Here is a 144,179-nt window from a genome sequence, read left to right as displayed (position 1 = left end):
GGTGGAAAGGGGATGTGCCCTATCACCCACTGACAACAGCACAGGTAAACTAGTAATTGCCATAGAGCTATTGAATATTACCATGAAGCAGCTCCACTACTCAACGCGCACACCTAAGCAGCACATTGCTGCTGAAATCAGTGAGGACTGGTTTGTGTTCAACTTCACTGAACAAGTCGATATGTTTGTGGCAAATTGTATCACATGCCACAGGTTTCAATCAGGACACACCCTCAAGACATTAAAAGCGAATTTGCTCAGGACCCTTCAGAGAGTTCCACATCGATTACATTGACATGATAAATAAATGCAGTATATACACGTATGTAATAGTAATTGTCTGTCCATATTCCCATTGTATCGAAGCGAGACCTTGTGTGAATGCAGATGCCAAATATCAAGACAGATACATTGTAAGAGTAGTGCTCCCCAGATGGGGTGTCTGTGAAATACTGAGGCAAATGGGGTAGTAGAATGCCTGAACTGTTTGCTCAAGATTAAGCTAGCAATGCTATGTGACACACTGAGGAAGAGCTGGTTCTATTGCCTGCCTTTTCCACTGGTCAGTCTGTGCAACCAGCCAAGCAAAGTCCACCACTTGTCACCTCATGAGGTGGTGACAGAGAGGAGGATGCATACCCCGGATTCATCCACACAATCAACAACCGATGCACATAGAAGTGCTGATTTGTTAGGGGAGGAATTTAATGTCTATCTTAAAAATATATCAAACTGTGCTAAACTTATCTCTTCCCAAATAATATCCAAGTACACCAACAAGCCCCAACAGACCAACACGACACAGCAACAGAAGAACCCATTCAGCTACAGCAGGGCGACAGAGTCTACACATGACAACAAACACATAGCTGGAATCAGTCCATGTTTATGGGACCCTTTGAGGTGGAGAAAGCTATGCCTACTGCAGCACAATTGAAGAACTGTTGTGCCTGGGTGCATATAACCAATCAGCACAAGGATACCAGCACACAGTCACACCATTGAATCACAGCAAATGTTGAGACTAAAATGGGAATCAGCAGCCAAAGTTGAGTTGAACTTATAGACTACGAGAAATTACATTAGAATAATGCTTCCTTTCGGGCACAGCAGATCCAGTGCAGCTGCAAATATTCAGGAAGTGAAAATGAACAATTACAGAAATATTAAGAATATGTTTCTAGGGATATGTTGTCTTTTCTTTTTTCTTCTTCTCTCCTTTTCATTAATGAAACTGATGAGTTTAGGTTTCAGAGGTAAAGGAAATAATGAAAAAGAATTACTAAATGTAACCACTATTAGAAACATATTCGTGACCAGACACAATAGGAAATTGAATACAGGTGTAAATATTAAGTCGTTGGACGAGAACCAGTCTGATGGTACCAATATCTGGTATGACATAATGAAATCAATCAGTAGGGCCCAAGTGAATGCATCATGTGATATATGCAAGCTTATACCACAGGCGGTTGCACTCCCAGGCTATTCCTATCTAAGGAAGTGCCTCTTTAGAGGCACATTGCCTGGCACATTTAGTACTCTGCAAGGTGCAAGGTTAGTTTCAGAGACAAGTAGTATGAATAACAACAGATGATTATCGAGGGAGCAATGTATTGCAACAGAAAGTGTGTAAAGGGGCAACAATATTCAAACCAGAGGGACTAAATGGGATTCACAGAAGAGGCTTAAAGTGAGAACCGATGAAAATTGTAGAAATGTATGGGCATTGCATGTGTGTAAATTGACCAACCTACATCGACATGAACAACCTGTAAAAGTACATAAACTCACTGTATCTTCATTTTGTGTCAAGGGCAAAGGAAGCATGTTGCTTGGCCAGAACAGTAGCTGCAACAAAATCTATGTGATGCCAACCTTGGATGAGGAAACTGCCACAATTGTGGACTTCCTGTGGCAATATGGTACAAAAAGGTGCTTTTATTTACCTCCCTTGTGGAATGGACTATGTTCCTTAGTGATCCTGCATTCCCCTGTACTGTTGGACCTTGAAAGTCATGTAGAATTGCCCAAGAGGCAGTCCCAGTCCCCTGCAATGCCCCCAACAGTGACTGACTGCACAAGTGAACTCACAAGCAACAAGGTGAAGGAAAAGGTCCAACCATTTCTCAGAGGAAGCTGACAAGGTCGTGGAGAAGATATCACCACAATATAGACTCTTCTCCAAAACAGAAATATGTTTCACCTCCCTCTTAGCCCCTAAAATACAAACAGCTACAAATACTAAATGGATCCAAATAGTCTGCTGGAACTTGATGGAACTCTCAAATGCCACTGAACATAGATATAGCACATTCTGTGAAGAACTACATGCATTATGACTCATGATGCTCCAAAAACGGATCGTATTAGATGTAATAACAGCAATGGATGGCAGTGAGTGCCATATAATTGGAAGTAATTGTTGTACATACGTGCCTCCTAATGATGCAGATAAACATTGACAATCACAATTAAAGAGACAGAAAAACTGAAAATAGATATGGTAGAAGCAGGGGAATCAATGAAGATGATAATTGGTTATAAGTCCTTACCCCATGGTTGCCACAATGGCGTACTAACATATGCAGAGGCTGATTTCCCATCCTCATTTTTCTTGATAATAATCTGGTGTGTTTACCAAATAGTAATAACACATTGGGCCTCATTATGAGGTAGGGGGTACCCCCTTACCGCATACCAGGTCCGGGTTCTCGGAATGGGTACTTACCGGGTCATTCCAACCTTGGATGACCCGGTAAATCCCCATTCTGAGAACCATTCCCCATTCCCATTTGAGCCCCCATAGGGCTCAATGGGAATGGGGAAGTAGCTAATAACAGTACCGCAGTTTGCGGTACTGTTATTAGCTCTGAAGTCCCTTAGCGGGTCCCGTCCTTAACACTTGGTCAGACCAGGTGTTATGGAAGGGATCCGCTAAGGGACCTCGGAATATGGAGGTATGGGATTACCGGCACCGGCACCCTTACCGGTGCCGGTAATCCCTTACCTCCTACCTCGTAATGAGGCCCATTGTGTGTCCCATGGAAATAAAGTAAATCTTTTTGCAGACATGGTAGATGATGCTGCTCCTCCTTGGAAAAAAGAAATCTGACAAACTGACCCTGAAACTGAGGTAAGGAACATAAAAATGCTTCCAATAGACAATTGCTAGGCCCTGAAGCTACCCTCTGGTTACCACCCCCCTGACCCAGAAAATGATCTGCAATGTTATTTAGACACAACAGTAGATGGAGACTGCAACTTCTTAGGATTCAACCTATGAGATTATGCCAAGGAGGGCGGGGGGATTTAAGACATGTAAGCTAAAGATGGGTGCCCAAGGCTAGATATGATTGGAAACAAGAAGAAGATAAGAGACTTGAAGAATATATAGACAGATTAATACCTAATGGGACGAAAGTTGGAAATGTTGGGGAGTACATCCAATGCCCCAATGCACACAAATAAAATACAAGCTCCAAATGTCTCTTCGCTGAAAGGCAAGGCCATCAATAAAGCAACCCTGCCCATGTAGCACTCCCTTTGTAGGCCCAATGAACATGAGAAACAGTGCTTCTGTAAGCAATGTCACTGAGGAAAGGTAGGCCATAAGGCGCAGACCATATACATAAGTATACCCACATAAAACAAGTATAGCAACATTTAACACTAATCAGAAAACCATTAGGGGTACTCATATTTATATTAACTGAAAGGCAGGCTTTTACACTAATTGAATACACAACATATAAGTGGGCCTCAAAACAAACTCAGCCATCCCAGAGGCATAAGAATCATCATGAATTAGCAGAACATATCAGCCAGGCCTTTGTAAAGAAAAATACACATACAACCTTCAACAGCAGTGCTGAATGATGTGCAGTGATTTGCCAAGATAGGTAAGCGAACACATTCTCAAGCCCTGAAACTCGGCAGTGAGATCAACAATAGGCAACAAAGAAGTATTTGATCCTTGAGCTAAGAGACAGACACTGCATATGGATTGGCTGAGAAACATCAGCCCGGAAAAGTTTGCAAGCCCATGTACAAATGATATATAACAAATTATGTTCCTAGCCAGGGCATTGAAACTTAACAGAGTGAAGGTCACAATTTGGTGGGAATGAAACAATGAACAGTGAAAAGCATGAATGCTAAGGAAGTACAACCAAGGAGCAACACTGCCTCTGTAGGAAAAACACTCAATGGAAGAGACACAACCTCCAAGATCGGAGCCATATGAGACACCATTACCGATAGAATAGAATCAATTAAGAATTGACAGCCTTCCACTGCGATTTATGAACAACCTAACCACATGGCGTCATTGCGAGTATGGCGGTAAGGGGTTAACGGCACCGGTAAGGATGCTGGTGCCATTAACCCCTTACCGCCGCATTACGAGGTCCCTTAGCGGGTCCCACTAAGGCCGGCTGGTTTTACCAGCTGCCCTTAGCGGGAGCCACTAAGGGACCATGGAGCCAATAGCTATTTGTGGGCCCATTATTAGCTCTTTGCCCATTCCCATTGAGCCCTATGGGGGCTCAAATGGGAATGGGGAATGTTTTTCAGAATGGGGACTTAAAGAGTCCTCCAAGGATGGAATTACCCGGTAAGTACTGTATGGGAGGACAGGTCAAAGAGACCCCCTCCCCTGCAGTCCCCTCCTTGGGATGTCTATGGCTCGTCAGGGGACCCCCTGCCACCAGGGCCCAGGTGGTGGGTGGACCACTGGCCGACACATTGACCAAACATACTGTATTAGGCTAGGCCCAGGAAACCATTTTGAAAACCAGAACGCCATTTTAAGACATGACTCCATGTGCGCTGCAGCACCGCCCCCACCTCCAGAGAATCCTTGCCTACCCTGTTGCCCTCGCTCCTTGGCAGATCCGCTGAAAGCCCGTTCCCACGAGCAGTCGGACATGAGCTAGTGTTAGAGCAAACACTGTATCTTTCACCATCCACAGTGCATCATTATCCTCAGCATGACCCGGGCAGCGGGGCTGGCTTGGAAAATAACTGTAAACTGTCCGCGATGAAACAAAAGCCTTAAACACCACACCAAGAAACTTCTCATACATATATATATATATATATATATATATATATATATATATATATATATATATATATATATATATATATTATATATATATATATTATATAACATTTCAATGGTATCCCTTCTGCACGACCCCCGTGGCAAAAATCTACAAACACTGTACAAACTGCAGAATGTGTCATTGTGTGACCACATGGTCACGATACTCAAACCCCCTCAGTATGCGCACACACTCAGGGCCCCTGGCCTCCTACTATTTGCTTCTCCAGGGGTAAAGTTAAAGGAGTGATACCGAGTCCTTATGCCATGACTACCCTGATGCTGCTAGAGTGCAAAGGAACACAAACGGCCCCCACCTCCAGAGAATCCTTGCCTACCCTGTTGCCCTCGCTCCTTGGCAGATCCGCTGAAAGCCCGTTCCCACGAGCAGTCGGACATGAGCTAGTGTTAGAGCAAACACTGTATCTTTCACCATCCACAGTGCATCATTATCCTCAGCATGACCCGGGCAGCGGGGCTGGCTTGGAAAATAACTGTAAACTGTCCGCGATGAAACAAAAGCCTTAAACACCACACCAAGAAACTGCTCATACACATATATATATATATATATATATATATATATATATATATATATATATATATATATATATATTATATATATATATTATATAACATTTCAATGGTATCCCTTCTGCACGACCCCCGTGGCAAAAATCTACAAACACTGTACGAACTGCAGAATGTGTCATTGTGTGACCACATGGTCACGATACTCAAACCCCCTCAGTATGCGCACACACTCAGGGCCCCTGGCCTCCTACTATTTGCTTCTCCAGGGGTAAAGTTAAAGGAGTGATACCGAGTCCTTATGCCATGACTACCCTGATGCTGCTAGAGTGCAAAGGAACACAAACGTGACAGTATTGTGAGCTCTTGTAAATTGTTTAATGAGATACATAGAATGCCATCAAATGTGAATGTACGAGTTTAACGTGTATTACTGCTGTCAACCGTATTGGTCTGTTGCTCCTGCGTGTTCCACCAACCCTTATGCTACCTCACGTATCGTGTTTAAAATATGATACTAGCGCTGTTAATCTTGCAAATACTTACCCTGTAGAGACTAATAGAACTGTTGATATAGTTAACGTTTTCTGAAATGACTGTGTACTGATGTAAAGACTATAGACGTGTAACCTTTTAGCCATTTCACATTATACGAATCCCTTCTTTTTCAATACAATTTGCAGCTTGCGAGAAGACTATCATTGTGGGCATATCCAAGGCCACCTCCCCTCCCTTCCCATTGAAGCCTGCCAGAGAAAGCAAAGGTCGAGCTACACCGCCTCACCTCCCCCAATTCGGCTGGAGCCGCTTCAGGCATTCATGATTCCCTCGCAGCTCACATGGCCACAAACAGCCCCCTGAATTATTTACAGCCCAGCAGCAAAATCCGGCCATAACCAGAGGCCAGAGGTGCCCCCTCATATGTCCCACAACCCACCGGGTCACCCCAAATGAATGACGCTTGTATAAGAAGACACCTAATATTGCACCAACATTGTGTAAAAGCATCCGTCATGACAACGAGATCCAAAGCTCGGACAGCTTACCCGTGCCCTCACCCCGTGGCCTATGATACCTAGTCAACAGGATAACAGCAACCCTGTATTGATGCATCGTCACAGTACCCCACCTAATGCGCATTCCTCCTCTGTTGTATTAATCTGTAGAATAACCTATTGTAAGATTTACAGGGCAACTGACAATGCAGCATTGAATGAATGGGGTGTGCCTGGCCCTTAGGGCAGAAAGCCAAGAAAGATGTCCATCAATGACACTGACCACGCCTGACCGGACAGCGCCTCCCGAATGAGCCCAGCTGACCTTCCCACCTCACGTTGGCACCCGGCGGTGTCCACCAACCACGGAGCGACGCATCACAGCTGCACATATAGTTAGTCGACGCCACCCAATCCCCATGTACATGTGCCCCCTATAGTGTGTAGGTGCCTATGACACTTTTTGTAAATATAAACGCCTGTCTTTGCGATTGTCAGACAGAGTGCTCTCGGAGTTTGCAGAGTTCTTTGCATGCCCTATTTTGACTTAGACAAAGCTTCCCTTAAGCTCACCCGCACTTGGTCCTAGCCTTATTCCCATTCGTGGGAGAGTCCATTCTTGCCTCTCATTGCGGGGAGGGTCGTGCTATGTGGGGACACTCGCCTTCAGTGGTGACCCCGATTGCGTGATTACATCTCCTGGTACATCCATTCCGTCCCCTCTGGCACGAAAATCTCTGGTTGTAAGGGGAGTCGCACGGTACGCCTGCTCCAGAAAGCTACCCGCCTACGGCGACTGGTACGCTTAGAAGTGCGCACGTATTAGAGAAAGGGTAAGGGATCCCGTTTCAAAAAATCCCCTTTGAGTACCGCTCGGCAGAGCTGGGGCTGGCCGTTGAGCGTGTGGCAGCGCCGCCTGGACGAACCCAGTTCGGAGACTCGGAGAAAGGGGAGTAGGGGAAGGGAGCAGGATTTAAAAAAAAAAAAAAGAGGTCATTTAAAAAGGGGACACATTTGGGATCACTAGAATCAATACTATCATTTCTTTTCTTTTTTTTTGCATATGGCCATGAGGATCAAAAGGTGAAAAGAGATAAGGAGACGGGAACTTAGCTCTGCAAGGGGGTAGAAGGCGGCGCCGCATAGTGCTATCTTGACTAGTACAGGGAATATATGAACATGTGGAGAATAAGATAAAGGTGTCTGGTAGAAAAAGGAGACACGGTAAATATATTAGTAAATGCTTTTCTTTCATTCTTTCTGGGTCTATAAATGAAAATAGGTCAAATACTTAGTAAAGACAAAAAGGGATTTGCGTGAAAAAGGGGGACCTCATAACAAATAAAGAAAGACTAGGTGAAACAAGGGCGGGAAGAAAGAGATTAAAGGTTAACTTCCAATAGGGTATCGACTATCATTGTATGTGTTGAAACAAATCCATGTTATGATGATTTCAGTGAATTGTAAAATGTGCATGATCATGGTGTGGTCATGGTAAGTGTGACCTACAGACATTATAAGGTGGTAAGCTTCATGAATTAAGCCCCTTTTTTAAAATATTTGTACTGGAAATACTGGTAGTGTGCAGAAAGTGGTTTGCTCTTGTATGTGCCCCCTAAGTAATTTTTAGTGTAAACTACACAAGCACACACTCCCTTATTTGCCAAGGTGTCAGAAAAGTACAAGGTTTTAGAGACACATATCTATATATATATATATATATATATATATATTGTTATACAAGCCAACCGCATACAATGGGGACAGAGACACCCCTGGCCCATATCTGTAAGAGTTTACCTGGATATGCTGAACGCATTAGAAAGTACCACGATCAGTGGGTCACAGAGTTAAAGGGAGAAGGGCTACCCCAAATATGGTCCGAAGGAGGATCGTTTGATAAAAATGTTCTAGATATGGTGGCTACCTGCATCTTTATGAAATATAAGGGGAAACAGTTCCACAACAGGAGGGATATATTAGATCTCTGGCGATTGTTTGAAGAGGTGCCTCCTATCAAAAAGATAGAGCCGACGAACAATTTTCCGTCCACCACAGACAACCCATTACTGATACCCAAAGGCGATAAAGAAATGATTGAGGAAGAAAAGCCAGGTGAAGTGACACGGTTGTACCCTATACTTAATAAACCGGTGCCCGCAGAAGGGTATAGTGACCCCACATATGTGCCCCCAACTCAAGCTACAACAACACATGGCCCGAATGAACCCCCGCCGTATGAGAGCCATAGACAGCGTGGACAGATAAGTACACCCAGAGTAGACATAGAGAAGTTAACAGAGGATTTAGATTCAAGGCTCTCATTAGCAAGAGAGGAATTATCTAGAATTAAAAATATATGTGAGCAAAGTGGGACTAATGCTTCCCGGTCAGAGCAAACACCAAGGACACAAAACAATGACAGGACAATTGAGGAGGGGTGGAAGAAGGGGGAAATATTGTTCAGAATACAGGAAGAGCCCACGCGAATAATAGAAATAGACGGGGCAAGTGAACATGCAGATGATGAGATTTTGGTCACAGGGGGAAGAGAGGATTTGTGGTGTGATGTGGAGGACGATGAAGAAGAAGGTGGGAGATTAAGTGTGGAATGGAAGGAGAGAGTGGGAGAATGGACAGTGCACATCTGGGGAGAACAATGGATGAGGAATGGACAGGGCGACTGAGAAATAGGCTGGGGAGAATGGCTCCACTAGGAAAGAAGGGAACGAAGGTGAGTACAAGTAAAGTGACAAAGGGGAAGTTACAACTCCCATTGATACACAGGGGAGGAGGGAGACCAAATTACATACCCTGGGCTCAAATGGATAAGGCCAATCTGTTAAAATTGTTATCACCACTGTCCAGAGGGGCAAGTAAGTGGATATATGCATTCGAGAAGCACACAGCAGGGGTCCCACTGGCGGTAGGGGATGTAAAAAGCCTGCTAGTATCAGCGGTTGGGGACCAAGCAGATAGAGTGTGGATAAAAGCGTGTTTTCCGGGGGTGACATTAGATTGTGACCATCACGATGGTGCCGCATTTAACACAGTGCGAGCACGAGTGTGGGACGCATTAAGAGAAACATTTCCAGATACACCAGACTTGCAGTCGGTTATGCAATGCACAATGAACGAGGGGGAAGATGCTATGGATTACATTTTCCGGGTACTGGAGATGTGGAGAGCGGAAACGGGCACGCCCTGGTACCAGTCAACATCATTTTATTTCATAATAAAGAGAGGCCCGCCTAAAGAGGTACAGAAAGCACTTAACAAAATTGCAGGGATCGAGGCGAAGGGGTGGCCCGAAATACAGAGTATAATAGTACACCACTGCAAACGAATAAAGGAACGAGAAAAAGAAATAGCACAAAAAAGATTGGCAGACAAAGCCAAGTTAGTACAAACAAAACTGGTGAAGGTTGCTGCAGCAGTTGCGGCGCTCCCACATAGTAGGGACGGAGAAGAGGAGGAGGAGGGGCTGGTAGCAATACAGGGGAGGATGGCAGCGAATTGGGCAGCAGCGGGACAGCCACAGTGCAACGGTCAGGAGCAGTACGGAGGTCCGCAGTGGCAGGATTGGGCCCCTCGAGGGGGACGAGGTGGGTACAGGGGTCGCAGAGGAGGGGGCCAGGGCTATTCTGGTAATGGAGGGTATGGCGGGCAAGGCCCCAGAGGTGCACAAGGGAGCTGTTGGAATAGCGGGAGATGGGGGCACTTCTCACGAGTATGTAGGAACAGACCAAACAACGGATTTCAGGATATGGAGCAATACGGTAACCCCCACACAGGGAGCCCATACGGCCTCCCATTGGGAAGACAACAGAGGCAACAGGAGAAAGAGTATGTAGACCAAAGACCCGTTCAACACAAAAGAACACAAGGTCACCCACAGAATGACGAACCTATGCACTTTCGCAACAGTCGCGAATGGGGCACCTACCCCCGCCCCCTACAGCGGTGTAGCGGTGGTGTCAGGCAATGTCTTTAGTCAAGGAGGAGCAATGAGGCAGCCAGCATAGGACAGCCCACAGGGAACACTTGCGTGACCCATCCTATCTACCACCTACAATGCAGCAGAGGAACCATTAGTGGGGGCACAGATAGGAGACAAGCAGTTCATATTTATGGTGGATTCAGGAGCCGAAAAATCATGCATACGTGAGGGTCGGTTTCCGCTTTCTCACCGTAGGTTGGAGAAGCAGGGTTTCTCTGGGGCTGTCATTGAAGTTCCTTACACAGAAGATTTGGATGTAACAGTGGGGGGTAAAACAGTGAGAACGCCCCTACTGTATTACGAACATTCCCCAATAAACTTGCTCGGTAGGGACCTTCTCAGCAAGCTCAATTTGACTATATCCTTCACCGAAAGAGGGATAGTTTGCTCCACCCCAGGAATATGCCCGCTGCGTGTAATGCTAGTGGTACATGCGTGAGCAACAGCACCAGAGATATGTGGCATGCCGGTAGGCGAAAGTGTGTTCATTGAGGGTTGAAAACTCTAGCCCGAGTAGTACCTGAGTTAAAACGGTTAGAATGGAGGGTACCAACAGAATTCATCTTCCGCCCAATAGTACGCACAGACATTACACCGGGGTCAGTGATATCTTTAGATTTGCATGCGGTGCAGATATCAGCCAAAAGAATTGCAGTGATTGGTATGGACATAGATGGGTGTGAATGGCGCACTGTGTTGTGCATCAATGCTGACATTGCCTTACGTGATCTATCAGACAAGGATCTATTTTCTGATTCAGAGAGTGACGGAGAAATAATAATGGAAATAGCTATACCATGTGATATCTTGATACAAACGAGACAAGTGCCTGTACAGTTAATGGCTGTGGTGGGAGCACCACCTTCCTTTTTTGATGACGACATGAAACTAGTGCCAAGCAACTTGCGGACTACAGGCCCCCATGATGTAGGGTTGTTGCACGGAGTTACCCCAGTCACGATAAAACTAAAACCAGGAGCAATCCTGCCTCGAGTCAAACAGTACCCATTGTCCTGTGAAGCTGAGGAAGGGAGAACAGAAACGATAAGTGCCTTATTGGCCCAGGGAATAATAATACCCTCAAATTCCCCATGTAATACTTGCATTTACCCGATCAAAAAAGCAAAGGGAGGGGCATGGAGGATGATCCAGGACCTACGCCCACTAAATGACGTCATACAAAAAGAGTTTCCCCTAGTCCCGAACCCTGCATCAATACTTTGCAGTATCCCAAAAAACGCATCACATTTCACAGTAGTTGATTTGAAAAACGCATTTTTCTCCATTCCCCTGGCAGAAGAGAGCAGATACTTGACAGCATTTACACTAGGGGGGAAAAGATATGAGCATTGCAGGATACCACAAGATTACTGTGAGAGCCCCAGTATATTCAAATGTATCCTCCACAAAGATTTGGGAAACTTGACAGCTGAGAGTACAATCATTCAGTACGTGGATGACTTGCTCATATGCGCACAGAATGAGGAAGAGTGCAGGAAGGACTCAGTTACACTCCTAACACTGCTAGCCCATAAGGGGTACAAAGTGGACAGAGGGAAACTACAATACTGCCAACCAGACGTATTATACCTGGTACAGCTGATATCAAAGGATGGCAAAAAGATAATACCTGACAGAGTAGAAGCAATCGCAGCAGTGAAAGAGCCAAAAATGGTAAAAGAAATGCAGTTTTTAGGAATGTGCAATTATTGCAGGGCATGGATACTTGACTACGCACAATACACGAGACCCTTACTACAAGCACTCAAAGAGGCCCAGCGGGAGAATAAAGAAATAAAATGGTCAAAAGAGATGAGCGACTCATTTGCGTCACTGAAAGAGCTAATTTCAAGCGCTCCAGTACTCGCCAACCCAGACTATGAGCGCGAATTTTACCTGTTACACTGCAAGGGAACACTAATGACAGCTGTTCTGACTCAAAAGACATCCATGGGACACAAGCCATTGGCTTACTACAGTGGCACACTCGATGCAGTTATGCAAGGACACTTCGCGTGCGAGCAGTCCCTCGCTGCCGCCGCGTTCGCCATTGAAAAAAGTGCCACTATAGTAATGGGGTGCTCTGTTACGTTATATGTGGAACACTCCCTTTTTGCAATACTGGAAAGATCTAAAAGTACACTAACAACACAGCGAGCAACAGCGTACGAGATAATATTATCCAGCGCTAACATCCACATAGTGAGGTATAGAACAGTAAATCCAGCGACATTCATCATAGAGCCATGCACAGTAGAAGACATGCAAAAGCACGATTGTGCAACATACACAGGAGAAGAGGGTGAGGGCCCGGTGGTAAGTGAAAATGCCCTAATAGAAGGAGAAGTGTACTTTGTAGATGGATCCGCATCAATTGACATGGATACAGGTGAGAAACATGTAGGAATGGCGGTAGTGAGATTAGAAGAAGGTGAGTACAAAGTGTTAGTACAATATCGCCTACCATCACACTTTTCCGCACAGCAGCAGAACTTGTTCCCCTAATTGAAGCATTACGTGCAGTCAAGGGATGCACAGACAAAATATACACAGACTCAGCATACATGTCTACAACGGTACACGGTGGTCTGGCCCGTTGGGGACGGAGAGGGTTTCGCAGGGCGGATGGGACACCAGTACAACATGCCGAGTTGCTACAGGAATTAATTGAGGCACTAAAAGAACCTACAATGGTGGCAATCGTCAAGTGCCAAGCACATACGTCCAATACAGATATTGTGTCTTTGGGAAATGCGGCAGCGGACGCCGCCGCCAAGAAGGCGTCATATTTCAAAAAGGAGGCTGCAGGTGAGTACATATTGCAGCAACAAGCGAGTCAGGAACTACCAGAAGGGTACAATGCCATGCCCATATCACAAATACTAGAGTTACAGGAAGGAGCAAGTAATGAGGAAAAAGCATTGTGGGAAAGAAGGGGTTGCAGCCAATCGGCAACAGATTTACTATGGCGCCAGAACAACACAGGTAAAGTAGTGATGCCCATTAAGTTGATGGAGATAGCGTTCCAGAAATTACACTTCCCAGCACACAATGCCAAACAACACATAGCAGCAGAGATACAGGAAGATTGGTTTGTGCCAGGGCTCCAGGAACATATATCAAGATTAGCAATGGAGTGCACAACGTGTCAGATATACAATTCTGGGATGACTTTACGGACACCAGAGGGACAATTCCAAAACCCAAAGGGCCCTTCAGGGAACTACATATTGATTACGCAGACATGGGGGAAAGGTGTAATGGGGCACGCTACATGATAGTAGTTGTATGCCCATTCTCGAGGTGGGTTGAGGCTGGTCCATGTGCACGTCCTGATGCTAAGTGCGCTGCAAAGTTCCTCGTGAGAGAAGTATTCCCGCGCTGGGGAATTTGCGACGTGATTCGCTCAGACAACGGCACTCATTTAGTGAACGAACTGTTCAAGGAAGTTACTGCATTATTGGGAATCAAACACAAGCTTTACGCGATTTATCACCCTCAAAGTAATGGCGTTGTCGAGAAGATCAACGGCCTATTAAAAGGAAGATTGTCCAAACTATGCTTCTCACTCAAAAAGAACTGGGTGTATTGTTTACCCCTAGCACTATTCGAGCTGAGAAACCAGCCAAGTAAGGACCACCACTTGTCCCCGCACGATATTGTGACGGGGAGACGAATGCACACAGCACATTCCCCGCTGCCTAGACACTCAGATGCACATAGAAGCACCACAATATTAGGAGATGAGTTTACTGATTATCTGAAAAAACTGACAAGGGCAGCACGTGCAATCTCAAGACAATTGTCACCGCCATTTACAAGAGAAGAGGGAAACCAAGCTGTGTCATTTGTGGAACAGGGCCCCCAAGGGCAATTGATGCCAGGAGATTTTATTTATGTTAGAAGTTTTGTGCGCAGATGGAGTGCCCCAAGATTCCATGGCCCATACGAGGTAGTTTTTTGTACTCCCACAGCAGTCAAGGTTAAAGGGCTGAGGTACTGGATACATTTAACAGACGTAGGGAGGGCCTACAATAATGTTCAGGAGGAAGTAAATGAGGAGGCACAGACAACAGCAAACAATAACATATGAAACATTGAATGAAAAAGGTGCAGCTAAAAACAAGTGCATCAGGTATGTTAATATGCTAACAAAGAAATTGAATTACAGGTACGAGAAAAAGATAAATGAATAACATTAATGGTTGAAATGAAAAATGGAAAAAGTGATCAAATATGAACGAAAATATGTCTCTCTCTCTCTCTTTCTCTCTCGTTCTCTCTGCACCCATCCCCTTTCTCTCCCTCTATCTCACATTATAATTGTATGGTGGCTACAGTACAAAAAGAAAATGTTTACATGTATATACTTAATACACTTTTATGTTTTAAATAGGAACAACCATGGCAACAAACGGGCAGCCCGCAACGGAGAGCAATAGAATATCCAGATATAGAAATGCTATAGTAGAAAGTTGTAGATATTCGTATGAATGTGGATTGTCTGTGTCTATCGTATTATTTTCTGTGATACTGTTTGGCATAAGCACATATTGGTTCATAGAATTCATCTCTGTTGAGATGAATGAGGAGGAAGGGGGGAACCGAAGTGATATTGCTAATGAAAATATAACAACTGAAAGGACAAAAGAAGGTGATTTTTTGGTATGGAACGGATACCGGCTTGTGTGGGGGTATAACACGAAACCGCCCAAAACAATCAATCACTCCAAGAAAAGCAGTGCTGAAATGAATGTTAGCATAAGTCCCCTGCCAAATGTCACCAACTACAATGCCCACAGTCTAAATGACCGCAACCCTTCTGTCATATTGTGGCTTTACAATACCCCCACTACCACGCCCACACGAGTAACCACCCCTACAGCAGCCAGTACATTACATCATAGAATAACGGAAGAAAACAAAAAGATGGCAGAAAAATGTGCATTGCTATATGATGAATGGAAAGAGGGGGATGTGGGAAAAGGGGGGTATAGACCACACATTGCCCATGAAGCTGCGAGATATCCTAGAAATAATAGAAGGAAAAGGGAGGTGGGAAGTAGGAAGTATGACGAGTATCATGGTCTGGGTTTAGATCAAATGGAAGACCCAAGACACCCTCACCAGACTAATAAATGGTATGCAGACATGAGCGCAACTGCCAAACAAACAACAAATGAGAGCTGCTATGTCTTCTCCCTTATCCCCCATGCCTCAGGAACACCCAAGGTGTTGCTACCAAAAGAATTGCCTCTGATAAATGCCCAATGTCTCCTTTATCTTACGCTGTGCAGAATTAAGAACACCTTTCAGGCACACAAAATAACTTTTAGCATGCTGCAAAACGAAAAGACATGCTACCCGAAAGTGGAAGGCGTAATTTGTCTGAAAGAACAATTTATTGTAATAAAGGGGACATTATTCACAGCCAACAGATGGAAAGACGAAGAAGTTACATGCAAGGCGGAGGTGCTGAGGGGAGTGTCACCTGAAAAGCTGCAGTGGATCGAAAGAACGTGTACACCCATCTGGAAGGAGCACATCACAAAGCTAACATGGGTGACTGCCATTGAAAAACCGTTCAAACTGCAGAAAGAAATAACATATGAACTATGCTTCCAGGGGGAAGGAAAAACCACAATGGGAATAAACAAAGACTGCAACAGGACTCTCACCATCCCAGACATGAGGAAGGGGAAAGCAGCACTCATGGACACCTACTGGGTGTGTAGCGGCCAGGCATACTTGCATCTCCCACAATCATGGAGCAGCAGTTGCTCATTGGCCACACTACATTCAGCACTAATAGTGATACCAGAGAGCCACATCGGTGGGGGCAGGAAAGGGTAAGATGCCCCCCGCAAAAACGAGGACCAACCAACAGAAGAACCACAGATGTATGTTTTGTCCTCTGGCAACAAGGAAGAAATGCTGTCCCGAAACAGGCGATCATCAAACTACATATTGAAAGCGCCCTCAGAGCTATTGGCACAGATCCCAGACAGACATCGATTGTTTAGCTCTGCAGAGACTTTCTTTGCCTCACTCATTGCAAGCATCCAGGCACGGGCAAATGCTAAGTGGCTCCAAATAACACGCTGGGAGCTGATCCAGTTAGCAAACGATACTGAAGAAGGTTTCAACATGATCAAGGTAGAGCGGAGAGCCCTGCGGCTAATGACAATGCAAAATAGGTATGTCCTAGACCTATTAACAGCAATGGATGGAGGTGTTTGCCGATAAATTGGAAGTGCATGCTGCACTTTCGTACCTTCTGAAGACGCAGATAATGGTACATTGTCCCACGTGATCGCAGCAGTGCACAACCTAGGAGAAAGAATGAAAATGTAAGGTGGGGCAGAAGCAAGCACGTGGTTCGACAACCTCTTCTCCTGGGTCCCATCATGGCTGGGAATGACTGTTAAACTACTAATGCCCACAGTAGTGTTTTTACTTCTGATTTTTTGTGTGTGCCAGATGGGCCTTCGATGTTGTGCAGGCACGGTACCAAATGGTACATTGATGATGGTGACAATGGGCAATGCTCGAGGCACAGTGCAAGCTATGCAGGAAGCTCAAGTGAAAACAGGCAAAGAGCCTGGGCCTAAATACCAGATGGCGCCGGTATACCGCAATGGGGATATAGTAGACAGATTATGGCACACAACAATCAGAGAACCGCAAGAACTTGAATGGTATACGGAGGTGTGGGTAGACTTGGAAGGGAATAGGGATTGTATATACTTGACTTGTACCCCAGATGAATATGCTAGAAGGGTCGAAAGCCTGAGGGGGGTGTGCAGGGACTGGATGCCCATAAAGGGCACCCCGGCATGGGATGAGGCAGTGGCCGATGAAAAGGAACGTGAGCGGTTGGGGGACTTAAAGTATTTGTTACTTAAGTAACGAAAGGGGGTAAATGTATGGGAGGACAGGTCAAAGAGACCCCCTCCCCTGCAGTCCTCTCCTTGGGATGTCTATGGCTCGTCAGGGGACCCCCTGCCACCAGGGCCCAGGTGGTGGGTGGACCACTGGCCGACACATTGACCAAACATACTTTATTAGGCTAGGCCCAGGAAACCATTTTGAAAACCAGAACGCCATCTTAAGAAATGACTCCATGTGCGCTGCAGCACGGCCCCCACCTCCAGAGAATCCTTGCCTACCCTGTTGCCCTCGCTCCTTGGCAGATCCGCTGAAAGCCCGTTCCCACGAGCAGTCGGACATGAGCTAGTGTTAGAGCAAACACTGTATCTTTCACCTTCTGCAGTGCATCATTATCCTCAGCATGACCCGGGCACCGGGGCTGGCTTGGAAAATAACTGTAAACTGTCCGCAATGAAACAAAAGCCTTAAACCCCACACCAAGAAACTGCTCATACATATATATATATATATATATATATATATATATATATATATATATATATATATTACATTTCAATGGTATCCCTTCTGCACCACCCCCGTGGCAAAAATCTACAAACACTGTACAAACTGCAGAATGTGTCATTGTGTGACCACATGGTCGCGATACTCAAACCCCCTCAGTATGCGCACACACTCAGGGCCCCTGGCCTCCTACTATGTGCTTCACCAGGGGTAATGTAAAAGGAGTGATACCGAGTCCTTATGCCATGACTACCCTGATGCTGCTAGAGTGGAAAGGAACACAAACTTGACAGTATTGTGAGCTCTTGTAAATTGTTTAATGAGATACATATAATGCCATCAAATGTGAATGTACGAATTTAACGTGTATTACTGCTGTCAACCGTATTGGTCTGTTGCTCCTGCGTGCTCCACCAACACTAATGCTACCTCACGTATCGTGTTTACAATATGATGCTTGCGCTGTTAATCTTGCAAATACTTTCCCTGTAGAGACTAATAGAACTGTTGATATAGTTAACGTGTTCTGAAATGACTGTGTACTGATGTAAAGACTATAGACGTGTAACCCTTTAGCCATTTCACATTATACGAATCCCTTCTTTTTCAATTAAATTTGCAGCTTGCGAGAAGACTATCATTGTGGGCATATCCAAGGCCACCTCCCCTCCCTTCCCATTGAAGCCTGCCAGAGAAAGCAAAGGCCGAGCTACACCGCCTCACCTCCCCCAATTCGTCTGGAGCCGCTTCAGGCATTCATGATTCCCCCGCAGCTCACATGGCCACAAACAGCCACCTGAATTATTTACAGCCCAGCAGCAAAATCCGGCCATAACCAGAGGCCAGAGGTGCCCCCTCATAGGTCCCACGACCCACCAGGTCACCCCAAATTAATGACGCTTGTAAAATAAGACACCTAATATTGCACCAACATTGTGTAAAAGCATCCGTCATGACTTCTAACGAGATCCAAAGCTCGGACAGCTTACCCCGTGCCCTGAGACCTGACCCGTGGCCTATGATACCTAGTCAACAGGATAACAGCAACCCTGTATTGATGCATCGTCACAGTACCCCACCTAATGCGCATTCCTCCTATGTTGTATTAACCTGTAGAATAACCTATTGTAGGATTTACAGGGCAACTGACATTGCAGCATTGAATGAATGGGGTGTGCTTGGCCCTTAGGGCAGAAAGCCAAGAAAGACGTCCATCAATGACACTGACCACGCCTGACCGGACAGCGCCTCCCGAATGAGCCCAGCTGACCTGCCCACCCCACTTTGGCACCCCGCGGTGTCCACCAACCACGGAGCGACGCATCACAGCTGCACATATAGTTAGTCGACGCCACCCAATCCCCATGTACATGTGCCCCCTATAGTGTGTAGGTGCCTATGACTCTTTTTGTAAATATAAACGCCTGTCTTTGCGATTGTCAGACAGACCGCTCTCGGAGTTTGCAGAGTTCTTTGCATGCCCTATTTTGACTTAGATAAAGCTTCCCTTAAGCTCACCCGCACTTGGTCCTAGCCTTATTCCCATTTGTGGGAGAGTCTCATTGCGGGGAGGGTCGTGCTATTTGGGGACACTCGCCTTCAGTGGTGACCCCGATTGCATGATTACATCTCCTGGTACATCCCTTCTGTCCCCTCTGGCACGAAAATCTCTGGTCGTAAGGGGAGACGCACGGTACGCCTGCTCCAGAAAGCTACCTGCCTACGGCGACTGGTACGCTTAGAAGTGCGCACGTATTAGAGAAAGGGTAAGGGATCCCGTTTCAAAAAATCCCCTTTGAGTACTGCTCGCCGGAGCTGGGGCTGGCCGTTGAGCGTGTGGCAGCGCCGCCTGGACGAACCCAGTTCGGAGACTCGGAGAAAGGGGAGTAGGGGAAGGGAGCAGGATAAAAAAAAAAAAAAGAGGTCATTTAAAAAGGGGACACGTTTGGGATCACTAGAATCAATACTATCATTTCCTGCCCACCCCACGTTGGCACCCGGCGGTGTCCACCAACCACAGAGCGACACATCACAGCTGCACATATAGTTAGCCACCCGCCACCCAATCCCCATGTACATGTGGCCCCTGTAGTGTGTAGGTGCCTATGACACTTTTTGTAAATATAAACGCCTGTCTTTGCGATAGTCAGACAGAGCGCTCTCAAAGTTTGCAGAGTTCTTTGCATGCCCTATTTTGTCTTAGATAAAGCTTCCCTTAAGCTCACCCCCACTTGGTCCTAGCCTTATTCCCATTCGTGGGAGAGTCCATTCTTGTCTCTCATTGCGGGGAGGGTCGCGCTATATGGGGACACTCGCCTTCAGTACCCATTCCGAGAACCCAGACCCGGTATGCGGTAAGGGGGTAGCCATGGTACTAATAGCACCATGGCTACCTCCAACCTTGTAATGAGGCCCATAGTTCTTTTCAGAAATACATTCATATTATTTTGATTTACACGCATGTCATTGCAAAGAAATGAAGTCTGCGAACACTTTAGTCCCAATTTCATAAAGTAGAAGGCAGGATCAATGAAGTCATGCACAAGCCACTAGAAAGGAAATGCTAAGAGGGAAGTGAGTAATGTTTCCAGTGAAGAGTTGTAATGTTAACTGTCAGTTGAACAGTTCATAATGGTGGGAACAGTAAGTTGGTGGCAACCAATGAAATCTATGTGAAAGAATGTAAAGTTATCATTTTTGTTGCCACACTGTCACATCCCACATAGGGATTGGTCAAAACCCATCGGGTCACACAGCCCAAGGAAATGCTACATGCAAAAATCAATCGAAAGGAACACTTATATGATACAAGGTAAAAAGGTTAACATCCAATTAGCATCATGCAAAGAAAGATGATCCCATTGCCAATTAGTTAATAAACTGAAGCCATAACATCATCACAAAGGGTAGGATAAACCAATAGGGCTAGGTATTTAATAGATTCATCTATAGTGTAAATGACGCTGCCCAATCACAGGCTTGGGATTGGTGAGTAAACTCTAACATTTGTTGTCACCTGATCTCTCATTCTTTCTATGAATGCTGCCATTTTATGATGCAATTTAGAATGTCGTTTTGGTTATTCCCCAGCCTCGGATGTGTGTATTAAATTTTTGTTTTTCTCACATCTCGTGCATTCATTTTTTGGCTCATTGGACACATTTCTATTATTTGGATTTGGGACTTGCCTTACAGGCTCATGCCCCATCAGCAATTACCCAGTTACAGAGCTTGTTTGAGGTCTGTCACGTTTTGAAGCCAGTGCAGCCAGAGTACTGTTTTAAACATGGAGCCAAATCTGCCGTAGTAAATGTTTGGGATAATATTGTAGCAGATGCTGACAATAGCCATCTATCCCTTCAGGTAATGCTGGATCTATCAGCAGACTTTGACATAGTGGGCAAAGGGATTCTACACTCCAAAATGGTGATGTTGCTTCCCTTCCAGGAGAACCCAAGCAGACAATCTGGGGGCTCTTAGATTCATGTCTAACACCTGCGACCTGCAGTATCCTCAAATTGAATCACTCAAAGACAAAGGTAATATTGCTTGGTCTGAAAGTCTGAAACATTTATTAAAAGACCAATGTCTGTCTACTCTCCAACTCTGCTGTTTAGTCTTCTCACAGACATTTCTAATAAAGTAAAGAATTCAGCTGTTTTTGGAATTCTGATCTGAGCTGTAGGTCAGTGTCTTTATGACCTCACCAATAGCTAGCCTTAGATGGCTAGTGTTACCAATCACTAGTTGGATAACCTGGGTTTTAGGTATTCCTGTTTAGGGTGGAGGGAGACCACAGGAGGATGAGAGAGGGCAACCCATTAGTGTACACTGTCTGCACCTTAACCAGAATAAAAGCTATATATTTCTCTATTTGTGTGATAAAGACGCTTGAACCATCTTTTGGAGTCTGGGAGTTCTCATATTCTGTCTCACTATGTGGCAGTCATCTCATTTCCTTTTCCACATGTTATGCCACACCACAAGTTGGTAGCAACAATGACATGAACCCATCACTCTTACCCTCACTGTACCTAATTTTATACATTTGTACTCTTAATTATTTACTTTCTTTCTTTAAATTGTTTTTATTAGCATTTGTTTTATTATAAAATAAACACACACTACTTACCCCACTCTATCCCCGCCTCCCCGGACAGCTGCCCTTCTGATTTTTTCCATTCACACTCCTTGATGTACCAAGTCCTATCCTTAAAATAAATCTAATAAACGTAGTTTTTGTGGACACCAGTTCACTTGATAGTCCAGTGCCAAATTCCAATCTTCCTTAAACTTCCTTTGTTCTCCTTGAACCACATACGTCACCCATTCCAGTGAGACATAGTGCCAAATCTTTGCCAGTCATTCATATTCTGTGGGTATTGGCATCTGTTTACATCTCTGAGCAATAAGGGATAATGCTGACACACTAAGAATCATATACGTCTTTCTCTGGGGCTTCAATGATAAAACGTCCAACACGTCTCCCAAACCCAACATTGCCTCCCCAGAATCTCTTCATATTTGAGGCCCAAATATAACTTTCATTGCTGTATTCACAAATTCCCAAAATGGTTTTAAAATTGGACAATCCCACCATATATGCCCCCATGTTCATTGTCTTTACAACCCCTCCAACATTTCCCAGACACTTTTGGATTAAACCTATGTAGTTTCTAAGGCGTTAGATGCCATTGTACCATGGCCTTAACCCACATTTCTCTGACTTGAATTGCTCTCATAGGTTTCAAAGAAAATAAATAATTAAAAGTAAAAATGTATGAAATTAGGTGCAGTGAGGGCATCCGCCACGGCCCAGGAATAACCCATAGTCTAAAAGGAACCACCAACTGTTATGGGGCTGGAGCCAACACTGAATATACAATCACATTTTCACAAATATTACACGGCCTCCGGTAGCGGCCATGTAGTTATGATTAAGTTGCTAAACTCATAGGAAGAGCACTTTTTGGGTGGTTTATAACTTTGCTCTACCTATATGAATCTTCATTTAACCTCGCAAATAAAGTATATGGCCCCCTGAATTCTTTTGGCAAGATTAGTGAGGTTTTCGTCAGTGGGGGACAAAGTTAGAAGGGGGTCCCACCAAAATATTTTTTTCCATATACTGAATGCAAAAATATTTTGCTCACGCCTCTAGCCCAAACCGCTGGACAGATTTTCACCAAATTTAAGGCAGAAGCAGCGGCATGGTCCCGAAAGCGGGCTTTTGTAAATTTGGTGGAAATCCATCCAGTGTTTTTTTTTAAACAACCAAAAAGTAGGTCCAAAAAAATTGCTAATATCTGGGTTCAGTCAGTGGACACATTTCCCTGTTCGGTCAGCGGACAGGCATACGATTGGTCTAGAAGGCGACATGATATCCACGGACATCGGACACACCCACTGATTGGATGGTGAAAAGAGTGAAGTGCGTCAGATTTTTGGAAATGCCCGCCATGTTGGATTTGCGGACATCTGCCCGTGTTCAGGGACATTTGTGCCTATTTCTACATTACTTTGGCACCACTCAATGAAACTGCAAATTTTGGAATCTATTCTAGACCTGATTCTGAAAGGTCTTGCAAAGTTTGGTGGGATTCTGTAAAGAGGAGGCAAAATCAGAGGGGATACCAAAATATTGTAAAGCCTTATAAATGTGGTGCCATTTGACGAAACTGCACAAATGTTTGCAACATTATTTTAAATCTAGATATACATGTTTTTGCAAAGTTTGGTGGTATTCAGTCAAGAGGGGACAAAATTAGATGGGGGGCCCAAAATATTGTAACGGCTTATAAATGTGGTGCAATGTGACGAATCTGCACAAAAGTTTGCAAAAAGATTTTAATTTTAAATCTATATATACATGTTTTTTTTAAATTTTGGTGGGTTTCTGTCAAGATGGGGCAAAATTAGAGGGGCGACCAAAATATTGTAAAGGCTTGTAAATGTGGTGCCATTTGACGAATCCGCACAAACGTTTGCAAAACGGTTTTAAATCTAGACATACATGTTTTTGTAAAGTTTGGTGGGATTTTCTCAAGAGGGAGCTAAATTAGAGGGGAGTCTCAACATTTTTAGATGGCTTATAACTTTGTTGCCATTTGACTAATGTGGACAAAAGTTTTCAGAAACATTATAGACCCAACCTTGAATGTTTGTTTAAAGTCTGAATGGATGTTGTCAAGTTGGGGGCTAAGTCATATGTCTATTTTGACACTTTTGAAAAAAATAAAACATGGGCGGATTTCAAGCAAACTCATGTAAGGAGCATTGGCAAGGACCTGAAGCATGGTTTTGCAAATGTGCCAGTGTTTTATTTTTTGACAAGTGTCACAATGTAGGTGCAAAAAATAGTGATATACTTTTGGTGACTGAGGTATAGCCTGTGGCCATGGGCAGTGGAAAGATTGTCCGGGTCATGGTGTAACATCATGACCCGGACAATCTGGCCACTGGCCATGACCGCAAGGGAAGAGAGAGATATTTGAAAGTGGGATAGGTTTTAAAGGTAAACAAAACGTGCTTGTGGTAATATGGTCATAGACCTCTGTCTTCTCCTTCTGCAGGCTGCCATAGAAAGGAAAGAGGGGAAAAAATGTGCTTGTGGTAATATGGTCATAGGGTTCTGTCTTTGCCTTCTGCAGGCTGTCATGGAAAGGGAAGAGGGGCTCTGTACGGAGGCCCTGCCTTCCCTTTCCATGATGACCATCTTGGAAAAGGATTTTCCTTCATACGGAAGAAAAGTCAATTTTTTTAGCACCCTGGGTTCCCGCTTTGGCAAACCGTGGGTGCTAATGGCCTTTATCCCCCATCGCAGGGCTTGGAATGGAGGATAATGGTCTGGAGACCTCGTTATGTATTTATTCATATATTTATTTACGTATTTATTTATAATGAGCCGATGTCCGCAGGCATCAGGGCACACACAGACACACTTTGCTTGGGCTGATAACTTGGATTGCCGGGCCGTTACCCCCCATTCCAGTCCCTGGAACGTGGGATGAACACCACATTATTCCCATTAGCATAACACAAAATGCTAATGGCAATGTTAGAAAAACGTATTGAGTCTATGTACTTTACTGTGAAATGTAAAGTAGATGGAATCTATAAGATTGTTATTTTTAGTTCTATTTTTTAACTGTAAAAATTAAAGGAACCTTTCTTTTGTTGTTTTAAAAAAAATGTTTTGCAGGAGAGGTTAGAACGTAAGGTGGGGAGGAAAATGAGGGAAGAGGCACCAACCACTAATATGGAGAGGCAAGTGGACAGGGGAAGATGTTGCGTGTGTGTTATTTCTAAGATAGTGGGCAGTGTTCCTTGTGCTCCTTGAGTACAGCTTCAAAAGCGCTTCAAAATTGATTCCCCCTGCATAGTGGTGTGTTGCAGTACATACAGAGGACTTTAGTCTTTAAAAAATATGGATCAACAGCCTCTTTTTTTGCTTGCAAGGTAGCTGGTGGGAGTTTGTGTCCCACAGACGTAGGCTGTGTGGTTACAGTATTGGTTGAGGAAGATGATGTGGAAGAAGACAGCCTACTACTTGCTAAGAAAGGAACAATCTTTCTGAGAGCATTGCGGTGGTTGGATTTGGTGTGGTGGCGCATGGAGGTGGCCCCATAGGAGTAATGTCTAAGTAGTCCGTGACTGAGTACAAAGTGTGCAATCAGTGCATTTCACTTTTGTAGCTTTAGCCTTTGGTACATTCCCAACAGTGGCAAAGAACTGCCACACCCATTATTTTCTCTGGTTACTAGAGGTAGGCACATCCTCTACCTCATCTTCTTGGTTCTCTTTATTGTCTTTCGAAATAGGCCCTCAAGCCAACCTTCTCCTCTTTGATAGACGCTTCGCACACCTCATCAATTTCCTCTCTTCTCCTGCTGTCCCCTCTCTTCCCTCCATGGCTTCCTTGCCTCCCACGGCTGTCTCCTCCTTGGCTACCTTGCCTTTGCCTCCTTCCACTTCTGCCCCTCCTTGGGCTTCTTCTACACCTCCGCAGGGTGTCCCTCTGATTTCTACCCCTCCCCGGAAGTCTTTCAACGATGGCAACTGTCTCCATATTGCCACTCTTAACTCTTGCTCAGCTGTCAAACACTCCTCCGACATCTGCCGCCTCTTGAAGGAACTTGACCTCGATGTCCTCGGTCTCACAGAGACATGGTTCACGGCCAGATCTGTCACAAGCTTTGACACTCTCCTCCCTGATGGCTACAAGATCCTCTTCATGCCCAGATCCAACTGTTCCAGAGGCGGTGTAGCCCTGATCTTCCCTGAGTGGATTCCTGCTGCTGTAATTCCTACGCAGGCCTTCTCCTCTTTCAAATGCCTCATTTGCAGGCTCTCTCCCTCTCCTGGCCATTCCCTTACTGTTGCTACCATATATCTGCCACCTGGTCAGATCTCCTCGTTCCTCCCTGAGTGGGCAGACCTCTCCTCTTCCCTCCTGGTCTCAACTACTCAACTCCTTCTTCTTGGACAATTCAACATCCATCTGGATGCTTCCTGTCCTTCCACTGGACTTCTTTTTTACCTCTACAACTCTCTCTCTCTCTCCTCCCATCTGGCATGACTCACTCTGCAGGGAACACTCTGGATGTTCTGATCTCTTCAGACCTTCTCCTTTCGATCCCTCTCACCACTCCTCTCTCCTGGAGTGATCATGTTCTCCCTTCCCCCCATCTCACCCTCTATACCCCTCAGGCCAAGCCAACTCCAGCACTGAAATCTACCTTCTCAGTTATCCGACCCATGAATCGTGTGTCAGATGAGATTTTCGCTACCACTTTCTCCCTCCCTCCCCCCTTGGCTGACTCACATCCTGACACAGCCCTTTCCATGCTCCACTCTAATATATCTGATACTGTTGATGTGTGTCGTAACTGCAGGGCGGCTGAAAGGAAATGACATGCTTCCAGTACATCTTCTAACAAACTGGCCTTCTGCCTGCTCCAAAGGCAATACCGTCTCTATGTCTGCACCAAGAAGAGAGCCCACATAAAAGCCCACATATCTGTGGCATCTAACAACTCTGCCAAACTCTTTAAAATCTGCAAGGAGCTGGCCAATCCTGCTGTAGTCTCTACCTCTCCTGGCCCCTCCCAGGCCCTCTGCACGCCCCTGGCTTCTCATTTCATCTCTAAAACTCAGGACATCATGTCCTCTCTCTCTTCCTCTCCCCCTCCTCCCTCTACTCCCTGCTGTTCCTCTGGCCCTTCTTCGGCCACCTCTCCTCCCTCCTTATCTACCTTTTCCCTGCTCTCCTCAGATGAGGTTTCTAGACAAGTCCGATCTATGAATTTCTCGTCAAAACAGGTTCACCCATGTTCCTCCAAAACCATCACAGACCACATTGACACCCTGGCTCATACTTTGCCTGATTTCTGCAACCACTCCTTCACCACTGGAGACTTCTCCTACCCCTGAAGCACTCCTGTGTGCACCGTCTTCTTAAGAAGACCTCTGTTGACCCTTCCTGCCCGGCTAACTATCATCCAATAATAATCACTCCTTTACTTAGCATACTCCTGAAAGAAACTGCCCATCTCCCAGCTTAATCTTCACACTGAATCTGTTGGTTGTCTCCATGACCATCAGTCTGGCTTCAGAGCTGCCAGAAGCATGGCTACAGCTCTCCTGAACCTCCGTGAAGACCTGCTCTCACCTTGTTTCCAAAACCCCCGGTGTCCTCATCTTACTTGATCTCTCTTCTGCCTTTGACACCATCAACCCTGCCATCCTGCTCAACCGTCTCTGTGATAACCTGGGTATCACCGTTCAGGCCTTGGCTTGGTGGCTTGGCTGACCTCCCTCCTCTCCGATAGACCCTCCCAGGTCGAACTTGGGTCCTTCCTTTCCTCTATCGCTATCTCTACCTGTGGTGTTCCCCAAGGGTCAACCTCTCTCCCTGGCTGTTCAACCAATACCTGGCACTTCTTGCCCACCGCATTGATGCTCTCTGCCCCAACTTTCAGTGCCATGTGGATGACACTCAACTCATTTTCAGGCTCCCTCCCACCACCTCTTCTCCTTCTCTCATCTCTGACTGTCTCTCCGCCATCAAGGAGTGGTGTGCCGCAAATGATCTCTGCCTTAATGCCAGTAAGACTGAGATTCTTCTCATTGGCACACCTGCTCCCTTCTTCCCTGTCACTCACTGTCTGGCCTCTCTTGGCCCTCTTCATGCTCCAATGTGTGAGGCTAAAAATCTCGGGGTCATCTTCGACTCCACACTTTCCTTTTCTCCTCACATCTCCAACGTCTCTAAAAAGTCACACTACCAGCTGCACCCCCTCATAGGTATTCTTCCTTTCTTCTACTTACCCCTGCAGCTCACTGTCTCCAGAGCTCCAGTTCTCTCTATGCTGGACTACTGCAAAATCTGCCTGCCTCTACTCTGCACCCTCATCCAAAACAGGACTGCAAGACTTGTCCTTGGCCTCAAGCCCAGAGATTGTGTCTCTCCAGGACTGAAATCTCCACACTGGCTCCCAGTGGCGTAGAGGATTAACTTCAAAACCCTCTACATTGTCCACCAGGCCTTCTGGGGCCTGGGACCTCAATACCTTCAACTCTCTCTTCCTAAATATGATCCTTCTCAAGCTCTTCGCTTATCTGCCTCCAACTCCCTCAGGGTCAGTCGCTTCTCCAAGCAGCAAGTTGGTGGTAGATCTCTTTCTTCTGCTGGGGCCTCCCTCTGGAACAGCCTACCTGCCTAACTGAAACTTGAGGAAAACCATCTCCAGTTCCGGAAGCACCTACAGGCCATCCTCTTTTCTTCTGCTTTCTCACTTCCTCTCCCCTGCAGATCTCCTGGCTGAATCTGAAACTGCACGTGTTGCCTGGCTACCCTCTGATCCCTGGCCCAGGTCCCCTTCCCACCAGTTGCACACCTGCACTGCCCCCTGGCAACCCTTGCACTCAGGGACTGTATCTGTCACCCTACAGCCCCTACTAGCACTTGACCCCTGATGTCTGCACTTACACTTGCACTTGCCACCAGCTGGCCGCACTTTTATTTATGGTCTTTATTTATCTCACTGACATCCTATGTATTGCACTACACCCTACCCCCCTGCACTTTTCCCCTTCCCTCCGCACGTTTCCCCTTCCCCCTTCCCCATGCACTTGCACGATCTCAATGTCACCTGGCCTAGTAGGATCGGTGTCTGTCTTCCCTCTGTTTCCTCTCCTTGCCTCGTCACACCTTGTAACAATTGTGTATAGGCATGCTATAAATGCCATATCATATCAAATACTGCGCTATTTTGTTGTGTGGGTCCTCCAGCTAGTGCAGCTCTTGGGGAGGAGGGATGGCAACAGTTGATGCCATTTTTAAGATAAGTAGCAGTTTTTCTACTATTCTTCCAAGTATGTGCTTTGTACTAGATTGTTAATTGATAATGAGTAAGAATAGGTGTGTGAGCTGTGCAAGCGTACATTTTGAGCTTGAAAGTTCTTAGATCAGTAGAAAATGCAGTTCAGAACTGTCCTTGAAGCAAGGACCTGAGCACGTAGTGCAAACGCGTTCATGGACACGTCATCATGCTGCACGCGAGCACATGGTGACATGGCACTGTCATGAAGGTCCGCAATGACGTCAGATGTTCCTAAATGTTGACAGAAGCAAAAACAGTGGAAAAAGTATAGAAGTGTTAAAAATGATGCTAGAAGGTGGGAAATGGCAGATTTTTATGGTGCAAGTGTTTAAATTGGACAAAATTGTTGTTATATCGGGATAAGTATGATATTAGTAAGTTGTAGGAAAATAGCATGCACTGGTAAAAACCCAAGAAATTCTCTGAAAAAAAACTTTGTTAAAGAGACGTTATGGTTAAGTTGCTTTAATAAAAACCTATGAAATTCAATGAAAAAACGTTGTTAAAGGGACGTTATATCATGTTGGGCCTCATTGCGAGGTTGGAGGTAGCCATGGCGCTATTAGCGCCATGGCTGCCTCCAAAATCCTTCCGACTCCGGCCTGGTGAATGGAGCAATTACCGGTCCATTCTGAGGTTGGCGGCACCGGTAATTCCCCATTTACCAGGGCCATTCCCCATTCCCATTTTAGCCCCCATAGGGCTCAGTGGGAAGGGGGAAGGCGGCAATAAAGGTACCGCAAATTGTGGTACCGTTTTTGACCCCGGTATCACTTTGCGGGTCCCGTCCTTAATGCCTGGAAAAACCAGGCGTTAAGGAAGGACCCGCAAAGGAAACCCGTAGTAAGGCGGTAAGGGATTACCGGCAACGGTGCCCTTACCGGTGCCGGTAATCCCTTACCGCCCACCTCGTAATGAGGCCCGTTATCTTTGATGTCCTGGGTGTTATTCTTAGCAAGGCACGGTGGTGGCATGAGTTATAGTTGCTTAGCTTACCATAACTGGTGAATTTCTGCCGTTTTTCGGTTTTACTTGTAACCATAATGTCCCTTTAACAAAGTTTTTTCATTGAATATATATATAAATACACCACCCTGGAACTCAGGGGTCAAGTCTTTGTGGCACTTTCACAAGGCAAATATGATTTTCCCTCCAGTCTGTCACTATGCACTTGTCATAGCCACGAGCCCCAAATGTGTAAAGGAGTATTTAGAGGAAACCCTCAACACAGGGAGTTACTTCCCTCCCCAATCTAGGTGTCACCCAATAAACGGTTTAATGTCAGTTCTTTACTCAGCCCTATTTATGATACATATAATACCCCTTGGATTCCTCCCCCTGAGCTACCAATGAGCCACAAACCAGGCCGGTGTACAGGAAATATATTTGTATTCATTTGGATGATAGGTAATAGAAAATCGCACTGAAATGTCACACACCACTTTATCCGTGGCACAACACAATTCACTTCTCTCTAAATGAACAACTCACACAATTTGGTTGGGAAAACTCAAATCACAATATTTTACTTTATACAACTTTCAAAACAAATGTTCATCAACACTGGTCCCTGAATAACACCACTTTACATTTGCAATGCTGTACAATTTCAGTATTCCTGAGTGCTTAAACGGCTAGCAGTAAAAAGACACAGGATGATTTAGCAGTGGGTTTTTCAGACCCCACCTATTTTGGCCTGTGTTGGGCAAGTCAGACAGGAAATTGGGATGATTTAAGAATTCTGGATTGCAGATCCCCCTTCGCTTAAAGGCCTGTGTTGGGGAAGCTGGATGGTAAAAATGGAGATGATTTGAGAATGTAGGATTTCAGACCCCTCTCCGCTTAAAGATCTGTGTTGTGGAATCTGGCAGTTTAAGGATTTCTTAGAGATTTAGCTTAGGGACAAAAACTGCCCTCTTCATGAAAGAAGTTGGGGTCAGCAGGCAGAATAGGATTACCCAATTACATTACAGTCTATAGTTTTCAGCGCACTCTGGTAATGTTCCGCTAAGGGGAATTCATTAAATGAATATTTTTCTGTTAAATAGGCTATGCATCTACACAGTTTGCCCCCTGCCCTAATATAAAGGGAAAGGATTTAAGGGAAGCAGATTCCCCCACTGTTTAGTTACAAAGGGTTCAATTCTACTTACATAGAAAACATCTGTTTAAAGTTCTGGAAAGCCAACTGCATGTCAGGACCCTCTGGAAGTACATGGCAGGGGTCTGGTCACTCCACTCTCAATGATGGTCCCCAGCTCTCCACCATAGGTCCCAGTCAGCTTTTAGGCCTTCCCAACAAAAGACAGCTCCACCCAGATGCAATCTCAGACAAATCTCCTTTTGGCGTTTCCTTGTGGCTGTCAGATGATGAGTTTTAGCAGCTCTGTTGATGGTAATTTTAGCAGCTCTACTGATGGTTATTTCAGCAAGTCTTCCCTTTCTTCATAGTGCATACATTTTATATACCAGTGATGACAGCATCAAGTTTACAAGATTGGGCAGTTCCTTGCAAGAATTCTCGCAACAACGATTGGCCATTTACCCTTCGCTCTCTTCCCAAATCCAGCCTCTCTCTACGGATTGGTTTAAACGTTGAACAGACATTTGGTAACTTCCCTTTGAAATCCCCTTTTGTTTCTATGTCTATGTTTTGTAGTAAAACTTCATAATTACTGGCAACCACCACAATAAACCTATATTTCACTTTAGCTACTCATGGGGAATTTAATAAAATGACAGCTAATTCCGCATTGTGTTGCACAGCCATGTGGCAATTTACCATTGTTTACACAAAAAGCATAATAATTATGAATATTTAATTTACTCTCCAAATACCAAATTTTACACCCCACCAGTTTGCCAACCCTTAATTCCGGGACATGTTCATAGCAGCCAGGAACATCTTTTAGCTTGCCATTAAAATTCCCTACGTCGCAGGTGGATCAATTTTATTTCAACATAATCGCCTGGAAATTAACTAAAAGACTACATATCAATCAAGGAAGTACGATTTATGGTTGCTGAGAAAAATGCCTAAATGATAGTAGTCCTTTTGAATTAATACAAAATCTTTAGGTTATGCAAATTGGAGCCCTGCTGTCTTCAGCGCCATTTGCCCCTCTCGGCCAGCATGTGACAGGATAATTTTTATTATTAATCCTTTATTGTTTGAAGTTGGTAGCTGCCAGTTGTAAACACTTGGGAGGCCTTGCCAAAACAGAGATCCCCCTCCCCAATTCCAGTTATGCACCAGCTAGAGCCATTTGCTCTGCACAGAAATGAGCTTTAAGGGACACCACGTCTAGGGACAGTATGTTTTTTATTGCAATTGCAAAGAGCTGGGATGCAAGCCAGGCTTTCAGTGGGGGAGTCCGTTGTGAAGTTTGTCCAACAACAAGCAAAAGGGTCTGCCTCGGGCCTACATGAACTTTTCATGTGTCCCCTGGAAATTAAGTGGGCTTTTCTTTTGAAATGTTTGCCAGTATTTTCTATGTGAAGCATGATATACATTACTTTTTGTCAACACACACCTTGGGCCTCATTACAAGGTTGGAGGTAGCCTTGCCGGCTTTACCGGCAATGCTACCTTCAAACTCGCATCAGAGTCCGGCACCCACGAACGGGCAATTACCGGTCCATTCCGAGTTCGGTGGACCGGTAATTGCCCATTTGTGGGTGCTGGTGTGAACGCACTCCATATCCCCTTTCCGCCCCATAGGGCTGAATGGGAATGGGGAGCATGGATGCACAGGCACCATTTAGATCAGTGCCGGTGCATTCACAAGTCATGCTCGCGGGTGCCTTCCATTCTGCCAGGGCAGACGTGGCAGAATGGAAGGCACCCGCAAGCACAACTCAGAGTATGGCAGTGCGGTAGCAACAGTGCAGGGTCCTTACGGGCACCGTTTTTACCATACGGCCAAACTCCTAATGAGGCCCCATATCTTTTCGCTGAGATCTTTCAGTTAGCAGGGGTGCATTTTCTCAGGTCTTGCTTTAAACTGCAATGGCCCATGCAAAGTCATTTTGGTGTCAGTGTTTAAAAATCCTGCTTTCCACGTGAAAGGGGTCTTTGTATTTCTCCTGCCACTGTGAATAGAAATGCTGATGTTCCTTTTGTAATGACAGGTAGGCCTTTTCACATGGCACTTTTTTTGTTCCTTGCAGAAACCCCACAGTTCACCTCAATATGCCCATTTTCTGTGTGCACGTTTTTCTAATTCTCTTTGATGAAAGATGGCAAGCCATGCTTCCCATGGCCCTTCAGTTTTGTTTATTTGGGGGCTTTTATTAATCCCCACAATTCCCATACCTACCCTTTATATGCCCCAACCATATAAAATAACTTACACAGAAACACTATATCGACTCCAAAAAGAAAACAACATATGCACCTTACATATATATTACATGACATGTGTAGTGTTGAATCTGTAAAGGGAGAGAAAAACTAGACAACCATACATAAAAATGTACTCTCTTCATCATGATAACGGAATTAATTAACTGCAAAAAGATAAGAAAATATGCTACAAGGTATATTTTAATATCACTCAGTAATTTGAGCATGTTCATGAGAAGGTGGGGCGGTGCTGGGTGCTTTCCGAATGTCGAATAAGTGGACCCAATAACGCAACATCTTCAGACGAACCGCAAATGGGGTAGCAAATATCACTTCCAAAGGCCCCTGGATGGTCTGCTCATTCCTGAGGTGGACACAATATTGAACGTTTATCTTGCTTCCAGGATAAAGTTGAGTCGGTGGTAAGTTCAGTTTATCTGTCGGTGATGCTTCAGCTGTGTGTTCTCTTGTAGGAGCAATCTGGCGAGAAATTCTATACATTTTGTTGATTCCCGCAAATACCTCTGAAACTCCTCTCCCTAAACTCCTGCTCCTATGTGAGCATCTGCTGCTGTACATTTAGGAGTAAGAGGTGTGTAACTCCTTCCTTCATCACTATCTTGTGCAGGGACAAGTGGTGATCTTTACTGGGCGTTGTTCTCAGACTAAAAAAGTCAGAGGGAGACACTGCACCCAGTTCCTCCCTAACATTGTACATATTTGGACAGTCTATTCTTCAAAAGTCATTTAATATTTCCCACAATCCCATTGAAAAGAGGCTGATAAATTGAGCAAAGTTTGTGCTTAATTCTCAATGGGGACTATTTCTGTAAAGAGCTCCTTAAAAAAGTGAGTTCCATTTTCGGATTTGAGGACCTCACACACCCCCCAATAAGGAAATACCTCAGGGACCAGAGATTTTATTGCTGACTTTGCATCAGTTTATGAGCAAGTACTAGCCTCAACCCAATGAGAGAATGGACATACCACTACATTAAGGTAACAGTAATTACTGCACCTGTTTATCATGTACACATAGTCAAGGTAAAGCTCCCGCAATGGCCCAGAGGGAAGGGGAAATGTGCCACACAACGTTCTGAGCATCTGGCCAGTGTTATGAATATGACATGCGGTGCAATTTGTCACGAATGTGTTGATGATCTCTTGCAGATTGGGGACAAAGTAGTGCTCCTGAATGTCGGCAGCAATGTGCTATTTGGAAACATGCACTGGGTAGTGCAGCTGCTCAAAAGTAACAATGAACAACTGTGGCATTGCTACTTTACCTGTAACATTTTGCCTCGAGAGCAAGTCAGTTGGTGACTGTGATCAACCCCGCTTGACCCAAAGGTCCTTCTCATCCTGGGGTACCTGACCGTATAACTCAATTATTTGTCCAAGCTTTATTGCAGTGTAAGGGATTGCTAACTGCACCTGTTGGTTTGCCATCTCAGGATATGCAGTTACATCTTGGTCACTGTGATATGCTGCTTCTTTGAGTGGCCTTATCTGCTGCAACATTGCCAAGAGAAACGGTTTAGTATTTTGGGTGTGGGTGGTGCATTTAACCACTGCTGCTAATGTGGCATGCAACAAGGCATAAATCAATCTCTCTAACAAGGCCGCATGCTGGACGGGTGTGCCTTCCAGCCTCCGAAAGACACTCCTTTTCCATCTGGTCAACCCTGAATATACTGAGGTGGTCGCATACGCGGAGTCAGAATATATGGCCACTAAGCATCCTTTGGATGGTTCTAATGCTTAAATTAATGCAATCAGTTCTGCTGCCTGGTACGAATAATGTGTTGGTAACCACTTTTGAACTACAACCTCATATTCCTCATCTACAAGGTGCACCACTGCTGCACCTGTTTGTCTCTGGTCAGTCTCCTGATCAATAATCAATGACCCAGCTACAAAGAGGAACTCCCCTTCCTCAAGTGCATCATCCCTTGCTCATATTAAATCATCTTCACGGCCTTCATAGGTAATGGAAATGTGGCAGGTTTAACTGTGTGGCATCACACAATGTGAATGTATGGGCTTGACAAAATCACTTCATATGCAGAGGCCCTTTGCATTGTCAAGGTGGATTTGGATCTCACAAGAATTGTGAACGCTGTGTGCTCTCCATATAGCGTTACTGAGTAACCCATAGTGATCTTAGCACATTTTTCAATGGTAAAGGCTGCAGTGGCCTGTGCCTGTTCACAAGGGAATTGACCCTGGATTACTGAATCTAATATGCCCCTGTAATATGCTTGGGGTTCGTTGCCTAGAGATGTTTGCTGGGCCAGAAACAGCAGTCATTATTTGCCCGTTGGAATGTGAGAACAAATAAAATTCCTTTGTGTAATCAGGGTTTGCCAATACTGGTGCATACATTATGGCATGTTTGAGTTCCTGGAAACATGTTTATAATTTCTCCTGTTAATGTAGGGGATCCTGTCCTTCTCTGTGCTTCCTTGAGTACCTGAGGTAAAGGATTTGTGTAACTGGAACAGTCAAACATCCATGCTCTACAATAGTTACACAAACTCAAACATTGCTGCATTTCTTTCACTGTTGTGGGCCGAGGTGTGTTCTGTACTGTGGCTGCTATTTCTGGTGTTACTCTTTTCCCTTCAGATGATATCATTTGTCCCAAGTGCACTACCTCTTTCTGATAATATGGCATTTTGTCTTGATCTACTTTGTATCCTTTGTCTGCAAGCAATATCACCTGTGTTATTGATTCTGCGCTACATAATTTTCTGTTATGCTGCACACTAAGACATCATCTACATACTGAATTACCATGCTCTGTACATGTATATTGCCCAAATCACTGTGTAGTAGCATGTTAAAATACTGGGCGACTTGCAGTACCCCTGAAGAAGTCTAGAGTGTTGAAACCTTTGCCTCAATCGGTAGATCCACTGACATATTGAGAATCAGGGTGCAACGAGATGGACAAAAATGCATTTTTCAAATCAATGACAATGAATTGTGTGGCCTCAGATGATATATTACAAAGGATTGTGGCAGTGTTTGACATAATCGGGAACTCTGCTTCAATGATATCGCAAAATCCTGTATCATCCTCCAACTTGAACCCTTGGTTTTTCTGACAGGGTATTTCACTGTCTTATATAGGCACTCTGAGGGCACTATAATGTCTTGTTGCCACAATACCACAATTGTCTCATGTATTCCCTCATCCACCTCCATTGACAATGGATGATGTTGCACTGTGGGTAACACTGCACCTTACTTCAGCTTGATGCATACTGCTCCTATGCTCGTCAAAGGCCCTACATCATGGGGGTTGTCCGTCAATGAAGTGCTTGGGACCTGAAACAAATTCTCCTGTAAGTTTTCAGGCATGTATTTAGCAATAAGTATAACAAATTCCTATGCTGAATCATTATTTGGCATGCGATACAAACCTCCAGAATCCTGTCACCATCATTGTCTGCTTCTTCAAACAACTGGCTATCTGACACCGCACTCAGTGGTTGAACTGGGTCAATGCATAAAACTGTACACCAGTCATCTCCCTCTTCATCAGTTCCTATAAATACTACTTTATAATCTGCAATCAGCACCCTATCCAAATCTACAGTAATAATGGTACCTGGAGCATGATCTTGGGGCACTTCTGGCCTAAACAGAAATTCTGACGGCTCCTTCCATGGTTTCTCCCTGTGGCCTGGCACCCAACTAAGTAAAAGAGCTGCTCCATACATCAACAGATCTGGGAGCAAAGATATTCCTCTAGTGGTTCCCTCAGTACACAATGCTTGTGTTATCACCAGGACCGTAGCATTACAAATTCTGTTTGTGGAACACACCATCCCTACTTTTGAAAATTAGATTCTCAATTCAACTTGCTTAGCAGATCCTTGCCTAGCAAGTTCACTGGTGTCGTAGTTGAAACAGTAACTGTGATAACACCCCTTGGTTACCTACGTTGATAGGTAAGTCTTCTGTAAATGGAACCACCTTTTTTTGCCCCAGATAATCCTTGCAAGTCCACTACCCTCCCTGATAAAGGGAAGCACCCTTACTTTAAGCATAATTTTGTCACACCTTTGTCAACCATACATACAAACAATTTGTTCCCTATCTCCACACCAACCAGGGGTTCCTCTTCTGGGTTGGCATTGACCAAGGCTCTCTGTGGGCTATCCTGGTCTGGGTAGTTGTTTGGCCTGGGTAACCCAAAGGGATTACCACCCACCACACATTCCCCAGTATATGGTATCACTGTGCCATTTGGAAAAACATTTTTCTCCCAGAACTGTGGTGCTGTCTGTCGTGGTGCAGCTGTTGTCGCTGGTGTGGTGCAGGATGTTGTGGCTTTAGCTTATTTTGCTGCATATACACTGTCGTGCTATTGGGCACTGGAAATTACATCAGTGCCGCTGGTGCCTGTTATTGGTATTGGGGTTGAAGAACCTGCTTAAGCACTTGCGCAGGTACCACACCATATGGGGCATTTGGAGACATCATTCAATATTGCTGCTATGTGACCGGGGCCCCAGTTCACTGGAATATGCACAGGGATAGTATGCATTTGCTTGCCTACTCCTACACTCTCATGCAAAATGGCCCATTCTCTCACATGACCAACACGTTCCTGGTCCACCAAATCTCGGTCCTGCTGCACCAAATACTCCTCTTCCTCCACAGAATCCTCCTCTTCCTCATTGATAAACCCCCTGATACCCTCCCCAATAGCCTCACTGGTACCCACCGTGGTAGCCTCTGTTGTTTGCAGTTTTCATACCCTCCAGTTCACTCCTGCACCATTCTCTGTTCTTTTTGCAGGTCTACTTGCACTACAGGGAGGGCCCGTAATCACCATTCCTCATATGCTCAACTTCACTAATTTCTTCTGTACTAACTTCGCTTCAGCTTTCTGCACATTCTCCTCCACTTGCTTCCCTCTCTACTGCCTTTATCTGAAATGGTGTACTGTAATTGCCTGACACACTGCCCATCCGCTAGCCTCAAACCCCACTACCTTATCCAAATCCTTCTGCAACTCCTTTGGTAGCCCTTTCTTTAGCATGCAATAAAATATTGGTATAGTCTTATCCCATGGTTCCACTGTCTCAGCCCTCTACATTTCTTGAATCTGTAATATATTGTGCCGGTTCTTCATCCTCTTTCATGGACCGTGCCATTATCGAGTTTATGTCTAACATGATAGGGTAAACTGCTTGTAGGGCAGCCTATACTTTCAGCCAGCAATCATTAAAAAGTGCCCCATCATGGTTGCCATCAACAAATCATAATTCTGGATACCCATTTCTTTTCCAAATATCGTCTGTTTGTTCTTCTAATAATGTGTTGAACAGATTTTTCATGTCCCATATCGCAAGTGTAATACCAGCTATCTGTTTTTCAAGTGCATATATCAATTTACTTACTCTCACTGTGAGTGAGGGCAGTGCCTTCATCAAATTATTTCTATCCATGTGTGGCCAGGGCATATACAGTGCTCTGCCAGGACCTTAATGTAACAATGGGAACTGTTCCCCCGGTGCCTTTTTCCCACCTTGCTTCCCCTTCACCAATGCCATGTGATCTGGTCACACTCTGAAACTAGGACCCCACAAACCTTCTACCCTCTGTGTCACTCTAGGTGGCCTATCGTCTCCCTGCTCATTATCCGAGCCCAAGCCCCACTCCTCCTCTGCTGCTCCTATGTCAAAGTCTGACCCGATTGACTCATAATCTAGGCTGCCCGCCTGACCAAACCTTTCATTAAACCAGTCATTGTTATATCCCCTGTCCTCTTTTTCAGCAGACACATCCCAAATCGCAGTGCTTTTGATCCTAATTAAAATATCACCTGCTCTCCATTCATGTGTGTCTAATGGCACTCTTTGCCCCTCCTCCCTTTCTAGCTTTGCTTGCGTGGGCTCTGCCTCTGTCTTTTGCAATGCTGTTTCTAGGTCTCTTTGTGCCCTGTTCTCCATTTGCACAACTAATGGGGTGGGTGTGCGTGGTATCTGCTGCTGTGGACTGTGGGATATTTGCATAGGTTGCAGGAGCCTCTGCAGGGGCACATACTCAGGGTTGGTGTAACCTACAGCTCCTTGTATAGGATAGCACCCCAATGGGGGGCAGAGGGTGGGTCTGTGGGGTTTGTCATGGTTTCACTGTACTCAGGGCCTACACTAGATACATGAGTATGATATGATATGATAGGATAGGATATGATATGGCATTTATAACGCCCCTATACACAAGTGTTTCAAGGCGCGACGAGGAAAGGGAGGGGAACAAAGGGAGGACCGACAATGATCCTACCTGGCCAGGTGTCATTCAGATTGCACAAGTGCATGGGAAGGTGGCAGGGACAGTGCAGTACATGGGAATAAGCGAGACTCAGGGATACAGGACACAGGTGACACAGGGAGCTTGTATAATAATGTATCCCCTTCTAGCATTGTTAGGTATGTCGTCCAGATCCTGAAACATCCTCCAGAGCTCCCAAATGCTCCTTCTATTCTTTAGCTTTCGCTCCTTATATTTTGCAGCTAAATATGTACTCATGTGGCCCAGACCATCTTTGATATTTTATACATTCTTTGGGCCATGGCTGGTACATCCCTCCTCTTGTATCAGAGATCCACTCATGATATTTCATAATCTTCTCTTGATATATAGCAGGAGTGCCATACACATGTATTCGAGTTGGGTGAGGGAACTCATAGTTACGTTAAATCTGCATTTATGATAATACTTTGTTTACTATACACTGATCCAGCGGTGCCAATCTTACTGCCGCCTCCCAATGCTGCTCACATTCCCTGTTACCCCCTTCCCATTTTCTTCGCCCCGCACAGCACACACTTACCACATCATACAACTCAAAACCAATCCACACCACAACAATTCCCAAAACACCTTAAATAACACATCAATACTACCACAAATATATATAAATGGGTAGACCCTTCCTCAGTCTCCTCTTTGAGATGAGGGAATTTACCTTCTCACGTCCCCTTATGCTGGGTGAAAGGATCCCAGCTCTGCCATAAACTGGACCTACACAACAAACACATACTTATTCATAAATGGATTAGACCCTTCATCTATTCCCTTGCCTCTGGAAGAGGTAATTTCCCCACTCACACTCTCTTTTGCTGAGTGGGGGATCCCGCTGCTTTTCCTCCACAAGAGAGAAGATCCTGTTTCCTCTCTTCTTTTTTACCTCATAATTTACTGTGAGGTCACCTTTCCTCTCAATCTCTTGGGCCACTTCCATATATTTAAAAACCACTATAAATTGCCACGTGATCTTTCACCCCCCACACACTCACCATCAATTCACTCCACACACACAAACACTCCCCTGTTGTTTTCTCCCACAAAGGTGAACTTACATCTAGGTGTTCTCCCAAGCACCTCTGGTACATGGTCCCGTCCACGGCTTGCACAATCTGGAAGCAGCGCCTCAATCCAAGGAGCAAACAGGCCTTCTGCAATATTGTGCCTGCAAAACTCTTCAGATTGTGCTTGGGAACTGGTCGCTGCAGATGGGCGCCGCACCAGAGGATGCACGGCTGGGACTTTCCCGACTTCATGCAGAGTCTGGGATCACGTGTTGGTTGTGTTGGTTACCAAATTGAAAAGAAATAGTAACCCAAACACTGAACGATAAAATAGCCCAAAAGTCTGAATAATCACTACACCATTTTGCAAGGAAAATCAAGGGAAAACAAAGGAAAACACGCTTTATTACAAGCAAAATGTCTCAGTCAGTCCCGTAGAACTGAACTCACATCCCATAATGTTTCATCATTTATAGTGGGAAACTACAAGGTTTATCCCACCAGCCACATTGGCTATCGCCAACAGCACATGCCCCCCTATGGTCCCTGGGCCAATTGGCCACATACTATCTATACTCTTTCCCCTAACACAGGGTCCCCTACATCGTCACTATTGAATCCAGGCATGGGACTAGCTGTTCAACTTATTGACACATTTATACATCGAGATTGTCATGTAATGTGCACCTTGTATCTGAAGTAACCGAAGTAAACTGTTGATGCCAACTCTGCTTTGATAAGACAACAGGACTTTGCACTATACCAGACACAGTGGCGCAAACAAGCTGCCTCCCAAGCCTTGTATTTAATTTACTGGTATCACCTCTGCTAATCACAAGAGGTTCCAGACACGGCTCCTCACTTATTTCCTTCAAATTCCAGAAGTGACTAGGGCACTGCTTTTGAGTCTGAATTTCAGGGATTTATTGTTTCTGGTTGTGTACCTATTTGTAATTCATAAAGGATGACTGCTCGTTGGGAGGGCATTAGTGCTCTAAAATCTTTATTTGGCCCCTTAGCATCACAAAATCATATGCTCTGATCTCATGATTTTGTCCTTCAAAATATGCATCCCTACCAGCTCACATTCCATTCCCACCACATTCAGGCCCTGCAGCCAGATACAATTAGGTGTTATCTGTACACCGAGGGTGTCTCTGATCGCGGCTTCAATAATGGGGAATGGGAATGGGAAAGGGGATTTGTTTTTGAGCTAAGCTACATAAAGCCGCAGTTCCACATCAGGGCCTGTGTTCTATTCAGTTCAGAATGTATGAGGCCCTTACTTCCAAAACGTTGGTTCTTCTGTCATGCTAACACACTGACCTTGCTTCTACCACAACACCTTTCTGACTCCATCTTCCACCTACCTTAGTTCTTCATGCACACCTTATTTCGGCCCATTCTTTATATGATATGATATGATATGATATGATATGATATGATATGGCTTTTATAACGTGCCTGTACACAAGTGTTATATGTGTGACAAGACTAGGAGGTATAAAAAAGGGGAGGACAAAACAACAATCTTACTAGGCCTTATGTCATACAGATCGCGCAAGTATGTGGAAAAGTGAAGGTGAGAAGTGCCAGGGGTGGAGGTGAAGGGAGAAGTGCAGGTAAATCAATAGGTGCAGCCAGCAGGTGGCTCATAAGTGCAGAGAAAAGGGACTGCAGGGTTGCAGGAACAGACCCTTTAGTGCTGCGGGAGCCCGGTGGCAGTGCAAGGGCAACTGGACATGCAGGAGCCTGGGCCCAAGTTCAGAGGGTATGCAGAAGCGAAAAGGAAGGTCCTGAGCTGCTTCCGGAAGGTGGTTCTGCTCAAGTTTAAGAGAGGCAGAGAGGCTGTTCCAGAAGGAGGCCTCAATCAAGGAGAGAGATCTGCTCCCAACTCTCTGTTTGGAGAAGTGTCTGAACCTCAGAGTGTTGGAGGTGGATGAACAGAGATATTTTGGAAGATAAAGTCAGAGGTAGAGTGGTCCCAGGCCCCAGAAAACCTTGTGGACAATGCAGATACAAAAACTAATCACAGGGCCTATAATGCTGTCCTGTCAGTAACATCTGCAACCACAACAATAGTACATTTGTTGGTCTTTCTGTGTTGCTATATGTGAGTATCTAATATGTGTCAAACCTAACTAAAAACAATACATGCTCATGTTGCTGTGAAAACCTCTGTCTTCTCCCACCATAGTTTGGGCTATTAGGTTTTTCTTCACCTGTACCTTTTTGCCCTGCTGGGACGCTGTACATGCATCCCAACAGGAGTCTCTATGGGGTTTCAGTTGTTTAGCGTAAATCTGGAGCGATCTGCAATTTACCATAGCCAAAGAGAAATTAGACCTAATTCATGGTGTATTACTATTGTAGGAGCACAAGAAGGAAGTAGCAGTACAGAACGCTGTGCCGGATGGACCCCAGCTGGCCCATAGGACTGGGGGATTCCAAACAGCACTTTAAGATGAGCAGCAGCATCCTTGAGATGGATGCAGATGCAGATTCTTACTCTTGCACCAAATCAAAAATGACAACTTAATAGTTTGGCAAAGGGAGCCCGTTTAATGACAAGTACAAAAAACGGGGAGTTCAATGAACATCATCAATCGCTCGATCCTCTTTCTCGCTTCAACTCCAATTAATTTCAGAAAAAACATAACATTTATACCAAAAACTCGTCATCGCTCATGTGTAACTCTCAAAACTTAACATGCAACTTGATTGGTTCTAGGAAGGTAACTTTAATATAGGTACTACATCTATATATGGTAACGGGGCAAGGGGATTGGATAAACAATGTCAGGTAGGGCATCTAAGCACTTCCTTTAAAATGGATACTGTAAACGTCACTAAAAGTATGGCGTTTCATTGGTTCTACTAACTATAGGACCCTAGATTACACGATCCACTATGATTGGGTTGGCATCAACCCCACTCATACTTTTCCACTTGTGCTTAGCAGCGTGCAGAATTGCCGGCCAGGTGCAGGGAGTTCGTCTGCACCCCCAGCGTCCCTCCAATTATTGCTACAATCAATCATCACTTCAGTGGTCATGTGTCAATTATTTCTTTGTGGTTGGCCTTGATTCTGCTTCTTGGTCTGGGAAAGTTAAGGTGTCTGAGTATGGCAAAGATCCATGCGTAGGTGTGAAAGTTTCATCCCTTCCTGCTCTTCTGGTCATGTGATTCCAACATCGTGAAATCGTCTTTTTCTTCATGCAATTTCATGTATTTGATTCAATTCTGCCAGTTGTCTGCCATCTGTGGCTTATCTTGACCTTTCTGAACAGGATACTCTGTTCTTCTTTCTCTTAATTGTGTCCACTGCCGGCCTATTCCAGCCGATACGACCTTAGCTTCTTGGCATGGTTACCTTCGTCTGAGTTTCTCTCCGTCTTTAATTCTAGATTTGTTTACTGCGAAACTCTCCTCTTGAGACCTCTAGTAACCTTTGGTTGATTCTGCTCTTATGCGTAGTGGAAGTATACTTATATAAAGTGGTCTTTAAACTGACATGCTATCCCCAGACGCAAAGAGAGGCCGGAAATAGCAAGACCACCCAGCAAGTGCTAACTGCCACCTTGCAAAACTTATGAATGGCACATCATGTGTGGGATGACAATGGGTGAGGGGGGCAGGCGGTGTTGGGGGCGTTTGGGGTATTGGGGGTAGGGGATGTTAGGGGGTATGTGGTTTTGGGGAGTATGGGGTGTTGGGGGGTATGGGGTGTTGGGGGTGTTGGGGGGTTGGCAGAGGGGTGAGAGTGTGTGTGAGGCGGGGGGTTCTAGAACTATATTGTTAATTTTCCAATACACCCATTGTGTTATAAATCATATCATGACTGGACATGTCCATTTCGTGTGTGTTTATTCAGTTCATGACAGCGCACAGTGCCCAACTCCCCACACACCCTGTATCCATATCCACACGTTCCTAGTGTCCAGTGTAGTACTAACACAGATCCATCAGCATCCCTGTGGTTCAGAAGAAATTGTCAATCAATAATTGGCGCACAGCACGGCCATCCTGTGCATCGCAAACTGTCAGGGGTGCTGCTCCTCCTCCATCACTATCATCATCCTCCTCACCGCCTGCATGCAGGTCAATGTCAGGTGGCATTGGTACGTTTCTCCAGATGCACATGTTGTGCAGCATGGCACAGACCATGGTGATCTTTTCCACCTTCTCAGGCCCGTAAAGGAGTGCTCCACCAGACCTGCTGAAACAGCAGAACCGTGCCTTCAACAGGCCAAATGTCTGCTCGATCACAACACGGGAACGGGTATGAACCGGATTGTACTCCTCTTCGTGCCATGCATGGAGGCACAATGTGGTATGTGTTAGTCGATATCAGACCTGACACCTTAGTAATCACTACCTTGGCTGAAGTATTCGGTGTTCACATGCACATGTCCCCGGGTGCATGCACACAGGTTCAATTGATGCAATGTGTACTGTAATATGGCCTGCTGGTGTGGATTGCGTTGTCCATATAATGCAGGGCGTTCACTTGCATGCTGATGCAGATGTACTGTAGATGCAGAACGATGTTTAAACACCTGTGTGGTACTCTGCATGTATTCCCAATAGCGGCATTGGCAGAGGTGTGATCATGTTTTGTCATGCATTGCTTAACATTCCCATGGTGGCCTGCTTGTATGTCTGGCATATTGTCATTGCTGTGCAGCATTGGTCTTATGTATGGCATTGATGCGTCATGTTCAGGTTTGGATGTTCAGGGCTACAGTGTTTCGCTGTATGTGCATTGTCCACTCACCACCCAATCTCACCCAGGTGGAGTATGCATTCCCCCAATCTCACCCAGGTGGAGTATGCATCCCCACCTCCCAATCTCACCCAGGTGGAGTATGCATCGCCCCCAATCTCACTAAGGTGGAGTATGCACCCCCCTCCAAATCTCACGCAGGTAGAGTATGCGCCCCCCCGGGTCTAACCCCCCACTGCACTACCATGGGCCTGTCAGGCAACGTACCAAGCAGCCAGACACGTCGTCCAGCATGTCGCTCCATGTAGCGGGGTAGCGTGGAGTTACGCAGCACCATGGCATCATGTGTGGATCCAGGATATGGGGCCCAACAATGTGTAATCATCTTGCTGGAGTCACATACCATCTGCACATTGATGTAGTGGTATTGCTTATGATTGTGGTACACCACCTCAATGGCAAGAGGGACCACCAATTCTACATGGGTGCAGTCGAGGGCACCAACGCAATTGGGCATGCCTGCCAGTACATTAAGTGACTTTAGTGTCAGCGAGCTCCTGGGAAGTCTGTGGTAGGGATATGTGGTTGTCTGCATGCTTCAGGAGGGCATCCATCACTTGGGTCAGCATGCGTAAAAAGAGTGGTTGTGATATGCCATGCATCTGGCCGACTGTGTGCTGATAGGTGCCTGTGGCCTTGAAGTGGAGCATAGACACAACCTTCAGTAGAGGGGGGATGGCATTGCGGATTTCTATCAGGCTGATGATGTTGTTGTGTATCATGTCCACTATGGTGGTGATGGTGTCCCAGTCCAACCGGTACAGGGTGTGGATCTGCACAGGGGTTAGGTTAAATGGACTGGCTCTGATGCAAGGGATTGGTGGCTGCCTACGTGGTACCACTGGCTGCACTGGTGGGACTTGCTGGGCCTGTCTCACCCTCCTTCTCCTCCAGCGTCTCCTCTGTGCTGCCTGTTGTTGTTGTTGTTGTTGTTGTTGCAGCAGTTCCACTGCAATCATGTCCTCCAGCCCCAGCATTGCTAGTAGTATTGGAATCATTTTGGTGTGTGACTGGGTGTGGGAAGGGGTGGAGTGTGCTCCTTTTGTGCTGGCCCAGTCTATATTGCCTCCACCTGTGCTGATTGTGTGCACCTGTGGCAGTTGGGAACACTGCACATGGCCGTTTACGGGTGATCTGCGATGCCGGTATTTATTCCATGCCGGTAAGGTACTTTTCGGGCTTCAGTAGGCCGTTATTTGCATGTCCGCCTGACTTGTGATGGCCTCCTGTTTATGCCATGCCGGTATTTCCGGCATGAAAAGTTGCGGCAAGGGCTTGTACCTTCTCTGTGTGAATACTGCTGTCATGACACTGCCATTCATGTGTGAAAACAGGTAAAATTCCTCTGCATAATTGGGAATCCCTAAAACTGGTGACGTGCAAATAGCCTTTTTTAGTCCAACAAACCCTTCTTCCGTAGTCTCGCTCCACTCAATTTTTTCTTTCAGCACCTGTGCTTTCTTCAGGGCTTGTAACAAGGGCTTGGTATAAGAGCTGTAGTCAAAGACCCATGCCCTGACATAATTGCATAATCCTAGAAAACTCTGCATTTATTTTATCGTGTGTGGCTTGGCTGTGTTTAATATGGCTTCAGCCCTATCAGGGGTAACCCTTTTCCCCTCATGTGAGATTAGCTGGCTTATGTACAGCACTTCTTGTTGACAATATTGTAACTTCTCTTTGTCAACTTTAGCCAACACAGTCAATAGCTGAATAGAATTGTGTCTGCACGTTTCTTCTGTCGTGCTGCAAATTAAGATGTCATCCACATATTGCAAGACAACACTCTCTAATGTAATATTGCTTAAGTCCATCTGCAGGACTCTGTTGAAAATCGAAGGAGACTCGCAGTACCCCTGAACATGAATGACGTCAAATCTTGCAGGTCTTTGTGCAATGGGATTGAGGAAAATGTGTTTTTCAAGTCAATCACTGTGAAATACTTTGCCTCAACGGGTATATTACATAGGATTGTGGACAGATTAGTGACTAGAGTGAACTTGGCCTCTACAATATCATTTATCGGCCTGAGATCTTGGATTAAACACCAAGACCCTCCCTTTGATTTTTTGATAGTGTAAACTGTGGTATTGCATGACGACTCTGACGTCACCAAAATACTGTGCTCCATCATAGCGGATATTCTTTTGAATATCCCTTCCTCGCACTATGGCTGTGTGTATTGCCAAGGGAAACACTTGTCCCTTTTCCTCATGCATAGGTATGTTTGGCCTGAATAGAAACTCAGCTGGGGTTCTCATTGGTTTGTCTGCAGGGCCTGGTAGCCATGACATTAACATGCACGCTCCATACGTGAATATTTCTGGTTCCAATGGAACAGCTCTCATGGCTGTTTGTCCTGCGTATGCTCTAATCATTTTGCATATGTTCAAATAATGCATTCCTGGAGTGGAACATACTATGACCTTCTCCGGGAACGAGATTGACATGTTTAACTTTGTCATAAAGTCTCGTCCCAATATATTTACTGGGGTTTGCCTTGAGTACAGCAGTGGCACATTCATGTCACATCCTCCTATAGAAACTGGAAGTTCTTTTGTAAAAGGAACACAACATGTTGCTCCTGTGAGGCCCTGAGTATTTATAGCATTGCCGGACAATGAAAACTTGCCTTCACGTATACAGGAGCATGTTGCACCTGTGTCAACTAAGAAATAATATTCTTTATCCCCTATAAGGGCATCTACCCTTGTTTCCTTGTGAGGGTTTGGTGTCACTGATAGGATAGAACACATCAGGTTTCCGAGTAAGCTGTCCTAATCCATATATAACTTTGTCCCATGTTGAGTGAATGGAATTCCTTCATCACCAGTGTTATTTCTTATTCCAGAATTCAGTACCTGTCCTGTACTTGTTGTTTGTAACAGTTGCATCAGCGACTGTTGAGACTGTCCTTGCGGAAAATGTGTCATATTCTGAGGTTGCAAGCTTTGCTGTGCCACCGGTGCCTGCTGCTGCACTGTGTGATTTTGTGCAACTCCATTTCCACCCTGCTGTAAAACCACAGGTGGATTTGCCACCCATACTCTTTTTCCTTGGTCATTTTGCACCATGTCTTGACCTCTGCATGTGCGTGCTAGATGCCCTGTCATCCCGCATGTCCAACATATTGGCATGATCTGATTATTTGCCTGTTTGATATATCCTGATTGCCATTTTGCATGTTTTGGAAACCTCCCTGATTACTCTGCCATCCTCTTCCTCGAAAGCCTCTCACCCTTGGGTAAAACCTGTTATTGCCTTGTCACCCTGCCCTTGATTATTGACTTGCTGCATGTTTGATCCGTCTGTGTTAGTTATCATTGCCCCTTCAATGGCATATTTTAACAATTTATTCTGCATTAATTTTGCCTCTTCAGCTTTTCGTGCAGCCTCTTTTTTGTGTTTCTTCTCTTGCAGCAGCCTGCAATAGTGTGCTATGGTCAACTGTATTTCAGACCACGGTTTGGCTTTTATTCCTACGAATTTATTGAGCTGCTTCTGTACCTGATCTGGCAACACTTGGCATAATACATGGTAAAACACGGCTATGGATTTCCCCCAAGATTCATGAATTTCCAGCACCCAGGTGTCTTGGAAATTCTGGATGTAAAGCAAAGGATCCTCTGACTCCTTCATTTTACGTGTCATTATAGCTCCCATGTCTGAAGTGTCTGGGTATAGCAATCGTAATGCTTTCCATACCGCGGCTCTGCAATTGTTAAACCGCGCTCCATCATGCACAGTATTAACTGTAGTCACGCCAGTTAACCTGCACGTGTCCTCACATCGTCAGCTCTTTCACCAAGTATGGCTATTAAAAGACCCTTAATATCCCTGATAGCCAACGTGTTCCCTCCCGTCATCTTTTCTAACTCATGTATCCATTTTCCAGCTCCCGATGTCAACATTGGAAGCTTATTTTTCAGATTTTCTCGATCCATGTGTGGCCAGGGTATGTGCTGTGGCCTCGTTCCTCCCTTTTCGAATAACGGGAACTGTAACACATGGCACACTTTTTCCTCCCTCATCATTTTTCTATCCACTGCAGGGGTAATATTCCTGCATCGCCGTCTACCTGGCAATGTCCTTAGTCTGCTCACATAGAGTGGTGGAGACACCCCCCTCTGACATTAAGATACTCCTTCATGTCGGTCTGATTGTGTGGCTGGCCCTGATATCTTTGGTGCAGATCCACTAGACACTGACCATCGTATTCCTTTTCCTCTAGAGTAGCGTTTTTAGCATCTTCTCTCATCTTCTCTTTCCTCACATTCCTCTCTTTCTGCATCTGATATTGTCTGTTCCCAACTCGTGCAACTTCTCTCATCCTCTTCATTCCTGTTTAGCATCAACCTATCTAGGGATAGCTCTCTATTTCTGCTACTTCAGGAGGCGTCCTCAGTGTCGTATAACTGAGTGCTCCCCAGATGCTTGTCATCTCCCCTCACTTGTGGTACCTGTTCATCATTTACACTATCAATTGTCTATCCGATGCTTCTGGTGTCAAAGTCATCTTCCATATTTGCCCTAGATGTGCCTGGGACTGGATCATACTCAGGAAAGAATTCTTCTATGTCTTCCCAGTCTACTACTGGATCAGGTTTTTTAACCTCTCTTTCCAGATATTCAAGATCCTGTGCTCTCTGTCTTCGCTTACGTTCTATGACGTCATCGAACTCCTGGCGCTTCCTCGCTTCCTCTCTGACCCTATCTTCTTCTTGTTTCCTCGCATCTTTTTGTTCATTTGCCCTCCGTATTTCCTCATCCCTTCGTCTTTTTATTCTCTTCTCTCTGATTTTTTGTTCTTCATCTTCTATTCTCTGCTGTTCCTGCCTGTCCTGATCATTAGCTGTTCTTTGCTTATGATCACGCTTCCTTTCTTGCTCTTCGGGATATAACTGCTCTTGTTTCTGTCTGTCCTTTTTTCTGATTCCTTCGTCTCTCAATCCTTTTTCCTTTTCCTTCTCTTTCCTTTTTGAATCGTCTCGCTCTCCCTTTTGTCTCACGTCCTCAATACATTTACCATTGAGTTTCAATAAAATCTGACCTCCCATCCATTCGTTCTGTGTGAATGCCATCTCATCAGTACTATCCTCATCTCCTTTCCATCTTTTTCCCTCTCTACCTGTATCTAGAGATGTACTTGCTTGTGCTTGGTCTCCTTTTTCCTTTTCACGTCTCTCCTTGTCCCTCGGGGACTTTGGAGGTAATATCTCTGTCTCTGTCCTTGTCTGTGCTTTCGTCACTACTTTGCATAGGTGACTCATATGATGGGTTGCTATATCCCTCAATGGGTATAATCCTTCGTCTTTACTTGCTTTGTGTTTTGTTTCCGACGAGGCGGGTGTTATGATCACCTGGTCTCTGTGGAGGCGTTGGGGCACGGTTGCAGCCCTCCCAGGGGTGAGGTCACCCAGGTCCGACTTCACCCTCTGCGCTTATGTGGTGACTGGTGGTAATAGGTGATGCTGCTCGGGACTGCTCCAGTGTAGAGAATAGGGACAAGAGTATGCCAGCTTGTGCGCCTGATCCCCTTCCAGACCCCTTCTCCCAAACCGTGGTACCCATGAGATGCGCTGTCCCCGGAAAGCTCACCTGTTGATTAGTTTTGGCGAGCACTCCATCTGCTGCTTCTGGCAGGGGCGCTTGTATGATCTGGACCGAGTTCCCTCACTGGTCCCTTGCAGGTGGTAGTCCAGTCCTGCTGCGACTAAGCCACTATACTTCAGGTAAATGTTCCTGTTTGTCTTTGTCTTTCCTCGTCTGTTTTTGTTGTATTGTAAAGTTTGTTGTCTTGTATTGCTGTCCGTTCCACTTTTGATGTTTGCTCTTTTGCTTTCTTCCCTTGCAGGTGATGTTGCCGGCCCGGCAAAAGCTGTGGAGCTCGAGGCAACAGCCAGAGGGAATGAGGAATAAAGCTGCAGCGGTACAGTAGCTGGAAAGTTGTTATCTAGGGGGTGCACAGGGTTCAAATGCGACGCAGCCCTAGGACAGATGTTCTAACCTTGTCTTTCTTCTTCTTCACAGGGTCCGAGTTTGTGGATGCAGAGTGTGGTGCTGGGGCATCAGGATCAAGATCACTGGATGTCAGGAGATGAGTCTGCAGATGAAGCGATGAAGCACCGGTTTCCTGGAGGTGAGAATGCAGGAGAACACCTGGTTTCAAAGGTAAGTAAACTGGTCCAAGCGGCAGTGAGCATCACGTTGTACGCGACTGCACAGTAACGCGAAGCACCGACCTTAAGGATGGAGTAGCTTATATAGCTGAGCTTCTGAAGCCACGCCCACCAGGTTCAGCATGCCTTCCATTCCCTGCCACACCCGTTGAGTCAGCACATGAAGACCAGGCCTAGGGCGTCACACCCGATGAGTCAGCACATGAGGATGTTCTCTGGAATAAAGGCTTTTAGCTCCTGGAAAGTTCTTGTAAAATAAAAGTGCTCCTGCAGAGAAATAAAGTAAAAGCACTCCTGCACTGAAATAAAGTGTCCCTGCTCACATCTCTATATGAGCCTGGCACCAAAGGCGCCAGGACTGAGTCCAGCCAGGGCCCCTGTGTTTAAAGGTCCCAAAGGGACATAAGTGAGTCAAGTGACCCATTGCCCCATCACTAGATGGTGTGGTTTTTGTGTTCTGGGGCCTCTGGCCATGGCAGCGGGTGGCGCAGAAGGCGTTTCACCCCCCTCTGTGCATATGTTAAGTATCCAATCTAACAGTGGCTCCTCCTCCTTTTCCTCTTGGTACATCTTCCAAAGCTCTAAAATAGCTATGCATTTATCTAACTTTTTGCCAGTATACGTGGCGTGCATATATGTTGTCATGTGCTGAAGGTCCATTTTAGAAAGCGATCCACCTTGGGGCCATGGCATAAACATTTTGTTTGTGGTTCCTTTAACCCATTCTGCACTGTACTTCTTCAGTTTAGGTGCATGTTTGGGCAAATGTTTGCACAAGTGTACTAACGGGGTAATGTCTTCCATACTATATAACACTGTGTTATATTTTACATTTCACAAACAAGATCAACAATATGAGCAAGCACCAATCTTCGCAAGCTCCAATCCGGTTTATTCATAAAAAATATTACTTTTACTTTTTCAAACAACAACCATCAATTCATGTCATACAACATTTTGTCTATTCAATTGCACAATTTTCATGCTATTTCTCTCAAAAATGTTCTTACCTCGTGACGTCAGAAAAAAAAAAAATACAAGACAGGCATGACAGATTAGACAGCCTCCAGCCGGCTACATAAATATAATGCCATCTGCTTCATCAGATGCATTTGTGCCCCTATTATTATTCCGGCATGGAATCTAAGCCCATTTCTTTCAGATCGCTTTAATTGATTCTGGTCGTCTACATCATCCTATTAATTCAGGACTTTAAATGCAGGTTTCTTCCAGCGCTATATTAAAACCTAGGTATGTGGGTGTATACTCCTCTATTTCTCGGGTATCCTCCCGGTATCTCTCTGTATTTCTAGGGTATCCTCCCGGTATCTCTCTCTATTCTCGGGTATCCTCCTGGTGCCTTTCTCTATTCTAGGCCACCTGCGAGTCAATATTTTTCCCTTATATGTACACCATACTCTTACTCTGTCACTATTTTTGTCCCATCTCCCTCCGTTACCTTCCCTTACTTGTTCTAAGGCATGCAACTACTTGCCAAATTATTCAGTCTTTTTTCACTCACCGTTCACATTTTTTTCCTCTCCGGACGCTCAAGATCACCACCTTCGTTACCGCCTCTCCGAGCCGTTCGTCCGATTAGCTGCTCGTAGAAGTTGGAAGGGGTTTATGGGGGAAAGCAAAGGGCCCTTCAGACCTAACCTTCAGGGATTTTTCTTCGACTAACCACTATCTACAGGGAGCCTCTCATTCTACTCACCCGGATGGCAAAGGACTTGTGATATTGCTGAGGACCTGAAGTTACTTATGTTGATGGTCAATGAGTATCTTATCTAATCGATTCTAATCGATAACCATCAGTCTCTGCTACCAAGTGTGCAGGATGGACCGCAGCCGGCCCATAGGATTGGGGGTTTCCAAACAGTACTTTAAGATGAGCAGCAGCACCCTTGGGATGGATGGGGATGCAGATTTGTATTCTTGCACCAAATCAATAATGACATCTCAATAGTTTGGCAAAGGCAGTCCGTTTAATGACAAGTACAAAAAATGGGGAGTTCAATGAATATCAGCAATCACTCGATCTTCATTCTCGCTTTAACTCCAATTAATTTCAGAAAAAACATAACATTTATACCAAAAACATATCATCAATGACATGTAACTCTCAAAACTTAACATGCAACTTGATTGGTTCTAGGAAGGTAACTTTAATATAGGTACTACATCTGTATATGGTAACGGGGGAAACAGGATTGGATAAACAATGTCAGGTGAGGCATCTAAGCCCTTCTTTCAAAATGGCTACTGTAAACATCACTGAAAGTATGGCGTTTCATTGGTTCTACTAACTATAGGACCCTAGATTACACGGTCCACTATGATTGGGTTGGCATCAATCCCACTCATACTTTTCCACTTGCGCTTAGCAGAGTGCAGAATAGCCGGCCAGGTGCAGGGAGTTTGTCTGCACCCCCAGATTCCCTCCAATTATTGCTACAATCAACCATCACTTCAGTGATCATGTGTCAATAATTTCTTTGTGGTTGGCCTCGAGTCTGCTTCTTGGTCTGGAAAAGTTAAGGTGTCTGTGTATTGCAAAGGTCCATGGGTAGGTGTGAAAGTTTCATCTCTTCCTGCTCGTCTGATCACGTGATTCCAACACCGTGAAATGGTCTTTTTCTTCATGCAATTCCGTGCATTTGATTAAATTCTACCAGTCGTCTGCCATCTGTGGCTAATCTTGACCTTTCTGAACAGGATACTCTGTTCTTCTTTCTCTTAATTGTATCCACTGTCGGCCTATTCGAGCCGATACAACCTTGGCTTCTTGGCATGGTTATCTTCGTATGAGTTTCCCTCCGTCTTTAATTCTCGATTTGTTTGCTGCAAAACTCTCCTCTTGAGACCTTTAGTAACCTTTGGTTGATTCTGCTCTTGTGCGTAGTAGAAGTATACTTATATAAAGTGCTCTTTAGCGGTAGATGTATGTATAGGTGGCACTTGCCATAATCTATCTTACTACTTATAAGCCTGACAATTTCTTGCTTCTTGCGGTTTCTTGCATATGTGCAAGTTTAAACTAACTGGATATCTTCATTGTGCATATGGCATAAGTTTCTGACATCTTGACATCAATGGTTTCACTTTAGACTCAGGACGTCACTTATCCATGGTGTTTCGTCTCTTTCTGTCATCATTCTCAGGTCGTCTTATCTTCTATATGTGAATCAGTCTGGGTTCTTATGACATCACCATTTGTCTTCCTTCAGTATCTTTTTAGCTTCTTTAGGTATTGTATTGTGACAATCGTCATTCTGTCTCACTTGTCGATATGGTTTTCTAAGTGGGTACCTTACTGTCCATAGTTTTCTTAGGTGTCGGTACTTCAACAGGTGCTGTTGTTCTGATAGGTACTGGACAGAGCCTAACTGCGGCTCTCTGCTGGTTTATTTGCTCATCATACCTCACATAATTCAGCGTGAACGTTTCTGGTACTTCAAAATGGGTGGTTGGAGTGTGAATGGAGCTTGGCACCTCCTCTACAACACCATATATGGGCTTCATTTTTTTCAAGATTGGTAATTGACTACTATTATTCCTGGTATTATTTCTGTTTGCATTACTGGGTTTAGTGAACATTTACTGTACAAGTTTCTGATTTTCTTTAACTGGGTAGTATATGGAGGGATTTTAAATCATAAATGCTGGTCCTGTACACTTTTATTAGGGCTGCTCATTAATTTAAAAACGATGTATTAGCTATTTTACCACATACATTGCATCACCATCAAGGGAGCATTTTATAACCTTTTTTTCAGACCATGCAAAATAGGAGACCACTGTTTTGTTGGTATTCATTAAAAGGGCATTACATCTAGCATATCTCAGTATTCCAGTATCCCATTTAGGCTTTGCTGGAGACCAATTGGTGTGTGGTCAAAGAAGATTATATCATCGGCAAAGGTTAGCCAGTGAACTTTAAGCTCTCTGATAGTGGGTGGAAGCACTCTCTCCGCAAATAAGAAGTCACCCAAGTTTGAAATATATTAGTTAAATAGGCAGGGGGCCAGTATGAATCCTTGTTGTATGCTTCTCATATGGAATTGTGTCTGTCAATGCTCCCCTATTATTCAACCTGACTTTCATTGATGTTTTAGTGTGCATCATTATTAATAGTTTCAGCAAGCTCACAGGGATAGCCCACTTCTTCAGTTTAGCCCAAATAATATAGTGATTCACTGTATCATCGGCTCCCAACAAATCAATACTGGCAAAATAAATGGGCATTCCTGACTTTATGGCTTTAGGCTGGAGTAGTGTAGTCATTAGGCCATTTAAAGAAGTCCCTGGTTTGCTCAAAAACTATCCGAAATTGTGATATTCATTTGTTTTTTGGGCCCAGTTTTGAAGTTCTTTAATACCAAAGAGGAATAAACCTTACTGTATATGTCCAGAATGGCACTTGGCCTATAGTTTAGGGGTCTTCTCAATTACCCTTTTTGAAGATTTGCACTATGTGTGTGTGTGTGCAAACAATTTGGCACCCTATAGGCTTTATTAATATAACCAAAGATTATTACATAGATGTCCAACCAAAGGTTCAGATTCTGTTTAAGAATTGCTGTTGTAATACCATCTGGTCCAGCAGCCCTGGAGTTCTTTAATTCTGAAATGTGTTATATCCTCCTTGGAAACTGTTATGCCCCAATCAGGATCATTTTTGGATTCACTGTGTTGGAAAGATACGTGGGTACATGCAAATAGGTCATACAAGTATTTTTCCCAAACTCCTGCCGATATCGGATTTAGATGAATATATGCCTGGTAGTAACCCTTCTGGTTTATCAGTCACCAAAACACAGATATATTTTTGTTCATTACTGTTAAAAACATATGTGGTCCATGCCTAGTCAAAATTGTTGATTTGTAATGATACATCAAACGTTTTAAATGTATTTTCAGCCTTTTCTTCTTATCCCTGATTTTAGTAGAACCTAATGTCTTGTTCCTGGATAGCTCCTTAATTGCACTTGTTAACTCATTTTTAAAAAACATACTTACTTGTAAACCAAAAACATGTGTTTCATTTGACAGGATTACCTTCTCTAAAAAGGGTCACCTGCCACTGTGGCACTGATAGGGATTCCAGGAACTCTGTGAAGACACCAGAATTGCAAACAGTTTCTCGACCAGCTGGATCGAGATTCTCTCATATACTGGAAATGTTTTTGTTTAAACCCAAATTAAATCTGGGAGCTAGGTAAATCCTATTTCCAACCATGTTTACTAACACATAGATGGGCCCACTTGTTAAACTTCTTATGTCCAATCTGAGATCTAATTGGAGTATTAGTAGACCATGGTCTTTCAATTCAGTCCTACCAATTTCCATGTGGATACATTGCAATAAAATCAGTCTTGATCATTGATTAATGATTCATCTTTACCTTTAGACCTAAATGCAGCTGCCGGATTGTCTCCCTTTCGTATTACCATTTACCGGTTGTAAATCCCACAGATCCATTCTTTCATTCCATCTTTTCCTCTGATATTTAAATTGTCCCTGGTGTGATGAGCTGTCCCTTTTGTTATTGTTCTGGCAGTACCACTCACTTGTACACATGCCATTTAGATCTTCTATCAATATTACCTGGTTGGAGTTATCTTCCTCAAAGCAAAAAGCCAGGATGTTAGGCAAGTTTTGTAAAAAGGTATTATTATTCTCTTTTGTAGAATTCCAATAGCTATTTATCAGTCATATGTCTGTGTTATGGTCATTTGAGAGGGACAATGCTAACTTGCCCTCGTATTTGTCTGAGCAGAAAAGAAGTTCTGCCTAAGGCCATTGTTAATTGCCATTAACAGGCCTCCAGAGGGATGACGCTTTGGGCCATTTGGGGATTTATGTCAGAAGATTGATGTCGGGCAGGTCCAAAATCGACCAACAGAAAAATCCATGCAGGGAAACACGTCTTTGCAAGGATAACAAGATTTATCACATGCAAACCTGGCGAGAGAGCATAGTCGGCTCTGTGGAACTGAAAACTATCACCCGTTCAACTTACTCATACAAGTAACACGTTTATATAGAGGTAAACCTGCAGATTAACAAATCAGATAAAAAACATTCCCACATTCCCCATTGGACAAACCATATAAAAAAACTAAACATATACATATATATTGCCACACATTTACCTAAAACACACCCCTGAAATTATCTAACTGGGCAGTCATCGTAAAACACTACAAAATAATTGGTATCCACTAATCAGATACTTGTTACACTGATTGATCATCCTTGTTAGTCGAGATGCTTTGATCAACTAGAGATGTGCATATCGCTGGGACACCCCTTTGTTTGTTTGTTTGTTTGTTTGAGAATACAATGGTTTTTTCATGTGATCACTCCCATCTTGAAAGAGGCTTCCTCCCTTGTACATGTTCCTTCCTTACCTTTCTGGGAATCCAGATGGCTTTATAACAACACAACCAAATGCCACTCTCACATTTATGTGTCTTAGTTAGCTGGTTCCTTGTCTGACACCCATGCTCTGTTCCCATAAGATTTGTCTTTGTAGCCACAGTATACATCTAATCCAAATTACATTTCCATCTCCTGCAGCAAGGGTAGCCACCCTAAATCAGCCACTATCTACACAGTACCTATCTCTGCTGCTCAAACGCTTGTGGGGGAAGGGAAAATACCTTTGAATTAACTGAATGAACTGCAGGCTTTTGAAATGTGATCTGTGGTTCCTTCTACCAAACAGACCTTTCGAGCAGGCCCTACTTCTAACAGGCCTAATCCTCAAAATGGTGAACCTCTTGCTAACATGGCCCACAAACCCTAACACTGCTAAAAGCAACTTACCTCTACTATATATGTGTTCTACTTGGGCAGATTGGCCTCTCATTCATGAACTACTAAAATGATCCCTAAATGCACAATACAATACATTCTGAGTTTTTTCCCATACGAATAAAACACGGCAATGCTCACTACCATTGGTTGCATGCTATAACCATGACTTGGCCTCTGTTACGCTCACCTTGTCTCCGCGGGAGCATCGACGCTGTGGTCGTAGGCATCTGCTTCTCAGGGTTACTGCTTAGAGTAGCTTGCAGCTCTGGTATCTCTTGACTGTTCCAGGGGAAATAATCAGCTCCTGTGATGTGGAAGTCAACATAAGTTGGGGCTGCCACGGGTGTCAAGCTTTTCCTTTCTCCCACCTGGCATTATGTCCCCTAGGTTTTTAGGCTTAATATCTTTCCCTTGCTCACCTTATTATTTTTGTAGACAAGCTCTCTGTCCTGCTTTATTTCAGCAGGGGGGCGGTCTCTGTGCTCCTGCATTAGAACATAATTACTTTCACTGGTTCATATGGCTGTTTGGCTGTAGAGTTTAGCCCAGGCCTGCTGCAGCGCGACTTCTTAGGCCGTGTTTGCTCTGCTTCAAAGTTTTTCCTTCTCGTGCTAATGCCCTTTTCTGTGTCTGTTTTAGTATCCTGGCACTCAGTCTTTTTCCTGAATGTTCGATCTAATGCCAGGTTGTGATTTTTTAATGTTCATTGTTTAACATTCCTTTCTTATGCGTCTAACGTCCCTTTCTTGTATTGCAGGGGACAGCGCTATTCCGGGAAGCGCCAGCGCTGAAGACTTCAGTGCGAGTCTCCTGCACGGTTATTTTGATAGCTGATTAGTAAGTATATGCGTGCACCCGCTTGCTATAGCGATGGATGCTATGAGGCGAGCTGCACAGGACGTTGGCAGAAGTTGTTGCTTGATTTCTTCGGTGGGCGGAAGCAGAGAATCTACAGGTAAGTTGCTCAGGGTGCAGGGTGGCAGAGTGGGTTGTGTCCTGACTGATGCTTTCTTTTCTTATGCATGCGATGATGAGCGGCAGGCTGCAAGCAACGGTGAGCGTTAGGCTGCTGGAAGGCAGAATAACGTGAAGCACGTTTCTGAGCCGGGGCGTGTGTTACATAGCCAGCCACACCCGTGAGCTCCAGCCACACCCAAACACTAGTCTGCATGGTCAGATAGATGAATAAGAGGCTATGGCCCAATGCTCTCCATGTTGAGTTGTGTGGAATTTTGTTATGGCCCAATGTTCACCATCTTTACTCCCTGATGAGGTTGGCACCAAAGGCACCAGGACAAGGATCAAGAGGCCTTTACTTGTCTCCCAGGAATAAATGGAGTAGCACCTTGGGATAGTGCCCCTATGTCAGCAAGGATGTGGGGCTAAATGTGTGTCCCTGGTCCATTGACTGTGACATCCTCAGCCTCTTCATTTTAATATGGTTGCGGCTCTTCCTTTCATCATGTAATACTCTCTAGTGTGTGTTGGTGCGAACTATAGAATGACACGTTTGCTGCGTGCAGAACTACCAAGCCAAACAGTGAACATGCTGACACTACATAGCCACAACTTTTTGCTAATGTAATTTCAGCCTCTGCAGGGATGCTCTACCTGCATCCCATCCTTTAGTAAATCCACCATTAACTAACCCACTATTTTCCCTATCAAACTCATCCTTTGTCCGCATTTGATAGACATACCTCAAACTACCCCCACTTCGGAAACATAATCTTCCAAAGTACATGTTATGAAACAACTCCCTCCCTCTCCAGCGCCATCAATCCAATACTTCTTTTAATTCTCAGGATGAGGGGGGGGATAGGTAAGTGAATCTAGAAGACTTGTTGCATTCAGTATCTTAACCCTTGTATTCTCTAAGTTATCCTTTTATGTATGTGGGTGCATGTTTCACGATGGGAGTTTCCGTACCTGCGCTGAGTGTCAGAGACATCATAGTGTCTCTGGACATTTTCCTTGAATAGCAGCGTAGGATGAGCTGGCAGGAACAGTACACAACATGTAATAGGACAGCAATAGGCACCAGCACTTTAATGGCTACGCCTAGCCAGGAGGGAACCCAATTAAGCAAAGCAGAATTCTTAGCTCAAGCTTTGTTCTCCGTCTCCACTCTCAGGTTATAAAGGGCCCTGATGGCTCAGGGTCTCACTTTCAAGGTGCTGGGTTGGAACGTATGCACATCAGGAAGCAACAATTTTTGCACACACCCCACCCTCCATGGCCATTAACAAATTGACGATGTATGGATTCTGCAGTATCGTTAACCATATCGCCCTCAATTCCTCCTTGATGGAATTAAGGCCATGTTCAGTTTCATTGGCCATCTTTATCAATTCCCAGCGGGTGATCTAAAGACATTTAGCATTCGCTGCAGATTGTACCCTGGGGACAGGCAGGGAGGCGAAGAATGTTTCAGTTAAACTAAATAAACCTATACTGGTCAGGGATGCTTCTTAGTTTTTCAGCAGAGTCTTTTTTCAAAAATAATTAGCTCTTTTGAAAAGTCTGAGAACGACTGATTGACCTGACTGTTGACAGGTAGTTTAAGGCTGGGCACATTTGCTATAGTGAGATGGGCTTCAGGCACAACCAAAAGTGGAGCGTGTAACGTAATTGGCCCTCATTACGAGTTGGCTGGTGCAGAATTAACGTGCTCGTATTAAATTTTACTGGCAAGTTTCCGCACCAGCTAACTAAAAGTTAGCCGGTGATGTGCCTGAATACCCTCCAGAAAAAAGCTTGAGGTAACTCAGACACCTTATTGGCAAAAAAATAGCCAGTATTGCCAGTGCCGGTAGTACCGGGAAATCCCCTCATGGAGTCCAATGTGATTCCATGTAATGGGGATTTACTGCCGTCACTGGCACTCATAATCCAGCGGTAATACTGCCAGACAGAGTGCCAGTAATGGTATTACCATTTGCCGTTATCCTGGTGGAATTACCATCAGGATGCCAGCAAATGCGCAATGAGGGCAAATCCTTTCCATGACGGTGGCAGCTGGAGATAAGCGAGATGCCCACACTGCCAATAAAAGTCCATGAGGGCTGCAGTACCACCCTTGAGATTTTCAATGAGCAAATAATTGTTGTATAGTCCAAAAGTGCTCACAGGTAGGGTTCCGGTTGCCCTGAAACACAACGTGAATTGTGTAAGTATCTGTACTTTACCAGGTCACTCACGTTGCTTCACTTGAGTTAACTTCTTTGGATTGTTTTGCCCATATATCATAGCATGACTCATTGATGTGTGCCACTTCTGTCTTCGAGAGACCCATCATTCCTCCTCATTAGGCCCTGTTCCCATGTGTTATTGAAAAATAAACTGCCCCTTCCATCTGCAGTTGGGGTCTCAAGGTGCACCCCGATTTCTTCTCTTTGTCTTTCCCAGAACATTCACTGTCATCTGGATCGGATTCTATCATAACTGCTTCAAATGTATGTCCCTCAAATGACCCTCATACTCTGCATAGAGCCAAGTGTACTAAATAGTGGGCAATTTGAGATGGCACTTCTCTGGGGGTGCCAGTTGCATGTGGTATCAAGGAACATATGTGACATGTCTACTTAAATGTCTCAGCGGATGGATGCCTATGTTGTTTTTGATATGTGTTACTTGTTGCATTTTAATATAGTGCATGTCACTTGGTGCATTTTAATGTATTCATGATGTCTAACTTCCACAAATGTATTTCACTGTATATGACCGCACTGGCCCAGAAACAGGGGATTGCTGCATTTCAATGTGTTACATGAACATTGTTCCCACCCCAATCACAGCTAACGGCTGCCAGTTTTACTGCACGTGAATCACCTCTTCATAAGGAACTCTTCCCCTACCCAGTCCCTGTATGTGTACCCAGGTGTCCTCATCATTTGACCTCCTCCTCTCCTTTCTGTCACTTGAACTCTCCTGCTCCCCCAAGGGGGCCTGCCTATGTGCTGCGATTTCTGCACCTTCCTCCCGGGACTCATGAGAACAGCTGTGGTCACTATAGGGGTGGGTGAGGGGAGCCCTTCCATCTCCTTCATTTGCTGTTGTCCCTGGATGTTTGCCCATCTTTCATATCCCTGCCCCCTTCTTCCTTAGTTCCTTCACCCTTCTACCTGGGACAGCTGTGGAGGAGGGGGTTCTGCCTCCACCAATGTGTCCATCCTAGGATGTTTGCACATCTGTCATGCCCCTGCCCCCTTGGTAACTTCATCCCCTTACTGAGACAGCTGTGGCGAAGGGGGCTGTGCCTGCAAGTGACAGCCTGCCCCCCCCCCAGTGAATCTCCACCCTTTTTCCTGTCACTTGGACCCTGGGAAATATTTTGACATTCTGAAAAACTCTTCTCCTTCCCTATGGAGGGGGAAGTGACAGCTGTGGAGGGGGACCTGTGCCTACATGTGTCATCCTACACCCTGTCTTAATCCCTGCCCCCTTCCTCCTTGGACCCTGTAGGTGGGCTCTGCAGGGGTGGAGCAACAGCCTTTTAAGTGGACAGAGAACCAGGGATATCTCTCTTCTTGACTGCAGTGCAGGATGCCTGGGTGGGGCAAGGGAGCTACCGAGACCCAAGTAGGTACACTTCTCCCAATCTGGCCTACTCTCTTTCCATTCGGTGTGCCCCCTTGCTCCCCAACTTGCTCTCCTCTGCCCCTGCGCCTGCCACTCCGCCCCTCTCTCTACCTCTCTGTCTATCTCTCTGTCTAGCTCTCTCTCCCTGTATGTTTGTATTTGTAATAATAATTTATTTTAGATGTGATTTAGTGTAAACATTAAACTTTACACATCTTGATAAAACCAGCGTTTGCATTAATAATTTTACATACATTGATCTTTAAAAGAACAACATAATTAGTATCTTTTAAAACTATACCATAGACAAAACAAACAACAACTAATATATAAGACTGGTGATCAGATTGCAAATGCAACTCTATATCAGACTAATGAGCGATTATATATGCTTCATAATTCATACACATATTGTCTTGCTGAGGACGAAATAACAAAATAACACCCTGCAGATCTCCACAATTCAAGGCTTCCTTGTTCGGTCAAACAGATGGTGGAAGGGGAAGTCAGATTCCCATAATTACATACAGTTTCAAGAGATATTAGCCAGTGGAGAAACTTTGCTGAAAATTTTGGGGGGGGGGGCATGACCTCAGAAGAAAAGGAGACCCATTCAAATGAATGGGGACAAAATAATATGCCATGAAAGTTGGGGGGACAAACCCTTCGTCCCCCCTAAAATTACGCCCATGATATTAGCCCGTAATGTCCATTAAAGCGAGCTTGTTCCCCTAGCCATGCACATGAATCATCTAAAGGCAGTTTGCTCCATCCAGAAGCCACCAGCACACTTATATTGATATATCCAACATCATTTCCACTTTCAGCAAGACATTATAGAGGGCAGTAAATAATCGCATACTCATAGTATTGGTACAATAGTGCCAAAAAGACAGTCCCCCAATTGTTTCCCGATTATGGACATACTTCCCAAGATAACGCAAATGAGTTTGCGACAGTATAACACATTCCGTCAGCAGATGTTTAGCTGACTCCAGGTTTTCGTGATTTTTGCATAATCGACAAAAATGTTCCTCCTTGGGGATTTTATTAATGATACCTGTCACACTCAGAGTAGGTAGTTGAGCTACTCTCATTAGCAATATAAAGCACTTGAGCCTCTTGGATGGGCAGAGACTAATATAGCCCTGCGGCTTCTTAAATGTATACAGCCTGGTATTTATTTAACATACTCAAATGGGCATAATTCTCTAACCAATCCCATAGCTCAATTCACCTTGCTAGTGTGTTCTCCATTCCTGCCATATCCTTCGCCCCTCTGGGTTGCCAACACAATTCAGCAAAAAGTTTCTCCATGATGACCTTCATTTCACAGGTTGGCGAGGCTTTAGATGTTTCCTGATGGATAGCCATCAGTAGAACATTATCTGTGGAGTAACATATCTTTGGGTAAATATCAGCTCTCTTTTATTACAATGGCTGTTAAAGAGATTAGGCCTAACTCCAATCATATACGTGCCATGGGAACACAGCCTGGGTGGCCCAAGATCGTCCGCCAAAATGTACCTGCGATAATCTGTAACCACTTCAGGTCAATATGTAAAAATGCTTCTAGACCATAAGTGATCATTGGGGAGAGGACCTGAATATACAGTTGTTGTGTCCCCCACCAAGTATAACCTCCTTGTTGCTAGTAAAGATGGAAATCAATGTGGTAACCTGGACAGCTTTTGTCTTGTGGGCATGTTTGCAAGTAGTGTAATCACCGTTCAGATCAAATTCGATACCAAGGTATTTATAATGAGGTGCATACACAATTTCTGCATCGCCAATGGTGAGTCGTAGGCGTGCAGTTTTTTTATTAGTATATCTAATGATTTGGGTTTTCCCCAGATTTATTGTAAGGCAGTTGGCATGTGTGTACTCCCAAAGTGCCAACGCTGACCTGCAGATCCCACTAAATATGTAATCGAAAATAACCAGATCGTCAGCATATGCGAGTAGTGGGCAATGTGCCTGACCAATTTTAGGAGGACAATTTTGGGCCGCTGCAATTGCCTCTGGGATGTCATGCCAGATTGTAAATCAGAGGCGCTGTAACACAGTCTTGTTTCACCCCTTTGTTCTGCATTACCTGCTCTGTCATGTGACCCTTCTGATCTAATTTGAGCGTCACAGACGTGTTCTGGTGTAAGAGTTGGAGGTAATAAAGCAGCCCTCAGGGCAACCGATAGCCTTTTATTAGATGTATAAAGAGCCTTTCACCAAAGGTGCTGAACAATAAAGTAATTCAAAAACAGTACAATAAAAATTATACAAATTAATACAGGTTACATCAACAGAGAAAAAGACAAAGAAACAATGTTAGAGTTTAACATTTGTTTGAAATATGCCAAGAGATGAAGAGTAGCAAAGCGAAAGAGGAAGGGCATTCCAATGATTAGGAGCCAAAAGATAAAATTTGCAGAAATGAGACGAGGCACAGGTGGGCTTAGGAGCAATTAAAATAAATAGATTCTAAGATCATAAGGGATGTGAAGGGACATAGAAGGAGAGTAGGGAGGAAAGATAGGGCGGGGCCAAGCCATGGATGCATTGAAGGCAATCGAAAAAAAAGTGATACAGAAGACGAGATTCGAAAGGAAGTAGTTAAATTGAGAGCAGAGAGGATGTAATAGAAGGTCTAGGGGGTAAAGAGAAAAGAAGATGAACAGAAGAGTTATAGATAGAATGAAGAGGGAAAAGGTGACAAGCAGGCAGATCAATTAGCAAAAATGAGCAGCAGTCAATATGGGTTAAAGACGTGAGAACATAAGAGGAGGTTTAGTAGCGTGAAGATAAAGATAAGGGTGGGTGCAGCGAATGTTAAACAAAGCATAGCGACAGGAGTGACAAATAGAAGAGATATGAAGGGAGAAGGAAAGGGAAGGATCAAAGATAATGCAGAGGTTGCGTGCTGAAAGTAAGAAAGAGAGAGAGGATGGGGTAAATGAAAGAGAGGGAGGGGGTAGAGTAGGAGAGATAGTAGAAGAGAGAAAAACAGAACCTTAGGCTTTGAGGGATTAAGATGCACAAAGTGGGAAGACATCCAGTTTTGAATAGCTAAAAGACAGTTAGAGACCGTTGAGTGCAAAGCAGAATCGAAGTAAGAGAACAAGAGAAATATTTGGGTCTCATCAGCGTAAAGATGGAAAGAAAGATGGAAAAAAGGAGATAAGGGCAGAGAGAGGAGCAGTATAGAGAGAGAAAAGAAGAGGATTGCATACCGAGCCTTAGGGGACACCAGAGGGAAGAGGGAGTAAGGAAGAAGAGTGTCCGGCCCATGTGACGGAATAGGTTTGTTGTGAAAGATATGAACAAACCCATACAAGAACTAACCCAGAAATACCTAAAGTAGAAAGAGAGACGATTAGAGTAGAGTTATCCACAGTGTCAAACACCACAGACAGATCAAGAAGAATAAGAATAGAAGAAAGCTTAGAGTGGCGGGCTGAGAGAAGAGAATTAGAAACATGAAAAAGGGCAGTTTGGGTGGAGTGAGATGGGTGGAAAACAAACTGCAAGGGTGGAAGAAGGGAGTGGAGACTCAGGTAATGGGTTACCTGAGTATCGGCGGCCCATTTAAGAATTTTAGAGAGAAAAGGTTGAAGAGAAATAGGATGGAAATGATATGGGGAAGACAGATCAAGGAAAGGTTTTTTCAGAATAGGGAGAATGAATGCAATGTGCAAGAAAAGAGTTAATAAGAGAAGTAAGTAAGGAAGAAGATGGGGATATACTTGTGAAATAAGAGAGGAAAGAAGAGGGTCTGAAGGAGAAGCAGTAGTATGAGCAGGAGTCACGAGTGCGAAAGTGTCAAGATCTGTAAGAGAAGAAAAAGATGCAAAGGAATAAGGCAATGGAGAAAAAGGAAGAGGAGCAGAGGGAAAGGAGGAGGTGTTAAAAGCAAGGTGAAGATTAGCTACCTTAGATGTAAAGCAGTTTGGGAAATCAGAGGGAGGAAAGAATGTCAGTCTCTCTCTCTCTCTCTCTGTCTGTGCCCCTCACTCTCTGTCTGTGCCCCTCGCTCTCTGTCTGTGCCCCTCACTCTCTGTTTGTGCCCCTCACTCTCTGTCACTTTCTTTGCCCCTCACCCTCTGTCCCTCACTCGACCTCACTCGCCCCAATCTCCTTCTGGGTGTGCCTAGCCAGTATTCCTCTCATTAAAGCCACTCCTTGTGCCACTGGCCAGTGCATACAATCATCCATGTCTAGTGTGCCTACCTTGCTCTGCTGGCAATGAGCCTACTTCCATGTCTGTAATAAATGTGTTTACTGATTTCTGCAAAGACTTTGGTGCCTTCTTTTGTGTGCTCACTTTCTTGGGTAGCCAGACTGTTATTGCCAGAGGGGGGACCCAGTCTGCATACACAACACACACCTCACTGGAGTCTGTCAATTACCTGACCGCCAACTGTAGTTCTGTCTAGTGTGTCCCCAACAGCCTTCCCCATTTTGTCCTGCCTTCAACTTCCACAGTGTTGCTGTCCAAAATGGCCCCTTGATCCTCTTAATCCACAATATCCTTATGATATGATATGATAGGTTATTTATAACGTGCTTAATACCCACAGGTTTCTAAGCACGGACCCGGGGATCGAACCTCTGTGGCTCTGTATCGTCTTGCTTCCAAAGCGAGCATGTTGCCGCTGAGCTATCCTCCATAGACGGGAGTGCGTGTATCCACAACCTCCATACTATGCTGCTTCTTACTTTATTTATTTATTTATGCATTTATTTATTTATATAGCGCACCAAACCCGGAGGTATCTAGGCTCTTATGCTTAAGAAATTGGTTGCAGTGCTTAAAGTTACATGAGAAGTAGTTACATCATAAAGTGCAAAGTAGAAGGCAGATGCCGTAAAATGTGGTTACAATGTGAGAGTGCAAGGAAACAAAATCCAAATGTCAATCAAGTGGACACATTTGAAGGAGCCTAAACCTATGTTTCAAGGAGGCTATGATACAAAATGCATAAGTCAATAAATTGGAAACATTTGAGGATCCGAACCCCATGTTACATGGCGGCTGCTGTACAAAATGCAAAAGTCAATCAAGTGGAAACACTTGAGGAGCCTAACCCCATGTTGCACTGCAGCTGCGATACAAAAGCAAAAGTCAATCAATAGGGCTCATTTGAAGGAGCCTAACCCCATGTTGCAGGGCAGTTGTGATACAGAATGAAAAAGGCAATCAAGTGGGAGCATTTGAGGAGCCTAACCCCAAGTTGCAAGGTGGCTGCGCTACGAAATGCAAAAGTCAATCTAGAGATGCATTCGAAGGAGCCTAACCCCATGTTGCAGGGTGGCGGCGCTATAGCAAAAAAAAGTCAATCAAGTGGACAAATTTGAAGGACCCTAACCCCATGTTTCAGGACGGCTAGGATACAAAATGCAAAAGTCAATCAAGTGGAAACTGATAGGATGCACACAGAGGAGTTATAGCATCCCTCACTGATCTGCCGTACCCCTGCACACTGAGAACAGAAGAAGAAGAAAGTCCAGGCGTGAGAACGGGCCAAACCACCTGGTCGAGCAGAGATGTGCCACACGGCTCCAGTGAACCAGGGATAGTAGAAGTTGAACAGAGTGAAAGAGACCGGGTCAGGGAACCGCAGGTGAATGGGAAGGAGATCCTCAATTGTGCATCTTCTTTGTGGCAGTACCTGGCAGGGAAGTGTACCAGGTCTGCCTACCCGAGCCACTGGAAAGGCTCACAGCATAAATACTGTCTGAGAAAGACAAGGGAAAGGAAGACATTCCCCCTTGTGCGTTGAACTGCCATATAAAGCCTGAGAAATGCCTGGGGAAGAGAGACATCACCCTTGGCGTGTTGAACTGCCATCTAAAGCCTGTGAAAGGCATGGGGACATGAGACATTCCCCCTTAAGGTGTTGAACTGCATACTAAAGCCCAAGCAGGGCTTGGGGAAGGGAGTCATTACCCCAGCATTTGTGAACAATGAAGCCAAGAGACATCAAGAGAAGGAAGCTATGCCACCTGGTGTTTTACACTGTGAAGCCAAGAAAGGCCAGGGGAAGGAGGTCCTACCCCCTGGTGCTGAATATCGTGAGCCAAACAGAAGAAGGCCGTGGAAGGGAGTCATTCCCTGGCACTGTGGAAGCATTGAGAACAAAATACCTGGCGAAGGGAGGCATTCTCCAGAAGCATAATAATGAAGACAACTATGGGCAATAAGGAATGATGTTTGAGAACCTTACATCATCACAAGCTGGAACTGTGTTTGATATCCTGGAAAGGAACTGAGGCAGTAAATGCCATTGTATCCTGGTCCAAAGTGAGACCACCCCAGTTCACACCTAATTACTGGTAACGGCACTGCATTTGTAACACCAAGGATCCGTTTAGTATATCTAAAAAATACACAGTGCTTAAAAAGATACAGAAATCTTAGCCATCAGTACTCTTTTCAGTGAGCTATCTTGGTCAATGCTCCAAGTCCTCCACCCGCTCTCTCTCAGGATTGCTGTTCTTTGAACAATCTTCCTGCCAGCAGGCAGCTTCCCCCTAAAACTCACCCTGCCCTTTTCCCCAAGAATGAGTGTCTGTCTGCAGTCTGGCAGTTCCACAGGCTCTGCGTTTCAAAAAGGTTTTTTTTTATTTTTATAAATCTCACTTAACATTTCAACACACAAAACAATAATGTTTCTGGGGTTAGTTAATTTAGGTTATTTTAGAACATCACATTTAATAACTAATAAACCAATAACACAATTTTCAGAACATCTCCTTATGTACGACGTCACCATTTAAACAAAAAGTAAAATATCCAGACACCGGTCTTGCTGTGTCTCACCTCAAAGCCGCAACACAGCAACAAGACAATACACCTTTGCCCCTCAAAATCATTCCTGCCCCCTCCCGTGTTGCTACTATCCCACCCCAACACACACTACATTCACATCGTTATATACAACTAACTACAACAATCATGATTATTTACACAATTGTTTAGACCCTTCCTCTGCCTCCTTCACTCCAGGCGAGGGAACTCAGCGCACCTCATGATCCGACTAATTTATGTTGCAGAGGGTTACTGGTTCTTTTATATACTGGACTATCACCTAATTAACTACAGGGCTGTCTTTCCACTACAAGTGAGAGATATCCGATTTCAATTCTTTCTTTTCTACTACTACTTATGATGTAATCTTTCCCTGAAAAAAAGGCGGAGCTTCACCTCTCTTATTTTAATTTATTTTAAAGAATGTCATACAACATTGACCATTCACACCCCCTTATTTTCCCTGCAAGAGTGAACTCACATTCTTGGATATCTTCTGAGCTCCTCCCTTCAACAGCCTGCAAAAGTGGGCTCAGCACCCCTCTTCAGGGATCAGGCAGACCTTCTGCTTAACACTGTGCCTGCAGGCCTCCTCAGAGAGTGCATACGGACTGTTCACTGCAGATTGGGGCGCGGCAATCCAGAGTGAGCAGCGGGGCGATCACAGCTCTCCAGGGAATCTGGAAAACCATACTCTGAAACCAAAATAATGGGGATGTCCAAAATCAATCAACAGAAGAATCCATGCAAGGATAACAAGATGTATTAGATGCAAACACAGCCGGGGAGCACAGTCAGCTGTGTGTAACTGAAAACTATAACTTGCTCAGCTTACTCAAACAAGTTACAAGTTTATATAGAGGTAACCCCGGAGATTAACATATCAGATAAACACACATTCCCACGTTCCCCATTGGATATAAACCCTATACAAAAACCTAAACATTTGCATACATATTGCTACCCATTTGCTATACATTTATCTAACCCCCCCTAAAATGATTTTATTGTTCAGTCATCATAATACACTACAATATCAATGATTCCCACAAATCAGATGCTTGTTACAATGATGGATCATCCTTGTTAGTCAAGATGCTTTGATCAGCTCGAGTTGCGCATACCACTGAGAGACCCCTTTGAGAATGCAATGGTCGCTTCATTTGAATAAAACAACATGGCATACGCAGGTGGCCCATTCGACCTTGCATTATTTGTGTGCTGTCACACCTCATACTACTCAAATCTTGAAAGATGCTTCATGCCTTATACATGTTATTTCCTTATCTTTCTGGGAATACAGATGGCTTTATAACAACACAGCCATGTGTTGCTCTCGCATTTATGTGTCTTAGTTAGCTGTCAAGTCTGACACCCATGATATGTTCCCATAAGATCTGTCTTTGTAGCTGCAGTATAAATCTAATCTATATTCCATTCCCATCTCCTGCAGGGGGGGGAGCCTCCTTAAATCAGCCACTATTTACACAGTGCCTAGATCTGCTGCTCACAACCTTGACTGTCTAAACACTTGTGGGGGAAGGGAAAAATTCCTTCTAATTAACTGAATGAACTGCAGGCTCCAGAAGGACCTACTTCTAACAGGCCTAATCCACTAAATGGAGAACCTCTTGCTAACGTGGCCCACGGCCCTAACACTGCTAAAGCCACCGCCCCTCTACTTTATACGTGTTCTACTGGGCACTTCAGCCTTTCATTCATAAACTACTAAAATTATCCCTGAATGCACAATATGATATGTATTTCTCATACTAATAAAATGTGGCATAACTCACTACTGTTAGCTGCCTGCTATCAACACAAATTGGCCTCAGCCTCTTCATTTCAATATGGTTGCGGCTCCTCCTTTCATCATGTAATACTCTCTAGGTCAGAGGTCGCCAAACAGTCCATCGTGGGCGACTAGTAGCTCGCCTGAGCCTTTTCAGTCGCCCGCGCTTTATCCTAAGTTATATTATTAATGGTGCGTTTTGCAGCTATTTTCCATGTTCAGGATCCGAACCCTGGTCGCCCCATTTGCGGGCAGGGAGCTTGGCTGCTGTGCCACATGGAGCTTCTTGTGAACCCACTGACAAATGTCAGTATCACGTTATGCTTCTGCAGGCCGCCTGTAGTACCACAGTTGGCCTTGTGCGCCCCCACGACAGTCTTGCTTAAGCAAGCTGCTCTTGTTTGCCAGAGATGCTGGAGGGGCTGGGGCAGGATCAGGATCATTGTGACCACGCAATGAAAATATCACAGTAGCCGCTCGCCTGGAAATGTTCAAAATAATATTTAGAAAATGGTACAATTTCTTTTATGTGGCTTCTTTCCAAATTCCACATTGTACATTTCCACTTTAAATCACTTCCATGACACAGGTACACCCACTTTTAGTACATTAAGCGATCCATAGACACGCTGTACAGTAGAAGTCTACCAGGGTGAGGGTAGCTCAGCAGGTTGACAGACCGATGGTGAGATGTTATATATTCAAAACTACAGGTTGTTAATTGTATGACTTTTTGCAATGCCTTATAAAAAAAAGTGCTATACAATGTGTTTGGCCAGGGTATGGGTTGGGCTGGTTGCTTGCTTATATTCAGGGCTGAGGTGGGGATATTTCTGCCCCTGTAGTGAAAATCAAAAGTTGGCACCCATGAACCCACAGTTTAATTTTCTAAAAACTGCTATCAGCATAACAGAAGCATTTATTTGTGATTAACCAGTTTGACAAGCATTTAAAATCTTTATAAATATAACTTGTACTAAAACACAGAGGGGCACCCAAATAATGATAATGATGTGTTATTTATATAGCGCCTTAATCCAAAGCGCTTTACAGAGCACATATTTACATGCAATATCACCCAACTGAAATTGGTACTCATTTATCGACCTCAGAAGGATGAAAGGATGTGTTGGCCTTGCCGGGACTTTAACCTGCAACCTGCAGATCACGCTCAGATCGCAGCAGCGAGCGCTCAACCCGCTGAGCTATTGTACCGGCAAATAACAGAGTATGGGTGGTGTCTGACAAAAAACACATTTCAAAGAAAACTCGTGAATGCAAGCAGCATTTTTCAATTTGGAAATTACTTTTTTTTAATGGAAGTGTGAAATGCACATTTGGAAAACAATAGTGTGCCTAGCATGTAGAAAGCCTGCATAAAACGCAAAGGAAGGGGCACAAAAATTGCAGGATATTTGTGTGGAAGTCCAACAAATATTTGTCTTTTTGAGACAGCTACTAATAATTAATAATGCAATAAAGAGGTTTTTGAAGTTCTTAATATATTCGTGAAGGCATATGCTATTCCATCTGTTTAAAGAGGGGAAATAATGGAGCCAGAAAAAATTTGGTGAAAATTCTGAGATTTCTAAATATCCCCACCCCGATATCGCCCGCTAGTAGCTCTCCACTGTTGGCCTCCACTACAAGTAGCTCTAGCTAACGTAAAGGTTGGAGACCCCTGCTCTAGGTTGTCTTAATGCTAACTATAAAATTACACGTGTGCTGCGTGCAGAGCTACCAAGACAAACAGCGAACATGCTGACACTACATAGCCAAAATTCTTTGCTAATAGAATTAGTGCAGTCTGGACTTCTTGCCTCTATAAGGACACTGTACCTGCATCCCAACATTGAATACCCATCTAATAGTGACATTTCTTTTCACTAAACCCCTTGTAAGAAAATGATCATAACATTTCTCAGATGAAATGAGGTTGAGGACGATTGTGAATTATTATAATATCCTCTGCAGTTCCATGAAAGAAGGATATACCAATACCTCAAAAGACCCAGCTGATCATTCCTTAAATTGCAAGGTTGATATAATGCTGCCGGCAAACACCATCAATCAAAGTTGCTTCCATTTGAGCTTATAGCCCTTGATGGCACTGAGCTTAGGTTGTTACTGCCACATTGTACATTCACTCTCAGTCTCACGCCACTATTATTCTCTACTATCAGGGGCCCTCTGCCACTGTTCTCGATCCTTACACAATTTGCCTTTCTCCTAATGTTATTCAAAGAGTAGTCACCACAGGAGAAAGCATCATATCCCAAAGACATTCATGTTTCAGTTTCATCCTAGATAAATTTGACAAACGGTTTTTAGATGGCATATGTAACACCACTATGTCAACTCTATTTTCATTCAGAAATTCTACTTGAGTTATGACAGTTGATGAAATCATTCTTAGTTGAGGAATTTCAGAAAAAAGTTTTAATATTGTTGCTCAGTTAAGTCGGTGATGGGTAGTATTAGAAACAATGTGTTCCATTCTAATGGAGGAGTTCTTTGTAGAGGGCAAGAGGTTATTAAATGAGGTTAAAAAGTCTTTGCCACCAGAGGACATTGATCCGTATCTAACACTTGAGAATTTTCCATTAAATTCATCAACCTCCTAGTGCTTTGTTGGTCTACCTATGTTTGATTGTCATGAGTTGAGATCTGAAAGAGGTTTATTATCGTGCACGGTTACCCAGTGGCTATTTACTTTGCTCTTTCTCCTCAGATGCCACAAGTGATGCTTTTGTTCTTCATCATCATTGGACGCTTAAGGCACTTGTAGCTCATGTTTACTAACAGTGGGACCTCTAGATACAGTTCGTATTAATTTTCTGGACTTTTTTCGCTTTTATTTTTTTGTTTTAGTACAATTGTTGAACATTAAGTCTTCCTTTTGGCCTTTTTTTCCTCTTTTTTTGTGACCCACTCTTATCATGTAGGCCCATATTCACCAGGTCTATAACCGGGGATTCCTCCAAATCAACTTCCAGATCTATTTGCTTGGATAAGTTAGCTATATAAACCACTGACAGATCATCACTATTTATTGGAGACTCTATGTTATTTTCTTCACATTGAACAGTAATTTTACCCTACATGGCATAAGATGGTGTTGTATATAGAACCCGAAAGGACTCCCTTAAATGAAATATGACCTTAAGGGTCTGACAGAAGGGAACCGCCTGGTGAAGGAGGGAGGAAGAGGAGGGGCTACTAGATCCCAGGGCCAGAAACATGTAGAGGGAAATAAAGAAGGTTCTCAATATATGTGGCTCTGTCTCCCTCCTGGGCCCTCCACCCATATGTTTCCTAGAGAGTAGCTATGTCCGTCCCTGCACTCTTCAGTTCACAATAACTGGTGAGGAGGGGAAATGAGCCCCATGTGTGACTACACTGCTTCAGGGGTATCCAGCCACCTCCATGAAGAAGAAGGGAAAAGTATATCCCCGGCCTCCCTATCTTTTCATTATCATTGTCTTGGTCTATCATTGTGTGACCTATCTGTGGTGATGTCCAGTCACCATAGAGGAAGCAACAGCTGAGACCAAGAGTCTACACCCCACGGCTTGGCCATGTGAGGCTGCATGGCAACGCCTACAGGTATTGACTTTCCCTTTGGCTCAATGACAAAATGTATTTGTTCCATGGTTGTGTTTAAACCATGATTTGGTGAACAGTTTAAATTGTGTTTGACCTGGATATGTTTACATGAATGAGAACTTTATGATTCCAAATTAAATTATCTTCATTTTGTTCAAGAATTTGTAGAGATGGAAATGATCTCTTATTTAAGCACACAATTGACAGACAGACAATCTAAATTAAGCAGGTTTCACTGGCAAAGGCCATTCATGCCAGATTTAAACAAAACTATACCTTTGGGAGAGTGGGGACAGAAATTAGAAGCTCCTTGCATACAAAATGAAAAAGAATAAAGTTCACAATATACTTTTTAGCATCTCAGATGTTCACTACCAGGTACCTACCTCAGACCTGGCAATCTGTGCTCATTTATTACACTTCTACAAAGCTCTTTCAATTCACAGGAGGTGGAGACATTAAGTTGAAAATGTTCGTCGACTTTAATAAACTCAAGCCAATAAGAGAGGAAGACCCAGAATTACTCAATGAAAAGACCACAGTTGCAGAAGTACAGATCTTTTAGACTTTCAAACCACTCAACACTCTAGGTTTGGATGATATACCCGGAGCTTTCTATCAGGCATTCTCAGTGTTGTTAGCAGTGGTACTGGTCAAGGTTTATAACAAAGGAATAGAGAAAAAGGTACATGGAAAGTAACAGACATTGATGTGGGAGGCATTTGATAATGTTTCAGACAACGCGGAAGATGGGATTCAGTGATACATGTGTAGATGGTATACAAAGTCTTTAATTGACCCAAAGGCAAACATCAGAATTAATTGACACATGTCTAATCTCTAAATGATGGAAATGGGCACAAAGGAAGTAAGCCCTATATCTCCACTCTTTCTTTGATATTGAACACTTTTTGGTGGCCTTTCAGAAAATAACATGAGTTTCAACTGATCTCAGAGAAGCTCCAAAGAATACAAGCATTCTTCCTTGATGATTTGCTGCTAATGGTGCCCCAACCTAGACAAGCAATTTAAACACATTTAATGTATTTGGAAACATCTCTGTTTATACAGTGAACTGAAAGAAGTCCTTGATCATGTCGATTTTGAGCAATCAAACAAACATCCTCTCCCTTGAATCTCTTGAACTATGTTTCAGAAGAACTAGACACCACTTTGATGAGAGCCCCTGATCAAAGGATGAAAGGTATCACTGTGGTGTCTGGACTGGATCATAAAAAGAGTGATACATGGGACACAGGTCATGAAAGAAGGCAAAACGTGTCATATTTCAGATCTGAATAAGTAATATGTGGAAATGTCTACGCCTGAAAGGTCTCTCCCTAAACTTCAGAAACAAATTCAAAGACAAGCTAACATGTAGCTATTCTCTGCCAGGGAAGGCACATCCCTAAGTACCAGTATCCACAAATGCCTGTTCAAGGTGGGCAACAGATGTTTTGAGAAGTCCTGCTGTTATTAAACATCAAACCACAATCAGCAGGGCTACATGACTACAAGAACAATGGATCAAAACGGCACTTGCATTGGGGAAGATACTGATTTACATCATTGGAAATTGTGACTGCAGATGTGGCAAGCAGGGACGATCAAACTAATGAAAGTACAGTGAATGCCCTTCCGGCTGAATTACTGGAGCAGTAACTGGAGACGTAGAACTACAGCCCACAGAAACAAGATACAGAAACAGCGGGAGAGCTGGCATAAACTCCTGTGACCCAGGGCAAGGACTGGGTCCTTCTCGCAACTTAACAGTGCACACCCGCGCCACTTTGGGGCTCATTTGTCATCAGACCTGTAAAGAATATGCCTGTCATAAAGGCTGTGTATGTAGATTTACACTTAAAAGCTCCCTCCACCAAATTATGGGCAACTCAAAAACTAGCATCATTATGTTCCTCTTTCTCTTCTGTCCCTTCTCTCACCCCCTATTCTTCTCACGTGCTTTGTCATCTCTGCTGTTCCCCCATAATTCAATATGCTTATATGTGATATATCTTACTGTTTATACTCCTAACAAAACCTGGAAACAAACACAATAAAAACGCTGCATCTCCATTTACAGAGCTCTCTAGAATGTATGGGATGGCGACATTTGCCTCTCCCTTTCACTTCTGTTGTCCTTTCCTTGGAAGACCTAGTATTTGCCCTTGATATGTAGATATCTTCCATACTTGCAGTATATGGTATGCCATTAATGTGTTTAATGATACATTGATTTTAAAAAAGCGAACGATATTGTCAGGAGGGGCCCAAAGAGAAATTAAGAGACGGAAGAATAAGGTCCAAGGGACAGAAAGAATGAAGTAAACGAGAATAGGGAGGAGAGAAAGCCAGGATAAAAGAGCAGTAGATACCGAATGGAGGGAGTGAAACATGGAGATTTCTATTTTATAATTGTATTATTTTTATTAAAAATAGTAGACATTCATAGAACGCAAGAAACATATAGAGAAAAGTGCCCTTGCCACAAATAGCCCACTTGGCCTTCTGCTAAAATGCAAGAAGCGGCTATGCAGCTTGCCATTCATGCTGTCATAAATCCCCATTGATAACCTCATACAATCTACCCACACAGAGCCCAGGATATTTGATCACGCATCCATCATTTACTGAAATATTGCACCTACAAGAACTTATACCGAGGTAAGGTTTACGACCTTTGAAAAAGAAAACAATTCAGATATAAAGTTTTTAAAAAAGAAGTGAAAACATGTATAGTATGTCATAAAATATGTTCTTAATCACCTAGTCATTGATCAATTCCTGATTTTTTTTAAAAAAAAAGGAAATCCCAAGGCTGCGGGTTTACCTCACTCTGAAATTTGGCAGTCAGCAAACATCACTAAAATAATCAAATATGTGTTTCGCAAGAGTTTCGAAATTTCTAAATCTATTGCGTGGCCTGTTGAATATGTAGATGTGTGCTTGCGCCACATTTCCTGAAAATGTGAGCCCTCTCCTGGGGCATTTTTGGCAATCTACAATGCATGCGGTCAAAGCTTTGTCAACTTTGTAATGTTGTAGCAGTGAACACCTCTTTACTCCCAAGATGGATGACATAACGCACGGGCGAGGAAACGGATGATCAATTTGGCTTTCATAAAGCTGCGCTTTTAAGCTCTGTATCGTTCACGCAAGCTTCTCTGAATAATAAAATACGGATCTTTCGTACCGACAATTACCCATTCAGTGTAAAGGAAACTCACCATAGACCAAGCATACATTGAAATAATTGACTCCTGGTTTTGCATTTTGAGGAAGACGAGCCCCAGTACTCCTCCACCACATTTACACGTAGCATGGATGTGACTAAACCCGACTTTCACTAACCCTTTGCTTGCAACCATGTTTGCTTACCCCTACCTATGGAAACTATACAAGCATTTCAATAGTCCATTGGCTTACAATACATTTGCCTACTTATGGCCTCATTACAGGTTTGGTAGTATTTCTGTGGTAAATAACCACCAAACAGATTTACTGTTGCCGCCAGTTGGTCCAGTGAAATTACTGCTGGGTTATAAGTGTTGAAATGGTGGTGTTAGTCCACATTTGTGAAGTAGTGAATGGGGCCTTCCGGAGCAGACTCCCACAGTCACCAAAAACACCTCCTGATACAGGGCTCTGCTGGAGTGCCCCTCAGCCTCCCACCAGCCGCGGATGTGTGTGGTGCCAGCAGTCAATCTTGCAGAGATTTAGCAAATGCTAAAGAATGATGTAAAGTGTGGCTCATGTACATCGAGTGCTTTTGGCACTTCAACACTTCGATTCTTACATATAGGACCTATCTGGGGTGGGAGCTACCACGGGCAGAGGGTATCTGTAAGGGAGAAGGATACACTTTTCCCAGCCAGCACTCAAAGAGGTCTGTTCCTGTTTGTCTATGTGTGGGCTTTGTATTTCATAGAAGCACACTGGCTATCTCATATTATCAGAAGAAATTTAAAACACGTGATAAGTGTTAGATGACAGACCACTGAGTGGATAAACAGGGTGACTATTGTTAGTTGGATGCTCCATAAGAAGTACAAATGCTGCGTGATTAGAAATGTGAGCGGTGCACATCCAGCTCCATATGCTTTACAAAACAATGACTTTATGCGGGTGACATTATCATGCACCCTCCTGGCATGGACTGTGCAGTGGGGCATGCCAGAAAATACAGGGGCAGTAGTAAAAAGATCTCAAATCAAGAGAGCACCCACCTGCACATGTGTTGATAATAAGTAAATACAATTCCTCACAGAATAGAATGCTGGAAAGCTCACTCGATTGGCCGCTAAGACACCAGTGCCTGTTCCCAAGATGAAGACTAGGCATGTTGAGAACCTTGTCCCACAGTGGCCATGCCAAGGGCTGATTTAGATCAGAGCCACCACAACACCTGAGCAAAAGCGAATAATTGAACACAGATATCATGCACATGTGGAGGAGACAGATGCATTAGGCATGCAGCAATCAATAGGCCTGGAGCTAATGGGGAAATTGGCTCATCAACCAGCATCCTCATTGAAACACTTAGTGCCCAAGAAAACCGAGAAAAGAAGCAGAAAGTTGCAGACTTTGATCGAGTTCGGGTAGAGTTACATAAGTGTTGTTTGAGTGAGAGTATCAGGAGTGGGAGGTGGAGAGAAATTGGGCTGGTCACACTGCAAGGGAGCTGCAGTTGGTAGTAAAGAACAAGTCAAAGCCCCTACTGAGGGCCCTGACACAGAAGCTGGCAGGAGCCAGGAGAAACTAAAACGTAAGAGTTAGAGAGTTGCCTATTAGATGCTGGTATTAGCTGTAGATCCATAGGAGCAAACAAGAATCCTTTTCCCAAAGACTATGGACAGGCCCTGTAGCAGGGATCAATATTCACTGCAGACTGATAAGGGCATTATCTTCTTGTGGGACATATGGAAGGGTTGGAAGTAGCAGGCACAGAGAGTAAAACACGGATTGTACCTTAGCTCCCACCTGGCCTTCACATCTGAAATTACCTTGCCAGATGCAGCCCAAGTGCATGATTTTGGAAACAAAATAAAGTTTCGAACCCAAGAAACACAGAGATGGAGGGTGCTTTAAATCATCCATCAAATGGTGTTTGGGTCTGAAGCAGGCTACTTTTATTTTGCTTGGGTTAAGCTGAAGCCAATTCTGGGACATACAGTTTCCTACTTCTGTCAAACACTGTCCTCAGCTATGGAAAGAATCCTTAAAATTGCCCAGTTTCAAAACGATCTGGGTATCGTCGGCATATGACTGGAATCCAACTTCATGTTTCCACAAGATACTCATTAGAGGCTGCATATGCAGGTTTAACAACAGCTGTGACAGTGGCAAACCTTGGCGGATGCCACTTCTCTGGGGGATAGAGTCCAAAAGGATCCGCCCAACCTTCACCTGTTGCTACCGATCCAACAAAAAATATCGGAACCAATTGATGGGATGTTCTGAAACTCTTCCTATCATCCTCAGCTGTGATGGGTTGGATGGTCCACGGTGTCAAATGTGGCAGATAAAGCTAACATTTCCAGTAGAGTCATCTTGCCAGCATATATTACTGATATTTACTTTACAAGGAGTGCCCTGCTGACTCCATACCCGCCTGCCTACTGTATATTTCGCCAATCCAGCACTGCGAGCGCTGCTCTTGCTGGACACATCTCGCTTCCTGGAGGAGGCAGACTTTCGTTGCGGTCACGTGACGAATCACGTGACTCACAGCCCGCATTTAGTGCCGGCTCAACAACCCTCGCGGCGTTAAGCCCTGGAGGCAGTAAGGGCTGGAGACGCTGTTTTGCTGTTCGGCTGTGGCCGTGTTCGTGTGCAGTGAGTACTCCAGTCTAGAGGTACTTTGTTCTGTTAGCTACATAAGCCCTCAATTGCCATAAGGGTAAGGGGGGAGAGACGGACTCTGGCAGCTCCTTAAACTGTCGGGCGTTCCTTACCCTGTGGCTGGGTAAATTGTGAACCTTTGCTTCAATCTAGAGAACCAAGTGTCTGTTATATTCTATCATTAGCGTTCTACTCGAACTTTGAAAGCACCCAATCCAACCACTGTGTGTCTATTGTTGTGATACCATTGAGAAAAACTCAATTTTGTAGTTCTTCTAATTTTCAAATTTGAATTGTTGGCCATTTCTAATTTGTTTTACATGGCCTATTTATTAACTTTGGGTATGCCTCAAAATTTACGTCAGAAGGGATTGACAATATCTGCGGCACAACTCCCTTGTCTCTCTCTTAGGATTGTCCATCTTCCTTCTGTTACTATGTTAGGTAGCTCCCATTGCACAAAGATTCCATCAACCCTTGATCACATTAGTGAAGTTCTTCCAGTTTTTGACACTCTGTCTCCCTATGAGCCCTTAACGAAGGAACACACTAAAAGTGACGCCACGAGAGCGGCTCTTCCAGTCTCAGACAACACAATGTTGCATACACCCTTGCCATGTATGACTACGAAAAGAAGAGGCGCTAAGCACTTAGATAGACCTTTAACATCCTCCCCATGTTTCGAGCCTGAACTCTCACTACATGCTAGACACTCTGATTCGAACAATTCGATACTGCAGGATTCTCAGAGCGTAATTAATCTTATTTCAGCCAGTTCACGTTTGGAGTGTTCACCAAGTTCCCCTTCAATTTCCTTTGTCTATCCGACTCCTCGTAGAGTCCAAATACAAGTCCCACAGGAACTTTCTTTTCAAAGTGCTGTGGGAAAACTCACTTCTCAGAATCCATCTAACACTTCATTAGCTAATCTGGTGGACAAAACAAACATGCCATCTAAGAGCCCATCTCCTGTTACAACAACACCACCAGTGCGGACTATATTACCAGTTGATTCTCATCTCCCTTTGACTACCCTCCCAATAGAAGCCAGGGTTGCTCTATCAACATCCGACATTATTTTGGCCGCTATGCAGCTAAATTTACAAAGTCTGTTTAAACTATTCGAATGTCTAGATGCCAAAGTTACTGCTCATTCAGTAGAAGCACACAAAACCTTAGTACTACTCAAGACTTTAGCTGATAATCTGTCATCAAATCCTCGCAATTCTTGTCCAACTAACAATGCTCTTGATGACGATATTTCAATTGTGACCATCGGATCTACAAGTCCCATGTCCCTTAAGTTTCCTCCTCCGCAGATTATACCGGCAATTGCAGATATTATTACTTCTGAAAGATGGCTGAATCCTGCCACCACTTATGATCTGGTGAATGATGCACATACCATTCTCCAAACTGATTCTTCTACCTTAGTGCTCTCACCCTCCCCAGCCCCCATGTCTTCTGGGATTACTGTTGAGAAAGGAAATGATATTCCGTCCTTACCAGCAAGAAGAAACAGAAAAAAGACCTCTAAAATTTCTCACAATACCCAGAAAAAAAACCAGAAAAACTCTAATCTGGTTACTTTGACATTACAGAAGCAAACTATGAAAACTTTCTTTCAAACTTTAATCCCGCTACCGGAGTCTTTGGTAGCACCACAAGCTCCTCAAGATCCAATACAAGCGCCAGTGTCTAAACAACTTTCACCTACGCTCGTTCCCGATTTAGTTCCTACTATTAGTAGTGCAAATTCCTGTCCTCTGACCCAAACGACAACTGCTTCTTTGGCAAGTAAGCCAGTTCAAACTCTCGACCCTACACAATCGATAGCAATATCCTCTTCCTTAGTGCTTCCTATCTCTGGTCTGCAGAATCCTAAACCCATTTTAGGACTTCCTACTGTACCTCTGGCTAACATTGTAGCGTCTTCTCAAAACCTGATTTTAATTGCCCCACCTCCGTGTCAGAACCCTTTACAGTCCAATATTGGGGCCACTATCCCAGTGTTGCCTCCAGTGTCGATTACTACCATGGCCTCTAGCCATCCTCCCTTAGATGCTTTGATTCATGAACTTGAGTTAGCCTCCACTTGCCAACTCCCAAACAAATGTAAAGGCCAAACAAACTCAGCTGTTAGTGACAAAATTGTGTCTTCGGCCACCAAAAAGAGCATTGACTCTTCCACCACAGTCTCGGCGGAACAAATACGTGAGGCTGTAGATGCATATTTGGCCTCATGCTCTCAGTCTATCCCTTCTAAGCTTCCCCAAAAACCAAGTGGTCCAAATTCGTCGCTGAGCCAGTGGCTCTTACCGAGTTCTATGCCAACATCCATAGTAACTCAACAATCTTCTCTGCGTACTGACAATCGCCCTCACGCTACTCCAGCTCACGCTTCAGATCTACCTAAACCTAATCTAAAGGATCCTTTTTATTCTGTAACCCACAATTCCCGGAATAACATCCCAGTGGTACCCACTTCTCATCCCTTGGCACGGCGCAAATGCCATTCTTTAATTTTGAAGTGTCGAGGAGGAAACTTTGGCACCTATGATTTAAACCGCCGTAGTGTGCTTAACATCTTCTCTGAAGTGGTGGAGCTCGAAGACATAAGCTCGAGTGACATTGAGCAGATTGAATTCATCTCTGAGAATACTTGTTCGGTGGTGCGATTGTGGATACCTTCGGGTATCGTTCTAAATACCATCTGGAAATCAAAAATGCAATTATTTTCGATGGGGTTCTTATTAGCACAAGACCCAGCATTTATAAATGGGGACTCTAATGTAAAGCAACCATCTTATCAATCTAGCGCAAGCCTCCCTTTGATGCAGAACATTGGTCGTGCCGAGTCGTATATGTCATAACCATTAGAAACATTTAAAGACCATCTCATTAATGTTGCTAGTTGGAACACTAGAGGTTATTCTCATCTACAAACCTCTATTGCTAACTTCCCAGCTGTCATGGACATAATAGCATTACAGGAAACTTGGCTCCTGCAAACACCTGTATGGAACAATTACGAGATTCTTCTGCTTCTAGCCATTGGGAGTCAAAGAGGTCGACCATCATCAGGTTTATTGACAGGAGTAAACATATCCAGTGGTTTCGCCATTGAAGCCTGGGATTCCTTTTCTGCCTTTATCCAACTTGTCAAGATTACAGGTCCAGCACACACCATTGCATTGATTAATATCTATCGCAATCCTTTAGGGTTGACTGATACTGCTTTTTATACAGGTTTGTCTAGACTTTTAGATTTGGTATTCCTTTCCCAAGATATTACGGATACCCTTATCGTAGGTGATCTTAACTTGGACTGTATTAATCCTAAAGGAAAAATCACAATGGAGAAGGTTAAGCGATGGACCTCCTTTATGTCAAATCGCCATTTTCACATGACCAATGGTGAAATTCAAGGCGATATTCCGGCTCAGCCCACATGGCATAGAGGTTCCATATCTACTACAATAGACTATATGTATACACATACCAACTTATCTGGACAAATAAGCACTTCTAAAATATTTACACAAGTACACAGTGATCTCCACCTACTAGTGCTTACAATTAAGTGGAATTATTTACCTATCAAAAGGTCATACTATACGAATGACCTAATAGTTAATAATGCTAAAACGCGCCTTCGTTGGTTAAAGAGTAACTTGTCCTCTCTGGCTCGTTTAATCATCCTAAATGATAGCTCTATTTGTCCAAAACAGTATACTAACCTTCTCCTTACTTTTGATTCTCGTATGAAAAGTAATGAGCTTCTTCCACACAAACATACCTTCAATCCATTAATCAAGGCTAAAAAGACTGAATATCATCGTGAAAAAAGAACGATTCTCAAAATGAATTTGCCTAACTCCATTCAACAGTTGCGAATCGTTAAAAGCAAATTCCATAATTGGATGAAACAACATTGTGCACACATTTTACAACTAGATGGTGAACATATGCTCAAATTAATAGCAAATAAGAATACGGCCGAAACTTGGGCAATTTTCAACCAATGTGCTAATACATCTCAAGGTATTTTACGGGTCTCTAGCGTTACTGAGACCCAATGGATTGAACACTATTCTAGCCTATATGCAGACTCGTCTTTTGTGCCTTTGGTCAAACTACCTAGCGACTCTGAGCATTGGTCTCTTGCTTGTTCCCCACTTATACTTGAAGAATACATCAGACATATTAGCTCTTCTCGGGCTAAAGGCCCTGATGGCCTTAGTAACATATGTTTAAATTGAACCCTACAAAGTGGGCTGAAATATTAAATAATCTCTTCCAATCTATCATCAGGACTCGCGAGATTCCCAACTCTTGGAAAACATCTATTATAGTTCCTGTTCACAAAAAGGGCGACCGCACTTTACCGTGCAATTATAGACCCATTGCCCTTCTTGATGCCTCCGGAAAGCTTTTTTCAAAACTTATTTTGAGGGACTTTAACATCTGGACCAAAGCAGCCCATGCAAGAGACCTGTTTCAAACAGGTTTCCTTGCAGGGCTAGGCACAAACATTAACTTGTTCTGTATTAACGCTCTTAAATCTCAAGCGCAAAATACCAAACAAACACTTTATTTTGCTTTTGTGGATCTCCACACGGCATTTGATGCCATCTCTCGTCCGATTCTCTTTGCAAAACTTACCAGAGATAAGTATCCGCCCACTCTACAACAAATTATTCAGTTGTTGCATGGGGAAACCTCCGTGCGTATTAGACTGAACCTAGAAGGTCTTCTATCTAGAGCAATTCCAACTGCTCGTGGCCTTAAACAAGGCTGCCTTCTTGCGTCAGCAATCTTCAACTACTATATGTATGACGTGGGCAAGGTTTTCGAGGAAATAACATCGGACTCCCCCAGGATAAACAATTGCCAGATCCAAACTTTAATGTATGCCGACGACTTGGTGTTAGTTTCCAAAACTCCAGTTGTACTACAAAAACTTCTTGATGGCTTTAATAGCTATATACTGGCCAATGATTTACATGTGAATACAACCAAAACCCAGGTTGTCGTCTATAGACCACGTAATACAATAAGATCTCTTTCATCTTGGTCCATTAACCACATAAATCTGGCGATAGTATCAAGCTATGTTTACCTTGGTATGGTCTTTGATGTCAGTGTCACTACTAATGCTCACCTCAATGCTATTAAGTGTAAGCTTAACTCTGCCATCTCCCAAACCAAAATTATAATGCATCGATATGGTGCTTTTTCGATGCAACCAGCTGTCCTCTTTTGGAAACAAAAAGCCACCCCATGTATCCTATATGGTTTAAAGTCTCAATCACTAGGGCTACCAAAAGTCTTTGATAAGCTCGAAGGCAAATTCTGGAAAGCCATTCTTCAGCTGCCTCAATGTATTCCGATCATTTGGATACGGTATGAATTGGGTCTCACTTCTCTCTATGCCCAGTATCAGTGGAGAACATGTGCCTTACTGCAGAAAACTCTCCTACCTCACCGTGAGCACAATCTTTTACAATTTTTATCAAATTATATTTTTCATACTGAACACTCTTTTGTCAAACAGTGGTTGCGGGCAATTTATCGCACTTTGGTAGAGGCAGATGCATCACTTAAATTGCTCTTGACCAATCCAAACAAAGTAAAACAATTAATTTACCGCAATGATTGGATTAATACTCGAAACAAATGCTTGCAATATAAGTCTGCAATTCCTGACAAATTTCGACATAAGAGATTGGGATGTATTGAACCTTATCTCTTAAAATTTCCCTGTAAGAGAACGCGCTCAGCCATTCTCAGAATGCGCCTGAACTTATGGCACACTCGTGAACTTTTGGCCAAACGGAAGGGCAGTGAGGAGGTTGTCTCCTTTTGTAGATTTTGTGGTGATACTAAAGCCTTAGAAACCTTAGAGCATATACTTTCGCTTTGCCCCGCGCTAATTCAAAAACGCTTAAAAATTTTCTCATGGCATTGTAGCTACCTAGGGAACTTAGAATCAGTAGAAAGATGGTCCACATTATTGCTGACGACCAATGTTTCTCTTCAAATTGCCATTGTCGATTTTCTTTATGGAGTGAACTTAACCTGTTAAATAATTGTTGCTGTTTATTTGAGTTCCCGGTCATTTATCCAGGAATGGCATGTTAAATCTTCTCGTTCTCAGTATTTCTAGTTAGACGTGTCTTATATGAACTGAATTAAATAACTTCTTTTTCTCTTTTTATTGTTCATGTGAATTGTACATTATCCTAATGCATCAATTTTAATGCCTTAATCAATTATAATGAATTCTTTCTTAATTCTCAAATCTTAATCTTATGTACTTTTTAAGATCAATTGTATGTAATATTTTGTATTGAAAAGTTGATTCATTTCAACGATATCAATAATAAATAAAAAAAGTGCAAAAAAAAAAAACATATATTACCTGTAATACCTCATCCCATACCACAGTTAGAGCTTTACCTGAAGCCAGCTTAATGGGTGTCTAGTAGAGCATGTTTATCTACATGCTCTTGCAGTTGGACAGTAACTTCCTAATCCAATATTCTTCACTGCCAAGGGAAGCAAGCCACCAGGTGATAGTTTTGAAGCTCATTAGTATCCAAGGTGGATTTCTTCAGCCAGGGTGATATAATAGATCGTTTAAGCTTGGCTGGGACATAACACTGTGATATTGATAAGTTAGCAAAAGAGGTCATAAACAGGGTGATTTCCCCAGAAAAGTGCTGTGTCACACATGATGCCAGCTCAGATACCACATCATTAGTTGGTTTAAGCTTCCGAATTAACTTCAAAGTGATGTCCCCTGACACCAGTTTGAAATCGAACTGTGGTTCCTTTGAAGCAGACGTGACACAAAATACCAGTTTTTCTGTATTGGTATACACAACTGAGTGTATATTCTGTGTAATCTTATCTTGGATCAGAGTTTTCTGTTTATAAAGAACATGTTAAATGTGTCAACTTGACTTTTAGATGGCTCTGTATCAAGAGCTATACTACTGGAATAGAAAAAATTGGAGATTACTGAAAAAAGTTCTCTCGGTGTATTAATGGCTGATTGAATGTTGTTGTCCAAAAAGGCAGATTTGAGATTAAAAATTGCTACTTAATAATACTTAAGCACGTTTGTAACATTCACAGCAGTAGCAGGTGCTCTGTGTCTTCTAGAACTTTTCGGTCTGGCGATAGTGAGGCTAGTGTGGAGGAGATCCACCGGTTTGATGTTTCGGTTTATGTTTCGAGGTAACATAGAGCATATTTTGAACTCCCTGTGCAAATAAATCCTTGCAATCTAATTTTTGGTCTATCATTTCCAAGACGTTCTGCAATTTAAGGCCAGAAATATGCAGAAGGCATTTGGTTTCGTGGCACATAACCTTTGTTTTAGATTCATGCAGTTGACATATTTTAAGATTATTCTGAAGAGTGAATAATCCAAAAAAGTGGTCTGACCAGGGCACTATCAAGGTCTCTAACATAGTCACTCCAGAACCATAGGAAATAATAGGGTTTAAACAATGTCCCTGTTGGTGAGAAGAGACACATTCAATGGTTTCAGGTCATGGCTATTCAATATCACCCATGACCTCAAGGAATCTGGGACACATAAGTCATCCACCCAAATGTTATACACGCCTAGACATACCAACTCTAGTTACCTAATTCCTGTGAATGAAAGAAATTAATCAAGCATCTCCAAGAAGATTTTTGCTGGTCTTTGGGGGTATATACCCTATCATTGTTCTAAAAGAAAAGGTAGGTACAAGCAGATTCGTCAAAAGCCCAGTCTGTGTCTTATCATCCGAGTTCTGGAATTCGAGATGTGACACCTTCAAGCTAGATTTATAAATGACTGCTCCTCCTCCTCCTCCTCCTCTTTTCCCATTAAGGTGAAGATAGCCCATGGGATAAATTGCATGAGACGCCTCTTTGAACCAGGTTCCCGTTACAAACAATACATCTCATTTATATTGTTCTATTAGCTCCTGTAGTTCACAAGCATGTAATACTGCTGACCTAGCATTTACTAGTGCAGCTTTCACCATAAGAGATGGGAAGGCTATGGGGTCTTGACTTTTAATAATATCTTTATTTTCTAAATAGAGGTAACACATTTTGTTTAGCAACTGCAAGGACATTGAGCACAACCTGGGTCTCACATTAAGCAGCGTTGTACTGGTGTAACTAATTCTCCCCATTTACAGACCACTAAAAGTGTGGCACTGATTGTCCACTCAACCGGGCGTTTCAGTTCACTCACCTAAGAACAATGCCTATGGCACAGGAGAGAGAGGTCCCCTTAAGGGGTGGCTTCTCTTGCCATGGCCAAACAGTCCAAAGAGGCCTAAACAGGCTTCACATAAGCGCTTTGCCAGACTCCTAAAATCACGATGTTACAATAATGACTTTTTACAGTTTAAGTTGTTCAATTCTAACTATAAAACCACACTATTACAATATTAACCAACATAACATATTTGCTCATCAAAGTTGTTAAAACAGCAAAAAAGTAGGCTAATCTGTGCACATTCAATTAAAAGCATTTAAATATTTTTCAAAGTTTTAACAGACTGCAAGAGAGGGCAGACAAATCAAGTTAGTGTAGTGATAAGAGCATGCAATGCATACAATAAATGCAACACAAACGCGAGCAGAATGTCACCGGCCGTATCTGCTCCGCAAATTCCCCTTCCACGGACATGGGTCAGTTAAGGCTTACGCCCCCCGTAATGACATCACTCTGAAATGTGATGCAAGGGTTGATGGGACTTGTAGTGCCAGACTAATTTCACATTGTTACAATAACGAGTTTTTTTTATGATTACTTAAGAGAGAATACGTGCTAAAACGAATTAACAGATTTGGATGGAGGAAGGAGATCACATTCATTGGCTGCAATTTAGTGAGCAACAGGTGTGGCATCTTTTTGTGGTAGTACAAAGGAGGAGATAATCCCTGTGAGCACTTTGTGAGGTGCAAACTCACACAGCATTTCTTGACATGGATTCGTGAGAAGAATATTCCAGAACAGGTTATAAGCTTGGTGAAAATTACCAGTGAGTGTCCTGACTGTGCCATCCTTTTGTGAATACTTAGGAGGGAATAATGGCAAATAGACTATTCCGGAGTTCAATAGACGCAGTTAATGGGTGAAACGTATTGTGCAACATATGTGTCTTCTAATAAGCGGGAGGGTAGCATCCCAGTGGCCACCTAGCATAACATACATGCATGTAATGTGCTTTGCCAATGAGTCCATGCTAACGGTGGAGATTTATTTCTGTGGCTACTCAGGAGACAATACTAATAAAGAGAAAATCCCAATGTTTGTTGGGGGCTGGAGATTACATTAAATCTCTATAACTGAACATACACCATGTGCCATTTTCTTTTGGCTAATTCTAGGGAGGAGAACATCCCAGGGACCACCTTGCATGGAATACATGTGCATGGCATTTCTGCTGATGATCAGGGAAGACAGATTTTTATGTTGTCTTCTGAGTGTTCAACTCAAGATCATTCTCCTTGAAATACATTAGTTTGAGATGTATTGCACTCTGGAGATCTATCAGGGTATAGTCAAGAAGGACTACATTTTCAGCTTGTGCAAGCTAGTGAATTTTCTCATTTCCTAATTTAGGCGGTAAGGTGAAAGCACCTTTGAATAATGTTTTTAGGTCAGAAATATAAAGAACAGACAGGGGGTGAGGGTGCACCCTGGTCTCAATCCACAAAAAGTGTGTATTGGGATTGACAAGGTACCTGCCATGTTGAGCCCGATTCTGATAATGGTATCTAGGTATATTTGTATTAAGATATAAAGAAAACGGAAGACCCAAGGCGGCAAGCTTATTCCATAGGAGGTACCTGTTAATGCAGTCAGATAGCTAGCCGCATAGATATCAGCTGAGTTCTTTGCCAAGTCTTGGCATTGAAGGCATGAAACTATGTAACCATTGAGCTGAGTCCAGAGCTGAAGCTAGACTGAAATTTGACGATTACACTAGCCTCCACAGCCTATTTTTCTAGTTCTTTGAGAAGAAGGCTTGAAAAATGCTTACTGCTACCGCTAGCAGCCAACAGTGCTCTTGGCCGATAGTTAGCTGGGTTTAACCTATCCCGTTTTTAAAGATAGAAACTATGTGTTCACATACCAGGAGGAGGGATAAAATCACTACAAGAGTATTTGTTTGAACAGGGTGGTGAGGCTGACCATAGGATTGGAAAGCTTTTAAAAAACGTGATTAGACATTCCATCAGGATAAGAGGCCCGGGAGTTATTGTAGTTAATAATAAACAGCTCAACTTCTTTTTGATAGATGGACAGAGACCACAAATATGACCACAAATAAGACCACAGACAAAGGTGTTAAATTGCAGAAGACATAAAAGATTCCTTTTTCCGAGGATGTTGGCGTCCCCAAGATCTTTGCAATTAACGCATTATATTTTTCCAAAGATCTTGGGTTCCATGAGATACGGTTACCCTTTTTTTGAACACCTGAGGATGGAAGTTTTGATATTGTCATTACATTATTCAGCTAGATTTAAAAAGCATTGAAACCAGCATGAAGTGTATGTAGGACAAATGTCCCTAATTAGACCACTTGAGAGAGTGTGCCTTAACACTTTTGATTAACTACTTTTGATATTTTTTGGGGGACACAGACAATCAACTAGATCTGGACAAAATTTGTTAAGATCACCATTTAAAATGATAGTCGTCCATACGATCTTCCAACAAAGCCGATAATAATTTGAAATAGAAATAGGATTCCAAATATTTTTTACCAAAAGAAAACTGCCCACTGATACCATAAATAAGATCTTTCTCGCTTTCATTATAATTGTAAAGAGGCTCGTTCATGGACTTGACTGAATTTCTGGACCGGAAATCCATTCGTTCTTGATAGCCATTAATAATAGCCCACCTGCAGGGTGACCACTAGTCTACAAGTAGCCAGCTGTAAAAAAAAAAAAAAACACATCCAAATATGGCAATTTAAAAAGCCAAACCTTCTGAAAAGAAATTATATCAAACAAATTAAAATCAAGACTGTTCTCATACACTCAAAACAAACTTATGTGCCATCTTGAGTGCCATCAAGATATCCTCAGCTACGATCTATTAAAGAGGGTTTGGTTCTAATCTATTATTAGCTCTTTCTGATATGAGAACTAAGGGTAACCAGAACCAGTCGTTGATGCAGGAGGAGTCTACTTTTCTTCATCAGTAAAATGCACCACACTCTTGTTGGAGATATTTATTGAACATGATATTTACAATACTGTAGCAGAGTTCCCGAGTGCTGTTGTCCATTGGAAAATCGGGCTTTGGTGTTTAAAACATCTGTCTTTGTCGGAGGACCAATCATATTCTAGGGTTAATAAGGATTTAGCTTATTCCATTAGCATTGCAGCAAAGAGTCAGACCTTTAGGTGTATACAGACAAGGTTTGTGCGAGTGTTGTCCCAGAATTCCACCCAGTCTAAATCTTTTGAGTCAATGGGCCTCATTACGGGTCCGGCAGTAACCGTGCCAGTGCTACTGGCGGGTTGCCGCTAGACCTGTAAAAGACTACCAGCACCTGACTTCCTGGTGCCACCGGGCTATTCCAAGTCCGGCGGCCGGGAAGTCAGGCGCCAGCAATTTCTTTAATCCCCATTCTCCTAGAGTCCGATAGGACTCTAGGGGAATGGGGACATGGGAGCACTGGCACCGTTAACAACAGTGCCGATGCTCCCGTGACAAGTCTGCCTACCGTGGCTGCTGTGCCCGGCAGGGCCAGAAGTGTTGGGCACGGCGGCTCCAGAAGGCAGACTTGTAGTTTCCCTGTCCGGAAACAATGGTGCCAGTAGGCTTACCGGCACCATTGTTTTTCCAGACAGGCAAATTTATAATGAGGCCCAAGGTCCCTTAAGTGTGGAATCTTGTACAGTAAAGATACAATATTCAAACAAATCAAAAGAATTGGCTTGTCATTGGGGAAAACTGTATTCAATGGTCAGTGGAACTAAACATGATTTTGAAGGAACTTTTTTGATTTCTTGGTTGGCTTCCAGCACTATAAGCCAAGAATTCCTCCTCTGCTGAAAGTTAGTTCCTCAGAAACCGTCTTATTACGTTCTTCCGCTAAAATGAAAGACCCAAGAAGATCATGCGCTGTTTCAAAATGATAGTTCGTGGACTCCTCCTGTAAGACAATGTTAGAGCCACAAAAGTAAGTGGCTATGCAGTTGGAAGTTTGGCCCGTCGGCCGTTTGCTCTTTTTCTTGATGGGAGTATTTTTGTGCATCTGATTTCCCTTCAAGGAATTGAGATGAGGAATAAGCTCATAAGGCCCTGGGGAAGAAATGCTGTCTTTATAAACTGATGCTTCTGATGCTAAAGCCTTGAATTTCTTTTCATGGACGGGGATTTTGAGTGTTGTGTACTCACTTTTTCTCTTAGGGAGACTACGGAGGTAGGTGTTGCATCTAAGATGTCAACTACCACGTTGGAAGCTTGTGAGGGATCTCACATGCTGGCTGATTCGAGGATGCCTTATGTGCTGTTTCAAACCTACAAGCGCATTAATGTCCCAGTTTTCCAGCTTTTGTTCAATGTCAAATAAATTTACGCTGTGCTCTTTATTTTGTGCCAAGATGTTTGAATAGAGTTCAAAAAAAGATATCAACACCAAGTTAAGTGACAAAAATTGAAGTTGGACCAGTTTTAAGTGTGTCTTGTAACGATTCCAACGTCCCACATAGAGAACTGTCGGCCACTGAATCTCCAATGCGAGAATTGTGTTGACGGTCCGAAAACATCCGAGGAGTTATGGAAAGAGCGTCTCTTGTCATCTGAGCCTTTATGCACTCCTCAACCTTTTCCGTGAGCATTTCCTGCAAATGTATTCATTGAGTGATGGACACAAATGATAATGCACTCACACATGTAGCATGGGAGTCTGCGTCTCTCGAGGATTTCATGAAGAGAAGTTGTGACACTTGCAGTGGAAATTAAGAATTATTAGCCTCTGGATTGAATGGGGGGGGGGGGTGGTTGGCAAGATGAAATTGCGACGAAGGAACGCAGGCCGAAACATGTCAGTTATTTTTTTAAAGAACTTGATTCATTTCTTACAGTACACGGTGTGGGTGGAGGGGTTGTTGAAGGTCCTTAACAGGCCTCCCGGACTCGATTGGGGGATACATTGTTGACAGGAAGGCCTCTCCGTTGACCAACTCTAGAAGAGGTTTTGTTTACTGCAGAGGTTGTACCTTTTAGTTCTGGAATTGAATACGAACTCGGGAAGTTAACAACAAAGAGAAGAGGGGTAAACAAGACTTCGTTTCATAGCTCCGACCACTCTAACTACATTAACTGCACTTTGTCTTCAGAACTTCTTGGGGCGTGCTTCACTCGGTCATTCACATTTTAAAGTATTGCCTCCTACTCTCATCGTCAGGTGCCAATGATTCTACCACAGGTAATGAGGAGCCAGCCAAACAACGACCTGCTACATTAACTCCACCTTGTCCAGAGCACTTTGTGAGGTGCGCTTCACGAGCTCATACGTCATTTGAAGTTCGCCTCCTACTCTCCTTCTCGCCAGGTACCAATGATTCTACCACACTTCTTGTGCACTTCAGATTTCTTTTTTTACTGCTAGGCCTAAGGAGGAACCAGCAGTGCCTCTCAGACTCTTTCAGTGGAAACCACACTGCTAATTTGAAAGGTTTACATCAGTGCATGATGACATGCCTCTTTCTGGTAATTGCATTGGTTCAGAAGTGGTCACTCGCCGCAAAAAAAGGGAGTGATCAAGGGTTCTGGCTTCGATCTCACCTCTTTCCAATGCTTATTTAATTGGCAGTGTTTGTATTTGTTATTTTATTTTGTTGCTTAGTTTCACCCATTGGCTAGCAGTATAAAAGCACAGACAAACAATACAGAGTTGAAGTGTATGTATGCATGGGGCAGAAATTGCCTTCACAGGGGGATTGGCCACTGCTTAGCAACTACTTGTGACAACAGGAGGATCAGGGTGTCCAGTTTTGGAACCCCTTGACAACAAATGCCACTGGTCTTCTTAATTTTGAAAGAAGAAGATGTTTCTAATTACAGTACCCTTGTACTCAGTGTTTTATTGCTTTCATTATTGCTAAAATACTCACAGAGTTTAATATTAATTGCCTTAATTTGTCATTTCGAGATGCAGGTCCCATAATGCATTTGTCAGAGAAAAGCAGAAGAGAGTCAATCTCGAGACACCAACAGTATAGACGAGCCTACTGTTGATGATCTGGTCTGAGATAAGCCCTGCAACTCCTCCCCTGCCAACCGTGCACTATGCTGTGCATGATAGGTCAGATTGTGTGTGTGTGGGTGTGTGTGTGTGTGTGTGTGTGTGAGCGTGCGCACGTGTGTGTGTGTATTTTGCTTCAAGGGTTAGTTCCACTGCTGTCATGTTATTCTAGCATGCTATTCTAATTCCAACTGGGCAGCACAGGTGATATGGGCCCAGGTGAACCTTTTGCAAAGCACTCAGCACTTGAAATCTGGTGGCCGCTGGCATGTTGTCTCTTGCAAAGGAGTGGATTGCACCTTTACAGTGGGTGATTTCTGACTACAATGGATGCAAGGTGAGTTGATCCTGATTATTTCCAAGCTAATGTTATAGCAACTACTGAGGGCACACACTGAGTGTATGTGGGAAGGTCACACCTATACATCCTGCATGATATCTGTATTGATGATGAGCACCCTCTTCCAAAGGACACTTTACAGCTGAAGTAGGAATTAAATAAATTATCTTGACTTTAACATCAAAGTAGACATGGAGAAAAAGAAACTATTTGTTAAACCATTTCACAAACTGATAGACAAGAATGCCTCACTGCACTACACCAGCTTCCACCCATGACATGTACGGGACAATCTACCACTAGGTCAGTTCCTAAGACTCAAGAGGAATAGTATAAATCTGAATGATTATAAACAAGAAGCACCGAAATTAAGAGGAAAACTGCATGAAAGAGTATATCCATCAAAATGAACAGCTAAAGCAATGAAACACGCTAAATCTAACAACCGCAAAGCCCTGCTAGATCAAAGTAAAATAACTGAGGTGGAAATGAAGATACCTTGGTGTTTGTGAACACATATAGAAACCTTTCGAATCAGATAAAGAAAATCCTTCACAAAAATTGTAAAATAATGGAGAAAGGAAAACATCCATTGAAAAGACCACTAATCACATTTAAAAGAAGTAAGAACACTAAAGATCTAAACCGTGTAAATATGTGGTTACAGGGAACACTGTTTAGCAAAACTACATGGAAGAAGTCGAATAACAGAAAAACAGAAGTACAGAACTTCTGTTGTATGCAAACCTGCACAAAAAAACGAATTTCCTAGAAAGAACTATAGAATATTCAGTCAAATGATTTGTTTTTTAAATTGAATAAGATGGATTGTGTAAAAGCAAGTAGTGTCCCCCTGAAGAATTTCCTGGTAAAAGTGTTTTTAGAGAACCTAAAATAGGAATGAAACATGTTGGGTAGAATGGAGAGTGGGTAAGAAGTGTGAACGTAAAGCACAAAAGAAGAAATGAAACAGTCACAACAACTGTAGAGTTTTTCATAGTTAAACAATGTTTTTTATTGAAAAAGCTAAGACAAACTCAGATGTACACTACCTATTGTAAATCTACTGAATCCTCAAATGTGCTAAACATACAAATTGTACTGTAAAAATATGTATTGAAAAACTAATTTATTGAAAGAATAATAAAACCCTTTTCTTAATCAAAAGAAACTGAATAGACTGCATGTGGAAATCCTGTGAACTGTTGTGATACAGGCATGTCTTCCTCAAAAGAGGAACTAGAAATTAGTCAACTGAGTGCAGACCTAGAACGACATATGACCACCCAACACTTTAGAGTCAATTTGGTATTTGGTAAGAGGGATTATTTGGTGTGTTCATTAATATACCCTCTAGTCTCCATTATACATTTTAGAGTAGTGTGCTCCAGGACATAACCGATGCAGGCACATATTTTGGTGTGTAAACTACACACTGTTATCTCATGCCGACTAATTGCCCTCAGGTATGATCCACTTTCCTCTTCTCCTCTTCCTTCTCTCTCCCTCTACCCTGCTAACTCAATTCTCTGTTTTCCTTCTCTCCCTCCTTTTCCTTACAGCACACTGCCTGGCTGTCAGTAGTACCTCAGAGTCTCACTGGTCCTCGGCACCTCTGCCAGTCCTCTTTCGCACTTGCCTCAGGGCCCTACACCTCACCCACACTCAATGCAATTGAGAAATTTGCCCTAGAAAGTAGCTCTCTCTGCACTTACCCCAGTCTCAACCAACTGGGTGCACTTGATTCCCCCCCCCTGTCTTCACCTCTTAATTGCACAGTTAAAACTGCAGAATCACTACCAGGCCTATTTGATATCTCCCAAACTGATAAATGTATTTTTTTACTCACCTACTCTACCTGTGCAGACTATTATTGCCTCAGAATTTCAAGGGCTACGAGCGACTGTTTGTTTTTCCACTTGTTCCCACCCTCCTTGAGCGCTTTGAAACACTTACCTGTGTGTTGGCACTATATAAATAAACCATACCATACCACAGACATGCAAAGTGTTGTCCCCACTTCTGTGATCAGTTACATGCTATTAACACCTTGTTAAATTGGATCATCCGTTGTATAATATGGAGTACAGTATGGTGCCCATGACTTGCAGGTCCTATCTGTTTTATTTTCGAACTTCACAGCATGCATCCCCCAGGCACCCAGGACTCCTATAGTATAAGATATGTTTAATTTCAGTGCATTAAAGTAAAGTATAGAGATCAGTCATACTATACACAACACTAATGCAGAATTTGTCCGTTTGTACATTAGATACGCTGTGCCATTCTGTCTCTATTGTAGAATATTAATGTCTGCCAATGGTTTGATCCAAACTGTGATATGAGTGCAGCTGAATATGGGACACGCTTTACTTCTGCTGACATTTGAAGTAGATGGACTCAAATGTCGAACGGCAAACTATTTTCTTTACACGATGATTATAGTGTTCAACTGTGGCCTTCCAGTTCCTTTTGAAGGCAGAACAGTATATGCTTGTGGCCTTTCATTTTCCTGTGTAATAGTTTCAGGGCAAGGGCTCGACAGGGTGCAATATGTGAGGCACTGACTGACTCTTGTATTTTTTTCCGAATCCCATTCCCCCAAACAGTATTGTTAATCGGGAGGGATCGTAGGAGTGGAAATTGAAAACTAGCTTTAGATCCACAGCTTGCAGAAACCCACCATATGTATGCTTGCTGGTGATGGATGCTTGGCCACCATGTGAATGTATGGTCCACAGGTTGCCTATAGTACTCCTCATGTTTAGCAATGCCAACTTGCGTGACATTTTTAGCTTTCCCAGCTGAACCATGCCACATTAATTCCATAAGTGTGACCAGAGTGTGCGCATTGAGTCAGAACAATAAAGGTGTGTGGCCTTTCAAATCAAGATAAAGCGGTTTTGGGGGAAGGGTGAGATATGGTACACTGGGTAGGTTGTTAATGTCTCCCAAATGTGTTTATCCCATCCATCCACGGAAAGAGATAATTGGAGTTGAAGTCCAAAAATATCTTTGAATCTGCAGGTTGCAGACACTCGCGCAAATTACACTTGCTGGCAGGTGGGGTCATCAGCCTTCAGGTGATCATTTATTCTACAGGTTGCCCTGTGTACCCATGTTGTTTATTACTGTAAATTGATGTGAGTTTTTTTAGATTTTCTGTCTGTCTGTGAGCCACACTCATTCGGATAAGCAATGCCCTTATTCTTCAAACAGACAGTGCACCTTGAAATCTAACAGTGCAAAAGTGTGGCATTTCTCTTTAATGTGCAGTGCAGTATAACTGTTTCGTGGGCAAGGGTCTGACAGCTCTTTATTCTGCATGAAAGTGTGGGAGAGATTTGTACTGTACAACCTTTGGCTCCCTGAATGATTTTGGCTGATCATACCCTAATTCCATTTGATGAACCTTGCTTGCAACAGCTTTAGGGCCTCATTACACAGTAGGCGGTAAGGGTTTACTGGTACTGGTAAGGGCACCGGTACCGGTAAACCCTTACCGCCTTACTACGAGTTCACTTTGCGGGACCCGACCTTAACGGCTGGTTTTACCAGCCGTTAAAGTAGGGTGCTGCAAAGGGACCTCGGTGCTAATTACGGTACCGCAATTTTCGGTACCGTAATTAGCTCCTTCCCCATTCCCATTATGCCCTATGGGGGCAAAAATGGGAATGGGGAAGTGCCTTGGTGAATGGAGAATTACCGCCCCGCTCACCTTGGAGCAGGGCGGCAATTCCGCCATCCACCAAGGCGGACATGGTAAAATACCGGCGGCAACCATGGCGCTAATAGTGCCATGGTTACCACCTACCGTGTAATGAGGCCCTGCAGTCTGCAAATGGCGCCCTGGGGCTTTAGTTGCGGTTTATATATGTTCATGCCCGTGGACCTTAGTTGCACTTTATACATTTTCAAACAACAACAAATGTGAGCAGAAAGTACATATACATAGTTCATGGGAGGTTTAGTCCAGAATATCTGGAGAGACACAAATTGCTTGTTCTTTGAAGTCAATTTGATAGTATGTCATCTGAAGTTTAGTATGCCACCTGGCAGGGTCGGACTGGGACAAGAAATAGGCACGGTCACACAAAAAAAGTGGCCCACTCCTCGCCTCCAAAAAGTGGCCCATCCCTCGCCTCACGACTCTTGACCTCTGATGACATCACCAGAAGTGATGTCATTTGACCCTACTCCAAAGTGACATCCCGAGAAGTGATGAAACACAAACCTTCACCCGTTGACAAAACAGGAAGTGGCATCAAATAGCATTGTTCCTAAGTACACTAAATCAATGTGAATCCAAGCAGACGTCCAAGGCCAAATGATGATATGTAATTGTATAGCACTTACGCTTAAGCTCTTTTTTACAGAACAAATATGCATAGAATAGCATTCAACCTGTGTTGGTACTCATTTATCGACCTAAGAAGGATGAAAGGCTTTTTGAAAAAAAAAAAGTGGAAAAAAAAAATATTTTATTTTCTATTTTTTTTCTTCCAAACCGGCCCAGGCATGGCCAGAAATTGGCCCCCACACCGCAGGGACGATTTGGGCCCGGCCACGGGCCGAAAGGCCGAGGGGCCAATCCAACCCTGCCCCCTGGCATGAGCATTGTTTTGATTTCAGGGGGTTGGCCCCAACACCTCCTACTCAGCAAGAGAGGTCAAATGAACCGTTTGTTGTTTTCTTTCTTTTCAAATATTGATTCAAGAGGAATGCATGCATGAATACAAATATATATGACTAAATGAATCCGCATTGATTTGGAGGTAATTATGTGGTGTGTCAGGATAATGTGCTGTTTGTTGGCACAAGATGGGTGAGAGAGAGAGATTTGGTAGACTAATGGGGAGGGCTGGTAGATGCTGGTGAAATGGGATGCAATGGTGGCCCTGCATGTTGTCATGGCCTCAACAAGAATATATCTATCTCGTCATTAATGTTCTGGGGGTGATCCAACTTGAATGTGGCTTGGAGAGAGGGCATACCCATGGTCCCAAGAGTAAGGGGAAAGAAGGGATTGTTGTCCCCCCAGTAACAGGCAAACCTCCCTGGATGCACATGTCATTAGAATTCCTCTTCATCTAGGCACTTCCTATGAATGACATTCCTGCACTTAATGAGCGTCAGCCTGATCATCAAGATCCTAGGCAGGTTCTTTAAATCGCACCCTCCTCCTCCTTCTCACAGTGCTTGCAGGTTTCTTTAAGGCCATGCAGGCAGGTGTAGGTGGTATAACCCAGTTGAAGGACAAGGAGTCATTTAGTGGGAACATGATAAACCACAGTCCAGAAAGCTTCATTTGATAATTTGGAGTCGACATAGTGGTGGAACCTACTGGTGCATTGGCCATTTAGACTGACAAGAAAAAGCAATATGTACAAGTAATTGTCTCTTAGGTTATGCTGTACGTTAAACATGCCATGAATACATATGAATCAGTTGATGAGCAAATGTCTCAAAAAATCAAGCATGGTGTCAATACTTCAGAGGCAGCTCTGCCTTGCATTGCTTTAAAAGTTGTGATATAAATCCGTTTTTTATGCTGATGAAAAGCTTAAGAGCAAACATGAGGCAAGCACATCTCCCATCTCGAGTGCTTTAAGTGGGGTAAGAAACTGAGGGGGGGCACTCATTTGGGGGCGTGGCCTAAGACATGATGGGCGTGGCCTAATTGGTGGGCGGGGCCTAAAGGCAACATGGTAAAATTGGTCTGGCCTACATTACTAAGTACATATTGTGTAACAGACTGCTTGCTACATGGTTTAAAGTATAACGATTCAAAGCTCAAGGTGATTATTTATTGGACCCTTAACTGGGCTGTTGACAAAAGGATAGGTGTGGAAGTACATTAGCAGGTGCATTCAAATGTGTAAACAATTACTTGACAATTTCCCAGAACACTGCAAACCACCTGTGGTAATTAGCATTTTCAGGAATATTGAAAAGTAAGGCAGTGACAAAGGCAGTCTTTTAATGCCATAGTGGGATGTCATAGCCCAGGGCCAAGGCCATATCTGGTGTATTACTAAAGTAACAAAGGTAGGATATTGTGAAAGTGGAATGTCGGCTCATGGACATACAGTAATTAGCACCAGGAATAAAGATTGGGGTGTTAAGGGCCAGCATTGCGTGAAACAAATCCGGTGCTATTGTGCCTGCCCGGGCCTTAAAATAACTGAGTCACCCCTCCCTCACCCCCCACATTCACAATCTTTGCTTTGCCGCCATTTCTTCATGCAGAAAGTTTGGAAAGGAGAAAATAAATGAAAGCAAATGCGTGCGAGGCTCGCATGCATTTTCTTTCATTTATTTTCCTTGTTCCAAACTTTCTGCTGTTTGTTCCCTCGCATTGTACAATGCAAACTGCAATTTTGCTGCCAATCTACAAGAAGGGCAATACCCAGAGATTATAGACGTTTGTCTATGCTTGATACAACAGGGAAAATATTTGCGTCCTCCTTGTTGGACTCCAAACATGAGTTTATGAAGCCCAGCTTTTGGATAAATTCCTACCAGGCTTCAGGGCTGGGTCGGCATCAACACATAACCTTAGGTTAATGGGCCAGTTCAATGAAAAGCAAGCAGAATAAATAACCCAAGGCTATATGGTCTTTTCATAGATTTCCAAGCAGCCTTTGATTTGATAAGCAGGCAAAAGCTCTCCCAAAACCTATGAACTATGGCTGCCCACTGGATATATTGCATTTTCTCAAGGTACTATACAGCAATACCACCATACCAGGTAATGTTCGAGGGTGGGGGAAAGATGACAAACCCTGGGCTGACAATTGGGGGGGGGGGGGATCAGGCAGGGTTGCGTTTTGGCTCCCTTGCTCTGAAATAAGTGTCAGACAAGAACTTTCTGGCTGTATCATTACTAGGCAGAGCAAAGCGATGCAACTAACACCCTTAATAGCCAACATCACAAAACGAATGGGGGGCAACTAGCTGAAGAGCATGATTCGCCTTTTTAAAAAGTCTTTTTTGCCCTGCCATCTTCTATGGGTTAGAGAGCATGTCTAAAGAGAATATGTCATGGCTACAAACGATTGAGGGACGTTTTTGGAAAACTCTATTAGTTTCTGCTGTTTGTTCCCTCGCATTGTACAATGCGAGGGAGCAAACCGCAGAACGTTTACATCTAGGAAAATAAATCAAAGCAAATGCGTGCGAGGCTCGCATGCATTTTCTTTCATTTATTTTCCTTGTTCCAAACTTTCTGCTGTTTGTTCCCTCGCATTGTAGAATGCGAGGGAGCAAACCGCAGAACATTTAGATCAAGGAAAATAAATCAAAGCAAATGCGCGCGGACATAAAAGTAAAGGAAATAATTCGAAAAAAGGAAAAATACAGAGCATGAAAGCACTTTCAGCTGGCCGAGGTGAACACACTGAAGTGCGAACCTCGACCAGTTGAAACTGCAGCAAGGAACAGTAAAGCCAGTGGCAGCAGTCACTTACTGTGATTTTTTAGCTTCTCCTTCTCCTTCTCGTCGGATGGTGCTGGTGGTCGTCGCCGTTGCAGAATCCAGTGTCAAAGCCAAGATAAGAAATGAGAAATGCGGGCGACCATGGTGAACCCTTTTATTTGGGTTGCCCAGGCTGGGACTCTCTAACTTCCTCTGGTAACCCTCGCGAGGGGTTGCCAGAGGAAGTTAGTTAAGTGCTCTTCCGGCAGCACTGCAGCAGGCATCTGTGACTGGCAGAAGTGTCAGCCAGTCACAGCGTCGCTCAAGCTGTGACTGGCTGGCAGGTCTGTCAGTCACAGGCTTGCCTGACTCCGCCATGCCTGGCCTCTTGATGGGAGGCCGGCGGGCTCATCTCCCGTCGCGTCTGTGGCGGGAGATGCACCCGCCGTGGCTTGGTGGGATCGGGGGGCCCCGGCAGGGCCCCGGCAGGGCCCCGGCTCTGTCTCACTTTTTGGAGACTGCCGGGGCCCGACCCCGGCAGGCCCCGGCCCACTTTCAGCACTGGCCATCTCAGACATGCCCCATGAACGGTGCCGGCCCCAGACAGTACACTTGTCATTTTCAATGGACAACTTAAATGTGGGAAAATGCGTAGCAGTTAATAACACTTTCCCCTTACTCTGAGAGATTCAGCACCAATAACAGAACTCTACTTGGTGATTTAACCAGGGAATGAATTCAGTTTCATTATTTTCCTAAGTATGTACATAATAGACTGTTACAATCGCTTTTGTTTTAATGACAAAACAGGAAAATAATAATTCCACACAAAGTGGTTGCGCCTACAGTTAAGTTCTCCCCATGCAACTCTCTCCCCCAAACATCAATTTGGCTTGATTCCTTCGAATGGAAGGCAGTGGCAAGGAGTAGGAATATAGGGGGGAAACCGGTTTTGGGGTGAAGCACACCACCACAATTTGGAAAGCCAGCAAAGAAAGGGAAAATCCGTTTTTGGAGCAAAATGGAAGAATGGGGTTTTTGTTATTACTTACAACTGCTAGGGGAAAGAATAGAATACATTTTGTACTGCTTACAATTAGGAGACAGGCAGAGTTTTAGAGATTACTAATCAGCACACCAGGGAAAATAGAAAAAGAGTAGGAAAATCGGTTCTTGGGAGGTAGCAAATGAAAAGGGAAAATACAATGGCAAATCAAAATTTGTTCAGACAGAGGCTTACAATGGCAGGTAGGCTCTGGGAAAGCGGTTTAGCTCACAAAACTAAAATTGGTTTTGGTTCAGGTGACAGATGCAAAGAGGAATGACACTGGCAAATGAAAATTCGTTTTGCAGGGCATAATTTAAAGACAGGCATCAATTTGTTTTTCAGCTCACAAGGGGATTGATTCTTTTGAGTAATACTTTAATGACTATAACAATTAACAAAAACAATGGGAAAAAGATTGTTGGTTTCGGATTCCACCAATCCCGATCCCGTGGAATTCCATGGAGGAATTAATTGATTTACTACAAATGAGGGGGTTTTCAATTTGGAAATGCTGACATACACAGGCAAACAAGAGATTATTCTATCGGGAGATGACTGAACTAAACTGGCAATTGGGGTTTTCAATGGGGAAATATTGGATGCACTGCTACAACAATGAAGGGCTTATGCAATTTAGGGCTGGGGTTATTGCTACCTACATAGCAAGCCTTTGTTTGAGGTTCAGGAAAGCCAGCTGCATCTCAGGAAACTCTGGAAAGATAGGGCAGGCCTCTGGTCACTCCACTCTCAAAGTTGGTAAGTTTCAGCAGCCTTCTCTCCTTTCTCCTTTTTCTGTCTTCCTGGTTTTTGTGTGTCCTGAGTCCTAGTACAGTGCCCCTTATATAGCAGAAATGACATCACTAATTTTACAATCTAGGGGAAGTACCCTGCATTAGTACCCGGCACGCGCAGCGCAATCGGAATACAGCGTGGTGATTGGCTCATTTGCAAGACATACCACACAGTATTCTCTTTTACGCCGTGCGTGCCAGCTACTCTGTTCCCGGCGAGGGGCGTGGCAGGCTCTCAGCCAATGAGGAGGCTTGAAACGGGGCAATCCCTCCTCAGAGCCTCCCCATGGCTGGAGGCTTCCCTCGTCCCTCGCCAGGGACTCAGGTAATACATTTTTTTTCCCTTTCCTCCTCCCTCCTCCCACCCCACCCCACTTACCTTCTATCTGCCACAATAATCCCTGCCACTAGGATTGGACAGTTACCCTCTTTCTCTCCGACCCCAGTCCAGATTGATTTAGGAGTTGGGAAAACCATCTGTCTTTTTCCATTTGTCATCATGCTTTGTTCTCTTTTCAACTTTTTGGCAAAAACCAGTTCTGTATCACAGCTTCATAATTCTACTAGCAACTGCCATATGAAACCTATATTCTGTTTTAGCTGATCATGGGAAATTAGATAAGCCAATTGCCAAATCCGTACGATATAGCATGGCCATGAGTCACATTTTTGTCATTTTCATAAAATGTACAGCAGTAATGAATATGTAGTTATCAAGCATATTCATGATTTCATTTTCCACCTTTTCACCCACTCTCACATTTATAACATGTTCATATCAGCCAGAAACCTCGTCTATCCGGCCATTACAGTTCTGAGAGTCATAGGTAGATGCATTTTATACCCCCAAATCCACCTGTAAAATAACATGAAAAAAGGCGTGAAAATTAAATCAATCCTCAGTCTGGTTGCTGCACAAAATGCCTAAAATGAAACAGTCCTTTAAATTAATGGTGAGTGTTTCTGTCAGCAAATGGGATGGCTGCTTCATCCCACACAGCCATCGGTTCCCCTGGGTTATCCTGTCACCAGAGATTTGTATGAGTCTCTTTGAAGTTAGTGTGTGCTCTTTGAAGTGGGTGCAACAAAGATTCACACCTTTTAGTCATGATTCAGCCAAGGATGGCCTTCTCTTGAAGTCCCTGCTTTCCTGCCAGGAGTCGTGTAGAATAGTGAATTTTGACGCCTTAAGCAGCATCACATTTTATTGTGGGTTATTAGCTGGGAGATGTGGCATCCAGCTGGAGTGGGGCTTTTCATTGTGAAGTTTTTGCACCCAGCCAAAGTTATTTTAGTATGATCACTATCACCAATCTGCTGGGCTTATAATAATAATTACTACACTCTTATTGTAGCCTTTCATTGTGTGATCTTTGGGGCTGCTGGTGCAAAGTGGGGTAACAGATTCCCAAGCATCTCCTAAATCCAGGCTAGAAGAGGATGGGCCAGTCTCACTGACATCTGTCACTATAACACTCCCATCCTGTCACAAGCAAGCACCTCTGTTTCCACTGGGGCTCATTCAGCAAGGAAGTGATGACCAGGCAGCTCCAGTCAGGCCAATCCCTACCTCAGCAGATCTTGTTTATTCCTCAATTACCTCGAAACTAGGACGTGATGCAGTCAAAGCCTGTGGTTCTCCAGTAACTCCATGGATCAAGGCACACTCCAAACTGGTTAGCAGATACAAACACTTCTAGCTTATAATGCCATGCTGAACTGCTGGAACTTCAATGCTACACATCCCACTCATAAGTACTCTTCAAGCAGCAATCAATTACACTTTTAAACTCAAATGCGTCTACTACTGGGCGCTACTTGTCTTAGTCCCCACCCATGAAGGACTAGAGGAAAGCAGGCTCACAACACAGCCCTGTTACTGGCTGCCGAGACAGTGTGGTACATGACCCTGTTTCATTACCCTGAGTTTGGAAGATCACAGCACACTGGATCCTGGTAGTAGGCCACACGTATGTGAGGGTGTTTTGATAAGTGCTTGCAGCACACATACAAAAAGTATAAGCGCACGATTAATGTGATGATTTAAACGGGGACAAAGAAATGGTTATCTGAAGGGTTGCCATCTTGGGACCCAGGATGACTGCTACCAACTCTTCATTCATCTTCATCTTAGATGCTTTGAGCACATATCTCCCATTTCGGAGTATTACAATGACTGCCTATGAATGCCAGTGTTCATTTCAAATGTACTTGCACTGTTTGTATGACGTTCTATAGATCTGGAGACTTTTTCCTCAAGAATGAGTTCAAACAGTTTCTAAGTTGAAGTAGCAAGTTGACAGGTGGTCCTCACTCCATTTTTCACCGATCTCCAGATTATCATGCAAGTGTTAAACTACATCTCTATCACCCCCTCCCTCTCACATTTCAAAGCAATCCCTTTCCCACAAAAACCCATTCTGTAAGAACCACACAGCAAAGTCTCACTCATCTAAACCTGAAAATTGGTGCATCTGAAGCTTCCAGTCGCCGGGCCACTTATCTCCTGTCTTGTACAGGAAATGGTGTGCCTCTGCCCTGGCAGTGCACCAGCCTGCCTGCCACAAAAAACTTCACTCAAGTGGATTGTTGAAAGGAGGAAGTGAAGGGTGAGCGTTGTCTAGGATGCAAGTCATTGTTTTGTTAAGGAAGTCATTTTTAACAAAGAAAATGTATTTCTAAAAAGCAAACAGAATGATAGACACAGCTGAAATATCACACACTGATCTAACATTCTCTCTCTCTCTCTCTCTCTCTCCATATATCTCTCCCTCAATCTATCACTGCACTCTTCCTCTGTCTCTCTCTATCTGTCTCTCCTGTCTCACTGTATGTCTCTTTCACGCTGTATGTGGATGATATTTGTGTTGTGATGTGCATCTTTACTAAAGCCACCCTGGCTGTATCTGTCAGTTGCACAACCAGGGAAAAAACAGATATCTTGAGCGGAGGCAAGAGGAGTGTTCTTTTGAAAAAGCAACTATTAACAAAAAATGATATAATTTAATTACACTGACATTGTGAACTTGCTCTTTTTAAAATTGTACAATGTAAATGTCTAATGATCACATTACGTATATATTAGTCACCAGCAGAAGAACCCGTTCTCTGAACGGGTTCTGTAAACAGACATGATAACACATGATAACACTGATCCTGTAGGTCACTGTTCTGATTCTCTTATCACTTGATGTGCTTTTCACCCTGAAGTAAACTGCGCTGATAATGGGTGATGTGTGGCTGGCTGGCATACCCCGGAGCAGACGTTGGGCGGAAGGCAAGAGTTGGTGTGTTGCTGCATACTGGGCCCTTCTGTGCTCTCTCCCCACCTGTCGCCTCAGCCTGGCATGGGGTAGTTCTTTGCAGTGCATTGTGGTGCAAATATCTTGGAAACTGTGTATCCTACAGCCTGGACCGTGTGTTGAGACCAGTCCTTCTAGGACCACATTGATGTTTGACCGATTTCTCTCAGATGTCTCATGTGTGAAGGTGCTGAACTCCAGGGAAAGGGGTGGGTTGGCCAAATGTCATGTAGCTAGTAATGTCTGGAGAGTCCTAACAGGTAACTATGCAAAAGCTGGTGCAGATTGGTGAAACAGTGTGGAATTGTATATGAAACAGTGTTTCGCCAAGTCACAAACCCACAAACAAATGTTGACTTCTGCAGAAATCCGGGGAACGGTAGCGGGAGTCCAAATCTCATGCAGCCAGAAATGTCCAGTGGTTCGGGTCCTAACATGTAAGTATACAAAATGTGGTGCAGATTGGTAAAATAGTGTGGAATTGTAAAAGGAACAATGCTTCGCAAACCCACAAACAAAGTTTGACTTGTTTTGAAATTCAGGTAACAGGGTGGGGTGTACAAATCTCATGTAGCCAGTCATTTCTGCAGGCTTCTTATAGGTAACTATGCACAATTTGGTGCAGATTGGTGAAACAGGGTGGAATTGTATAAGGAACAACTCTTTGCCACAAATCCGGCCAAAAAAGGAATGCTACCCTTTTCTTATTGAGCAAAACACATTATCAAAACCCACAATAACCATATAAAATTTGTTTTGATGTAAGATTATCATTCCAAGTTGGACAGTCTGGTACATTCCTATTGTACAGTTTTGAAATACCACTATGGGAAAGGGGAAGGGGACAAATAACATGTGTGAGGGTTCCAAACTTCTTTGTAGAACATCACTGGGCAGTTGGGAATATGAGAATGACCGCAGAGTTTCATATTTACCAAATTTGCCTGTGATAAAAGGTGTTTAAGCTTGAATATCGAAGCACATAATGCACTGGGTTTAGTACTCATTTCATTTTTCAAAGCGGTCAGTTTAAGATAAAAGTGTTTGCAAATGGACCATCTACAGTGATTCCAACAGCCTCAGAATGTGGATGTGAAGACAGAATAGCTTTGTCATATTTGGCTCTATTAGGGAGGAGGGTCTAAGAACTATCTGGAGGTTAATGTTTCCTTTAACCATGCAGACTGTAAGCTGGGTTTTAGAGAAAGGATGGCTCTGCAAATGCTAACTGCATACTAAGGGAAAAATATACTGAAGGATATACATTCTTATAATTTGTGAAGTTGGTGTCACGTGAGAGTGAATGAAAGTAGTTAAAAGAACTGGCTGAGATCTGGAAAAATTCAGATGAAACGTATATAGAAAATGTATAGCAATAATATTTAAATTTTTGTGAAATATAATTATTCCAAAATCTACAGAAGAAAAAAATCATTAAACATTAGAAATAGTTAAAAATCCAAGGCAGACATCCCAACATTCAGTTTTCATTCTCTTTCACACATACAATATTTCTTAAGAACTAAAGTGCAAGATATATTGACATTAACCGTAGGACCAATGTGATGTCCAATCAATTCTGGTCAACCTCTATGTGAAGACCACTAATGTAGTAAGGTCAACATCTAGAAGAAACCAAAGATTGTGTGAGCCAAAAATAAAAATTGTGAAAAAGTCTGCAACCCTTAATTCAACACATTACAAAAGGCAGTCTTCTAACTAAGGTCAAATGGATGATCTGAGGCATCCACTTGCTCTCGTTTGATCCCAACCCTTCGTCATGCTAGTTCTGCCTGAATGAAACAATTGTCTGGGATGATCAATCTTTGTCAGGACCAAACTGAAAAACAACAACAAAAAACAATTATTTAAAATAAATTAGAAAAAATGCAGAAAAAAGTTTTTTACAAAACACTGCCAGTCCTTCCACAACATTATGTGCAAATTACCTCAACATTTAGTTCCAGGAGGTCAAGTATCAACAATCGGCATAATGCATTTCAAACAATCGGCAAATTATTATTGTGTTTGCCACTGGTTACAACGAACCTGCAAATTTAAAAGAGCCCATGTTACGTTCAACATTAAAATATCAATGAACATGTTGTGCTTATTCACCCGGCTAAGGCCCTCATGTACCTTGCAATCTCTCTCAAACAAGATCAACATTGCATTCTTTTCCTCACACTTGCATAAACGGCAAGATGCCACCAGGAAAAAAGGCTGTCCGTTCTTTTTGGCCATATCTGCAATAAGTAAAATACAAATACAATACATGTATGCTTTTCTAAAAGCTACTTTCACAAGTAACATAAGGTGCTCTTAAAATGCATTCACCTGCAAGTCTATAGTGTACTTATACTTCAAGACATCAGAAAACGGTGGTGAATCATATCCATAGATAGGGTGAAAAAAGTGTTCTCCCTTTTCTTTTAAGCCAAATGAGAATACGATCTCTCTCTATAAAATGGGTGTGTGTCAGTTCGAAATGTTCAACATATTTCCCAACATGCTACAATGCTGAAATTTGGCATGTGGGTAAGTTCCACGGTGTATAAATATCTACATTTTAGAATTAATGCTTAACCCTGCCACATGGCACTCAGTGCCATAGTTCTGCCATAGTTCTACATAGATTTCAGCAGTTTGTATTTGTATTTATTGGTTTATAAAGCGCTTTACACCAAAGTGCTGTACAATTGAACAACTTAATACATAAACATAAACAGTATAACGGTAGGAGCAAATAGCAATATGAATCATTCAACAAAACAGCAATAAGAGCAGTTAACTGAAGGGAATAGGGAGAAAAGTGGAATAGGGCTGGGTGGGGGGTCGGGGTGATGGGGAGTAGGAGGAGGGAAGGGGAAGGTGAGAGTGGGGAGGTAAGAGAGAAGAGGGAGATGGTCAAGGGGGAAGGTAAGGAGGGAGAGGGGGCAGGAAATGGAAGGGGTTTGAAGGAGGAGAGTGGAGAAGGAGAGATTTACGGGAGGTTCATGTCATGGTTCCGAAACTTTCCATACTATCAGCATTCAAGCTGACATTAGTGGCACTCACTTCTGGAGTCATGAGAGTGACACAAAACTGTGCTTTTGTAGTGATGCAGGAGACAGGAAACGGTGCACGTCTCTTCAATAATGTCCACAATTATGTTGTCCGTCACATCGTGGCAGATCTCTCATGATAATTACAGAAACTTCATTTCCCACGGGAGTTGATGGATGGATGCCATCTCAACAGTACAAAGGTTACATGCTTCAGCCGTACACGTGTGAGTACGGCACTACATGCTTACATGTTTACATGCTTTAGCCCTACACGTACGCCACTTGAGGTCCCTGCTGCCTCGTATGTCGATCAGCACACCAATAATATTGCTGTGCAATCTCAACGCTCTGAAGTAGGAATTACTATGCGAAACATGGGTACGCCTGCTAGTATATGTATTCTTTCCTGATCCTGAAACAAAGTTTCATGAGATAACTCCAGCGTTATTAAAAATGCATTTGCAAATTAGCCAGAATGCTTGTGAAAAGAAACCTCTTTCCCTTTTCTTTTTACTTTGAAGCCACGGCAAACAGATGGCTGCAACGGCAAATGAAAATTCGATGGATGTATGCTTTACCTCATCCTGAAATACGAAATAACTCAGGCGCTCATAAAATGCATTTACAGAATAGCCAACCGGCTTGTAGAATGCATTTACCTGCAGTGCATGGATGCTGACACCTTATCAGGTAGAATAGAAAATGGACTGTATTGGCCTTAGTTCAAGAATTACCGTTTTTATAAATATATCCCTCAAATCATGGGACTCTGTGTGTGAAACATCACACAGTCAATTGGTACGGCCTGCAGTCTAAAACATATGCATTATAAAGAAAAACAGATACCCAAAATTTGAAAAATAAAATGAAGCCAAAAAAAGGCAACATTACCTCATCAATTTTTGTGAAAACCACAAGGGTTACATACCTAACTCATGTTATTCATCCCTCAAATTCATGCCATCCATACAGCTGCCAGTTGGGTAGATCCAAAATTGCTCACGGCTGGTAAGTTTAGCTTCCAACCGCCCTGGATCCACTGTCTGGACTTTTTCTAAAGCCCACCACCTTAAATCTTCAGGGCCATGTCCCGTGGCTAAATAATGTTCAACTAGAAGGGCCTCCAGATGTCTGGTTGTTTTTCTTGAATGATGTTCATTTATTTGTGTCTTAACAGGCCTGGAGGTTTTATCTATATAGATCTTTTTACAGGGACATTCAATACAATAAATTCGTACCCGGGGAGGGACAATGAGATTGTAACAATTGATCTCATTGGCCCACACCGAGTCCTTACCAGTCCGATTCCCATCACATTTTCGAATGCCTGCCATGGAAAGGTAGGAGGGACTATGCATAGTTCCTTCTCCCCCTTACATGGCAGCCATCTTCTTTGTTACTTTTTTTTTTCATGTGCAAAATGACAGAGCATTTAGCAACTGAAAATAGAAACTGTTAGTACCCTGGTCAAATGGGCCAGAGTACTAATAACAATAAGTCCCTCCCGGCGGGGGGCTGGTGGGGACTTTACTACTTCAGGTATAACTATGGGCCCCGGGGCATTAACTGAAGCTGTAATGTCCCCCCTGGCTCGGAGCTTATTGTTTCATTACAATGCAGCTTCTACAAGTGGTATGTGTTTTGTGTCCACTGTCTGGTTTTCACAGAAAAATCCTTCAACTGAGTTGTGTGTTTACAAACATTGCAGGTACCACATGGGTAATGACCCACCACCGGGTCAAGACCCAATCATTTCGTCATGGTATTAGGTTGACTCTTCTTTATCTTGTCGGTCTTAGTTAACCACATTTTAAAATATGTCCTCTTTTAAAGGCAAATAGCCGTGGCAATAGTGCAGGATTGTCAAGTTGCAATAAATACCAGTGCTTCTGGATAAGCTTCCTGATAGCATTGCTATGCGTGTTAAAAGTGGTCGTGCAGACCAAACGATCTAAATTGGAGCGCTGTTTTGCACATAGCAATGTTGCTCTGTTGTTTGGAAGATTTGCACTAGTCCCTTGGGGTACCCCCGCTGAGTCCATCTGTGGGAGGTCATTTTAGCCTGTTCATGATATTCTTCCATACTAGAGCAATTTCTACTAGCCCTTAGAAATTGTCCATAAGGGATATTATTTTTGAGAGCCTGGGGATGAAAACTCTCATAGTACAGTATGGTGTTTCTGCCTGTCTTTTTACGAAACAGACTAACTCTTAAGCAGACTTGGGCTGTATATACATTCTTAGACATAGAGATTCATATACAGGGATTCTACGGTGCATCTGCTAATTTTATTAAAGAATGGAGAAGGCCTTCCACCTCCTGTAACCAAATTGTTTGCCTTCCACTAAACACTCCACACCCTGCTTTTCAACTCTCCCATCAGTATCAGCACATGATGGAGAGAGAAGCCAGTGTCAGCTTAAGTTCAAGGGATCCAGTTGCAAGCAGGCATCATCGGTATATTTCAACACCTGAAGAAACTCCATCAGTTGTATCTGAGATTCTACTTGCTAAATCCACAATCCAAATGCTCCCTTGAGAGAGTGTGGCCTCATTGTTGGTGTACCATTCCCCAAGAGGTGCTAAGTATTACGGTTACCGTCTCTGAAATAATGTAGGACAGGGAGTGAGGCAACCCGACGTAAACAGCACAATGTCAAAAAGCTGCAATTCATTTTAAGATTTGTAGAATGGACCTCCTGCCTGCATTTATCACACACAATAACTGATTTAGTTATGGGAGTGAACGCGCACCTGTTCCAGCCTTTAAAAGAAAAAAGTGCAACTCGAGACGATATTTATACAACTAGTTTTCGAACAAAAACGAAGAGTCGTTCAGTGCTGCGCCTTTCACTTGACTTCCGCTGATTGATCGAAGCAGCAACATCGTTATTTCGAAGTGTGCATTTGTGCATCAGCGGCGCTTTCGTGGAGAGGAATTCACAAGATGTTCATGTGTAGCCACAAAGCTGTGTAAACTCCCGAACCCCCATCAGAATAGAGGACATGTTAAGTGCAGAATTCCTTCGTTTAATAAAACATGGTGGCATTTGTGTAGTTAGACTAATTAGAGTGGCGTATTTCCCTACTCCGAACATGCTAGTTAATTATACTGATATGATCATTTTTTAAATTATTTTTTAAATGTACGTCTTCATCGTAAATGTGCTTGTCCATGTACAAATATACTTAGTCTTTATAATCGGGTTTGACCTGTCTTCTGATGCACCCATTTTGGCTGAAGGACAATGGGTCCCAGAGCGATTTCGTAGGTTTTGTAGGATGACAAAATGGGCAAGTCATGGGGGATTGTCATGATTGCAGTGTAAGTCGTCTGATTCCATGACCATCATTTTCACCGTTGGACCACATAGACTTCCCCTTAGACACACAGGGGCTAATTCACAAGCGTTGTTCAAGGCTTAACTGGAAATTACTAGCGGAATAAGGTGACATTTACACTGGCAGAATTACACCCATTCATGGCCAGGCGTACACTTGATTAAAAAAAAAATAATAATAAGGCGTATGCATGTTCTGCAAGGGTACACCTTGCTGGAAAGCACAAGTCACAGAACCTGGTAGAACGTTCACCAAGCTAAAGGTGGGGTAACTCATCAGTAGTGGGCATGATAAGTAGTGCATGCTTCATTGTGTGGGCTTGTCAAGGAGAGTGTCAGTGGGGCCTTAAAAAAATAATTTACATGATACTGTGATGGGTCAGAAGAAGGATGCAGACTCTTAGATGACATTTCATAGTTGTTTTTATTAAATAATGGCTAACTTTCCTTATTACTATGGGGTGTTCCCTACATTACTAAGTTGCTCGTCAGTCGTCTGTGATTGTCCAAAATAATCATTAAACAGTCCAAACTAACCCTAAATGACCCTACCACTATTGTAACAACTAAAGGCAGGAGAATGACTTCCTTCTCCTGGACTTTGCTTCTCACAAATGTCTTCTTCTTGTTTCCAACTAATAGGTGATTTATAAATAGCCTCACGTGACCTTTTTCATCGGTTCATGTAGCTCTTTCAGGATTTTATCATACTTCTGTTTCTTCTCAATCCCAAGTCTCTTTGACAGTATACTTGTATCTGGTTCCCTTTTAATGGTTTCCATTTGCTTATTTCTTTGCTTCTAGAATAAAGGGGTATTTTCCCCTTTCCCAGGGTAGTGATATCCAACCTTTCTTGAGATACTCTTCCCTTCTGCTTAATCCACAATACCCTTTCTCTTTATAGTCTATGTTTTTGAAAATATGTGTCTCTCTGCCTCTCCTGTATCTTTATTTTCTCTCTTGATTTTTATGGTATTCGGATTTCTTTCCATCCAATCATTCAATTCTCTTTCTTTCAATATTGTACTTTCTTTAACTTGACTGGGACGAGTATGAGCAGTCCCATAATAATCCTCATTCAGTTCTCTTACTTTCAACATTATACTTTCATTGACTTGACTGGGACGAGGATGAGTAGTCCCATAACGACCCCACAGCTGCGTCCACAGTCTCCTGTTTTCCCCGTTACCAGGTATTGCCAGGGATAACATCACCGGGGCCTCTCTTCACTTGGGGTTGGTTATCTTTTTCACCTGCTTGGCTTCTCTTACTCCTTCGGTGTCCTGAACTTTGTATCATCCTTTTGGACGTTCGTGCATCTCTTCAGGTATTGGGACGTTCTACTGTTCCAACAGTGTAGTGATTTTGGCTTAGTTTAAAGTACTTCCGATCCACCACAAGCTCTCTCTGTTGTCACATCACCATCCTCTGTTTCTTGCTCCCTCTGTCTTATAGGACGCTGTGCATCCAGATCTCTGCTTTCGGTATGCACGCACTTTTGTAACTCGTGGACTTTCCCGGTCTCACAACATCCTCCCCTTTTAAATACTACATCATTGTGGGAAATCCCTGGAAGATGTTGACTGCTAGGGAATGTGCTCACATCCCTAGCCTCACAACGGGGGGGGGGGCTCCCCTTGGAGAGAAGGAATGAATTGCTACATGTGGTCACATAATTCGCTAACATAAGAACCAGCTTCCAAAACCCACCTTTTGCTGCTTAATGTACAGATGAGAGGGCACAATGGGTGTGTGTTGAGAAGTGTGAAAGTGAAAATTAGGGCAATGAAATAGGTGGGATGAATGGAGAAGGTGGGAGAGCCACAAGGGATACGGGAGCCAGATAAGCCCAAGTGAGTAGACGCCAGAGCGATATAGAGCCAATTCAAGCCTATCAGAAGGCTGGAGGGCTTTGGAGAGCCCTCAGAAATTAATTGAGAAACATTAGTATACAAGGATAAGAAATTGACAAGGGTTAGAGGAGCCTGAAAACCCTGAACTGGCAGATGGCCCACCAAAGCCCCATTAAAGTAAGCGAGTCAGAGGGCCAAAAGAGTATGGGGAGTCCCAGGAACATGAAACATAATGATCAGAATTAGAGAGAACCAGAACCTCGTGGGTTGCAGTGCATAAGCAGAAAACAAGAACATTGGCAAGCACTGAGTTGGAAATAGTGGAATTTGGTTAAGTAAACCTTTTCTTCTTGTAAAGAGGGAAGCATATGAGATTAAGATTTGGCATACAGAACCTGAAAAGAGGTGGAAGCTTGCTCTAGCGCTTTGAATCATTTTGTGTGCTAGATGGAATTACCAATAATAATCTCATATGCAAATAACCAGACAGACGCAAAGAATATGGTAAAATACAACATTATAATCAGCATAGAACAGTGGTCTTCAAAATTTTCTGGCCTGGGCCTCCTGAGCAAAATGAGGGCAGCCCGGGCCCCCCCCCCAAAAAATGCCAGTTGAACAGTAAGTCCAAATGGCTATGAACTATTGTGTGTTGTTACCACAACCTACCCCCAGTATAGTGCCTGGGCTGCCCACCTGCTCCAATCACAGTCTCTCTGCTCCATCATCCCACTCCTAACCCAGTCCCTGGGCACTCTCCACCCAACAACAGACACTGGACTCTCCCGACCCTACTCCCACCAATGTCCTTGGGCTCTCCCCATACTGCTCCCTCCACTATGTCATGGCTCCCTGCATCCTGGTCCCATCACAGTCCCAGGGCTCGCCCCACCTCGCTCCCAGCACAGTCCCAGTGCCAGTGGTGGCAGGTGAATTTTTTAAGAGGACAGACATAATTATTTCTCCCAGATATGCCGCCGCAGCATCCAAGCGTAGCAAGAGAGCCTGAGCCAATCAAGAGGTGTTGGGGGGATGTTCTCCCTCTGGAATGTTTTTTAAAATAATGGATTAAAATGTTGTATTTTAGAGTGTACTTAGAGAAAATATGGGGTAAAAAGCCAAACACTTTGCAATTGGTGCTGGAGGGCGTAGGGGGTCGGCCTGGTATTTTTTACCTGACATCTATGATAGATGTCCAGTAAAAAGATATCATTCCTGTCCCCTCTGCCTCACAGCGCCTAACACATGCTCACAATCAAAGTGATTATGTGTGTATGCAATGCTGCGGGTGGTCCCTGGGGGAAAGCATAATATTTTGTATTGGACATCTATGATAGATGTCCAGTAAAAAAAATACCATACCTGTCCCCTGGACTCCATAGCGCCTCAGAAGGAGAGCTGATTTTGGCAGGTGGGTAGGGGGATTGTGCAACAAAGGCAATTTTTAAATGCCTTTGTTGTACAAACCCCCTCTACTCGCCAAAATCAACTCCACGGACCAACACAAACACACATATTCACACAACATTCACACATACATAAATAAAAAATAAATGAACATAAACGTACCTTCTTCCCCAGTACTGAGGTTTCCTCCCCAGTGCTCCAACTCCTGCATCATAAACAGGAATCAGGAAGTGAAAGCTTCCTGGCTCCAGCACATGCATCCAGGAGCCCGAGTGTGGGTGCTGAAATGCCCTGCTTCAGCCTACCCTATCTGTATGTGTGAGGAGGTGCAGGAGCTCCTCCTCGCACATACAGACATGCAGTTGCCCAGCCAGAATTTCCAATGAGCTATGAAGGCTGGTGAAGCAAAGCCCCCTAGCCTTGCATGGCTCATTGAGCATGTGTGGCTGGGGAACTGAACTGTCAAAGGGAAACAGCATTTCCCTTTGACAATTCAGTCAGCCCAAGAGCACTCCCTCAGCTTGAAAAAGCAGCCGAGGAATCTCTCACTGTTTCACTGAGCTTGCTCCTTGGCTCCTTCATAATGGGTGAGGGGGCCACTGGGTCAATGCCCATTTGCCCATTATGGTGGAGCGGCACCTGCCCTGGGCTCTCCGAGCCCAGCTTTTTCTTCCCCCTAAAAATAATAAAAGTGTGAATACCTCTGGCGTGGAATAAAGTTGGGCAATCTAGCGAATAACAAACTGTAGTCCACACACTCACAGCGAAACTCTAATACAAAAAGGTCTTGTATCTCAATGTACATCAGCTATGACATCATCCTGCATGGCCAACTATACATTCCTTTTAACAGGAAGGATTGCTTAAGGGAACATATGTGCCTATACATCATATAAAGATTAGTACTTTTACTGGATGCCCCTTATCCGGTAAACATGTCTTGAACCACCTTTAAATATGCATAATACAGATCATAGCAGAATAAATGGCATCTGATTGGCCTATGCAACATTGTATAGCATGTTGCTCCATAGACCCTGTGATTGGTTGGCCTTCTCTCTCTAACCTTGGACTTTCGGCTCGTTAGTAGTACGTAAGCAAAACAAACCTCAGTGCAGGGAGAACCGTCAGACTACTACCTACTTTGCCCTATTAGTCCATCATCTCTCATTGGTCAGGCCTCAATCCAAGGCTTCTTCTTTGTAGTTGACCTTGCAGCCTGTTCTCTGTTCTGGGACTTTTAAGGGAGTGTAGGCACATCACTATCTTCTTCTACAGCTTAATGAATAGCCCTTGTTTTTGACTTGTCCATTTCAACCTCTTTTTTACTCCTACTTGAATTAAATGTGCTGGGTATCATTACTCCTCTTGGCCTCTGGATACTTGCTCACTCCACCTCGTATATGCTTTTCGTATCTTTGGTTTTCCAATTCTTGGTTCTTGCAAATATGTTCTTCTTTGCTTAATCCAAGAGAAATATGTCTTACGTACATGGCTTATCTGTTTGACTCCCTGTGTGTTTTGTAATTATTCCTTGATGGGGCACCCGTGATCGCAGGCCAATAGACTCCTCTTTGTTCCTCACAAAAGCTGTTTTTCCAGTATCTCCTGACTCTGCATCCCCAGTCTGTCTTTGAGGGAGCACAATTGGTTTCAATATGAGTCCAATGTCCATCATTCCATCATAGCAGCCTTAGCCACGTTATGTTTTCTTCTGTAGCAAGTTTCTATATGTCTCATCTACCTTGCATGTCTATGTATATACAGTTACTTCATCTCCACTCACTTATTTCTTTTGTGCATATGATTTCGTGTTTCTCTTATTAGTCCAGTTACACTATGTCCTTTAAGTTTTTTCATATCGTTTCAAAGCCTCTTTATATGTTTCCTTCATGATGTCTCTCTGCCCTCGTCATATTTCACTTATAGTTCTATGATGTCCAGTGGGGTATACCAACATCCTTCCACCCTCTCAGTGTGAGGGTACATCCAATATGGATGTCTAAGTGCATATCGTCTCTCATACACTCAATGTGGTAGTTACACATGGTGCCCACATAGGGCTCTTCTGCTGCTGTTCCAGTATGACAGGGGTGTTGGGGCAGGAACTAGGGATGACATGTCCACCTGCTCCTCTACAGAAGAGTATACTGCGAGAAATGGTCTAACTTTTAAAACATCCTGAGAAAGGGATTCAAGTAATTGGGCCAGGCAAAAGCCAAACATAGTGGCTACTGACAGAACTTCCCTTTTAGCGGTAGGGCTATATAGGCATTTTTCTTTTTATTTGAATAAAAACCATTAAACATGGTATCACTTAGTCTGACTCTATCTCCAAGTTCGCTACAGTGCCCAATTCATGCTCCAATTGCTTCCTAAAAATATTATGTTGTCTGCTTGTGACTAACCATATATGCCAGTAAATGTTTAGCTAGTACATTATACCATGATTTCCATTGTACAATTGTGAATTTTCAGTACCTGCCAGCTGCACACATGCACACACATGTGTACACACCCAACCACCCACCCACTAGCACTCACATACATGCCTGCGTACACACAAACACTATACATTTTTCTATTTACCTACATTTTCCTATTTACCTTTTCCAATTTTCTGCAGGGTCTACCTCACCATGTAGCTCATGCTTCTGCCAGCTCTACTGTTCAGGCAGGCAACTGAGAGAAGTGCCATTAATGGCCTTTCCTGGAGGAGTGTGACTTATGAATTCATTGATGTCATGATTCAATGTGTTTCCCAAGAAATGGACTACCTGTGAGGCTGCAGAGTACCGTCTGATCCAGCATTGTTTGCTGCACCCTAACCAGCATTCCTAATAGACCATGCAAGACTTTGGAAGAAGATTGCTCCCAGCCATTTATGGGTCATTAGGCATTCGCTGACCAGTGCACTGAAGACCCACATGACAACAGGGTACCAATTATTCTGCAACACTGGCCTACCTAGCAGCTGATCTCCAAAGTTCAGGGCATGCTAATGTTTAACTGGCCCAAGAATCCTGGTTCATCCAAATGGCTTGTAGGGCAGTGTTGTGCCACATACTATGTTATGCTGTGCCTTATAAATCTTACTCTTATAGTGTGCTAAATCACCACTCTGTTGATGTCAGAGCATTTGGCTTGTTTGGAGTTTGCTATTGTGCCCCCGCCTGGGGTGTCTAGACCTTGGTCTATGGAGGAATGGCAGTAGGGATAAGGTAAGATAGTCAAAAAGCAGGTCCAAGAACAACAAAACAATGGAAAAGGCTAATGTAACATGGAAAAGGAATGCTTGTGATAGCTTGAGTGCATGTTGATCCGTTAAGGTGGACCATAAGTCTGGATTGTAGAAAGGAAGTATATTCTAAGCATATTGGTATTATGTCAGATTTGTGAGACAGCACAAAGATCTGGTGTTGGCTAATAGCACGTAATATTTGCTTGTGTGATGGGTTTAAAATGTTACAAACCTGGCACTCCGAAGTGTGAGGAGAGCTTGTAATAAGAATGCCCTTGCCCCTGCCTCCGGAGCACAGAATGGATCATGGAGAGTTCAAACTAGTAGAATAAAATGTGAAAGGCCTGGCACCTTGATTTAAAAAGGGTTATTATTAAGAGTTGATCCCATGTCATGTCATGCTAGACTTTATTTTATTTTGCAGTGAGACTCAGTGGTGCCTTACTTGGGAGTATTCTATCAGAGAACAGGAAGTAGTACTAAGCTATCTCTAATGAGTAAACATAGGCTGAGCTATCAATGCAGGTGGAGTTAATTAGACAGACTGAAAATGCAGAGATGGATGTGCGACAAACAGGGTAGGTAGGGAGAGAAGGGCCAGAGGTCTGTATGCAGTGATAGTCTGGTACCGTTCGTGTATGTTGTACTATGTTACTGTGATATGGCAGTTACTGTGCTTCCACATTTAAAAACAAGGCTACAACATCTCTTGTTGCTGATACAGCAAATTATGCCATAATATATAGTCCAGTATATTAAGTCAGAAATATTGAATGATTGCACTAGACACTTTAAAGAGGAATGTATGTGCGTGGGTGTAGTATAATTAGAGAGTATTCATTTCGCGTGTAGTGTGTTCATGTTTGTTTTGTTCAGCATTTTTGGAATTTATTTTGTATTTACCTTTTCGTGTTTTACACACATGGTTTGATGAGCTGTTGATGATTTTTTGTAACAATATAATGAATTGATATTTCATTGGATTAGATTGATCATAATACTAAAAACGTTGTGGTACTAACGTTGTAGCATCAAATACGCTTGTGGTTTTGTTTGCTGTTATAGTAACATACATTATCACAGTGTAGCATGCCAACATTAAGAGAACATAGCATATTGAAAGCAGGGTAGGGCATACTGCAGCCGGAAAGTAAAAGCATGCCATAGCTTAGCACAACAAATACATAATAATGATACCCAGCAAAACAGCACCACAAAGGTAGCATGTCCGAAATAGGAGGTGCCCCCTTGCACATACGTGAATGAACCACCCCAGGGACATAAGTCGCTATAAACTGGACAAAAACCACATGAATGGAACTGGCTCCATGAACATGCACTTGACACTGTAAGTTACTCCAATCAAGCAATCCCTCTAAGTCAGTGCCTTGTCTGGGATGCCCAAGGGAAGCCCTTATTTATGTATTTTTATGGCAAGTTATAATCTGGATGATGAACCCTTGTATAATACCCCTCTCTTAGAATCCCCCATTGACCCCACTGAGCCAATAAGTAGGCTTGTTTTGCAAATTTAAAAGGTTTGTTTGAAAAATAAACAATATATATATATATATATATATATATATATCACACTTCTATAAATAAATTGATAATGGATAGTACACTTGTGAATATGAGCAGTAATCAGCAAGAGGTAATCCTACAGTAGCACAGTTCTTGGTTACTTATGAATAGGAACAGAAGAATGAGGTGGGAAAGAATGCTTTATATGGTTCAAGGAAACGCAATGATGAATGAAATGCAGTACAGAAAATAACTTGATATGGCTTCAACAAAAGACAATGTAATCACTTTTCCTTGACAATTCACTCCCCCCTTTTATGCAATATAAGGAGATGGAAAGAAGACACACAGTTCTCAGGAATGCAATCAAATATAATTCAGTTCCCCCCTAGCAAGCTTAGAGGAAAACAGGTATGAGTTTTAACACAGGCAAGATACTTTGATGTGGTTGCAATTAAGTGAAAAATATGCTAAAAAGGCTTTTAATTCCCTATAGGGGGTTCAGGGTGGGTGATATCTAGTTTATATTAGTTCAGGCTCACTTTAGGAATTCTCTATGAGTAACTAGCAGGTTAAAATGAATTTTAGCAAAGGAAAGAAAGGAGCTGCTGATTTTTACACGTGGCTGAAATTGTGCAAAATGTCAAATTGCTGCAAATTTAATCGCGTGCGTCGAGCATAATTACGGAGGCCCTATAAGGAGTAGCCAGGTTTTAGGTTCGTTTGAAAGCCTAGAATCTTAGCTTTAAGATGACAGTTAAAACTCGCTCCTAGCAAAAACGGTTCCGGAGATACGGCCGATTTAGTAAAGGTAGTTTTTCGGATTTGAAATTTTAAAGCTCAGATTGACAGATGACAGTTTTCAGTTTTAAAAATGACAGAATGACACAATTTTAGGAGGCAGTTCTAATAGGCTAAAATATTTTGGATTAAATTATTTTAAACTAAGAGATTGGTTTTGGCACAGTGAGTACTCACACTATATTTTTTAAATAAGCTGTCAAGGTCTGGTTAGGTTGGACGGGACTTCCGGCGGGTGGTTCTGAAGTCCTGGCTGTCTGGATCAGCTCTGCTCTCTGGGTCTGTCAAGCACTGGTTCTGCTCACAACGGTCTGGTTTGTGGTTCTCTCTGGTTCCGGATACAGCACTGCTTTCTGGATACTGCTACAGGTTCTTGCAAAAGTTCTTGGCAAAAAATTCAAACAGCTCGCCCGGCTGTTGAATAGTTTGGTTGGATTTGAGGCCTGCTGAAGAGGATTCAGCTTTTGGATTCAGGCCTCTCTGCTACAAATTCTGGAGTTAATTTCTGCTACAGGTTCTGGAGATTGATGGATTTGAAGTCTGGATCTCTGGATGTGAAGTCTGAAGTCTCCCGGCAAAGCGTCCCGCAAGAAAGTGGAAAGTGAATGTCCTGCCTGTCTTTCAGTGGTCCTTTTTATGTCTTTATAAAGTGGGTGTGTGTGTTGGTCATAACTAAACCTGCCCCTCTCACTTATCATTGGCCAATTCCTCCTCTCTCCCTTGATTGGGGGAAGGAAATGTGAGTCAGAGTGATGCTGTAGGTTTTATGGTCCGAGGATCCTTCCCCTGTCAAATTGCACACAAATCTATATTTGATCCAAACACACATTTATCTATGTACCATTTTTCTAATATTATAGGTCCAGTTAACATATTTTCTGTAGTACCAAACCATCCGATCCCTGTCTTTGTACGATGTTGTGTCCACTTTTGACAGAATACTGCCCCTTTTCATCCAGATAACGACCTTTAAACCTTTTCAGATTTGACACAACTGTACAACCCCTTCTACACACATTCCAGTAAATTTTAATTTGTCTAGCTTAAACACAGTGTCTGCAATATCAATAAATAGCGGGGTTCTGCCTCAGAACATCGTACAGAGTCCTAACGCCTTTTAAAATGTGCACGGAAAAATCCCAAGAATAATGATATTTTTTATATAATTTTGACCAGTCCGCACTATGAGTTATCTATCTTTTTAAAATTATGCCCTGGTCAAAAAGGGGTGTGGCTTCCCACATCACATGGTGGAATAAATGGTTTATCCACTTCCCCCAAGCTCAGTTTGCTCTCACAGGCACTGCCCCTCCCAGTTTCTCCCAAGAGGAAGCCATTTTACGACCCCCCCCAATATAACATTTGCCTGAGTCCAGGACAGGGCTTTGTTCAACTTCCTGCAGTCTGCAGGTGCCCCTCCCTTAATTCAATCAGAGAGGTGTGATCTCCTTTTGGTGGGGCAGCAGGATGCAGCCAGGCCTGGGAAGAGTTGTTGAGCCAGTTCAACTCCTGTCGGGGGTAGTTGTCAGGCGGAATTCAATTTCTTTAAGCCAAGCTTCAGCTAAATGTCCTGTTTGTTCCCAGTTTAAATCAAACTTACAATTTTTACACATGCAGCTAGTATGCTGATTCTAAGTTCAAATCCATGACATTTAACAGTTGCAAACTATGTGACACTCAAAAGTAGGTCACTCATTTAATTTAAACATTTCGATTTTAGTGGTTTTAAATCCAATTTCAATTAAGCTGCTGACATCCACAGCTCAGCCAGTTTTGTTATAAACATTGTTTTGGGCTCTTCATCTTCCCAGATTTTGTATGCACACAACACTTCATTCTGCCAGATGTCTGCTGATGTTCAGTAAGATTTTTGAATATCCTGCAATGTTTGAAATCGGCACTTTGAGCTTGCATTCAGGAAAACAAAGGTGATTTTAAGGCGCTTTTGGTCTAACAACACTGTTATTTTTCCTTTGACACCACCTTTCACCCCTGGCGCTTCCGGTCCATCATGCTGGCACTGGTGGGTGGCAGGTTAGACAACCATTTTGGTGTGCGCACAACCGTGCGGTTTTCCTGGTTCTGGGATGGAATTATGGGCGGCAACAGCTCATTCCCACATCCACCCAGTCTATTGATTTAGTTTTTCTCTGGGTTAGAATGATGGGCGGCGACAGCTCACCCCCACATCTACCCCGTCTAATAATTCAACATGGGTCAAAACCCTTGACAACACAAGTTCCAGGAATAGGACTTGAGAAATGAACATACACTAGATATCAGCTATAGGTTAGAGATCTAAATGCTGATCATACAATGGGCAACAATCACAGGATCGGCATGTGCGCACTGGGCATTGTCATTGATGGCACAGAAATCACACTGATTCTCTGAGACAGTTCAGGGGTTATTATTAAGGTTCTCTTTGTGGACCATAAGGACATCCCTCTCTCACTCATTTCCTTTGTGATTTCCACCCCAACTCAGGCATCCGTACCCCCAGTTAGTGTAACCAAATGGTAATCCCTAATGTCTATACACTGGTCTTACACTAAAAAGCATTACATGAATGTCGGCTGTGTAACCTCCCTCAGGGACTTAGTAGCTGGCCCTACTCTATTTATTTGTTTGTATTCTAAGAGTAGGGGGATAGTGCCGTGCACATGCTATGTTTGCTTCAGGTTGCTCACTCACACCCACGCCCACCTCTGCCTTTCTATTCTTATCACCTTATCCCTCCACCTTCATCCTCCCACCAATCTTCTGTCTCTCTAGTGTTTCACTCTTCTTAGTTCTCGCCTCCACCCTTCAATGTTAAATCGCCTCCCATTCCACTTCACTACAACTCCTCTGCCTACTACCATTCTCTTCCTCCCACTACTACTCTCCTCCTTCTCCAACTACTACTTTCCACCCAGCACTAAATCTCTCCTCCTCCCATTACTACTCAAACGCCTACCTGTCCCCAAGTACCATTCTCTTCACATCTACTCCTTACACTACCTTCTTCTGTGCCAGATTGCTGTGGAATAACAAGGGGGGGGGGGCTCCCCTTGGCGAGAAGGGATGAATTGCTACATGTGGTCACATGATTCGCTAACATAAGAACCAGCTTCCAAAACCCACCTTTTGCTGCTTAATGTACAGATGAGAGGGCACAATGGGTGTGTGTTGAGAAGTGTGAAAGTGAAAATTAGGGCAATGAAATAGGTGGGATGAATGGAGAAGCTGGGAGAGCCACAAGGGTTACGGGAGCCAGATAAGCCCAAGTGAGTAGATGCCAGAGCGATATAGAGCCAATTCAAGCCTATCAGAGGGCTGGAGGGCTTTGGAGAGCCCTCAGAAATTAAATGAGAAACATTAGTATACAAGGATAAGAAATTGACAAGGGTTAGAGGAGCCTGAAAAACCTGAACTGGCAGATGGCCCACCAAGGCACCATTAAAGTAAGCGAGTCAGAGGGCCAAAAGAGTATGGGGAGTCCCAGGAACATGAAACATAATGATCAGAATTAGAGAGAACCAGAACCTTGTGGGTTGCAGTGCATAAGCAGGAAACAAGAACATTGGCAAGCACTGAGTTGGAAATAGTGGAATTTGGTTAAGTAAAACTTTTCTTCTTGTAAAGAGGGAAGCATATGAGATTAAGATTTGGCATACAGAACCTGAAAAGAGGTGGAAGCTTGCTCTAGCGCTTTGAATCATTTTGTGTGCTAGATGGAATTACCAATAATAATCTCATATGCAAATAACCAGACAGACGCAAAGAATATGGTAAAATACAACATTATAATCAGCATAGAACAGTGGTCTTCAAAATTTTCTGGCCTGGGCCTCCTGAGCAAAATGAGGGCAGCCCGGGCCCCCCCAAAAATGCCAATTGAACAGTATGTCCAAATGGCTATGAACTATTGTGTGTCGTTACCACACCCTACCCCCAGTATAGTGCCTGGGCTGCCCACCTGCTCCAATCACAGTCTCTCTGCTACATCATCCCACTCCTAACCCAGTCCCTGGGCACTCTCCACCCAACAACAGACACTGGACTCTCCGGACCCTACTCCCACCAATGTCCTTGGGCTCTCCCCATACTGCTCCCTCCACTATGTCATGGCTCCCTGCATCCTGGTCCCATCACAGTCCCAGGGCTCGCCCCACCTCGCTCCCAGCACAGTCCCAGTGGCAGTGGTGGCAGGTGAATTTTTTAAGAGGACGGACATAATTATTTCTCCCAGATATGCCGCCGCAGCAACCAAGCGTAGCAAGAGAGCCTGAGCCAATCAAGAGGTGTTGGGGGGATGTTCTCCCTCTGGAATGTTTTTTAAAATAATGGATTAAAATGTTGTATTTTAGAGTGTACTTAGAGAAAATATGGGGTAAAAAGCCAAACACTTTGCAATTGGTGCTGGAGGGCGTAGGGGGTCGGCCTGGTATTTTTTACCTGACATCTATGATAGATGTCCAGTAAAAAGATATCATTCCTGTCCCCTCTGCCTCACAGCGCCTAACACATGCTCACAATCAAAGTGATTATATGTGTATGCAAGGCTGCGGGTGGTCCCAGGGGGAAAGCATAATATTTTGTATTGGACATCTATGATAGATGTCCAGTAAAAAAATACCATACCTGTCCCCTGGACTCCATAGCGCCTCAGAAGGAGAGCTGATTTTGGCAGGTGGGTAGGGGGATTGTGCAACAAAGGCAATGTTTTAAAGCCTTTGTTGTACAAACCCCCTCTACTCGCCAAAATCAACTCAACGGACCAACACAAACACACATATTCACACAACATTCACACATACATAAATAAAAAATAAATGAACATAAACGTACCTTCTTCCCCAGTACTGAGGTTTCCTCCCCAGTGCTCCAACTCCTGCATCATAAACAGGAATCAGGAAGTGAAAGCTTCCTGGCTCCAGCACATGCATCCAGGAGCCCGAGTGTGAGTGCTGAAATGCCCTGCTTCAGCCTACCCTGTCTGTATGTGCGAGGAGGTGCAGGAGCTCCTCCTCGCACATATAGACATGCAGTTGCCCAGCCAGAATTTCCAATGAGCTATGAAGGCTGGTGAAGCAAAGCCCCCTAGCCTTGCATGGCTCATTGAGCATGTGTGGCTGGGGAACTGAACTGTCAAAGGGAAACAGCATTTCCCTTTGACAATTCAGCCAGCCCAAGAGAACTCCCTCAGCTTGAAAAAGCAGCCGAGGAATCTCTCACTGTTTCACTGAGCTTGCTCCTTGGCTCCTTCATAATGGGTGAGGGGGCCACTGGGTCAATGCCCATTTGCCCATTATGGTGGAGCGGCACCTGCCCTGGGCTCTCCGAGCCCAGCTTTTTCTTTCCCCTAAAAATAATAAAAGTGTGAATACCTCTGGCGTGGAATAAAGTTGGGCAATCTAGCGAATAACAAACTGTAGTCCACACACTCACAGCGAAACTCTAATACAAAAAGGTCTTATATCTCAATGTACATCAGCTATGACATCATCCTGCATGGCCAACTATACATTCCTTTTAACAGGAAGGATTGCTTAAGGGAACATATGTGCCTATACATCATATAAAGATTAGTACTTTTACTGGATGCCCCTTATCCGGTAGGCATGTCTTGAACCACCTTTAAATATGCATAATACAGATCATAGCAGAATAAATGGCATCTGATTGGCCTATGCAACATTGTATAGCATGTTGCTCCATAGACCCTGTGATTGGTTGGCCTTCTCTCTCTAACCTTGGACTTTCGGCTCGTTAGTAGTACGTAAGCAAAACAAACCTCAGTGCAGAGAGAACCGTCAGACTACTACCTACTTTGCACAATTAGTCCATCATCTCTCATTGGTCAGGCCTCAATCCAAGGCTTCTTCTTTGTAGTTGACCTTGCAGCCTGTTCTCTGTTCTGGGACTTTTAAGGGAGTGTAGGCACATCACTATCTTCTTCTACAGCTTAATGAATAGCCCTTGTTTTTGACTTGTCCATTTCAACCTCTTCTTTACTGCTACTTGAATTAAATGTGCTGGGTAACATTACTCCTCTTGGCCTCTGGATACTTGCTCACTCCACCTCGTATATGCTTTTTGTATCTTTGATTGTCCAATTCTTGGTTCTTGCAAATATTTTCTTCTTTGCTGAATCCAAGAGAAATATGTCTTACGTACACGGCTTATCTGTTTGACTCCCTGTGTGTTTTGTAATTATTCCTTGATGGGGCACCCATGATCGCAGGCCAATAGACTCCTCTTTGTTCCTCACAAAAGCTGTTTTTCCAGTATCTCGTGACTCTGCATCCCCACTCTGTCTTTGAGGGAGCACAATTGGTTTCAATATGAGTCCAATGTCCATCATTCCATCATAGCAGCCTTAGCCACGTTATGTTTTCTTCTGTAGCAAGTTTCTATATGTCTCATCTACCTTGCATGTCTATGTATATACAGTTACTTCATCTCCACTCACTTATTTCTTTTGTGCATATGATTTCGTGTTTCTCTTATTAGTCCAGTTACACTATGTCCTTTAAGTTTTTCATATCGTTTCAATGCCTCTTTATATGTTTCCTTCATGATGTCTCTCTGCTCTTGTCAGATTTCACTTATAGTTCTTTGATGTCCAGTGGGGAATACCAACATCCTTCCACCCTCTCAGTGTGAGGGTACATCCAATATGGATGTCTAAGTGCATATCGTCTCTCATACACTGAATGTGGTAGTTACACATGGTGCCCCACATAGGGCTCTTCTGCTGCTGTTCCAGTATGACAGGGGTGTTGGGGCAGGAACTAGGGATGACATGTCCACCTGCTCCTCTACAGAAGAGTATACTGCGAGAAATGGTCTAACTTTTAAAACATCCTGAGAAAGGGATTCAAGTAATTGGGCCAGGCAGAAGCCAAACATAGTGGCTACTGCTTGGGCTTCCTTTTTTTGTTGTTTTTCCGTGAGTGGTAGGGTCAGATAGCTAATATGGTTTGGACTAAGGACTATTTCTTTTGGACTTTGACTAGCATTCTTACTTTTAGTTTTGGTAGGTACGGAACTTCCCTTTTAGCGGTAGGGCTATATAGGCATTTTTCTTTTTATTTGAATAAAAACCATTAAACATGGTATCACTTAGTCTGAATCTATCTCCAAGTTCGCTACAGTGCCCAATTCGTGCTCCAATTGCTTCCTAAAAATATTATGTTGTCTGCTTGTGATTAACCATATATGCCAGTAAATGTTTGGCTAGTACATTATACCATGATTTCCATTGTACAATTGTGAATTTTCAGTACCTGCCAGCTGCACACATGCACACACACCCAACCACCCACCCACTAGCACTCACATACATGCCTGCGTACACACAAACACCATACATTTTTCTATTTACCTACATTTTCCTATTTACCTTTTCCAATTTTCTGCAGGGTCTACCTCACACTGTAGCTCATGCTTCTGCCAGCTCTACTGTTCAGGCAGGCAACTGAGAGAGGTGCCATTAATGGCCTTTCCTGGAGGAGTGTGACTTATGAATTCATTGATGTCATGATTCAATGTGTTTCCCAAGAAATGGACTACCTGTGAGGCTGTTGAGTACCGTCTGATCCAGCATTGTTTGCTGCACCCTAACCAGCATTCCTAATAGTCCATGCAAGACTTTGGAAGAAGATTGCTCCCAGCCATTTATGGGCCATTAGGCATTCGCTGACCAGTGCACTGAAGACCCACATGACAACAGGGTACCAATTATTCTGCAACACTGGCGTACCTAGCAGCTGATCTCCAAAGTTCAGGGCATGCTAATGTTTAACTGGCCCAAGAATCCTGGTTCATCCAAATGGCTTGTAGGGCAGTGCTGTGCCACATATTATGTTATGCTGTGCCTTATAAATCTTACTCTTATAGTGTGCTAAATCACCTCTCTGTTGATGTCAGAGCATTTGGCTTGTTTGTAGTTTGTTATTGTGCCCCCGCCTGGGGTGTCTAGACCTTGGTCTATGGAGGAATGGCAGTAGGGATAAGGTAAGATAGTCAAAAAGCAGGTCCAAGAACAACAAAACAATGGAAAAGGCTGATGTAACATGGAAAAGGAATGCTTGTGATAGCTTGAGTGCATGTTGATCCGTTAAGGTGGACCATAAGTCTGGATTGTAGAAAGGAAGTATATTCTAAGCATATTGGTATTATGCCAGATTTGTGAGACAGCAACAAAGATCTGGTGTTGGCTAATAGCACGTAATATTTGCTTGTGTGATGGGTTTAAAATGCTACAAACCTGGCACTCCGAAGTGTGAGGAGAGCTTGTAATAAGAATGCCCTTGCCCCTGCCTCCGGAGCACAGAATGGATCATGGAGAGTTCAAACTAGTAGAATAAAATGTGAAAGGCCTGGCACCTTGATTTAAAAAGGGTTATTATTAAGAGTTGATCCCATGTCATGTCATGCTAGACTTTATTTTATTTTGCAGTGAGACTCAGTGGTGCCTTACTTGGGAGTATTCTATCAGAGAACAGGAAGTAGTACTAAGCTATCTCTAATGAGTAAACATAGGCTGAGCTATCAATGCAGGTGGAGTTGATTAGACAGACTGAAAATGCAGAGATGGATGTGCGACAAACAGGGTAGGTAGGGAGAGAAGGGCCAGAGGTCTGTATGCAGTGATAGTCTGGTACCGTTCGTGTATGTTGTACTATGTTACTGTGATATGGCAGTTGCTGTGCTTCCACATTTAAAAACAAGGCTACAACATCTCTTGTTGCTGATACAGCAAATTATGCCATAATATATAGTCCAGTATATTAAGTCAGAAATATTGAATGATTGCACGAGACACTTTATAGAGGAATGTATGTGCGTGGGTGTAGTATAATTAGAGAGTATTCATTTTGCGTGTAGTGTGTTCATGTTTGTTTTGTTCAGCATTTTTGGAATTTTTTTTGTATTTACCTTTTCGTGTTTTACACACATGGTTTGATGTGCTGTTGATGATTTTTTGTAACAATATAATGAATTGATATTTCATTGGATTAGATTGATCATAATACTAAAAACGTTGTGGTACTAACGTTGTAGTATCAAATACGCTTGTGGTTTTGTTTGCTGTTATAGTAACATACATTATCACAGTGTAGCATGCCAACATTAAGAGAACATAGCATATTGAAAGCAGGGTAGGGCATACTGCAGCCGGAAAGTAAAAGCATGCCATAGCTTAGCACAACAAATACATAATAATGATACCGAGCAAAACAGCACCACAAAGGTAGCATGTCTGAAATAGGAGGTGCCCCCTTGCACATACGTGAATGAACCACCCCAGGGACATAAGTCGCTATAAACTGGACAAAAACCACATGAATGGAACTGGCTCCATGGACATGCACTTGACACTGTAAGTGACTCCAATCAAGCAATCCCACTAAGTCAGTGCCTTGTCTGGGATGCCCAAGGGAAGCCCGTATGTATGTATTTTTATGGCAAGTTATAATCTGGATGATGAACCCTTGTATAACACCCCTCTCTTAGAATCCCCCTTGACCCCACTGAGCCAAGAAGTAGGCTTGTTTTGCAAATTTAAAAGGTTTGTTTGAAAAATAAACAAAATATATATATATATATATATATATGTTGAAAAAAAGAGGAGAGGGGCGCACTCCAGTTCCCTGCACAGTAAACCTTCCCACAGTAAACCTTCCCACAGTAAACCTACCGCTAACCTGATGACTACAGCTACCAGAAGTCCTTGCAGCAGAATCCTCACTAAGTGGTAACACCTGCACTTGCTGTGAGCTGCAAGTTAAGACAGCCTCCCTGATGACGTGTATTGGCACAGAAACCGGTCGGAGGAGAACACCTGTGGCTGGGAAGGTTTACTGTGCAGGGAACTGGAGTGCGCCCCTCTCCTCTTTTTTTCAACACATTTGTAAGTTTTCTGAAGGGTGGAATCTTCAGAAATCTAATAGGGTGCTGCACCGGGGTAATTTATGCCCAACTTTGGAGTGCCTCACTGTAGGCTACTCCCCCCCTTTCCCCACTGTGGGATTGGGTGTGAGTCTGTTCCTTGCTAACCTGATGACTACAGCTACCAGAAGTCCTTGCAGCAGAATCCTCACTAAGTGGTAACACCTGCACTTGCTGTGAGCTGCAAGTTAAGACAGCCTCCCTGATGACGTGTATTGGCACAGAAACCGGTCGGAGGAGAACACCTGTGGCTGGGAAGGTTTACTGTGCAGGGAACTGGAGTGCGCCCCTCTCCTCTTTTTTTCAACACATATATATATATATATATATATATATATATATATCACACTTCTATAGAAGAATGAGGTGGGAAAGAATGCTTTATATGGTTCAAGGAACGCAATGATGAATGAAATGCAGTACAGAAAATAACTTGATATGGCTTCAACAAAAGACAATGTAATCACTTTTCCTTGACAATTCACTCCCCCCCTTTATGCAATATAAGGAGATGGAAAGAAGACACACAGTTCTCAGGAATGCAATCAAATATAATTCAGTTCACCCCTAGCAAGCTTAGAGGAAAACAGGTATGAGTTTTAACACATGCAAGATACTTTGATGTGGTTGCAATTAAGTGAAAAATATGCTAAAAAGTCTTTTAATTCCCTATAGGGGGTTCAGGGTGGGTGATATCTAGTTTATATTAGTTCAGGCTCACTTTAGCAATTCTCTATGAGTAACTAGCAGGTTAAAACGAATTTTAGCAAAGGAAAGCAAGGAGCTGCTGATTTTTACACGTGGCTGAAATTGTGCAAAATGTCAAATCGCTGCAAATTTAATTGCGTGCGTCGAGCATAATTACGGATGCCCTGTGAGGAGTAGGCAGTCGGATTTAGGTTCGTTTGAAAGCCTAGAATCGTAGCTTTAAGATGACAGTTAAAACTCGCTCCTAGCACAAACGGTTCCGGTGATACGGCCGATTTAGTAAAGGTAGTTTTTCGGATTTGAAATTTTAAAGCTCAGATTGACAGATGACAGTTTTCAGTTTTAAAAATGACAGAATGACACAATTTTAGGAGTCAGTTCTAATAGGCTAAAATAGTTTGGATTAGATTATTTTAAACTAAGAGATTGGTTTTGGCTCAGTGAGTACTCACACTATATTTTTTAAATAAGCTGTCAAGGTCTGGTCAGGTTGGACGGGACTTCCGGCGGGTGGTTCTGAAGTCCTGGCTATCTGGGTCAGCTCTGCTCTCTCGGTCTGTCAAGCACTGGTTCTGCTCACAATGGTCTGGTGTGTGGTTCTCTCTGGTTCCAGATACAGTACTGCTTTCTGGATACTGCTACAGGTTCTTGCAAAAGTTCTTGGCAAAAAATTCAAACAGCTCGCCCGGCTGTTGAATAGTTTGGTTGGATTTGAGGCCTGCTGAAGAGGATTCAGTTTGTGGATTCAGGCCTCTCTGCTACAAATTCTGGAGTTAATATCTGCTACAGGTTCTGGAGATTGATGGATTTGAAGTCTGGATCTCTGGATTTGAAGTCTGAAGTCTCCCGGCAAAGCGTCCCGCAAGAAAGTGGAAAGTGAATGTCCTGCCTGTCTTTCAGTGGTCCTTTTTATGTTTTTATAAAGTGGGTGTGTGCGTTGGTCATAACTAAACCTGCCCCTCTCACTTATCATTGGCCAATTCCTCCTCTCTCCCTTGATTGGGGGAAGGAAATGTGAGTCAGAGTGATGCTGTAGGTTTTATGGTCCGAGGATCCTTCCCCTGTCAAATTGCACACAAATCTATATTTGATCCAAACACACATTTATCTATGTACCATTTTTCTAATATTATAGGTCCAGTTAACATATTTTCTGTAGTACCAAACCATCTGATCCCTGTCATTGTACGATGTCGTGTCCACTTTTGACAGAATACTGCCCCTTTTCATCCAGATAACGACCTTTAAACCTTTTCAGATTTGACACAACTGTACAACCCCCTTCTACACACATTCCAGTAAATTTTAATGTGTCTAGCTTAAACACAGTGTCTGCAATATCAATAAATAGCGGGGTTCTGCCTCAGAACATCGTACAGAGTCCTAATGCCTTTTAAAATGTGCACAGAAAAATCCCAAGAATAATTATATTTTTTATATAATTTTGACCAGTCCGCACTATGAGTTATCTATCTTTTTAAAATTATGCCCTGGTCAAAAAGGGGTGTGGCTTCCCACATCACATGGTGGAATAACTGGTTTATCCACTTCCCCCAAGCTCAGTTTGCTCTCACAGGCACTGCCCCTCCCAGTTTCTCCCAAGAGGAAGCCATTTTACGACCCCCCCAATATAACATTTGCCTGAGTCCAGGACAGGGCTTTGTTCAACTTCCTGTAGTCTGCAGGTACCCCTCCCTTAATTCAATCAGAGAGGTGTGATCTCCTTTTGGTGGAGCTGCAGGATGCAGCCAGGCCTGGGAAGAGTTGTTGAGCCAGTTCAACTCCTGTCGGGGGTAGTTGTCAGGCAGAAATCAATTTATTTAAGCCAAGCTACAGCTAAATGTCCTGTTTGTTCCCAGTTTAAATCAAACTTACAATCTTTACACATGCAGCTAGAATGCTGATTCTAAGTTCAAATCCATGACATTTAACAGTTGCAAACTATGTGACATTCAAAAGTAGGTCACTCATTTAATTTAAACATTTCGATTTTAGTGGTTTTAAATCCAATTTCAATTAAGCTGCTGACATCCACAGCTCAGCCAGTTTTGTTATAAACATTGTTTTGGGCTGTTCATCTTCCCAGATTTTGTATGCACACACACTTCATTCTGCCAGATGTCTGCTGATGTTCAGTAAGATTTTTGAATATCCTGCATTGTTTGAAATCGGCACTTTGAGCTTGCATTCAGAAAAACAAAGGTGATTTTAAGGCGCTTTTGGTCTAACAACACTGTTATTTTTCCTTTGACACCACCTTTCACCCCTGGCGCTTCCGGTCCATCATGCTGGCACTGGTGGGTGGCAGGTTAGACAACCATTTTGGTGTGCGGTGCGCACAACCGTGCGGTTTTCCTGGTTCTGGGATGGAATGATGGGCGGCGACAGCTCATCCCCACATCCACCCAGTCTATTGATTTAGTTTTGTTCTGGGATAGAATGATGGGCGGCGACAGCTCATCCCCACATCTACCCCATCTAATAATTCAACATGGGTCAAAACCCTTGACAACACAGGTTCCAGGAATAGGACTTGAGAAATGAACATACACTAGATATCAGCTATAGGTTAGAGATCTAAATGCTGATCATACAATGGGCAACAATCACAGGATCGGCATGTGCGCACTGGGCATTGTCATTGATGGCACAGAAATCACACTTATTCTCTGAGACAGTTCAGGGGGTTTTATTAAGGTTCTCTTTGTGGACCATAGGGACATCCCTCTCTCACTCATTTCCTTTGTGATTTCCACCCTAACTCAGGCATCCGTACCCCCAGTTAGTGTAACCAAATGGTAATCCCTAATGTCTATACACTGGTTTTACACTAAAAAGCATTACATGAATGTCGGCTGTGTAACCTCCCTCAGGGACTTAGTAGCTGGCCCTACTCTATTTATTTGTTTGTATTCTAAGAGTAGGGGGATAGTGCCGTGCACATGCTATGTTTGCCTCAGGTTGCTCACTCACACCCACGCCCACCTCTGCCTTTCTATTCTTATCACCTTATCCCTCCACCTTCATCCTCCCACCAATCTTCTGTCTCTCTAGTGTTTCACTCTTCTTAGTTCTCGCCTCCACCCTTCAATGTTAAATCGCCTCCCATTCCACTTCACTACAACTCCTCTGCCTACTACCACTCTCTTCCTCCCACTACTACTCTCCTCCTTCTCCAACTACTACTTTCCACCCAGCACTAAATCTCTCCTCCTCCCATTACTAGTCAAACGCCCACCTGTCCCCAAGTACCATTCTCTTCACATCTACTCCTTACACTACCTTCTTCTGTGCCAGATTGCTGTGGAATAACAAGGGGGGGGCTCCCCTTGGCGAGAAGGGATGAATTGCTACATGTGGTCACATGATTCGCTAACATAAGAACCAGCTTCCAAAACCCACCTTTTGCTGCTTAATGTGCCAGATTGCTGTGGAATAACAACAATGCTGGCACCGAAGTTTCATTTTTTCCCATTCGTGTTTGGGTGCTCATTTCTGTGTACCCCAAAGATATGTTCTTGTTGTATGGGGGTTAATGACCCTGGAAGAACTAAGGGTTTTAGTTGCATTGCAGGTTCACCCCACTGATGATAGTCTCTGTGTAGCTTTCCTGCCTCCTTCGTAGTGATGTCACTATGGCTTCCCTTTATCTCTGCATCTCCATCATCAGTGGTTCAAACACTTCACATGCATTGTAGGCTGACTCTTGCCAGTGGTCTGCTGGCGTGAGGCACTGGGTCATGACTCATGTTTCGGTGTCTATCGTTGTCCGTCCCCAGGATATTACTGAAACAAACCAGAGAACACTGACAAGTATTGTGTTATTGAGTTATGGTGTTAGTTACAGCTGATCTGCTCAATAGCACACAGGCAGAATGGGGGATGGGGAAAATTACAGCTCGTCTGATGTGGTTGTCTTCCTGAGAAAGAACTCTGGCGAGCTCCCTGGTACGGTCCTCGACCTGGACTGAGAAAGCTGTCACCCCCTCTTGACAAGGCTGAAAGCTGGACTTGTCAAACACCTCTATCCATTCTCCTAAATCCTCTTCTTCCACCCTGCGGGCTATCTATAATTGGAGGCTATAACAGTAAATCCGCCTGGTGCTCGACAGTAAATGAAAAAGGCCATATTGCTAGGAGCCATCTCAGAACCTGGGGGTTAGTGTCTTTGTTCCTCACCATCAATACTAGTTGTGTGTGGTCAGTCACCAACTTGAATTTTACCAATGAGATAGTATTTTAGACTGTATATGTCCCATTTGATGGTTAGTGAGTCTAATTAGCTTATTGGGTCAGGCATTTCCCTGAGCTGTAGGTTGCGTTAATATCAATTATGGGTTTTTATTCACCATGTTTTACATGGGACGCTAGTGCTCTTAATACCACTGGGGAGGCATCAGTCTGGAAATGTGACATGATAAGAATTGGTTTTTGACATAGGGTTTTCTTTAACTGATTGAAGGCTGCTTGGGCCTGAGTATCCCACTGAATGTGATTGAGTAGCTCTTTTCAGTTAGTCAGTCAGAGGCAAATCCATGTTTGAGAAGTTATGCATGAAGGCCCCACAATAACAAACCAAGCTGAAGAATGTGTGCACATCTCTCTTGGTAATCAGGGGACTCACTTGCTGTATCACTTTGAGGTTGGCCTGTTGAGGTAGGACTTGGCCATTCCCTAACTGTTATCCCAGGAACTTTGCTGAGGATTGGGCGAGATGGCATTTGGGATTGGACGTCTAGTTGGCAATCAGTTTGGCTTCCTTCAATCAATCACAGACAGCCTTAAGGTGTTTTAGATGTTCTTTCCAGTTTTTAGTATGGACCACAATGTCATCAAATAGGCTTCTGAGAAGGCTTTGCAGGGAGCCAATACATGGTCCGTGAGCCATTGGTAGGTTGTGGGAGCCCTGTGTAGGTCAAAAGTCAATACCACAGACTGGAACAGGTCCTCTGGAGTAGAAAAAGCCATCCCTAGCATTGCCTCCTCATCCAAAGGGACTAGCCAGTAACCCTTTGTCGGGTCCAGAGTCGATATGAACTTCACTGTTCACAATATTGTCACAAGTTCATCAGTTTGGTTATACAATAGGCATCAAATTGGGGGATCTCCTTAATCTCTATAAATTTGATGCAGAATTGCCCCCTTTTCTTGGGTTTTGGCACAAGGAAAATTGGTGAGGGGAAGGCATTATGAGATGTTTCAATGACTCCTAAGTCGACATCTATTTGAGCTCCTCTCAGAATATCTTCCTTTGAACTTCTAGTAGGAAACATGGTTGAAAAATTTCAATCTGCCCCAAGGGGTTACTATCTAATGGACGATTCCCAGGATTCTCCCGGGGTTTCTATAGAAGATATCCGTGTAACATGCTATCCATTCTGCCAGCTCTTGGTGTACACTAGTGGTTAGGCATTTTGGGATGGCCTCTTGCCATACCTCAATGGACAATGACATTGTTCTCGTATTATTGGAATGCAACAGAAGTCATATAAGGATATTGTTCTCCCTCCAATGTTTTATCTTATTGATATGATACATTTGGCTGGGTTTCCATTGGTCCACTTATTGTACTTTATGTATTATGGGAAATTATTTCCAAAATAATGCAAGGTCCATCCCAACTGGCTAACAGCTCATTATGAGTGGTAGGCAACAGGACCATCACTTGGTCTTTGACCTGAAGCATGAGAGGTTGTGCCCCCCTATTGTTGCCCTTTTCTTGTTGACTTTAAGCTGTTTGCAGATGTATGTTTACTAATTGTCAGACCTTTCCCATGAATTCCTGTGCAATTCTGATCATTGGGGGGTCTTTGATGTGTCAGCTATTGGACCCCTCCCATTCTTCTCTGAGGTTATCAAGTACATCACTTTGATTCTGTCCATATTCCAGCTCAAATGGGGAGTACCTGGTGGAAGACAAACATGCAAACATCATCTACAGAATTTGATCATTGATATTTATTCCATCTTCTGCGACTAATTTCTGGAGAATGGCATTCAAGGTCTTATTTAGCCTTTCAACCAGTCCGTCGGTCCTGGGCGTCCCAGTGTGATATTCCATTAGGATTTCTGTAGGTAAGCCAACTCTCATAAAGAAGAGGATGATTAGCTTGAGTATAGCTTTAGTGGTGTTACTTCTCATCGGAAAGCCTCCAGGTAGTGAATTGCATAATCAGAAATTATGAAAATGTTATGAAAATGTAATGGTGCCTAATTTAGAGGGTTCAAGCAGGCTAACCACATCCATATCACATCCATATCAATGACGAAAAAGGATACTCCTATGATGGGTAGTGGTTGTAATGGGGCTTGGGATATGTCATCCCTGGAGGTCTCCTGATATGTTTGACAACATGCGCAAAATTGAGTTCGGCATATACCCCAGACCAGTTGAATCAGATAAGTATCGTCTGTTGAGTTCTTTTCAGCCCCATGTGCCCAGCCTTTGGGATGTAATGGGCTAGTACCATATCAGCTTTACAGGAGTATTTTGGGAAGAGAAGTTGGTGGTAGGTGATTTTGTTACCTCTTGGATACACCCAGGTTCAATACAAATGTTCTCTTCTTTCCCAAAGTGGGGTGCTTCATGGTCTTACTCTCATCTTCCAAAAGCAAGGCTTGATTTAATAGTGGTTCTGTCTACTGGAAATTCACAAATTAAATGGTAGCTGTCTATGGGGGGTTGTCTTCTTCCTATTCTTGTCAGACACTCATCTCCACAAACCCTGCTTCATTCCTCCTGCTGGAATCTAGAGACTTGACCTCCTCGATAGCCGGAATTAATATCTTCTTGCATATCAGCTTGGTAATGGGTTGGCCTGGTTACATCCCAAAAGAGGTTTAACAGGATCACCTTAACCTCACCTTGACAGTGTCTGTCCACCACTCCAGGTGCAATTTCCAGTTGATATTTATGTGTCAACCCTGACTTGTGCGTCATTTTTCCATAAGTACTTACAGGAATCTCTACCCTTAGTCCTGCTTGTACTGTGGCTTGTTCACAGGGTGGGATAGAAACTTCCCCATCAGCAAAACGGTCACAGCCCACTGCTTCTGCCGTTTCTGAGATGGGAAGTCTTACAATACCCACCATTTGCATTACTCTCCACATGATGTCTGGCAATGGGTGAACTATATATCGGGCTCTGACACAAATTCCACATCTGACACCATGCATCAAAGATGGCATAGAAAACACTCAGATTGTCTGGGACAGCTCTTGCATTTTTATTATGGTTCCCTTTGTGGGGCCCAGGACTATCACTATCTCTCATCTGCCTTGGGATTTCTGCCCTAAAACAGGCATCCATATCCCCAGTTAGTACTACTGAATGGAAACCCGTACCATGTATACACTTTTTTACACTAAAAATGTTCACCTGAATTCCAGCTGTCTAACCTCCCTCAGGGACTTGCTACCTGTACCTGTACCTACTCTATTTAGTTGTCATTGTTCTAATGGGAGAGGGATAGTGCTTTGCATTTGCTCTGCTTGATTCAGGCTGCTCACTCGCACCCCCACTCACCTCTGCCCTTCTACTCTTGTAACTGTATCCCTCCTCATTGCTCCTTCCAACAATCTTTTGTCCCTCCGGTGTTTCACTCCACCTAGTGCTCGCCTCCACCCTTTAACTTTAGCTGTCCTCTAACTAAACTTCATTATACCTCCCTTGCCCGCTACTACTTTCCCCTCCCATGACACCTCTCCTCCGCCCACCACTACTATCCTCTGCCCAACACTACTCTCCTCCTTACAGTGCTATTCTCCTCCTTCTCCCAGTACTCCTCTCCTCCCACCAGTCCTACTCATACATCCTCCTTTCCACAAGTGTCATTCACTTCATATCCACTCCTTACACTACATTCTTTCAACTCACCTCACTGCACAAACCTGCACACTCACACTGCAGACACACTACCACTCCTAAGCCTACAACTTAACTTTACCAGCAATCCTCTCCAGAATCAGCCACTCTTTCCTTCCTCCTGCTGGGGAATTGGTCCTCCAACTTCAGTGACATCACCAAGATACTGTGGGGAACATTTAAGGCCTAAGGCAGAACCCTCCCCCCCTACAACAAAATCTGAATTTCAACAGTTACCCAAAAATGGGTGTGCTTTTGTCTGCTGAGCACATATGGGGCGAGAGTTGAACACAGCCACCCCATGAATAGCTGCATGTTGTTATCATTCATGTGAATCCCGAGAAAACAACTCAAATTCAGAATGGCTGTGCATTGCTGTTCTGGCATTTAAACATTCATGGTTGCACAGGAAAAAGACCTACATTTAAAACGGCATCGTTCTGGTGCTACTTTCATTTCAAACATCGGACAGTTTTGTTCTATTTAAACACAGCCCTGGCCGTTTATTTCATTTTGAACACCATTAAATAAGGACATCCCTCCCAGAACGGCATTGTTTCATCAGTAAAGTCCAAGAAAAGCAAAAGAATTCTGCTTCAAGTTTGCACGGCTTGGATTTACCTTTTTTAAAATAATCCAACACACGCAAACAGATTCAAAGGAAAGATGCTCTCTCTGGCTTTGTGTCAATTACTAAGAAACCATTTTCAAGCATATTTCTGTGTCTAGAAACTGACCAAATTTTTTAAAAGGCTTTTCAGAAGCTTAATGCGAAGGAAACTGTGTGCGGAGAAAAAACACATTTTGTGAAATGAACATGAGAAAGAAAATTAACACATGTAAATCTGTTGTTGCAAAGAGAAAAATGACCTTGGGAAAGCTAAATGGGAAATAATACTGTAGCTCACACAGAAACACACTTGTACATTTGGGGAGAGGGGCTGCAATGATATGTATCTTGTGCTTTTCCCCCAAAAAAGGACTTCAAGCAGCCTGGCTGAGGCCAGGAATTTCTGTCAAACCAGTATTGCAGCAAGGCCAATGTCACACCTCCCCGTGAACTAATACTTCAAGGGCAGGGGCCCTGTTCCCATGGACCTGCCCGTGTGATAATTACAGGTTATCCCAGACTGCCAGGCAGAACTGCTCCCAAGGACAAAGGATGGTGGAAAGCCCTGTGTATTGCCTTGGAAGTGTGAGTTTCTCTCCAGTCATCCGAGTATCCACTTGAGGACTTCAACGGGGGAGCCATGGCAGCCCTTGTGCAAGATGAGACAGGGAAGACATTTTGGCTGGGGGGTTGGAAAGAACGCCCACATTTGGGGACAAATCCAGCCCATTTGATTTAAAGACCTTTTCATATTAAGACATTTTTCTCTGGAATCTGAATAAGCATTAATGGGACATTATTATAGTTTTAGTGTGATTTTTGGACACGCATAAGGAGAATATGTGCTTCTCTCTGGCACATGGGGAAATGAAATGGCAGGGAACATGCATTTCTGGGGGAAGCATAAAGGGCACAGATATTAAACTTGGGGTAAATATGCCAGATACTATTATTCTTATGTGTAGCCTGTGATGAGCCAGAGGAAGCTGGGGCACCTCAGAGTCAATTGAATGGGGAGATACCATCAATTCCTTGTGTGGTTGCCAGGAAGCGTAAGCTGTAGGACTCCAGGACTGATGTTATAAAGGATTTTGGAGGGAGGGCTTCTCTTAGTAATAGACAAGCAAATGCTCCAATGAGAGA

This window comes from Ambystoma mexicanum, chromosome 5q (genome assembly GCF_040938575.1).
Source record: "Ambystoma mexicanum isolate Mex_15411 chromosome 5q, UKY_AmexF1_1, whole genome shotgun sequence".
Taxonomy (NCBI): domain Eukaryota; kingdom Metazoa; phylum Chordata; class Amphibia; order Caudata; family Ambystomatidae; genus Ambystoma; species Ambystoma mexicanum.
This window is presented reverse-complemented; position numbering follows the sequence as displayed.